This window comes from Elephas maximus, chromosome 17 (genome assembly GCF_024166365.1).
Source record: "Elephas maximus indicus isolate mEleMax1 chromosome 17, mEleMax1 primary haplotype, whole genome shotgun sequence".
Lineage (NCBI taxonomy): Eukaryota > Metazoa > Chordata > Mammalia > Proboscidea > Elephantidae > Elephas > Elephas maximus.
The window spans coordinates 42,282,417-42,408,757 of record NC_064835.1 but is presented as its reverse complement, the minus strand read 5'-3'; the positions used below and the strand labels follow the sequence as shown (position 1 = coordinate 42,408,757).

Below are 126,341 nucleotides of genomic sequence, written 5' to 3'. Positions count from 1 at the left end.
TCCCAGCATATCAAATTCCATCCTGGGGCAAAACTCCTCTTCATCTGTGAAATGTAGAATACAAGTTATTTGCTTCCAAAACGCAGTGGTGGAATAGGCACAAGCTAGACATTTTCATCACAAATAGGAGAAATTGGAGAGAAAGAAGGGATAACAGGCAACAAGCAATTTGCCAGAACACATTACATTAGCTCTCAAGTCTAGAAAACAATCCTCTGTTCTCTGAGACCACTTAAGCAATGGCCCTGCTTTCCAGACTCTGGGTGTTGGGTACACTCCCAGGATTCTGGGTGGAGGCCCCTTGGCCCTGGGCTTCAGCCCCACTTTCCAGGCCCACTGGAATGGCAACTCTGCTCCCTTGCATTTGGGCAGCCTCATTCTCCAAGCCCAGCTAAGTGGTGACTCTACCTCCTCAGCCCCATCAGGACCCTTTCTTTTGCCCCTTAGGCATGGCAGCCCCACCTCCTCAGCTTTGGGCAGCTGATCTGACCCCATCCCACTGATGCTTATGAAAGGCTGCCCCATGCTCTGGAACTGAATTGGTGAAGATCTGACTCTGAAACCTAGGAGGCTGTGGTCCCACTCTTTGAAACCTTAGAGGCTACAACTCCACCCTTTCAAACCCCAGAGGTCATCAGCCTACCCTTTGAGACTGAGGCAGCTCTGTTTCCTGCGTTCCTTGTCTCTTCAGTTTCTACTTCCTGGTTCCTTGGACTCTCAGTCCCTCAGGCCCTTGGGCTGGCCTAGCTTCTGCCCTGCTTGGGCAAATGTTCCGAAGCTCTTTAGCTCTACCGATAAGTGCCTAGAGGCACCACACTCTGCCAGTAAACCTCTTTTGGAAGGCACTCAGCTCCCTTGCTCCATGCGTCAGCTCCCACCCCATCTCTCCCTGGTCTCCTGATTCTGCTACTGTCATTTCTTTGCTCCTGCTTCTTGCTGTCTGTGCCATCTCTGATGTTACAATTTTACAATTCTCTTCACTTCCTTCTGAACCCTCACCAGAATGATCTTTGATGTCCATAATTCTACAAACAGTGTCTTCAGAGTGATCTAGGCTTTTACTACTAAGCACTCTAAAATTCTTCCAGCCTTTACCATTATTCAATTCCAAAACTTCTTAAATATTGTAGTTATCTGTTAGAGCAGAACCCCACTCTTGGTACCAAATTCTGTCTTAGTTATCTAGAACTGCTATAACAGAAATACCACAAATGTATGGCTTTAACAGAGAGAAATTGATTCTTTCACAACCTAGGAGGCCAGAAGTCCAAATTCAGGACACGAGCTCCTGGAGAAGTCTTTCTCTTTCTGTTAGTTCTGGGGAAGGCTCTTATCATCAGTCTTTCCTTGGTCTAGGAGCTCCTCAGCACAGGGATCCCAAGTCCAAAGGACATGCTCCACTCCTGGCCTTTCTTTCTTGGTGGCATGAGATCCCTCTCCTCCCTGCTGGTTTCTCTCTTTTATATCTCAAAAAAAAAAGATTGACTCAAGGTACAACATAATCCTGTAGATTGAGTCCTGCTCATTAACATAACTCCCTGCCTCTTTAACATCATAAAGGTTAGGATTTACAGCACATTGGATAATCACGTCAGGTCACAAAATGGTGCACAACCACACAATACAGGAAATTGTGGCCCAGCCAATTGACACACATTTTTGGGGGACACAATTCAATCCATAACGACTACCATCATAACTCACAGGATTGGGTCCAGGCAATCAGGTGTAAATTTTGGACCTATGGTGGATAAAAAAATAAATAAATAATAACGGATAGCCATTTCAAGTTAACCCACACAGATATTCTCTGCTAGGAATGCGGAACTAGAACTCAGAGAGGCCAAGTAGTGTATACCAAAAAGCAATCCGAACCCATTGCAGTTGAGTCAATTCCAACTCATTGCGACCCTATAGGACAGAGTAGAATTGCCCTGTAGAGTTTCTAAGGGGCAGTTGGTGAATTTGAACTGCCAATATTTTTGTTAGCAGCCAAGCCCTTAACCATTGCACCACCAGGGCTCCAAGTAGTGTATAACTGCTCTCAAACCAAGGACTTACTGCTGTCAAACCAAGGACTTCAAAATCTATAAGCTTAGGTTGATCATCTTCTGTAGGTTCATAGGGAAGCAGAGAAAGCCATTCAGCCCAGGGACAAGAAAGAAGTAGGCAGACAGATGTAGAAAGGAGAACACAGTGGCCTTGGACTGTCAGACAACTATAGCCACCTATGTTTCTTACAACTTTCTTGTTCCCAGTTACAGTCTCTCATGAAGTCCAGCTACACTTCTTATCACTGTGTCATGTCTTCCAAACCACCCTTATAGACAAAGCTACCCGCAAGTGTGCCTCTGTCTCTTGCAAGCATACCCTTACATAAATAGTCCTACAAAAGCAAACAAGCAACACTTAAGGGAACCAAGGAGTCAGTAAAAATGAAAATACAGAAGGAAAAGGACCTAATAAGGCACAAGTTGATCAACACTATTCAATTTCTACATCTATATACTACATTTGAGTCCACAAAGCTCATTGGCATTAATTCATTGGTTCAGTAGGGCATAGCTGAAGTTTTGTCTGCTCAACACCCTGTCGCATGTTTGCAAGCCCCCCCCCTCCTTCTTCTGTTCAACCATGGGGGTTGTCAACCATCTTACCCTGCCTTCTAGCCACAGTTCATCAGGCAGTTGACCTAAGTCAGGTCAGTCCAAATACTCCTTGGTATTGTTCAAGCTGAAACTTAAGGAAGATGAGCAATTTCTCTTCTTTTCATAGCTGCAAAGCTACAAAACATGAGGCTGTGGAGCTGTCAACTAGTTCAAGGTAGGGTTTTGTTGCTTGTAATGACAACAGTGAGAAAATGGTGCTAGGTGTTATGACTCTAGGGATACAGTGGTGAACCTAGTAGACATGTCCTTGCCCTCATGGGACTCATATTCTTCAGACCTCCAGAAAATTACATCCCAGAGTGACACGTGCATGAATGAAGAAAGCACAGGGTTTATGGGGCACAGAGAAGCGGCACCTACCCAGGCTTGGGAGTAGAGTTCAGGGAGGCGTCATCTGAGCCAGTGATGGGACAGGTAGGAGAGAGGAAGGCAGAGAAACTTCAGAGACCCAAAATGAGAGAAAGCACGGTTGGAGATGCTCAGGCAATTGTAAAGAAATCATCACAGCTGGAGTATAACATTTAAGGGGAAAAAGCAGTAAGAGGAGCCTACTGGGTAAAGGAAGCTCTGGTGGTATATCAGTGAGCTGCTAACCAAAAGGTCAGCAGTTGAAATCCACCAGGCACTTCTTGGAAACTCTGTGGGGCAGTTCTACTCTGCCCTATAGGGTTGCTATGAGTTGGAATTGACTCGACGGCAATGGGTTTTTTGTTTTGTTTTGTTTTGTACTGGTTAAGAAGAGCCCCTTGAAGAGACCTGGGTCCTGTCCTCCATACCATTCACCTCTAAAAGAGCCCTGGGCTTAGGGTGGAATTGGAGGCTCCAGACTTCCGACAGAATGACAATCTCCTTGGAATTGGGGTAAGGGTTAACAGCTCTTAAATTTGCATCCTTCCCCTTACATTGTATGTTTGTTTAGGGAAGGATTAGTTGCAAAACTGTTCGTGATTATGGGGTTCTATTCCCCCAAAACAACTTGAGACAAAGTGCATATTTATTGGCTGTCTCATATAACAAGGTGGCTGACCCCTGGGAAACCGTGTCCCAAATGTTGGTCACCTGAGAATTCTTCCTTTTCTGAGGCCAGGGACTTTCACAGGAACATGGAAGCATTCAGACCCATGGGGTCTTTTGATGGGTCAGAATTCCTAGAGAGACTGAGCTATGAGTCTTTTTATGCTTGGAAGCAGGACTGTGCGATCAATCTGTGATCAGTTACATAGGATTGCATCACTGGGAAAAGGACTCTGTGCCTAGGAACAGAACTGTCCAGAGTGTGGGATTGCCTCAGACCAAGTGTTTGTTTCAACTGGCTGGATCCCAGTGCTGGGGGCCAAGGTCATGGACATAGACCTCAGGAGGGCCTGCCTGTATTGCTCTGTTATAAAATACAGGGTACACTCCTAACCCAGACCTGTCTTTATGCTACTCTGGGAAAGGTGCTGTGTGAGGATGGAAATTTACTCCTCTTTGTAATTCATGCCTTACTGACAGAGAATGATTTTCATGTGCACATACAGAGCCTAGGACGAAACAGACGTTAGCATGCAATAATTCACTGAGGAGTTCTCTCAGGATCAACATCTGTGGAGGCATGAAGAAAGAAGGATTTAGCAGGAAGAGGAATTGAGCTGCAGTGCAGTTGCAACACAGGCCTCAGCCTATCCCATGGGGAGCTCTGAAACCAGGGTGGCCCTGGCAAGGAAATTGGGCCCTTATACTCCCACATTGACTTGTCTTTGGATATAAGCTTCCTTCAGAAAGGAGATATGACCACTCCAACTGTGGACAATTCTCAGGAGGGGGATCTGCAGCACACTACAGCATCTACTACAGTAAAAATGATGGCTGCCATGTTACCACATGGACTATTTCATTGAATTTTCACAATTTTCGGGATTATTATTATCTTCCTTTTACAGATGAGTAAACTGAGACACAGAGCTATTAGACCCTGAGTCCACTTGATTAACTATCACAATGCCTCCTAAATAACTAAAGCACTAAATTTATAGTCAGGAAACCCCAGTTCAGAAAACCTAAACTCTGCATTTACCCACTGAGTGTTCCCAGAGATGACTTTACAGCTCTCTGAGATTCAGTTTTCCCAGCTCTAAAATGAGGGTAATAATACTTGACCTACATTTTACTTCCCTTATAGAATCGTTGCCAAGATCAGTTAAAATCAAGACCATGAATGTGAGTACCCTTTGTGAACTGTTCAAGCCCTATACAAATGGAAGACAGAATTCTTATTGCCTAGGAATGACGGCATGTGGTTTAAAAGATAGTGTAATACCTCCCTGAAACCTCTACTATGGCCAGGATAATAAACTTTTGGTTACTTTAATAGGCAAAGGCCAAATGCAAACATTTCCATTTGGCAAATGGAGAGATAGAGCTAAGTGTCAGGGAAGTCAATAAGTAGAACCTAGGCCAGAAATTAATTTCTAGGATCCTACAAACAACGTGGCCTTACTATGGTCTCAATGGCACAATAGAAACAAGAGACGACCCACCCAAGAGGATTTGGAGCTCTGGAGTAGGGTAGAAAGGAGACAGGCATAGAAAGGAGACATTTATTAAATACCTACCTGTGCCAGACACCATGCCAGGTGCTTTATATATTTTATGTAGTAACCCATTTAATAACCATAGATGCTTTACAAATGACAAAACTGAGGTTCATTGAGAAGTAACTTGTGAAGGACACAAAGTCAGAAAGGGGTAGGGTCTTGGCTTACTCCAGTACACCTGAGTGATTTCTTACAAATTCAGGGGTGCTCGGAGGTTTATGGGCTGGCCAGCATTTGAACAAGTTCAAGCTGCGTGAGAGGGTAAAAGCCCTTGTCTTGTACAGCAAGACCTGTTTCTTTAACTTTGAAATTCATCTGAGGCCCTCTCTAGTGTTGATACGCAAAAGTTCCAAGGATTTGATGTGTTTGATCAGAGAAAGTAGAAGGTTAGGGAAGGCAGGATTCTAAGCCCCCAGCACAGAAAGAAGCCTTTGAGTGAAGGAAAGGAGCACAGAGAAAAGACATTCTTCTAAGCACCAGAATGAGAGTTTAAGAACCTCAAAGGGCTCCAGAATAAGACCTGAAGTCTTAATGTTGGCACCACAACTAGACCAGGAGAGGATGCTGTGTGTGAGTGCATGTGCAGATGTGCATACATGTGTGGGGGTGCACACACATGCATGGAGGACTGAGGTGGGGTCAAACACCTCACAGGGCCTCTTCATTCATCTCAACAAGAGAAGGCTCCATCCAGATCAATCTAAATATGTTTTGAGGTAACTGTCATCATGTGGTAACCTGATGAAGGTTGGAAAAGTGTTCTCCTAGAGAGGTGGAGGGGTCAACGAAGAGGAAGCAGAGCCCAGATGGAACCGAGGAGTGGCCCAGGGATAATGTCTTCCTTTTTGGGTACATTTTCCTAATTTGTTAAATTCTCTGCTCAAAACTTTTAGGTTTTGGTATAACCAAGCCAGTTACTGTCACACCAGCTCCAACTCATGGTAACCCTATCTGTGTCAGGGTATAACTGTGCTTCATAGCATTTTCTATGGCTTATTGATTTTGGAAGTAGACCACCAGGTCTATCTTCCAAGGCACCTCTGGATGGACTTGAACATCCAACCTTTGGTCTGCAGCCAAAGGCAAACCATTTTCACAGCACCTTGATAATATCAGCAAAGCTTTTAGTAGAGCGACCTGAACATGGTAAGTATATGTCAGCTGAGAGATAGCTGTGGCTCTTCAAAAATTCTATATATTTTGAGGTTATTTTTATGCAGTCATACATGTTTAGAAGTGTCATATTTTTGTGGCGAATAAGACACTTTGTCATTGTTTTATTCTCTTCCTGCTAATGCTTTCTCTATTTAAAGTCTGCTCTTTCTGACATTAATAGGCTGACCCCTGCTCTCTTCTAGTTTGTGCTTGACTATATTCTTCCACCCCTTTACTTTCAACTTTTCTGTGCTTAGTATTTTAGGCAAATTTCTTGTAAAGAGTATATACTTAGATTGTAAAATCCAATCTGACAATCTTTTAGCTAAGAAGTTTAGTTTATGCTTTGTTTTTGTGATCTTTAATGTATTTGGACTTATTTCACTATCTTAATTTTTAATTTCTACTTTAGCTCTTTTACAATTCTTTTTTCTCTCTGTTGCCTTTTTTGGGTGGAGGGGAGGGAAGGAAGGCACTGTGATCACTGTTGTTTTCTAAACCCCTACTGGTTTAGAAGTCACATGCTCTGTTTTCATTCTTTTAGTGGTTATGGTTGAAATTTTACCATAAATATTTTACTTATCAGGGTCCAAAGTTAATAAATATCTAAACTCCCTTCCTCCAAACTACATAAACCATTGACCATTTTAACTTCAGGCATCTCCCTCTCAATTTATATGTTATTATTGAGTAGCATTTTCATTCCATACCTTTTCTAACCCCATATTTAAAACCTGTTATTATTATTTTGCAGACAAGATAAAATTTGTTTAGATTTTCCTACATGTTCACCAAGTTTTTTTTTTTTTTTTTTTAATGTCCCCAGTCCATTCTCTCCTTTACATAGCTGCCAAGAGAGGCTCTTTGCTTATTTTCTCATGTGTGAATTTGGAGCATACGAATTGGAAAGAAAAATATTAAAATTTTGGTAGATAAACGAGCAAAGGAAAATTGCAAAAGGCGGAATTCAGATGGAAAACAGAAACATAGAAAATGCTTAATCTCCATCATCAAAAAGGGAGCCATAGTTAAAACAAGGCAAGTGTACCTAATGAATTAGTAAAAATTAGAAAAAGCACACTTCCCAACCTGAATGATGTTGCAGTTAAATTTGAGGCCACCAACAATTGTTAGAACTCTTTAAGAAGCTGATTGTGTGGTATGCCTCAAAAGCCATAAAAATAAGACTAATCTTTGATTTATCAATCCCATTTAGGAAATGTCTCAAAAGAAAATAATCAAAGGATAAACCACATGATCATTTCAGCATAGATGAAAAGAGCAAAACATTAGAAGAAAACTCAGTATGCAAGAAAAGGAAAATTAATAACACTGCGTTTGTGGAAAATTACACAACTGTTTGAAATGTTTGATTTTGAAGACAAATGTGAAAAATGCTGTAACACATTGTTAACGTTGCCTCACCCAGTTGAGGCTCAGAGACTTGAAGACACTTTCTAAGGTACACAGCTGTCAGCAGGTATGAAACTAGATAGCAGAGTTCCCTCTACTTTTAAAAAAGTTCTGAGCAGATGGTTGTGCGTCATGATCAGATACCTGTATTGTATGAGTAACAAATGGTGAGGCCTATCTACATGTATAGAGTTTACAGTTCTGATTAAACAAATCTCTCTAAAAAAGTTATCCCGACACATATTTAATGAAGAGCATCACAATGACTGGACAGGACGATAAAACCAAAAAAACAAACCCATTTCCATCAAGTGGATTCTGACTCATGGTGATCCCACATGTTATAGAGTAGAACTGCTCCATAGGGTTTTTCTGACTGCAGTCTTTATGGTAGCAAATCACCAGGCCTCCTGTGGAGCCATTGGGTGGGTTCAAGCCTCCAACCGTTAGGTTAGTAGTCAAGTGCAAACGGCTTGTACCCTCCAGAGATCTTAGCAAGATGATAACCAAAAAAACCAAACCCAGCACCTTTGAGTTGATTCCAACTCATAGCGACCCTATAGGACAGAGAAGAACTGCCCCATAGAGTTTCCAAGAATCGCCTGGTGGATTTGGACTGCCAACCTTTTGGTTAGCAGCCATAGAACTTAACCACTACGCCACCAGGGTTTCCAGCAAGATGATAAGTAGGTCTAAACATATGTGGTTCTCACAAGAGATGATGTATAACCAGTACACCTTTAGCTTTAAAACTCAGCTGGACAAAACCACAAGCAGCGAAGACAGTAAATAAATAAGCAAATAAATAGGTAAGCAGATAATAGATAAACATAAATAGAAAATAAAGAGGACGTCATAAAAATGAAAAACTTTTGTTTATAAAAAGACTTTACCAAAAAAGTGAAAAGACAAGCTACCCACTGGAAGAGTACCTTTGGAAACCATATATCCCACCAGAATTTAATAACGAAAATATATATAAAACTTCTACCACTTAGCAACATGAAGACAAATAACCCAGTCATAAACTGGGCAGAGGACTCGAATAGACATTTCACCAGAGAGGGTATTCAAATGGCCATCAAACACATGAAAAGATGCTCAGCGTCATTAGTCATCAGAGGGATACAAATCAAAGCCACAATGAGATACCATTGTACTCCCACTAGGAAGGCTAAGATAAAAAAAAAAAAAAAAAAAAAAAACACTGAAAATAACAAATGTTGGTGAGGATGTGGGGAAATTGGAACACTTATCGGTTGCTGGTGGGAATGCAAAATAGTACAGCCATTGTGGAAAACAGTGTGGTCATTCCTCAAAAAACTAAAAATAGATCTACCATACCCATATATGACCCAACAATTCCACTTCTAGGTATACACCCAAAAGACTTGAAAGCAGAGACTCAAACAGGCTTATACACCAGCATTCATTACAGCAGTATTCACAATAGCCAAAAGGTGGAAACAACCTAAATGTCCATCAACAGATGAATGGATAAATAAAATGCGGCATATATGCAATGGACTACCACTCATTCAGTAGGAGACAGGAAGTCTTGATACATGCTACAATATGGATGGAGCTGGAAGACATTATACTGAGTGAAGTAAGCCAATCACAAAAGGACAAATATTGTATGACCTCACTTATATAAAAAGACAAGAAAAGGCAAATGTATAGAGATGAAAGTTTATTAGTGGTTACCAGGGCAGGAGGGAGGGGGAAAAGGGGATTAAAGGTGATGGAAAAATCAAATTGTTTAAGGGTAGAGTTGCACAGCTGATTATTGTAATTGCTCTCAATAAGTTGTACATCTGTAAAAAGTTGAAGTGGCAAAAGTTCTGTGATAGACATATTTACAATGACAAAGTAATAAATAAATAAGAGTAGTGAATGAGTCTGTTTATGCCCAACTAAAATCCTCGTGGGATTTGGTTTCTTGGTTTGGAGGTTTAGGGTCATGATTTCACGGGACATCCCAGTAAATTTGGCCCAATAACATGTTTAATGCTTCTGTTTTACAACCTAGTTTATTGCATAGTGCCTGGGATCTTAAAGGCTTGCAAGCAGCTGTCCAAGGCACAATAATTGGTCTTTTTTTATTTGCCTGGAGCAACAGAGGAAGAGGGAGAGTCAGGAATAGGAGGAGGGTATGGAATGTGTGGCTATTTGCCTCTATGAATAACTGCTTTCTTTGCCATGAGACCAGAAGAAATGGATGGTGACTGACTACTATTACTGAACATTTTGTTCAAAGATTCTATAGAAGAATCTTGATCAAAACAGAGAAAATGTGGAATTTCAAATTCTCATGGACTGTAGACTTCCTGGAGCCATGGAGGTTTGGTTAACCCCTGAAACTATTACCCTGAGATAATCTTTAAAACTTAAGCCAAAACTATCCCCTGAAGCCTTCTTAAAACCAAACAATAGTTTAGCTTATCTAGTAAAAAGTCTGCCTTGAGCATTATGCTCTTTTAAGAACTATCTATATAGTGTCAAATTGACAATAGCAACTTGAAAGATTAGGTAGGAAACTTTGGGGGCAGAGACTTTATGCTAATGGGGGAGGGACAACTCAGAAAAGGAAGTAAGAATGGTTGCACAACTCAAAGAATGTATCTATGTCATTAAATTGTACGTGTAGGAACAGTTGAATTGATGTATGTTTTGCTGTGTATATTATCAAAATAACAAATAAATAAAATAATAAAAAAAAGACTCAGTCAGAAGTATTAGGGTTCTCCTCTCCTCCCCCCGCCCCCCCCAGGATCTTCTGTCATCATCCATGCCAACAGCATCCTTTAATACCATAAGCTCTTCTTGACTCATTGTTGTGGTCATCAGCCTACTCACTCTTCCCAAATACATAAACCATCTTCATGCCTTTACTCATGTTCCTCCTCTACCCAGAATGCCCTCTGCTGGCTAGAAACTCATTCGCCCCTGAACCTAGCTCTAACAGAGCCTCCTCCAAGAAGCCTCCCCCATCCATTCCCCTACCAATATTAGAGCTTCCTTCCAGGGGGTTTGTGCTTTCTTTTTATTTCCATGTTGTTACACCGTATTATCATAACTTGCTGGTTTCATATGTTTTCCCCACCAGGATCAGAAGTTTTTCCAAAGTCAAAATTATGTTCAATTCATAGTAAAATAGACCCGATATGGGATTTGTAGTTGGATAAATCTGGTTATTAAATTTCCGCCTCACCACTTATTAGTTGTGTGAGCTTGAACAAGTTAGCCTCTCTGAGCTTGTTTCTTCATCAGTACAATGGGGGCCAAGGAGTACCTATTTGAAAAGGTTATTGGCACACCCTAAGTGCCCAACAAATGTTACCTATTATATTCATTTTATTTTATTTTTTATGATAATAATAACTCTTAGGGTTTTCAGGATTAGATGATGCTTTTCTAGCTCTAGTCAGACAAAGCTCCTGGAATTCCAACAGCCCAGGATGTTTTGTGGAAGAATAGAATGGAGAAATGGGTCTGCCTGGAGACTATTTGCAGAAGTAATTGAGAAACCTCTTTCCAGAGAATCTCGCCTAAAGAAATAAAGACACAGACAGTTATACTTGGCACTAGACATTGAAGAAGGGACCCTGGTAGCTCAACTGTTAAGCGCTTGGCTGCTAACTGAAAGGTTGGCGGTTCAAACCCATCTAGCATCTCTGCAGGAGAAAGAACTGGTGATCTGCTCCCATGAAGATTATTGTTGTTGTTGTTATCGTTAGGTGCTGCCGAGTCAGTTCCAATTCATAGCAACACCGTGTACAACAGAATGAAACACTGCCTAGTCCTGTACCATCCTCTCAATTGTTGTTATGCTTGAGCCCCTTGTTGCAGCCACTGTGTCTGTCCACCTCATTGAGGATCCTTCTCATTTTGCTGACCCTCTACTCTACGAAATATGATGCCCTTCTCCAGTGACTGATCCCTCCTGATAATAAGTCCAAAGTATGTGAAACGTAGTCTCTCCATCCTTGCTTCTAAGGAGCATTCTGGCTGTGCTTCTTCCAAAACAGATTTGTTTGTTCTTTTGGCATTTCATGGTATATTCAATATTCTTCAACAACGCCACAATTCAAAGGTGTCAATTCTTTTTCGGTCTTCCTTATTCATTGTCCAGCTTTCACTTGAATATGAGGTAATTGAAAACACCATGGCTTGGGTCAAGTGCACCTTAGTCTTCAAGGTGACATCTTTGATTTTCAACACTTTAAAGAGGTCTTTTGCAGCAGATTCGCCCAGTGCAATACGTCATTTGATTTCTTGACTGCTGCATCCGTGAGTGTTGATTGTTCACCATAATAAAATGAAACTTTTGACAACTTCAGTCTTTTCTCCATTTATCATGATACTGCTTATTGGTTCAGTTCAGGGGACTTTTTTTTTTTTTAATTGTACTTTATATGAAGATTTACAGAACAAACTAGCTTCTCATTAAACAGTTAATACATACATTGTTTTGCGACATTGGTTACCAACCCCATCACATGTCAACACTCTCCCCTTCTTGACCTTGAGTTCCCTGTTACCAGCTTTCCTGTCCCCTCCTGGCTTCTGGTCCTTGCCCTGGGTTTGTGTGCCCCTTGAGTCTCATTTTGTTTTATGGGCTTGTCTAATCTTTGGCTGAACCTCAGGAGTGACTTCATTACTGAGCTACAAGTGTGCTTTGGGGCCATACTCTTAGTGTTTCTCCTGTCTCTGTCAGGCCGGTAAGTCTGGTCTTTTTTTGTGAGTTAGAATTTGTTCTACATTTTTCTCCAGCTCTGTCTGGGACCCTCGGTTGTGATCCCTGTCAGAGGGTTGTGAGGATTTTTGTTTTCTTTATGTTTTTTTTTATGTTGAGGTACAATCCATATGGAAGGCTATGGTCTTTGATCTTTATCAGTAAGTGCTTCAAGTTCTCTTCACTTTCAGCAAGCAAGGTTATGTCATCTGCATAACCCAGGTTGTTAATGAGTATTCCTCCAATCCTGATGCCCCATTCTTCTTCATATAGTCCAGCTTCTCAGATTATTTGCTCAGCATGCAGATTGAATAAGTATGGTGAAAGGATACAACCCTGACCGACAACTTTCCTGACTTTAAATCATGCAGTATCCCCTTGTTCTCTTTGAACGACTGCTTCTTGCTCTATATACAGGTTCCTCATGAGCGCTAATTGTGTTCTGGAATTCTCATTCTTTGAAATGTTATCCATAATTCGTTATGATTCATACAGTCGAACGCCTTTTCATAGTCAGTGAAACACAAGTAAACATCTTTCTAGTATTCTCTGCTTTCAGCCAGGATCCATCTGACATCGACCACGATATCCCTGGTTCCATGGCCTTTTCTGAATCTGGCTTGAATTTCTGGCAGTTCCCTGTCAATGTAGTGCTGCAGCTGCTTTTGAATTATCTTCAGCAAAATTTTACTTGTATGTGATATTGTTCAATAATTTCCACATTCAGTGGGATCACCTTTCTTTGGAATTGGCTTAAACACGGATCTCTTCCAGTCAGTTGGCCAGGTAGCTGTCTTTCAGATTTCTTGGTATAGATGAGTCAGCATTTCCAGCACTGCATCTGTTTGTTGAAACACCTTGATTGGTATTCTGTCAATTCCGGGAGCCCTGTTATTCACTGATGCCTTCAGTGCAGATTGGACCTCTTCCTTCAGTACCATCAGTTCCTGATCATATGTTACCTCCTGAACTGGCTGAACATCGACCAGTTCTTTTTGGTATAGTGACTCTGTGTATTCTTTCTTTCCATCTTCTTTTGATGGCTTCCTGCATCATTTAATATCTTCCCTGTGGAATCCTTCAATATTGCAGCTCGAGGCTTGAGTTTTTTCTTCAGGTCTTTCAGCTTGAAGAACTCATAAAGATTACAGCCTGGAAAACTGTATGGGGGAGTTCTACTCTGTCACATGGGGCCATTATCAGTTGAAATCAACTGGACAGCACCTAACAATAATAGGCGTTGGAGTGGTGGTTTTGAGTGCAACCTGGAGTAAATCACTTACTTTGTCCCTAGTCAGATTCAGCTTCTGTAGGAGTAGGGGTGGGAGAAAGCTGTAAGTCAAGTCCGAATGAGATTTTCCTCTACAAATTCCGTAAGACATTCCCATAGAGGAGGCTTAGCATCTATATGGGAAATTTGATTCTCCTCAGTTCTGTAGGCAAGGCAGAAGCTTTAGGCCATTGAGGGCTCCAAAGAACACAAGCTCCCTTGGGACCCCAAGGGCTTCAGTACCAGCAGTGATGGCAGCAGCAGAGCCAGCCAAGGGAACACCTGAGCCGAGTCTCAAGGACAGATAAGGGGTATGTGTATGGAGAGGGGGAGGAGGTGGAATGAGGATGATATTCCTGGAATAGAATAGAATAACATATGCAAAAACAAATAGGAGAGGTGTATGTGGTAATTGGGGTCTGCAAATATCCACTGTAGCTGGAGTATGGTGGATAGGTGGTAATAAGAAATGAAAGACAAAAATAGTTAACATTTATTCAATGTGCATGGTTTGGTTCTAATCACAAAAACCCAGCGGAGTGTTCAAAGGTAGGGAAATAGACTCTACCTAATAAGCTGAAAGAATAAGCTACAAAGGAGCAGCTGTAGCCATTTTATTTCACCCATTAGGCTAATGACTATAGAAGGAAAATTTGTGGGGTAGGGTAAAAGAGGTGCATCAATGATTAGTTAAATTTTAACCATGCTGATTTTGAGATGCCTGTGGGATATTTGTGGAGCCCTGGGGGCACAGTGGTTAAGAGCTCAGCTGCTAACCAAAAGGCTGGCAGTTCGAATCTACCAGCCACTCCTTGGAAACCCTATGGGGCAGTTCTACTCTGTCCTATAGGTCACTATGAGTTGGAATCAACTTGACAGCAACGGAATTTTTTTTTTTTTTTGGTGGAATATTTAAGCAATTCAGTCAAGATAGCCCTGGCTTTGCTATAGTAAGAAATAAACTTGAAGAATCTCAATGACTTCATTGAGCAATGGTTTATTTATCTCTCTATCACAAAGTCCAAGGTGGGCTAGTGGATTCCCAGGGCAGCTGTCTCCCTCCAGGCAGTTTCTCAGGTATCAAAACTGCTTCTGTCTTGCTTCCATACCTCAGAATTCTTCCATGGAAGTGTAAGAGATGATTAACTCACACCCATCGTTAACTGTCTCAACTAAAAGTGACACATCTCTTCACTCTCTTTCACTGGCCAGGACAATAAACTTACAAAATCTCAATGAGCCACTAGGGCATGATCCCAACTCAAGGTCCTAAGAAAGGGTGGGAAATGAGGGGAGAGCACATGGAATATTTCCTGAGCCCTACTATTTCTGCCATACCAAGTAATGTAGCCTAGGCATGTGGTTTCCACATGTTATTCCAGACTGGTTGTATCAGCAACACCACTGAACTTGTTAAACATACATATTTCCAGGCCCTTTTACTCCTAGAGATTCTAATCCAAGTGGGTCTGGGTTGGGGCGTGGGCATCAGTGTTTTTTAAAAAGTTCCAGTGAAGGTTGTGGTATACACACAGGCTTGCAAACATAAAAGCCTAAAGCCTTTTGGCTCCCAGCTCAGTGACACACCATATGGGACAAGGAGAGGTGTATGAAGCCCAGGACACCCCAGCTCCTTGAGCCAACAAGAGCTGACAAGAGTCCAACTCTAAGTCTCGATATTAGCAGTTGCTTCTCTGGTCAACTTTGGAGTCCTCAAACATTGAGGAAATTCCTTCCCACACCTTTTCTTGATCCTACCATGAGGATGCCCAGGAATAGATCACTCTGTGGGCAAGAAGAATTAGATCTAACCACTGCCCAGCTCATGGCCCCTCCCTTGGCTGGACCCACAGACAGTGAGTCATGGCTGACATCATCCGTGACACCCACTGGTCTCAGACACAGTGACCTCAAGACGTGAAGAAATTTTCCTTCTGAGAAGCATCTCATCCAGGCTATCAAAGAGTCATTGCCTCTCCTACAACCGTTGCCTCGAACTTTATTTACCTCTAACCCTCAAAGTGACCTCCTCACCCTGACATTACCTATTGGGGATCTCAGCTTCTATGTCACTTAGAAGCTCTGGGGCATCTGTCAGGGAGTCCCTCGACTTCCTTTGTCAGTGCTGCAGTAGAATCATAGCACCACATAATGGTAAAAGTCACACAGTCTGGAATCAAACTGGACCCAGCACAGATTCTATCCATTATTAGCTGAATAATCTCTTAACGCCAGACCACTCTCCTGGACCACTTACCTATGAAAATTAGGTAAAATATCCCAACTCCTAGGTTGTCATGAGCGTTAAATAAATTGGTGAAAGAACCAAAAACCTTGTAGGTATTTAACAAATATTGATTATTATCCACTTTTCTTCCTTTTAAGATAGTTTTTCCTTCCTTTCTGTCCCTGAAAAAAATGACCCTGAAGTTCCAGCTGTTGGAGGGACATCTCCCCAGTAATATATAGCCTGCATATAACATCCAGAATATCTAAAACATAATCCATCAGCTTCTCACCCTACTCTCAATCTCCCCAAACAAGCCTTCTTTTCCTTCTGAGTGCTCCAGTTCTGTTGATGGTACAACCCTTCTGGTATGAGTTTCCTATTGCTGCTGTAACAAATTACCATAAATTTAGCAGCTTAAAACAACACAAATTTGTTACTTTGCAATTCTGCAGGTTAAAAGTCTGACATAAGTCTCAGTGGGCTAAAAACAGGCTGTCAGCAGGACTGTGTTGCTTCTGGAGGTTCTATAGGAGAATCAGTTTCCTTGCTCTTTCCAGTTTCTAGATGCTTCCCACATTTCTTGGTTCATGGCCACATCATTTCAACCTCTGCTTCTGTTGACAGATCTCCTTCTCTGACTCTGACCCCCACCTTCCTCTTACACGGACCCTTGTGATTACACTGTTTTTAGTCATCACATCTAGAGAACCTCAGCTTAATCACATCTGCAAAGTCCCTTTTCCACATAAGATAACACATTCACAGTTTCCAGGGATCAGGATGTGGACATCTTTGGGGACAATTATTCTATCTACTACACTTCTCCCAGGGGCCCAGTCCTGAAACACCAGAATCATCTTTGACTTCTCCATCTGTTCCACCATGCCCACCTCCCTTCCTAGGCAATCAGACAGTGCAGTGGTAGCAAAGAGGTTTTAGGTCATGTGCCCACTTTGATCCATAGACTGGAGCATGGAACAGACTGCCTGGAGCATGGTGCTTAGAAAAACTGAGTCTATATCTTAACTCCCAAGAAAGAGCGGTCTGATCAATTAGCCATATGTGCTATGGTCATGGGAGGGCAAAATGTAGCAAGAGTGCTGCCTCTCTCCATCCTGAACCCTCCTACATCTGACCTCTCCTTCCTATGCCCCCTCCCAACTGCTTGTCCAAAATATTGCGATAACCTCTTAAGAGCTAAAATCTCTCATCTGCTGTGGTTTCTCCACATCTCCGTTCTGCCTTCTATACTATTGCCAGATCTTTCAGAGCAGTGGTCTCAACATGCTGGTTCTTAGACCAGTGCCAGTCTTAACAATGAGCCAAATAAAATGAGAAGAGTGGGAGCCCGTAACTGATATTCATATATGGTAAGGGGCTGTTGCCAGTTCTCCTTTCTTGAGAAAGTGAAGGAAGGGCTCTCTCCTTTCTTCTGAGATCCTCTTTTTTGCATCTGTGTGTTGGCGGCGGGGGGGGGGGGGGGGAGGAGGGTAATAGGTATAAAAATAGTCTTTTCTTATGAAGTAATGGTGATAATTGATGTAACTTGGTGTTTTTATTAATGTCCTTGTCAAAATTAAAAGTTGATTTACCCAACTTTAAAAAAAAAAAAATTTACCAGCATGAAATATTACAAAGTCCATAAATATCTGTTTTAAGTCAGAGCTCTGATTATGTCAGGCCTTCTCTCCCAACACACTCCCAGTTAAAAAACACGAATGCCTCCCTCCACCTGTGGAGAGGAAAGCACCTTGCTCATTATGCCTAGCTGGGTCCTTCACAACAGACTCTTCACAGCAGGTCCCACCTAATTTTTCATGGTCCCCCCACCCCCCGCCCCCATCCATTCTCACACTGTTGTCACACTGAGCTGTTACTTGTCTCTGGAACATTCACCACACCTCTCTCCCAGATCCTTTTGTCTTGCTTTGCTTTCTCAAACTGCTTTGCTCTCCTTCTTACGCATATTTACCTTTTGAAATGCTGGCAAACTCTCAAAGCCCATATCCAATACTGCTTCTTCCATGAAACCTCCCTGGTAACTCAGTTGTTTGCAGTTTCTTCCTCCTCACAGGTTTTCCTCCTCACAAGATCTTCCTCACAGGATTTTCTATACAAGATCTTCCTTGTGACATTTAAACTTGGCTTATTCAAACGTGCTAGACAGCCTCTATTCAGAAGGAGGATGCATATGTGCTGATTATAAACATTGGCTTCAGACAGAAAGATCTGAATTTGAATCTTGTCTGCACCACTTGCTAACTGGGGCAAAGTACTTAACCTTTCTGAGCTGCATTTTCTTCATCCTTATCATGCGGTGGGAAACCCTGGTGGCATAGTGATTAAGTGCTACCGCTGCTAAACGAGAGGTCAGCAGTTCGAATCCACCAGGCGCTCCTTGGAAACTCTATCGGGCAGTTCTACTCTGTCCTATAAGGTCGCTATGAGTCGGAATCGACTCGACGGCAGTGGGTTTGGTTTTTGGTATCATGGGGTAATGACAGTGCTTCTAATGTGAACTCATGTAGGTAAGGCGGTCAGTACAGTTCCCTAAAGGGTGACCACCAGGCCGACTGCCTAGTTGTGAGAGCCATGGCTCATTCCTTCACGTGTCTCCCACAGTGTCCTGTACTAGTAGGGCATGCTTCTGTCCTGGTATCACATCTTACCGTTCACTGCTTCTCTCGTGACTAACACAGGCCTCAAAAGTTCTTGTTGGTGTGAACATAAATGTGTTCAACCTCAAAAGAGTTTCCTGGGTGGCACAAATGGTTTACGCTTGATTACTAACCTAGAGGTTGGCAGTTCGAACCTACCCACGGACAGCATGATCTACTTCCATAAATATTATGGCCAAGAAAACCCTATGGAAAAATTCTATTCTGTAACACAAGGGGTTGTCATGAGTCAGAATTGACTTCACAGCAGCTGGTCCTCCCCGCCACCCCAACTCTGAAGAAAGTATTAGAATGTTACAGTGGGATGCTCCTGCCTCTGTAGATTGCCTTTCTCTTTCTCTTTCATTGGGTTCTTTCTTCATTTCCTCCCCCTCAATTTCATGTCCCTCTCCCTACCTCCCTGCCACCCAAAGCTTCCCTTGATTTCTGCCTCTTTTCCACCAGTCTTAACATCAGTTCTGGGAACTGCTTGATACTTTTTCCAGTAAATTATTTTTCTGTTTAAATTTGTCTAAGTCCATTTCTATTGCTTGTATCACAGACCCCAACTGATACGTACATCTCTATCGATGATGATTGGATTGCCACACTAATATTGTCAACACTTCACATGCCAGTTACAGATTTGTGTTCCCAGAATATGTTTTTATATGTCAAGAGCCATGTGTTTATTTTAAGGTGTAATAGAAACAAATATAAGTAGCACATTGTTGTTTTTGTTGTTAGGTACCATCAAGTCAGTTTCAACTCAAAACAATCCTATGTACAAGAGAACGAAACACTGCCTGGTCCTACACCATCCTCACAATTGTTGTTATGCTTGAGTCTGTTGTTGCAGCCACTGTGTCAATCCACCTCGTTGAGAGTTTCCTGTAACAAACTAGCACATTAAATCTGTAGTTTCATGGATATTAGTACTCAAGAAGAATAAACTGGGTGATGCTTATTTGTAATTATGCAAGTGTCCATAGTGTAATGGCTTTTTATTTTCTGTCCATCAACTGAACTTTCTTCCCATTGGGGATAATACTCTTCACTGGTCATGCCTTGGTGGGAGATGAGTCTCTGCCTTCCATTTCATACAGTGAAGGAACTAACTACTCCCTCCTTCATCCCCTCATAGCTAGGAGGTCGTGGGCCCACGATTGAGGATGGTCCTACCGAGGACTTTGAATCTGAGGGATTGACTCAAGCACACAGAAAGCATCACATTATTTATGGTGGCAGCAGCAGCAGCTGCTATTCTAATCCCTGACTTTATTGGTAAGTATTGTGATTATATGAAACACTGAAGGAGATCCAGAAAGTTGAGGTAATTGGCCTAGAGTCACACAGCTATTGAGGAGTAAAGCCCATAGTGGGACAAGGTCTTCTACTCCCAGCCTAGTGCTCTGCCTGGTGTACTCCTGCATCCTGAGAATATCAGATTTGTCATTTCCATGTCATTGCCGTACTACCACATGAGCAATATCCCCAGTCATGCTGATTAGAAGTCAGGTGCTAAACTGCAAGGTAGAAACCCAGAAGAAGAGCATGAGTTTCATTAGAGATGAACATTGAGAGTGTTGGCCCAACCTTCTACTCTGAGTATAAAGGCCAACAATCCCTGTACCATGACACAGGATGGCAGAGGAGCCAGAGGAGAAACAACCTTGGATAGAGCTTTGGCTTATCTCTACTGTCATTGTTATGGATTGAATTGTGTCCCCTAAAAATATGTGTTAACTTGGCTAGGCCATGATTCCCAGTATTCTGTGGTTGTACACCATTTTGTGATATGATGTGATTATCCTATGTGTTGTAAATCCTGACATCTATGATGTTAATGCCCCCAGGTGTCTGTCAGTTTGTCGTACTGTGGGGGCTTGCGTGTTGCTGTGATGCTGGAAGCTATGCCACTGGTATTCAGATACCAGCAGGACCACCCATGAAGGACAGGTTTCAGCTGAGCTTCCAGACTAAGACAGACTAGGAAGAAGGACCCGGCAGTCTACTTCTGAAAAGCATTAGGCGGTGAAAACCTTATGAATAGCAGTGGAACATTGTCTGATATAGTGCTGGAAGATGAGCCCCCAGGACTGGAAGGTACTCAAAAGATGACTGGGGAAGAGCTGCCTCCTCAAAGTAGAGTCTACCTTAATGATGTGGATGGAGTAAAGCTTTCAGAACTTTCATTCACTGATGTGGCACCGCTTAAAATCAGAAGAAACAGCTGCAAACATCCATTAATCATCAGAACCTGGAATGTACAAAGTATGAATCTAGGAAAATTGGAAATTGTCAAAAATGAAATGGAATGCATAAACATCAATATCCTAGGCATTAGTGAGCTGAAATAGACTGGTATTGGCCATTTTGAATCAGCCAATCATATAGTCTACTATGCTGGGAATGACGACTTGAAGAGGAATGGTGTTGCATTCATCGTCAAAAAGAACATTTCAAGGTCTATCCTGAAGTACAACGCTGCCTGTGATAGGATAATATCCATACACCTTCAAAGAACACCAGTTAATATGACCATTATTCAAATCTACGCACCAACCACTAGGGCCAAAGATGAAGAAATAGAAGATTTTTATCAGCTGCTGCAGTCTGAAATTGATCCAACATGCGATCAAGGTGCATTGATAATTACTGGCGATTGGAACGTGAAACTTGGAAACAAAGAAGAAAGATCAGTAGTTGGAAAATATGGCCTTGGTGATAAGAACAATGCTGGAGATCGATGATAGAATTTTGCAAGACCAACGACTTCCTCACTGCAAATACGTTCTTTCACCAACATAAACGGTGACTATACACGTGGATCTCGCCAGATGGGACACACAGAAATCAAATTGACTACATCTGTGGAAAGAGATGATGGAAAAGCTCAATATCATCAGTCAGAACAAGGCCAGGGGCCTACTGTGGAATAGACAATCAATTGCTCATATGCAAGTTCAAGCTGAAACTGAAGAAAATCAGAGCAAGTCCATGAGAGCCGGAATATGACCTTGAGTATATCCCACCCGAATTTAGAGACCATCTGAAGAATAGATTTGATGCATTGAACACTAGTGACAGAAGACCAGACGAGTTGTGGAGTGACATCAAGGACATCATCCATGAAGAAAGCAAGAGGTCACTGAAAAGACAGGAAAGAAAGAAAAGACCAAGATGGATGTCAGAGGAGGCTCTGAAACTTGCTCTCGAATGTCGAGCAGCTAAAGCAAGAGGGTGAATTGATGAAGTAAAAGAACTGAACAGAAGATTTCAAAGGGCCTCTCAAGAAGACAAAGTAAAGTATTACAATGACACATGCAAAGACCTGGAGATGGAAAACCAAAAGGGAAGAACATGCTCGACGCTTCTCAAGCTGAAAGAACTGAAGAAAAAATTCAAGCCTCAAGTTGCAATAGTGAAGAATTCCATGGGGAAAATACTAAACGATAGAGGAAGCATCAGAAGAAGATGGAAGGAATACACAGAGTCATTACATCAAAAAGAATTAGTCGATGTTCAACCATTTCAAGAGGTGGCATATGATTAGGAACTGATGGTACTGAAGGAAGAAGTCCAAGCTGCTCTGAAGGCATTGGTGAAAAACAAGGCTCCAGGAATTGGTGGAATATCAATTGAGATGTTTCAACAAACAGATGAAGTGCTGGAAGTGCTCACTCATCTATGCCAAGAAATATGGAAGACAGCTTCCTGGCCAACTGACTGGAAGAGATCCATATTTATGCCTATTCCCAAGAAAGGAGATCCAACCGAATGTGGAAATTCATTAATATCACACACAAGCAAAATTTTGCTGAAGATCACTCAAAAATGGCTGCAGCAGTATATTGACAGGGAACTGCCAGGAATTCAGGCCGGATTTAGAAGAGGACATGGAACCAGGTATATCATTGCTGATATCAGATGGATCCTGGCTGAAAGCAGGGAATACCAGGAGGATGTTTACCTGTGTTTTACTGACCACGCAAAGGCATTCCACTGTGTGGATCATAACAAATTATGGATAACATTGCGAAGAATGGGAATTCCAGAACACTTAATTGTGCCCATGAGGAACCTTTACATAGATCAAGAGGCAGTTGTTCAGACAGAACAAGGGCATACTGATTGGTTTAAAGTCAGGAAAGGTGTGCGTTAGGGCTGTATTCTTTCACCATACTTATTCAAACTGTATGCTGAGCAAATAATACGAGAAGCTGGACTATGTGAAGAAGAACGGGGCATCAGGATTGGAGGAAGACTAATTAACAACCTGCATTATGCAGATGACACAACCTTGCTTGCTGAATGCGCAAAGGTCTTGAAGCACTTACTTATGAAGATCAAAGACCACAGCCTTCAGTATGGATTGTATCTCAACATAAAGAAAACAAAAATCCTAACAACTAGACCAATAAGCAACATGGAGATAAGATTGAAGTTGTTAAGGATTTCATTTTACTTGGATCCACAATCAACAGCCATGGAAAGAGCAGCCAAGAAATCAAATGACACATTGCATCGGGTAAATCTGCTGCAAAGGACATCTTTAAAGTATTGAAAAGCAAAGATGTCACCCTGAAGACTAAGGTGCACCTGACCCAAGCCATGGTATTTCAATCACATCATAAGCATGTGAAAGCTGGACAATGAATAAGGAAGACCGAAGAAGAACTGACGCCTTTGAGTTGTGGTGTTGGAGAAGAATATTGAATATACCGTGGACTGCCAAAAGAACGAACAAATCTGTCTTGAAAGAAGTACAGCCAGAATGCTCCTTAGAGAAGCAATGACGGCGAGACTGGGTCTAACATACTTTGGACATGTTGTCAGGAGGGATCAGTCCCTGGAGAAGGACATCATGCTTGGCAGATTACAGGGTCAGCGGAAAAAGGGAAGACCCTCAACGAGGTCAATTGACACAGTGACTGCAACAATGAGCTCAAGCATAACGATTGTAAGGATGGTTCAGGACCGGGCAGTGTTTCATTCTATTGTGCATAGGGTCCCTATGAGTGAGAACTGACTCAACAGCACCTAACAACAACAACATGATGTTAATCAGGCAGAATAAAAGGCAGTTATGTTAGTGAGGCAAGACTCAATCTACATGATTAGGTTGTATCTTGAGTCAATCTCTTTTGAGATATAAAAGAGAGAAGCCAGCAGAGAAGAGAGGGACCTCATGCCACCAAGAAGGAAGAACCGGGAGAGGAGCAGGTTCTTTGGACACAAGGTCCCTGCATTGAGAAGCTCTGAGACCAGAGAAGATTGATGACAAAGACCTTCTCCCAGAACTGACAGAGAGACAAAGTTTTTCCTGGGAGCTGGCAACCTGAATTGGGACTTCTAGCCTCCTAGACTGTGAGAGTATAAATTACTTCTTGTTAAAGCCATCCACTATAGTGCTACTAGATGCTCCCACGCATCTGTCAGTTTGTTGTACTGTGGGTGCTTGTGTGTTGCTGTGATGTTGGAAGCTATGCCTCTGGCATTCAAATACCAGGAGGGTCACCCATGGCTGACAGATTTCAGCTGAGCTTCCAGACTAAGACAGACGAGGAAGAAGGACCCAGAGATCCCCTTCTGAAAAGAATTAGCCAGTGAAAACCTTATGAATAGCAGTGGAACATTGTCTGATACAGTGCCGGAAGCTTAGCCCCTCAGGTTGGAAGGCACTCAAAATACAACTGGGGAAGAGCTGCCTCCTCAAAGTAAAGCCGACCTTAATAAAGTGGATGGAGTCAAGCTTTACATGTTACCAGGAAGGATCAGTCCCTGAAGAAGGATATCATTCTTAGTAGAGGGTCAGCGAAAAAAAGGAAGACCCTCAGAGAGATGGATTGACACAGTGGCTGCAACAATGGGCTCAAACGTAACAACTATTGTGAGGATGGTACAGGACTGGAGAGTGTTTCCTTCTGTTGTACATAGGGTTGCTATGAGTCAGAATCAACTCAATGACACCTAACAACAACAACACTAGATAACTAAGGCAGTCATACACAGGCTATTTCTGGTACAACTATTCAATGGAGGCAGAAAGAGGTAAGATATATGGCAGCTTGGCTCACTCAACATCTCTTCTAGTGTCCTATTAGCTCGTCCGTCCTGCAGTGCCTAGAAAGCTAAAAGCCATGTTTCTCAGATTCCCTTGCATCTAGAGTCCCAGATATGATTTCAATTCTTCCAAGCAGACACATTTGCATCAGATTTGAATTTGAAATAAATTGTTTGCGGAGTGCCATTCAATTTCTTACAGCAGATTGTAGCAAGCAAATCATGCTTTCAGAGATATATTGCTGATCTCCTACTACCAGATTGAAGCCAAGGCTGTGTGTTTCTGGAGCCAGCAGCTGTGGTGGCAGCTTCTTGATCCCTGCACTGGGCTACAGTGGTCTGAAGCAGAGCCGGCAGTTGAGACATCATCTCTCCAAATTTCCAGCTTCACAATTATGGCAGAGATGACCGCTCCCTTGGCAAGCCAGTTTGGAGTGTCCCTCTGGGAATAATTTTTGTATGTACTGTCTAAAGCCCATTCCTCTAGTCCTCCAGCTAATTCTGTAAGTACCCAAATATTTCCTAATTAAGCCAACTAGAGTAACTCCTGTTACCTGCAACAGAATGTTGACAAATAAAAATTCACCATCTTTCTCATCTCAGTGCCTTAGCATGTGTTCTTGGCTTTGTCTAAAAATTCTCCTATCCTGACTTTTTGCCTGGATGACTCCTACTTTCACCTCTTCACTTGACTCAAGCACCACCTCTTCCTTGAAGCCTTTATAGCCTGTCTCCAGTATGATTTAGTTATTACTCCTCTTCATTCCTATGCACTCTCCATTTCCCTTCTGACTTCCTTTCCTTCCCTCCTTCTCTCTTTCATTCTTTTCATTTTTTTTTTTTTTCTTCCTTTTCTTTTATTTATTCATGTATCACGCATGTATTGAGCACCTATTAAGATAAAGACAGTCACTGGAGATATACAAATATATAGGACTCAGTTCCTGCCCTTAGTTTGCTTACAGGCTAGTGAAAGATACACCCAATTAAAATGTAGTTTAGCAAATGCTGTTGAGGGTGGCATAGGGTCCCATAGGAGCATAGAAAAGGAACACTTAACTTGGCCAGAGGCTACACATGGTTTCCCAGAGCAGTCTGAGTCCTTAGCTAAGCTCTGAAGAATAAATAAAGTTAATGAGTAAAATAGAAGGGAAAATGTTTTCTGAGCAGAAGGAGCAGCTGTGCAAAGACAGAGCTTATGAGAAAGTGTGGGGTCTTGGGGGACCTGCCAGAGGCTCACAAGGGCAGTTATATGTGCTACCAGTGCAAGGAACTGTAAGGGCAATTGAGAGATAACCTGGAGGGTTGGCAGATCCCAGAATATGAGGGGCCTGGTCTGTGCTACAAGCATCTGGGGAACCATTGAAGAAAAGGTATTCAGATACAGCAGTGTAGACCAACACTGAGAACAACTGAAGAGTTTGCAGTGAGGAGCGTGGTTGGGAGGTTGCCTCAGTAACCCCGGGGGAGAGGAGACAAGGGTCTGAATTATGGTGATGGTCATCAGGTTGAAGAGAAGGTCCTAGAAATATTTAGAAGGTAGAGCAAACAGGACTTAGTGACTACTAATCGTGGGAGGTAGCTATTGACTGTGGAGGGGCAGTTTAGAAGTCAAGGACATTTTTGGACAAAAGGAGTTCTGATGGCAAAGTGGTTACAGCCTTCAGCTGCTAACCAAAAGGTTGGCTGTTCAAACCCCCAGCCACTCCACAAGAGAAAGATGTGGCAGTCTACTTCTGTGAAGATTATAGCCGTGGAAGCCCTATGGGGCAGTTCTGCTTTTTCTTATAGTGCTGCTATGAGTTGGACTTGACTGAATGGCAACAGGTTTGATTTAGACAACTGGGGGATTGTAGCATCATTTATTGAGAAAGGGAATTTAAGAGGAAGGAACAGATTGTTTTTGAGGGTGGTGGGAGGAGATGGATATTAAATTCAAGTTCTGTTGTGTTTGAGATGCAGATTGGCCACCAAATGGAGGTATCTAGTGGCATCTGGTTGGTGCAGTGGTTAAGGGCTATGGCTGCAAACCAAAAGGTCAGCAGTTCAAATTCACTGGCCGCTCTTTGGAAACCCAATGCGGCAGTTCTACTCTATCCTGTAGGATTACTATGACTTAGAATTGACCCAACAGCACTGGTTTTTTGTTTTCTTTTGTTTTGGTTTAGTGGCATCTGAAGATTGGGAAAGAAGATAGGCCTAAAAATAAAGATCTGTTAGTGGTGGTTGAAGCCTTGGAAATCCCCGGAAGAGAGCATAGAGTGAGGGGTAAATCAATATTTCAGCATGTATTAATTCATAACATTACTTTTAAAAATTATTTGTTTTCCCTGCTAGACTGTGACCTATAACATTTTTATCTTTGGGCCCCTATCTTCTACAAAAGTATCTCGAATATAGTAAGAACTCAAAAAGTTGGCATTAATGAATTAATTTGGTCATTTTTAAAGGGCTTTAACTATAGCCAATAAATATATCTTCCTCACGATCTGCAGAAGAGGCACATATTAAGAGATATTTAGGAAAGAAAGGATTGTAGGATTCATGATAAACAAAAATCAGGTAAGGAGGCGCTTATCTGGGCCTGGGTGGCATTTCTGATGCCCCTTTCTGGCCAGTAAGGACATGAGAGAGGATCCTGAGAGCCCAGGACTGGAAAGGGGCTATCTTCTCAAATGTCCCCAGTCAGTTACAGCTCTTTCCCCTAAGTATTATTCCAAGTACCCCTCTAAGCTATTTAGAGATCTGTTAAGAAACCACTTTCTTGTGCATATTAACCACTGGTGAAGTAGAATTTCCTTTTCTTTGCTATAAAGAAGTTGCCTCCAAGCCTTAATGACTGTCATGTCTGAAGTGCTGGCCACTTCCCTTTGCCCAACTCAGAGACTGTCACTGCTTCCTGAGCTGCTTGTAAACTGTCTGAGACAGGCTTGGAGGCTGCCTCAGGCCCCCACACAGCACGTGTGCAGGGGCAGATTATCAAATAAGCAATGTAAGCATGGGCTTACTTGTGTTTACTTACTAGTCAGTAGTGAACAATTTCACATGGATTTCATGGTGCTTACCTTGCTTATTGGATTATCTGCCCCCACGCGTCTGCTCTAATTTCCAGAGGTCTGGTGACCTGGGAGGCCCATGGGCGGGGCTGCAAGTATCTGTCACTGGCCTTGAGGTCAAGTCAAGCAGGTAGGAGAGAGCATGCATTGACCACAACTTCCCCCCTAGGGCCAAAATGGGAAGGAATTGCTGTCAGAAGCCTGGCCGTCGTTATGCTGTAAATTCACACATCCCACAGTGATGATTTGCAAATTCTAATGTGCTTTCCTCCATCTGCTAGTCAGTGATGCTATTTATTCCACTCATTAATTCAACAGAAACTATCTAGGCTCACTTTGACATAGCTCCCACTGCAGCCCTGTCACCACCTCCAAGGGAGGAATCCCACCATATGGAGGATATGACAAATGTCCACCCCCGCCACACACATCTTTCACTCTCTATCTAATAACACCCCCCACATACACACACACTCCCTTTACTCTCTAGTTAATCGTTGTTGTTAGTTGCTGTCAAGTTTATTCCGACTCATAGTGATCCCATGTGTGTCAGAGTGGAACTGTGCTCCATGGAATTTTCAAGGCTGTGAACTTCTAGAAGTAGATCATCAGGTCTTTCCTCCAAGGTACCCTTGGATGGACTGAAATCTCCAACTTTGCAGTTAGCTACTGATTTCATAACCATTTGCATCACCCAAAGCCAAACCAGTTGCTGTCAAGTTGATTCTGACTCATGGCTACCCAGTGTGTGTCAAAGTAGATCTGTGTTCCATAAGGTTTTCAAGGCTGTGACCTTTTGGAAGCAGATCACCAGGCCTGTCTCCCAAGGCACCACTGGGTGGGTTAGAACCTCCAACATTTCAGTTAGTAGCCAAGCATTTAGCCATTAGCACCATCCAGGGACTCCTTCTCTAGCTAATTAATCCTATGTTTTTTCTTCACAGTCTGTATCACTACCAATAATATTTAGTGTGAATTTTGCTCAGGTATATATTGTCTTTTTTTGTCACTGGAATGCAAATTCCTTAACATGTCTTATTCACAGATGTATCCCCAATGCCCCAATCAATATCTTAAAAAAAAAAGCAGCATATTTTTAAATGGATGAATAAATCTATCTATCCATTCTCTTTTCTAAATATCCCCCCAATTCTTGCCTTTGCTGAAAGCTGGCTCTCCTCTGGGGAAGTTGCTTCCCCTGAGGCTTTCTCAAGGAGAAAAAGCTCATGCTCATGCCATCCAGATATCTCAGGGCCAAGGAGTTCGGATCAGTGTTCTCCACTGACATTTTTAGATTGTGGCTTCTCCAACCTTTGTAAAATGCAAAACCAACCAAAACAAGCAAAAAAAAAAAAACCCAAAAACACTCCTTTGAAGGGTATACCACTTTCTACCTCTCTTTGTAGCTTTTATCTAGTGACATCCTGGTCATTCCCTTCATTAATTAAATATTTGGCAACTGGCACCAAGCCACTGTCTTTGTTTCTTTGGAATTGGGAAGTTTGAGCGCAGCCTGCCACCTATCCTTGTGATGCATGAATGAATCTTGTGCTTAGGACTGGATATGTTGGCCTGGTTTCTTGGATGGGATGTGAATATGAGTTGACTCACTTTCTGGGTTGTCTTGACCCAAAACATATCCCATAGCAGATAGTGGCCTGTCAGCACATCCCTCCCCTCTTGCCCTGAGCACATGTCAACATTCCTAGGAACTGATTAGCTAAGTGTGTGCATTATATGGCACCTGGTCAGCTCTACTTCTATATCTGTTCCTGGTGGCAAGAGAACAGGCTCCTTCTCCTGCAACACAAGACCACTGTATGCTGGCCATCTGTCTGTATCAACTATATAGCAAGACCTGCTGGTTCTGGGGCCAGATGCCCACTGTTAAAGCTGACCTTGCTCTGTCTCGTTTCTATTCAGTCCTTGTGTGAGTTGTGTCTTTCTTGACAACCCCAACACCTGTAAACCATGGAGTAGATTGACATCCTATAGCTGTTGATCCTGGTGACAAGCATTATTATGCTTTTGTTATCCTCCATATGGTGGGATTCCTCCCTTGGAAGTGATTACAGATGGTACGTGCCCAACAGTCCTAAATCCCAAGTGACATTGGTGCCCATTTGGAAGATCAACACCATGACCTCTCGGTCCCTTGAGTCTCACCTCTAATGGCTTCCACCTCTACTCTGTTTTTTTCTTTTTTTAAACAACTCCCAGGGCTACACCCTGAACCTTGTCATCACTCATAACCTCTTCACATCTAAAAAGCTCAAATTCAAACATCCCACTCTCTGACCACAACAGCCTGTCTTTATGGCCTGCTCATTCTCTCTCTCACTGTCTTTATTATCCTCATTTCAACCACACAAAGACCTTCCATCCTTGGACCTACTCAACTTAGCTTTACGGTGACCTCCTGTCTTCACCACCTTCTTCAACGAATTTAGATCCAAAATCCCTCAGTTGAACCATTCCCCAGTTCTTGGCTCTTCTGTCTTTCCATTGCACTGCCTGGAAGAGGGCTGAATCTGTCCAATGTCTGCCCTCTTGGCTCCTACACCCAAGCCACTGAGTGTCTTGGGGAGAACATGGTAAATCAGCACCATTGCACATCGATTTTCTGAAACCACCTGGCCTTTATTGTTGCTTAGCAATCCTACCATGTTTTTACAATTAGTTGGTTATCCCATTCTTCTGACAGAAATTACTTCAACTCTTTCCATTGTCTTCAGTCTCCTGCCCTATCTTCTCTTCCCTAACTTTCAACAAAATAACAGAAGCTAGTAGGAGACTTTCTCGATCCCTCATCAGCCCACATTAAAACATATTGAATGTTTCCTTATCTTTTCCTTCTTCCTTTTTCACACAATAGAAACAGAAGTGTTGTTCTTATCCAAAGCCAGTCCCTTCTCTTTTGCTTTGTGTCCATTTAGCCTTCTAGAGGCTCTCATACCATAAATCATTCTCAATCATTTAGTGATTGAGAATCACTGTATGCCTGACCCCCTGCTATGGGATCTGTATGCATGTGTTTACTCAGTCCTTCCCCTAAAGCCTATGACGAGCTGGTCATATCAGTATATACTCACCTTACTTGCTCAAGTGGTCAATGTGAAAGAAAAATGAAATGCTCAGTGTTCCTGATTCCATTATTAAAGAAAGTCTTATTTAGTTCTTTTTCCATTTCTGCTGGAAAAATTAAGGCCGAGATTTGGCTTATAGTTCAAATAATATTGCCTGTATTGCTAGTCTTCATAATTAAGAAACGAACCAAAAAATCCTGGCAATACAGGACAGCTTTCCTATCCCTCACAGCTTCACTAGGAAAGATGTAGTTCTGCATCATAAGCTAGTTCAAAGAATCCATTTTGAGAGGCAATAAATTGAGAACAACCACGAGACTATCAATTTTTTTCCTGTGCATTATTGAGACCTGTATGAATATTCATTACCATTACCAAATTTCCCACCCTTCATTAACATAAATATGCCCTTGCAAGTATCATTTGAACAAAAGGATTTTGTAAGAAACTGGAGACTTCAGAAATTATTGTTACATCCTGTGAAAATAATCCTGAAAAACTGTAATTTTAATGTGTTGTCTTAATTGGAAATGTGCTGCCATTGTGGTTTCAAAACATGCCTGCAAATTCATTGAGACTTTTCTAGTCAAGTGGTGGAGTCTAATTTCCCTCACATTGAATGTGGACTGATGACTCACTTATAACGAATAGAATGAGGTAAAGTTCTGTCTGGCTCTCTCTGTGTCAAGACACTCACCCTTGGAACCTAGTCACCATATCATAAAGAAGCTGAGCCCACGTGGAAAGGCCATGTGAAGGTGTTTCGGTCACCATGCTCACCGAAGCTCCAGATGAGAGCCAGCATCAACCTCCAGACCTGTGAATGAGGGAGCCATCAGCCTCTGAGCCACCTGGGCTGGTCTGGGGTAGAACAGAGTCAAGATGCCCCCACCTAGCCCTGCCTAATTACAGATTCTCAAGAATAATAAATATTGTCTCTTTTTTTTGTCAATTTTTTTTTTATTTTTATTGTGCTTTAAGTGAAAGTTTACAAATCAAGTCAGTCTCTCATACAGAACCTTTTATACATCTTGCTATATACTCCTAGTTGCTCTCCCCCTAAAGAGACAGCACATTCCTTCCCTGTACCCCTTGTTTCGTGTCCATTCAGCCAGCTTCTATCCCCCTCGGTCTTCACATCTCCCCTCCAGACAGGAGCTGCCCAAATAGTCTCATGTGTCTACTTGATCCAAGAACCCCACTCCTCACCAGCATCATTTTCTGTCTTCTAGTCCAGTCCAATCCCTGACGAGTTGGCTTCGAGAATGGTTCCTATCTTGGGTTAACAGAAAGTCTGGGGACCATGACCTCCAGGGTTCCTCTGGTCTCTGTCAGACCATTAAATCTGGTCTTTTTACTAGAATTTGGGGTCTGCATCCCTCTGCTCTACTGCTCCTTCAGGGATTCTCTGTTGTGCTCCCTGTCATGGCAGTCATTGATTGTGGCTGGGCACCATCTAGTTCTTCTGGTCTCAGGCTGATGCAGTCTTTGATTTATATGGCCCATTCTGACTCTTCGACTCATACTTACCTTGTATCTTTGGTGTTCTTCATTCTCCTTTGCTCCATGTGGGTTGAGACCAATTGCTGCATCTTAGATGGCCACTTGCTAGCGTTTAAGACCCCAGACGCCACTCTCCACAGTGGGATGCAGAATGTTTTCTTAATAGTTTTTATTATGCCAATTGACTTAGATGTCCCCTGAAACCATGGTCCCCAAACCCCCACCCTTGCTACTCTGGCCTTTGAAGCATTTGGTTTATTCAGGAAACTTCTTTGCTTTTAGTGTAGTCCAGTTGAAGTCACTAAGTTTTGGGGTGGTTTATTGTACACCAGTAAATAAATGAAAAAATTGCCCTGGAAATAACATGGGAAAAAAAAATTTTTGTGTTCTTGAACAGTATAAATACTTATTTCTCTGTTAAATCAGAAGAAAGTCATTGGCACTTTTCTATTCTCCTAGATGTGCCAGAAAAAGCACATGACTCTGCTACTTACAATTTAAAAAGTAATTTGCGAATGTATTTCATGCAATTAACTCAGATGAAAAGTAGCAGAGTAGAAATTTGAATTCTGACAGATTTACTCCAGAGCCCATGCACTTAACCACTAGCTCATACTGCATCCTCACTGTCTTTTCCAACCTGTTATCCTCCACTGGTTCCTTCCTATCAGCTTTTACATTTGCTTAACCTGTAGTATGTTAAAAAAAAAAAAAAAAAAAAAAATTCTGCCCTTAGCCTCATCTGTCTGTCTAGCTACACCCATCTCTCCTTCCTTTCACAGCCAAATTTATTGCAAGAATTTTCTGTAATCACTGTCTCCATGTTCTCAGATTCCACTCATTGCTTAAGACCCGTCATTTTGATTTTTGACCAACCATTCTCCTAAAAAGTGGTACAGGGTCCCTTAGTTCCTAGATGCAATAGACACTATAAACTTTATCAGACAATCTATTATTAGCATTTGGCACTGACTCTTGCTTTGAAACTTGCTCTCCTGTGAACTCCCATGACCCCATGTCTCCTGGTTTTCCTTCTGCCTTTTAAGACCTCTCTTTCTGACTCCATTGGAGGCTCTTCACCCTCTGCCTGCCTCTCAAATATCTCCCTATCTTAGGCCGTCTTCTCTTTTAAACTATTCTGTCTTCCTGATATGAATCAGAAGTGACTTGACCACAATGGGCTTTAAGTTCAAATATCTTCTTTATACTCTTATTGTTGTTGTTAGGCTCTGTTGAGTCAGTTCTTACTCATAGCAACCTATGCACAACAGAATGAAACGCTACCTGGTCCTGCACCATCCTCACAATCCTTGCTATGTTTGAGCCCATTGTTGCAGCCACTACATGCAACCATCTCCTTGAGGGTCTTCCTCTTTTTCACTGACCTTCTACCTTACCAGCATGATGTCCTTCTCAAGAGACTGGCCCCTCTTTACACTGACAACTCCAAAATGTATATCTGCATTCCAAATTTCTCTCCTGAACTCCAGGTATGCATACGTTACTGCTCACTGAAAGCCCCTACTGGGTGTTTATACACACCTCAAAATTCAACATATTTGAAAAGTTGAGCTCATCATCTTTGCCCCAAAACTGTCACCTTGTTGCCCATTATTTCTTATTTCAGTGAGTGAAATCACCATCCAGCGATGAAATCATCATCTATCAACAGAAATATCCATCAACAGAAACCAAAACTAGAAACATGGGTATCAGCCTCAATGATTTCTCCTTCACCCTGCATACAATAAATCACCAAAATCTATCAACTGTATCTCCTTAGTATGCCTTCAACCCACTTATTCCTCTCAAATCCCCTGCCACAACTGTTAAATGCTCACCATCTCTCAACTGGCTTGGAGGCGAGCAACACTGGAGCTAGGAAACCACTTGAGAGGCCATGCCAGCAATCCATTCTCCAACCAGCAAGCAGAAGCAACTATTACAGGAGGGAAAACTGATCCCATCACTCCCTTGCTTGAAATCCTGCATGGTGACTTCTTGTGGCCATTCTGTTAAAGACCAGTCTATTTTCCTCTACAGCTTCATCTCTTGCTTTGCTCCCTTTTCTTGTACTCTTTGCTCCAACCATTTGTTGTTCCACATAGTGAATTAGCACAGGGCTTCCTTTCCTGATTTTATTCCCATCAGTTAGAAAGTCATTGGAAATATTGGCTATTTTAGTATAATACACTTTACTACCAACTGCCATAATATTGCCATAACAAATATTTAAGTCTATGGTGTCAGAGTGAAGGTGGTTCCCCCAGGAGTTGCATAGTGTAAAACTTGCATCTCCATACGAGGTAGCTCTGACAGCTTCATACTCATTCTGAACATACAGAAATAAAACTGTTAAAGTCTCTCCCTAAGGTCTGGTGCCATACAATGAGAACGTTGATAAAGGGGCAAGCTTCCACCTACTGCCAGCATGGTATTTGAAGTGAATGGGCTGCACCCATATTGTCTTGTGAGGACCCCCTCAGAGGAAGAGCTCCCACTCTTGTCAAGTGATTGGCTAGGCCTAAGAAGTGCCATCTACAAGGCAGAACACAGCTTTACCCAGAACACAGCTTTACCCAAGAATACAGCAGTAGGGAGAGGAACTCACCCTCTAGAATGGAAAAAGAGGCAGCATCAACCTTGAACTCTTCCCCAAGTTTCTGCTCCCCCTCTTCCCCGACACACACTAGCCAGCCCTGAGCAAAACACCTCCTGGCCCTAACCAAAAAAAAAAAGAAAAAAAAAAACCGTTGTCATCAAGTCAATTCCAACTCATGGCAACCCCATGTGTTACAAAGTAAAATTGTGTTTCATATGGCTTCCTAGGCTGTAATCCTTACAAAAGCAAATCACCAAGCCTTACTTCTATAGTGTCCCTGGGTGGGTTCGAACCACCAACATTTAGGTTAGTAGGCAAATGCAAACCATTTGTGCCACCCAGGACCTCTCCTGCCCCTAGTGGAATCTGAACTTCAGTTTTCCAGTCTCCTGTGTCAGGAAAAAAAAAAAAGTCAGGAGGGGGTGTGAATTCTCAGAACCTACCTCCCTGCACTTCCATGTCAGGTCAACCACTTTTCATCTCTCACACGGTGTGTTGGGAAGTAATGAGTGATGAGCAGCCTCTCACAATGAGGATAATTTTCCATGATCTTCTATGACTAATGAGTCCAAGCAAAGAATGACATGTTGGGTCACATTTGTTGCACACGGTTCTATATAGGGGAGTTATGTTTTGATTCTCAACTTCCTGTTTTAGTTTTTCCCTTTTTTTTTTGTCATGGAAACACACATATTCACAGCGTCATATCCCCTGATCAGGATCTAACTTCTGTGGGAGTGACTCATGATTTATAACATTTTCAACCATGTGACCAATAACCAGTTGCCAGTGAATGGATCACAATTCATGGTGACCCCGTGTGTGTCAGACTACCACTGTGCTACACGGAGTTTTCAATGGCTGATTTTTCAAAAGTAGATCACCCGGCCTTTCTTCCAAGGTATCTCTGGGTTGACTCAGACCTCCATCCTTCCAGTTAGCAGCCAAGTGTGTTAACTGTTGGTACCACCTAGGGACAGGCGTGACAAGCACATCTTAAAGCTGGTGGTGGTAAAGAGAAATCTATTCAGCATTAATGGCCGAAATGGTCACAGAAGAATTGACATTCACATAGTTGAGCAACTTCAAACTCCAATCTTTTCAAGAATCACCTGACGGCTTCCTAAACAAACCAAAACAGAAAAACCTGTTGCTGTCAAATTGATTTCGACTCATAATAACCCTATATGTGTCAAAGTAGAATTGTGCTCCATAGGGTTTACATGGCTGTGACCTTTCAGAAGCAGATTGTTAGACCTTTCTTCTGAGGTGCCTCAGTTACTAGCCCAGCACTTAACCTTTTTTGCCACCCAGGAACAATGGAGGCTTCCTAGAGATGCAGGTTCCTAGTCTCAGCCCAACAACTTTGACAGTTTGGGGTGGGGACGAAGGAACCTTCGTTTTTCACAAGCATTTCAACCGATCCTGATATAAGTTGCCACAGAATTGAAGAACCCCCAGTGCTCTGAGGGAAAGTTATTATTCAATATAGTAAATGTGTTATGGGTTGAACTGTGTTCCCCCCAAAAGATATGTTGAAATACGAACCCCCAGAACCTGTGAATGTGGCCTTATTTGGAATAGAGTCATTGTAGATGTAATCAGTGAACATAAAATCACGGTGGAGCAAGGCGGGGCCTAATCCAATATGGCCGATGTCTTTGTACAAAGAGGAGAAGAGATAAACACAAAGGGAAGAAGGCCGTGGGGAATCAAAGGCAGAAATCGGAGTTATGCTGCCACAAGCTAAGGGACGCTTAGGACTACCAGAAGCTGAAATAGACAGTAAAGACATTCACCTCAAGACTTCAGCGGAATCATGGCCCTGCTGACACTCTGAATTCAGACACCTAGCATCCAGAACTATGAGATAATTGATTTCTGCCATATCAAACTACCCAGTTTGTGGTAATTTGTTTCAGCAGCCCTAGGAAAATAATACGGCAAGCAAATATATACTGTCTACCATGTGAAAGACACCTCTAGATTTGTGCAAAGTGAAGGGGTAGGTGGTAGAGACATTCTTGGATGAGAATCAGGCTACTCTTGGGAATACCTATGAAAATGCTCTTTGGTCTTCCCTTCATGTTGCATCTGTAGTTCAGAAGCATTCAAAGTCATTGATTAAACTCTCACTGTGTGTTTAACCTTCAACTCGGAGCTTTGGAGGCACAAAGGAAGTATGAGGGACAGTTCTTGAACTTGAGAAGACTGGGAAGTCAAACCTTATGCATAGCTCCTAGAACAGAATCTAAAGTCCCAAACCCAGAAAACCCAGTGCCGTCAAGTCAGTTCCGACACATAGCGACCCTATAGGACAGAGTAGAACTGACCCCATAGAGTTTCCAAGGAGCGCCTGGTGGATTAGAAGTGCTGACCCTTTGGTTAGCAGCCGTAACACTTAACCACTACGCCACCAGGGTTTCCGAATCTAAAGTAGGATTCAGTAAACATATGTGGAAGGGAGGGAGGGTAGAAGAAAGAGAGTATGGAAACATCAGAAAACCAGCATAAGTCCTTTTTATCATAATAATATTGCCAGTTCTCAAGTAGAAGGGATTTCTCCAGTTCAGAACCCATTACCTTAGACCCTTTGCTTTCTGATGTTCTTTCTCCAAATTCTTGAATCTGCACGCTTCCAGCATTAGTGACCTGCCTTAAGCCCCTGCCCTTGCTTTCCTCAGCCTGTCTCCCAGAGACTACGGCTCTAGCTGTGCTTCGCTTCCCCCGGAAGTCCTTCCAAGGGCTGACCCTTTCCCTAAGTTTCCCAGTTAGCATTTGAACCACTGAGCAGGATGAAGAACATCAGACAGAGTCTGCCCATGATTGGTACCCCTCTTCCTACGGAGCGCCAATAATTGCCTGCTCATTTCTGTATTTCCTGTACTCTGTCCACTAGGGTCCCGACTGGACAGCAACGGGTTATGGCTACCAGCCTTTAGAACATATCTTGTGACATATTCCAGTGCACAACAGCCTTTGCTAGAACTCCAGGCATCCAGGCCCCTTTGTCACTCCCACTCCATGACCAGAGCCTGGGCTATGGTGTCCCAGTGGAACTGGAGGGGACAAGTGTGTGAAAGAATGAGTCACTGCCTCATTGCAGATTGCTATTTTATATGGAAGAGCAGAAGTGGGGCACAGAGAGAAGGGTTCAGGCACATGTGCTTTGCTCCTCTACATACAAGCACGAAAAGTGAGTACGTGTTTAATATTTACCTTCTTCCTATGCTTTAAGCTCCTGGACAGCAGGGGCTGTGTCCCTCTTGTCAAGGGATGCTGAGAAACTATCATAAGAAGGAAGGAGTACACAGAGCTTCAAAGTCTTCACATGACCCCATCTGCTCTCACACACTGAGGACTATGTATGTGTTGTGAAGCAGAGATTCATGGCACAGAGGCTGACACACGGTAGATATTAAGTTCTTGAGGAATTATATTTAATTGCTCAACACAGCTCCGGCCCCAAAAATGCAGCGCCAACATTGATCTCTGTCGCCACCTGGAGCCCAAAGGCTGCACTGCTGGCTCTCAGCCTCAGAAGTGGGCTCAGGGCATCCTGTCCCTGGATGGCTTGGAGTTTGCACCTTTAAGGACAGAGATTGGGATTTGCTTTGGGGATAAAAACAAAACCAAACTCATTGCCGTTGAGTCGATTCTGACTCATAGTGATCCTATAGGTCAGAGTAGAACTGCCCCATAGAGTTTCCAAGGAGTCCCTGGTGAATTTGAACTGCTGACCTTTCTTCATTTGCAGCAGTAGCACTTAACCACTATGCCACCAGGGTTTCCTGCTTTGGGGCTAGATACCAAAAAACCAAACCCATTGCCACCAAGTCAATTCTGACTCATGGTAATACCATGTGGTACAGGCTGGAACTGTTCCATAAGGTTTTCTTGGCTGTAATCTTTACAGAAGCAGATAGCCATGTCTTTCTTCCACTTTGCCTAAACTGGTTGGATTTAAACTGCCAACCTATGGTTAGTAAACAGTTTTTGCTACTTAGGGAATAGATAGGCTTTTTATTTTGATAGAATCACTAGAGGAACCCTTATAGTTATGCAAATGTAAAATCCAGCCAAAAATAGAGTCAAATAACTCCAGTCCTAGTGCTTCCATTCAAGATGGTAACTTTTCAGCTTTAGGTTGATTATACCTGTTTCTGTTGTGTTCATTTATGAGATAGTTGTATATTTTAGCAGAATAAGATCCAGGAAAATTGATTTTCCATCAGAGTTTTCTTCACTTTTATTTTTTATTCCCTGAATCTGGGTTTAGACTCCCATAGGCTTGCTGTGCGTTGTTCGTCCTGCAGAGTTTTGTGTATGACATTCTGAGCAATTGTTATGGAGCTATTGTAATGGGTGGGCATGGAATCATGAGATGATAATTTGGGTTAAAAGGGAGGGGACTTGGCGTCTGAATCCTAGCTGAAGTGACTTACGAAATATGGGTTACAGGAGAACCTAAACACATCACCTACCATTTTGTTTAACATTTTTCCAGAGCTTCTTGGAATAGGCCAGGCCCTTCATGAATCAACACCTGCCTAGGTCTAGAGCCTCTGTGGACACACACAGCACACACGCAAACACGCTCATGGAATTCACGTGCGCACACGACCACATGCTCACACGTGCACATGAACATGCACACACACACACATGCATGAAGACACATGCACGTGAACACAAACACTCAGCCACTCTCAGGATTTCCTTCAGGCCTTTGTGCAGCTGGCCCCTCTGCCTTGAACATTCTCACCTGCCCCTCACCTAGCTAGCCCCATGCATGCCTGCTTCCCCTCAACCCTTTCCTGACCCCCTTGGATGGGGTCATCTGCCCATCCCACCACCCGGACTCCCCGGTGCTGCCAGATTGAGCAGTCATCCCACTGTGTTCCAATAGCCTCTTTACTACTCTTTGTCTCTGGACCTTCCTGTTCACTCTGAGATCTAAATAGTGTAGAAGACCTGAAGGATGCTTCTCCAGGGTATTTACATAAAAATAGCCTTGATTGGCTCATTGTGGAATGAAGCCTTCAGTGTGTTGCCAAGGAGAAGAAGGGATATAATAGACAAGGCTTGGCATATGCAAGAATATTCCTGCCATCCCCACCGTACCCTCAGAGGCAGCTTCCATGTCTTAAAATTCCCAGTGCCAGAACATCCCATTGTTATTTCTACCAGAGTCTTTCAGAATTTAAATCTAAGGCTCCTTCAGTGCTGTCTGGAGTCTCTTCTGATTGTTCCATAGAAAGTAGTCAATAAATGTTAGCTTCTCTTCATACACACATAGTCCCCCACTGTCTTAATCATCTAGTGCTGCCATGACAAAAATACCACAGGTTGATGTCTTTAACAAAAAAGAAATTTATTTTCCCACAGTGTAGTAGCTTACAAGTCCAAATTCAGGATTTTGGCTCCAGGAGAAGGCTTTCTCTCTCTGTCAGCTCTGGGGGGAGGCTCTTGTCATCAATTTCCCCCTAGTCGAGGAGCTTCTCAGGCCCAGGGATCCTGGGTCCGAAGAACACGCTTTGCTCCTGGTGCTGCTTTCTTGGTGGTGTGAGGTCCCCAACTCTCTGCTTGCTTCCCTTTCCTTTTATCTCTTGAGACATAAAAGGTGGTGAAGGCCACACTCCAGGGAAACTCCCTTTACCTTGGATCATGGGGGTGACCAGAGTAAGGGTGGTGTTACAATCCCACCCTAATCCTCTCAACATAAAATTACAATCACAAAATGGAGGACAACCACACAGTACTGGGAATCATGGCCTAACCAAGTTGATACACACATTTTTGGGGGGACATAATTCAATCCATGACACCCATCCACACTCTGTGTCCTGGAAGGTGGAGACCATGTCTTTTAAGTCACTTCTGTCCTCTTCTTCCCCCAAGCATCTAATACAAAAATGGCATATACTAGATGCTCAAAATGTTTTTTACTTAAATAGAGAACTTGATTCAAATTGAAGCAGGGCCCACGAGTGAGAGGAGGCCTGGGTATGCCTCGGAGGTTGTGGGCACAGTACACCAGAGAAGGGTTTAAGGCCAGTCAAAGGTGAGCTTCCTTGGAAGAAGAAGTGGGCCGGCAGTTGAAGGACAAGCAGATATCAGGCCTACAGGTGAACCAGAGCACAGAAGCTGAGGCCAGGAAAGTGCCCAACAGAAGGCCTGGGAAATGAGAGGGGGAGCAAGGAAGAAAAAAGATGAGCTCAGGCCCTAGTAGCCATCTGGGTTAATCCAGTGTTGATCACATGGATCCAGGCTTAACATCTCGGTCCTCCTTCAAATACTTGGGTGATGGCCCCACCCACCTTCCCACCTTAATTTTCGGCAAGTCCTGGGTCTCAGCCACGCCTGGTGACTCATCACCTCAGTTCTTCTCCTTCCAGCCTTTATGAGCTGTTCTTGCTGCCCAGAATGCTCACCTTCCCTGCCTGGAAAGCTACTACTTTTCCTCTGAGGTTCAGGTTAAATGATCTTTCCTTTGTGGAACCCTCTCCACCGGCTCCCACCTCTGGGCTGCCATGGTGTCTGTCCATGCTGCTACTGCACTGCCCCTCATACTGGATCATCAGCGTCCAAAAGAACCAAGTGATCATCCACAAACATGTTCAGGATTTTGTGCTCCATCAGCACTTTCTGTGTCCCAGGAGCTGCTCTGGGCAGATGTACTGGTGAAAAAAAATTGAACAAAAGATGTGATCAAAAAGCACAGAGTCCCAACATATAAACATAGAGTTACATTGCCAGGGGCACACACAGGCCACAGACAGGCAGCTTGAGGAAAGAGAATACACTGACTAAAGCCATAAAGCCTATCATGGCACTCCTCTGCTTAAAATCCTCCCTTAGGATTCCATGTGGAGGTACGTTGGAAGAAAGTCCTGGCGATCTGCTTCTGAAAGATCACAGACATTGAAAACCCTGTGGAGCGCTGTTCTATTCTGACACCCATTGAGCCACCATGAGTTCGGATCAAACTGGCTTTGTTTTCTGACCACCCTGCAGAATGTTACCATTGAATACCTACTACCCCAGCCTCTATCACCTTGCCCTTACATGTTTTCTTGTTTATTTGTTCAGTTAATGTTTCCTCAATCATTTATCAGCTCCGAAGAAACTTGGTTTTATTCACCATTCTATCCCCAGCTTCTAGAGTAAGAATGGAATAAAAAATGTGTGGAATGGTATTGAAGTCAGAAGAGCCAGTTTTTATCTTGAGCTCTGATATTTACAGCCTGTGTGAACTTCAGCAAGTTATTTCACTTCACCTAGCTCCAATTTCATTTGTCAAGTGTGGGTAAGAATGCTGGCCTTGCAGGGTCGTTCTGAAGATGAAGACATACTGCTCTAAAAAGTCCTGGCCCATGGTTGGACTCAGTAACTGTTGGGTGGGTGCTGAGTGGCTGTACTAAAGACGAAGATGGTCAGCAGCCCAGCCCTGCTCTGAGCAACAATACCATGAGTTGCTCTAGCATGAGCCCTGACCACAGATTCTCTACAACATGTAGAGGGATTCGCTTTGGGCTCTGAGAAAGAGTGTTAGTTCCAACCACAAACTTTCCGCTGAGTTCCAGCCCTGTATTTCTAGCTGTAAGAAGTCACCTGAACTCAGAGTTTCCACCAGAACCTCAAACTCAACACATCCAGGACAAACTCATTTTCCTCTCCCTCACTCCTCCTCCTGGCTTCTCACACATCAAAATCAGCAGACAGCTGATGGTGCTGATCAGTCAGTTGAATGACCCATTCATTGTGAAGTAACCAATAGAAAAATCACAAGACTTGAACTAGAACTAAAACTGTAGTCAGCCCAGGGTATAGTCTGCTGACAGGGGAGGAAAGATGGGTTCTCCAGGTGTTTCTAGAGGCTCTGGAGCAGACAGATGTAGGTGAAGCTGTGGCCAGCCTTCCAAGAAGAACTCACCAAGTCGCCCACACCCCTTGCATTAGACACTGCTCAGAGGGCTGGACTGAGGCCTGTACTAGTTTCCTATTGTTGCCATTACAAATTACCACAAATTTGTGACTTAAAACAACACAAATTTATTATCTTATAGTTCTGGAGGTCAGAAGCCTGACATGAGTTTCACTGGGCTGAGATCAAAGTGGCATCAGGGCTGTTGTGTTCCTTCTGGAAGCTCTAGAGAACACTTTCCCTTGCCTTTTCAGGCTTCTAGAATCCACCTGCATTCACTGGTTCATGGCCCCTTCCTCCATCTTCAAAGCCAGCAGCATCTTCCAATCTCTCTCTGACCCTCCTGCCTCCCTTTTATAAAGATAGTTATGATCACATGGCCCACCCAATAATCTAGGATAATCTCCCCATTGAAAGGTCTTTAATTTAATCACATCTGCAAAGTCCTTTTTGCCATGTAAGGCCTCATATTTACACTCTCCAGGAATTAGAACATGGACATCTTTGGGGCCCATTATTCTGCCTCCCACAGGTTTCCAGCAGGGTGAGCTTGATTTGGAGGCACCAGGCAGGCACTCAACCTCCTGCCTCCCTACCGACTTTGTTCAAAGTAGAATTCAGTGCGGGCCGAGGAATCACTCTCCTTGGCTAGTCGTACTGGCTGTCGGGACTCGGCAGGGCCACAGAGAAACCAGCCAGACCAGGCAGCAGCCTCGAGCCTGAAGGCGGAGCCAAGGCTGCTCTGGAAAAAGGTGAAGCGTGTGGCCCCTTCACCGCCCTTGTACAGGTCCTCGATGTTCATGTCCTGTGGGGAAAAGACATCCAGCTGCAGGATGAAGCTACCAACAGGCGTCAGCCCTAGCCACCTCCGGGGCTTGGCCAAGAAGGGATTTGGCAGAGTAGATGTTATGGAGGAAACTGCCTTCTGCAGCTTCTGGAGGGCAAGGGTCTTGGTATTGGGGCCAGAGGCAGATGCCAGAAACCTGAGGTAGGGGACCTGGAGAATCCACAGATGGGGCCGGAGATGCCAGGACATCTTGAAGGCTGAGCCAAGAATACAGGGTCTCTCAGAATGGGGAGGGGTGTCTCACCTCCAGCTGCAGGGAAGGCCCCTCTTCTGTCTCCACACATGCCAGGCAGCGACTCCCACCATGGATGCCCAGAAGGATGGGGACCTTGGTGCGGTCCAGGGCTCTGTTGGGAAGTATGCAGATCTTCTCTGGGATGGAAGAGAGAGAAGAGCCAGGAGATAAGGGGACCCCAGATTTCAGGCTTGAGGCAAGTGAAGGTTTAGGCAGGAGGAGCTGGACCTGGCACACCTGCTCTGGCCCTGCATGCAGGCTGCAGGATGACCTGCAACTCCTGACAGGGTTGAGAATCCCTCACTAGGCTATGACCCTCTGGGGGACAGGAGGGGGGAGTAAAAGTGAGGGGTCTATGGTAGATGGAGGATGGGGTGAGTCCCAGGGGCTTGAGTCCCAGATGCTCACCGGCACAACAGTTCTCTGCATCCGAGTCTCCCACCAGGAGCTGGCCATCTCTCACGTAGAGCACCTTCTGATCCACATCCTTAATTCTGGAACAGGATGGCAGTGCTGATGGCCTGCACCCTTCAGGCAACCCTCAGCCCCAAAGCCCTTCCACCTCCATGCTCTGAATTACCAGACTAAGCACTGATGGATTCTCCTTTTTTCAGGGAGAAATGGGGGCGCTACTCCATCCAACAGCAGGTAAAGACTAGGTGAGTCTTAAGGCAAGGGAAGGCCTCCTGGGCTTGTCATTTTCAGAGGCTTAGCTTCCTGTCTTCACCTGACTTAGGCACCATCAGAGCCCTTGGAGGAGTGAGAGGAGCCAGTGCCCTCTGACAGGCAGTAAAGAGAATTTTCCTGCCAATCCAAGTGCTTTTACATCCCCTTCCTGAATAATTTCCCATCGGTGTTCAACTGGTCCTGGGAGCCTCATCCCAGATTTTCTGGGCCTACCTCAATGTTTCATAGCTGTTTATTCTCTTCAATAGGAGTCCCTGATGGCGTAAACAGTTGGTGCTCGGCTAACTAATCAAAAGGCTGGCACTTCGAACACCCAGAGGCACCTCAGAAGGTTTTGCTTCTGAAAGATTACAGCCTTGAAAACCCTATGGAACAATTCTACTCTGTACACATGGGGTCACCATGAGTAGGGGCCAACATGACGGCAACTGGTTTTTTGTTTTTTTTTTCTTCAGTAAAGGAATTATTTTAGTGTATAGTGAAATGTGATTTGTTTTTGCGATATTTTAAAGACTTTACAGGAGAAAATCTACAAATCAGGAAAAAAACTCTATATTACATGAAGTATGCCAATATGGCTTCTCCAGCTCTGGGCCTGAGTAAAGTGTGCTCTGGGCAGGGCCTTGCATTACTGGTACCAAATACAGGAGGTCAGCAGAGAGCATAGCCTGATTATAGTCATTGTGATTGGCTGTGGCTGTAACAATCAGCCTCGGAGGGCAAATATGTGCAGGGAAGGTGGAGGAGAAACCATGCTGAGCGTGTGGAACATCGAAGTCACACAGTTATTAGCTCAGTTGCCTGGCTGGTTTCAAAGGTGCCCATCAGTCACTCTCAGAGCCTGGGGAGCCCTTGTTACTTTCAAGGGCAGAACCTCTGGGTAAATGCCACCACCTCCAGGAGATTTTTCTCTCCCAATAATAGCTAATTATAATACCCTTAGCTAATTATTGTATGTGTTTAAAGCCGGTGCACTTTACGATAAAAATAAGGACCTTAAAAGATCCTGAGCTTACCAACTGGTATTCTCTCTCAAACCTTGACCACCAGGGAGTGAGCATAGGACATGATAACTCACCTGCCAGAAACAGGTGATTAGATAATGCTGGCAACATTTTATTTAGAGACTACACCCAAGCTATATCCCCCAAAACATTGTAGTTTGTGGGTTTTGTGCTCATGTGTCCTGCCTTCCCAGCCAGGCTGGAGATGACTTTCCCTCCATGTCTACATTAAGACTGGGCCCAAGGTAGGGGCTGAGAAAATACATCCCCAGAGTCAATCCTATTTAATTTTTATTATGTCCCAACTCATTCCTCAAACAGCTTGAGGTAGTTTACAATAAAATCACAGACAATGACATGGTAAAATACAAGAATGCAAATCTTGAATAAGGTCAAATGCAAGTGAGAGTTGGAAGCCCAGACTAGAAATAAAGGACAAAGAGGCCATCATATAAAGATGCTGTCATCCAAATTCAACTGTCTCTGGGCTTCTAGAAAGAGAGAGATGGAACAGCACAGAGGGTGTGGAATCTGATCCCTGGCTCTGCCTTTTGGTATCAGGGTATTTATTTCCCCTCTCTGAGTCTCAGCTTCTAGATATGCAAAACATGTTAATAAAGTTCCCCCTGTAGATTTCTTAGGATGGAGGTGGGGCAGGTTGAATGGATGGCATCTCAGAGGCACTCAGGAAGGAGAGCTATTGTTATTGTAATGACAATTAAACTTAATTATGGGGCAATTGGGATTTCTAAGGTGAGAAGGTGCCTCATCCCTCTGACTCAGCCTTCCCTTTCCCAGCATGACCCCAGACTCCCTGATTAGGACAGAGGGGAAAGCCAGGGAGACTTACATGTAGTATCTTGCCATGGGGAGAGAGCACATTTCTGTGATCAGGGTGTCAGGTCCTTGCTAAGGGGGAATGAGAAAAGACCTATTAGAGAAGGAGGAAAATAGAGTTCTCACCCAGTTACAGGTAGAAAAATCTATGAGGCCACTTGTCTACAACATGCCTACCAGAATCCACCAAAGTCTCCCCTTGCCCAGCAACTCCAGGCAGCCCCAGGCAGTTCCAGGCAACTCTGCTTTTCCCTTATTTGGGGCCATCAAGAGCAAGTCAAGCTGGCCTGATGATGTTTTGCATTATTGCCAACTCCAGGAAACTGGAGAACAGGTTCCTCCATAGCTCAGCCAGGAACATTCCCCAGGGTGGAGAATAGGTTGGGGTATGCTCCAGCCTCACAGCTTGAGGATAAGCCCCAGCCCCAAATCCAGCCCCCACTTCCGGCCTGGCCCTAGGGCTACTACACCCCCACTTACTTCCCCAGCAGAGTGTTAGATACTTAGAGCCCAGCTGAAGGATGAGCAGCCTGGGTAGGAGGAATCTCCAGCTGCTAGCTGGAGTGGGCAAGGTCTTCCTGGAGAGTTAGAGAGCATCATCCATCAGGATTGGAATCACTTTTCCAAGACTGTTAAAGTGAGACTAACCAGTCTCCCTTACTCTATTTCAGATGGAAAATAGGACAGGCTTGTGATATAGGGGCTTGTGTTCTTGAGAATGAGCAATCTAAACTGAAGACAGTATCTCAGTGTAAACCCCAGACCACAAAGCTTTACATGACTCTGCCCCTTCCCATTGTATTATCCTGTCCTAGAGCTTTTCCCTAAAGAGGTCACACTTTGGGAAAGTCAATCTAGAATCTAGCATGGATGAAATCCAGAGCCAATCAGGACACAGGAAAGAATTGGAAAATAGCCCAGAAAAGTAAAATGCTAAGAAGGTTTATCAAATAGATCTGATTCTCATGAGTAAGAAAGAAAAAGCTATAATTCAGAAAAATAAGAGAAGATGGAAAAGAAAGAAGGAAGGTAAGAAGAAAGGGCTAGAGTGAAATGAGAGACGTCTTGAGAGATAAGCAGGGTTGATGCCAAGGGCATGACTTCCAGCCCCCTTAGAGTAACTGGACTCTGGCCTGTGTGTTAGAAGAAATATGACTATAGTCAAGGTGGCTTTATAGTACTGGCTCTGTCACCTTGGACAATGGCGGGCATTTAAAGGTTGGTGAAAGTGAAGGATAACAGGGCACTGATAGAAATGCAAATTGATACATTTCTGGTTGGATGTCGGTGATGTGAATTAAATGTCTTAAAGAAATATAAATACATTGACCCTGTAATTCCATTTATTGCCCTTATTCTGCCCAAATGTTTAGTTATAAAGGTGTTCACTGCATCATTTTTTTACAACATTAAAGCATTGGAAATAATCTAAAGGCCAATAATAGGAACCTTATTTTAAAATTCTGACATGGAAATTTTTCAAATATATTAAGTGAGAAAACAGATTAGCAATAATATGCACATTATTCCATTTAAATCCACACACATATAGAGACACGCATACACAGAATGTGCTATAGGTTTTGAAAATATTGTAGAAGTTATCCATGGCCAACACGATTACAAGTGATTTTTATCATATTAACACCTGTTAAAAATGTTCCTATAATGACCACGTAATTTCTTTTGTAGTATAAAGAAAGTTTTAATTTTTTTTAAATGAAATGCTCATTTAAGTCACTTGCTCCCTCACAGGACTGTCCACCTAAATTACCCAGAAAACCTCTGATAAGTACTATTTCCTGGCAGGGAGGTTCAGGTTCTGCAGGGCTTGCAGTGATTCCAGTAATCAGCCAGGCTTGAGAACCAGTCTACTAGTCTACTAGCTCAGTTCCCCTCACCCTATAGTGAACACATGGATCACCTGGGATCTTGAGAAAATACAGATTCTGAATCCCGAGGTCTGGCATAAGGTCCCTGGGTGGCACAAACATTTTGCGCCTATCTACCAACTAAAAGGTTGGCTGTTTAAACCCACCCAGTGGCGCTATGGAAGAAAGGCCTGACTATCTGCTTCCATAAAGATTACAGCCAATAACACCCTAAGGAACAGTTCTAGTCTGTAACACATGGGGTCACCATGAGTCAGAATCGAGTCCACAGCAATTGGTTTGTGTTTTTTTGGAGGTCTGGGATAGGGCCCTAGACTCTACATTTCAAACATGCAGCCAAATAATGCTAATGCTGCTGGCCCCTGAGCTACATTTTGAGCTGCAAGGGACTAGATGATGCCCCCATCTCAGGTAGTCTGACAGTAGCATGGCCTCAGTGCAAGGCAGCTTGATGCTGTGCTCCCTCCCAGCCAAACTATCGGGGGTCCCTCAGATAAAAAAAAAAAAAAATTACGCCAGTAGAAATTTGGGCATCCTAGCAGCTGGGGCGAGGACCGGCCTGGACAAATCAGGAGGGCGCTGTGTGAAGCTGGACAGGCAGGGTGTTGTCTCCCTTTCTTGATCAGTGTCAGCTCACATAGCTAGCAGAAATTCAGTGCTGGGCCCATCCAGTCGATCTCATGTTCTTCTGCACATCACAATTTCACACTGTGAACAATTTCACTACATCTTTGACCACCACATCTTTGAAACCCATGTGACATTGTGCACTACAAATGTGTAAATAAGCACAAGTAAACACGTGCTTACCTTGCTGACTGGGTAATCTGCCCCTGCTCTCCAGCTGCTCCTTCTCAGGCCTACTTCAGACTCTCCCTACTTCTGGGATATACCTAACGTTGGGAATTACAAGGAGTCCTAAGCACTTACTTGTCTTTCCATATCTCAGGGAGTTGCAATTAATCAATTTCCACAGTTTCAGTGATCATCTTTGTTTAATGCCTCCCCAACCTAGAATGAGCACCCTACTTTATCTCCAGCTGTCTAGAGGACATTCCTCTTTCGATATCTTGCTGTCATGCCCAACCAAATATATCTAAGATCAAATTCATTATCTTCTCCCTCCTCAACTCACTTGTTGTTGTTGTCGTTATTAGGTGTTGTCAAGTCAGTTCCGATTCATAGAGACAGTATGTACAATAGAATGAAACACTGCCTGGTCCTGCCATCCTCACAATAGTTGCCCGTTGCTGCAGCCACTGTGGGAATTTATCTCATCAAGGGTCTTCCTCTTTTTCGATAATCCTCTACCTTACCAAGCATAATGTCCTTCTCCAGGAACTGGCCCCTCCTGATCACATGTTGATCACATGTCCAAAGCATGTGAGACAAAGCCTTACCACCCTTGCTTCTGAGGAGCACTCCGGCTGCAGTTCTTCCAAGACAGATTTGTTCGTTCTTCTGGAAGTCCGTGGTATAGTCAGTATTCTTCCCCCACCCCAGAATTCAAAGGCATCAATTCTTATTCAGTCTTCTTTATTTATTGTCCAGCTTTTGCATTCATATGAGGCAATCGAAAATATTGTGGTATATGCCAGGAGTACCTTAGACCTCAAAGTGACATCTGTGTTTTCAACACTTTAAAGAGACCTTTTGCATGCGTCTGTCAGTGTGTCATACTGTAGTGGCTTGGTGTTGCTGTGATGCTTGAAGCTATGCACCTGTATTTCAAATACAAGCAGGGTCACCCATGGTGGACAGATTCCAAACAAAGACAGACTAGGAAGAAATAGACTGCCACGTCCAGTTTACTTCTGAAAAAAATGGCCAGTGAGAACCTTATGAACAGCAGCAGAACATCAGAAGATGAGACCACCAGGTTGAGAAGCACTCAAGATATGACTGGGGAAGAGCTACCCCCTCAAAGTGAGTCAACCTTAATGATGTGGGTGGAGTAAAGCTTTCAAAATCTTCATTTGCTGATATGACATGACTCAAAATGAGAAGAAACAGCTGCAAACATCCATTAAGCAACCCCATTTAGCCTTCTCAATTTCATTGCCGTGATGTTCCCCTAGTCAGTGAGATTCAAAACCTGAGAATCATTGATAATTTCTCTCATTTGTCTTGACTCTATATTTGACTTATCAACAAGTTCTGGTAGATTGTTCCTTTAAAATATAACTCTAATTTCTTAATTACAATTATAACTGTGCCTGTATTCCTGATTTTTCTACCTTTAATCTACCCCAACCTATGTGAAGTACCTGAACTCATATTCTAAGTACTGCTTTTACCACATCACCACACAGTTCTAGAATCTACAGTGGCTCTGATTTACTTGTATGATAGTATCTCACATCTCTGCTGGCACTAAACCACCCCTCCAGGCAGCATGACTTCTTATCTTCTCACTGGCCATAGTCAGAGTTGTTTCTGATCCACCTGCATCAAAAGCCATCCTGCCTCACTGCCAACCAATCAGATCTTTTGATATTAAGGTCACTGGACATGGTATCAGTATCTAGCTCTGTCAAATTAATTACCAGATCAGAGTAAGTTCTCAGAGACACAAGATTATTTCACCTAACCTTCTATCCTCAGTTTCATTGTCTATAAAATCATGGGATTATATTAAAGTTCTTTCCAGATCAAAATATCTATAATTCCATAACTCAGGGTTTAATGAAACTTTCTCTTACTATTGCAGCCCTTCTCTGAACTCATATTAAATTTCACTGTGTTTTTTATTGGTCTACATAAATATGTTTGTTTCCCTTATAGAAGTCAACAAGATCTTGAAGTCATGAAGTATGGCTGATGTCTCACATGTAGCTCTGTCTGACCACCATAACTGACACATATTGGTGCTTATAAGCAAGACTTAGAAACACACACAGTAGACTTTGAATGGCAAGGTTGGGCACTAGTTCAACTTCTGCAGCTAATTTGTCTTGCTACCTTGGGGAAGATCCTTTTCTCCCTGAACCTCCAACTTATCATCATCAGAATGGGAAGTTGGGCAAAATCAATAGCTTTCAAAACTTTTCTTTAGGTTTCACAATGAAATTTTACGCAGAAACTTAGTACAGAAATTGGATAAAGGGGACCTGCTTTTGCTGAAGTAGGAAGTGATGGAGACAAGAGAAGGCTGCCCCCTACCATTTTCCTCATCCACTGAAGTATTTATGAGGAACTCCCAAGTTTCACCAAACACTGTTTGCATACCATTGGCATAGATAATTTCTACTGAGGTTACTTTCTAAATCTATGGCCTTAAATATTTAAAAATCTTTATTTGACTTAACCTATGCCTTTTCATCAAATCCCTTCTATATACCCTTAGATTTATTTATCATTTCATAGTGTTCTACCAAAGGGACACCTAAATATCTAGAACGTTTGCCAGGAGAAGCGAAAGGATGAGCATGTGTCGTGTCAGAGATATTGACAAAAGGAAGAAGGAAAGAGAGAAAGAGAGAGAATAGTGCTTTCCCGTCACTGACCTGCAGATCCAGGGTGCCTGGAACTCTGAAGCCTGGAGCCTCCGACTGACTTCTCCAGAGCATCTGTACTGGGTTTATACTGTCGCCAAGGTGGGTAAGGCCTGCATCAATCTCTATAATTGGCTCCAGGATGGCAAAGAAGGGCCTAGGGATTTCATAATGTCTTTGACACGGTGTGGATAATAAGGAGGTAGGGACATTAATGAATGTTTGTTGAAGGGGGAGAGGACCACCTATAAAGCCTTGACTGAGGCCAGGCGTTGTGCCCCTGCTCTGTAGCTACTGTCATTGGCAGTTATTGGTGTTTTCAGTAGCCAGATCAACAGTGCTGGGGTCAGAAGTCTTAATATCATCTTCTCTTTGATGCTTCCTGTTACTCCAACCTAGGCTTGGAGAAGTGGAGGAGGCAATGAGGAAAGAGTGTGTTTGAAGGGCCCAAGTACAGAACAGTTTCTAATCCATGAAGTCTGGCTACTGCTAGCGAGGCAGAGTGAGAGCAGAAGCTGATAGAATTAAGAGTGTGGCTCTGTTTGAAAAGATGAAAAGGGAGTCTCTGCTTTTCAGGAGGTCCCAGCATGATGAAGCAGAGCATCTAAGGAAACCCAGCTTCAGAAGACTTTGACCTTATAACCACCCTGGGACTGGGAAGCACTATGTGTCTTAGACTACTAAGCATAAACAGTCGAAGACAGCAGTGCAAGCAGGGCAGGGATAAAGCACACTCAGGTCTCTAATTGACATTACTTAACACAGCCCCTCCCTCTGTTTACCCACCCATTCATCCACCTACCCACCCACTTGTCCACCCATCATCCATCATCTGTCCATCCATCCATTCATCCATCTATCCATCTACCCATCCATCCACCCATTCACAAGGGCATAGTCTTATCTGGGGACCAATGGCCTCGTTATATTTCTCCCTCTCAAGTCATTAGTAAAGCCCCGCAAAGGGCTTCTGAGGGAGTGTTAGGGGTCAGTTCAAGACCCAGATACCTGCAGGGTGAGAGGCCAGAAAAAAAGAGCAGGAATGGGGTGCAATTTCCTTAGAAAAGTCCAATGATCATTCTTCATACCCCTTCTCAGTTTCTCACCCCTTCGTGGGAAGGATCAAAGTGTGGGGTACTATACTAGGTGATCACCTAGTATTTACTGAGCATTTTACCCTGCCGTGTTACAAAGACATACAATCCTCGGTTCCTGTTCTTAAGTAGTTTTACAGTTTAACTGGGAATCGAACTTGCAAACGCATTAAAAGATAATTAAGAGGACTAGTGTGTTAGTCAAGGTTCTCCAGAGAAACAGAACCAATAAGATATAGATATAGATCTGCATATGCATACACACAAACACACACACTCACACACACACATATTTATTTTAAGGAATTAGCTAGAGCGATTGTGGGGACTGACAAGGCGAAAATTTGTAGGTCAGGCAACATGCTAGAAACTCTGGCAGTCTCCTGCACAATATCAGTAGGCCAGGCAGTGGGCTGGCAACTCTGGCAGGATGTCTATGTTATATAGTCTCAAGGCAGAACTTCTCCATTGGAAAACCTCAGTTTTTTTCTCTTAAGATCTTCAACAGATAGGATGAAGTCTATATATATTTTGTAGGATAATCTGTTCTACTTAAGGCCAAATGACTTAAATGTTAATCACATATAAATTCCTTCATAGCAACATCTAGACTACTGTTTGACCAAACAAGTTGGCACTGTAGCCTAGGCAAGTTGACACATAAAATTAAGCATCACGGTCCACCCCTTTGTCAACTTGCCCCCCCCCCAACTTAAACCAAACACATCTCCATATTTAATCTCCAAATAAAGGCAATAACAAACACATATTTCTAATATAATAAAACCATCCTGTGTACAACCAATAAGGCACTAACCCTTTTCCCAGAAGAGGATGCAAACTCCTTGGGTGATGTTTACTCTTTTCTTTGATACCCTGTAACTTACATATTATGATAAAAAGTTAATACATCTTATGCTATATGATAAAAGAGGATGGGGGATGAAACAATATATTTGCTTAATACATACACACACAGACATATTCATAACAAAATAAGGTAGAAATAATCATAAAAATGAGAATCCTCATTTCTGCCACTGGTCACATAGTCATAGCTGGCTTTTATAACTACCTTTTTCCACAACCTATTCCATGTTCCTTTTGTCTTCAGCAAGCACTTCAGCTGGTCATGACTCTTTACCAGGTGGGTACTCCAAACCTTCATTTCTGAAGCGTCTGGGCCATTAGTAGTCCTGCTTGAATTGGATTATTATAGTTTTTCCATTTACTTTAATCACAGGGCATGGTAGTGCTAAGAAGCACCCTAAAGGATCTCCTGTATTCCAGACATACTCTTCTTTACCCCTATTGTATAATAACAATCCGATTTCTCCTTGGTAATTAGGATCAATTACACCATTCAGTACAGTGACTCCCTTCTTTGCCTGTTTATTCAGAGAAGCCCTAATGCTGGATAGTACTCTTAACTTCCACTTCAGTGGAATCATTGTTGTGTCTCCTACTGGAAGTATCCTTCACTTTGGAATTAAGACCTCTATTCTAGCAAACCATAGGGTCTCAGGGATGGAAGTAAAAATTTTGCTAGTGGATCACTAGGGGTAATAGTGTGTGGCAATACTCCCATTTCCACCTCTTGATTACTGGACCCAAAAATCAGGCTATGGGATAAACCGCACCATATATTGCATGCTGATTTAGAGTATGCCCCCTGAAGAACATTGCCGAGCCCTGCAAGGTATTACCACCTAGCTGGAACCAAAACTTATTCTTAAAAAGACATTGACTGTTTATTGAGTCGGGATCAACTCAACGTCACTGGGTTGGGTTTATCAAGATAGCAGCTTCAGAATGATGAGGAGCATAGTGTGGCCAGTGAATTCCACAAACATGGGGCCATTACCACACATCATTTGCTGTGAAGTGACTCCCTTGATCTGAGACAGTATGAAACACTGTCTTAGTTATCTAGCGCTGCTATAACAGAAATACCACAAGTGGGTAGCTTTAACAAACAGAAACTTATTTTCTCACAGTTTAGGAGGCTAGAAGTCCAAATGCAGGGTGTCACCTCTAGGGAAAGGCTCTCTCTCTCTCTTTCTGTTTGTTCTGGAGGAAGGTCCTGGTGTCTTTTCAGCTTCTGTTACTAGGTTCCTTGGCAATCATGTGGCATATGTATTCCCCATTGTTTGTGCTTGCTTGATTGCTTAGTCTGCACTTTTATACCTCAAAAGAGATTGACTTAAAACACATCCTACACTAATACTGCCTAATTAACATGAAAAGAAACCCATTCCCAAATGGGATTATAACCACAGGTATAGGTGTTAGGACTTACAACACATGTTTTGGGGGGACACAATTCAATCCATAACATTCCATCCTTTGTTCCCACAAAATTCTTGTCCTTCCCATATGCAAAGCATATTCACCCCATCACATTATTCCAAAAGTCTTAAATCAACTCCAAGTCCAAAAACCTCATCTTCTGAATCATCTAAATCAAATGGGGGTAAGATTTTAGGTGTATTCCACCCTGGGGCAAAATTCCTCTTCACCTGTGAACCTGTGAAACCTAGAGTACAAGTTGTCTGCTTCCAAAGTAAAATAGTTGAACAAGCAAGAGGTAGACATTTCCATTACAATTGGAGGTGTTTTAGTCATCTAGTGCTGCTATAACAGAAATACCACAAGTGCGTTGATTTAACAAAGAGAAATTTTTTCTCTCACAATCTAGTTAGTAGGCTGTAAGTCCAAATTCAGGGTGTCAGCTCCAAGGGAAGACTTTCTTTTTCTGTCAGCTCTGGAGGAAGGTCCTTTTCATCAATCTTCCCCTGGCCTAGGAGCTTCTCAGATGCAGGGACTCCAGCTCCAAAGGATGCATTCTTCTCCCGGTGCTGCTTTCTTGGTGGTATGAGGTTCCCAACTCTCTGCCTGCTTCCCTCTCCTTTTATCTTTTGTAAGACAAAAGGTGGTGCAGGGTATATCCCAGGGAAACTCTCTTTACATTGGATCAGAGATGTGACCTTAGTAAGGGTGTTACAATCCCATCCTAATCCTCTTTAACATAATCTAATCTTGCCTCATTAACCACAGGCAGAGATTAGGATTTACAACATATAAGAAAATTGTATCAGTCACAAAATGGAGGACAACCACACAATGCTGGGAACCATGGCCTAACCAAGTTGACACACATTTTGGGGGGGCACAATTCAATCCATGACAGAGGAGAAGAAATAGCAGGCATCAAGCAAGTCCAAAACCCAGAAGAATACATTACATTGACCCTCAAGGCTTGAAAATAATCCTCCATTCCCCAGGACCGTCTGTGCAATGGCCCCACCCTCCAGACATTAGGTGTTGACTACACTCTCTAGATTCTGTGTGGAGGTCCCTGAGTTCTGAGCTTCACACCACCTTCCAGGCCCCCTGGGAAGACAACTCTGCTGTCTTGGCTTTTTTTTTGTTCTCCTAGTCAATCTATCTGAGTGGCAACCCCACTTCCCTGGCCCTGGCAGGCTCCATTCTCCTGCACCTTGGCATAGCGGCCCCACACCCCTTATCTTTGGGTGGTAGCCCTTTCTCTTGGCCTACCTGAATGGCAGCCTGACTCTCTGGAACTGAGGTGGTGGAGACATACTTCTTTAAAACTAAGGAAGCTCTGCCTAGGATAGATTTAGTTTTGGAAGTGGACCAGCCATCTTGCCAAGAATGACTGAATAGAAAAGGGGAAAGAGCTCATGGATCTGCTTGTGTTGTGGCACTGCTATGGCAGTCCTGGACTGCTTAACTCTGGAAAACATATAAATCCCCTACTTTGCATAAAATTTAGGAAGCAGTAGCTACACCTGTTGAAACCCAGGAGATTGTGGCTCCACCCTTGGAAACTGAGGCAGCCCTTCTTCCCAAGCTCCTTCCAACAGTTCTGCTGATCTTCAAATTACTCCAGGGATAGTGTTTTTCTTTTCTTGGAGGACAACAGATGTTTGGATCCAAGTCTTTCCAGGTGGCAGGCAGCTTTCCTTCATTTTGTACTCTTTTCCCTTTCACTCTAAACTGACGGGACTTTTGCTTTGGTTAAACGGATCCATAAGTAACAGACTTAATCTCTTTAATAAAAGACTGAGTCATCAAGTCCTTGGTGAGAGTCCTTGGTAAGAGATTTAGGGCATGTGTTCTTTGCTTGTGCAACAGAGTTTTCCAAATCTTCTAAGTATTGGTTTCGTTTTGCACATCTCTTTCCTTCCACATTCATTGTAAGCTCCAAAGAGAAACCACTTTTCTTCTTTAAGATCGTGCTTAGAAATCTTCTCAGCCAAATATCGAAGTTCATCAATTACAAGTTCTACCTTCCAACAAATATTTGAACATAATTTAGACTAGTTCTTTGCCACTGCATAAAAAGCATTATCCTTTCTCCATTCTTCAATTCCGTGTTCATCATTTCCTTTTAAAACATCACCAGAAGCACATTTAATGTCCACCTTTCTAGCAACATTCTGCTGTTGGCACCATGTGTATTTGCTAAGATGGTGGAGACTTTCTCTGTAGCTCTCCTACTTCTCTCTGAGCCCTCACCAGAATTGCTTTTGGTGTTGCAATTCTACCAACAGTCTATTCTAGGACCTTATTATGAATGAAGCACATGAAAATTCATCCAGATTCTACCCATTACCCAATTGCAAAACCACCTCCACCTTTTAGATATCTGTTAGAGCAGCACCCCACTCCTCAGTACCGAATTCTGTATTAGTTGTCTAGTGCTACTGTAACAGAAATACTACAAGTGGGTGGCTTTAACAAACAGAAACTTATTTTCTCACAGTTTAGAAGGGTAGAAGTCTGAATTCAGGGTGCCAGCTCTAGGGAAAGACTTTCTCTCTTTGTCCACTCTGGGAGAAAGTCCTTGTCTCTTTTCAGCTTCTATTCCTAGGTTCCTTGGTGATCAAGAAGTGTGTATCTTCTGCATTGTTTGTGTTTGCTGACTTGCTTAATCTGCCCTTTTATATATCAAAAGAAATTGACTTTAGACACTCCTTACACTAATACTGCCTTATTGACTTAACAAAGAAAACCCATTCTCAAATGGGATTATAGCCACAGGTATGGGACTTAGGATCTATAACTCATATTTTGGAGGGACACAATTCAATCTGTAATAGACACCACTATGTTGAATAAGACATTCTATAAGTCCACAGATGGTAGTTTTTACAGAAGCATTCAAAAACTGAAAAAATAAACACAGGATGGGCTTGGGGACCCATTGGACCCACTGTGAAATGGGCTTGAGCTAAAGATCCATTAATCATCTGACTTCTATAAGTCTCTACTCTACTGGTAGACCACAGTGACATTTTGAGTTTCCTATGATTAGTGTCAGTTCAGAGCCGGTGTCCAGTAATCACCAAAAAATCTGATTATTTTCTTTCCCCAATTAACAGTCACACTGGCAACTTCCCTTCAGGGAAGCTTGGAGAAAGATTAACAGTATAAATCTTTAGCAGTGCAGCAGGGTCCTTCTTCAAGGTGACCTGGCCTTCACTTCATTCAAAGAATTCTGTGTCTGTAAACTAGCTCAAGTCTGAGAACTGATTTAAAAGTCATGACTCTCTGTTTTGATGATTCAACTTACACTTATGTTTACTTGACCCAGAACCCTCCCACTTATATACATCAAGTAAGAATTTAGTAGAATTCCCATCTATTTCACTTCATGATCAACTAGATTATGCCATTGGTTTCTGCAAGTCAGAGTATTCTGATTATATATTCGACTCTGCTGTCCATTATGGAAAAAATGCTCACTTTGTACAGTAACTAAGTGCTGCTACTTGACCCCTGCCACCCACTAATCCATTTATCCCATGCTGGATTGATGGGTGGCAGGGGTCAAGTAGCAGCACTTGACCTATTCAGTGGCAGCAATTCCATCTGTAGTAGCTGATCTATAAAGGAGAGATACAACAGAGCTCTTCAAGGATACTGGGGCTCCCTTCACAAATCTATTCCTCGGTTTTGTTGAAAGGTGGTGTGTCCTCTGGACACTCCTGGGGGAGGTGAACAGTCTTACATGATAAATCCAATGATTGGAGTCATTTGTACCCTTATATCTAGTCAGGTTCAAGACCCAGTTCCAGAAGCCCCAGAAGCAATTCAGAAACTCATTCTTAAGATTCTATTCCCTTGGAACTATATCACCTCACAAATGATAAAGCAATCATTTCAGCCTGGAGAGACCTTCAAGCATAAGGTGGAATTCGAGTTGCTCCCTTAAGAGTTGACCTATTTAGATAGGTGGAGGAGAAGATAATATTCCAGGATGGGGAAATAGTTTCCACATTCTGTACTCACTGAGTTTCAATTATTTGCCAAGTAGGTGTTGAGAAATAAAATAATACAGCCTTGACATTGAGCTCATTCTAGGGGCCATAGACTCCAAAACATCTCACTACAATGTGGGAGGCTACAATAAAGATGTGCATAAAACATTATTAGAGCAGGTGACCAGAGATATCAACTCAACAAAGAAGGCTCTTGGAGAGGGTGACACCTTAAGAGCACCTTGAAAGATTAAAGATTTCTCGAGGCAGAGAGGATGAGTGAAGAGTTCTAAAGCAGAGGGAACATCTCGAGACAGTGTCTGGGCATGTTGGCAAAGAGAGAATATGAACTGGGTCTGTAGAAACACAGCTTGAACCCTGTTACTCATGCTCTCTTCAGCCTTGAGAGCCCAGTCGTCGAGTTGTGCTGCCTGATGCCCAGTGACTTAAACTGCATCTAAACTGAAGTTACTAAGACCCACAGAGGCAGTCCCTTCTGGCCTGGCCACCTCCTTGCCAGTCCCTCAGCAGATTTTGAACCTACCAGGCTGGTCTTATCTAGGGCTCAGAGATGGGTCCAGCTCCTAGAGCTTAGGTAGAGACTGTCAAGACACAGTCCCTGGCACTTATGACTGAAGGTGCAAAGATAGTGAGGAAAGATTTTTAAAGAGAACACTTGGAGAAATAAAAAGACAGTTGTTTGCTTTGTGAAGGAAAATAAAAATGCTGGTAAAAATTGGCTAATAATAAACACATTTATTGCTTTTTCACTGTGTTTTACTTATTTATTGCTGCAAAACAAGTTACCCCAAAACTTAGCAGCTTAAAACAACATTTATTATCTCACACAGTTTCTGAAAGTCAGGAATCTGGGATCAGCTTAGCTATGTGATTCTGGCTCAGAGTTTCTCCTGAAGTTGCAAACTCCCAGGCTGCCATCATGTGAAGGCTTGACTGGGGCTAGAGGATCTGGTTCCGAGCTCATTAATGTGGCTATTGGCTGGAGGCTTCACTTCTATATCACATGTCTCTCTCTATAGGCCTGCTCACAACATGGCAGCTGGTTTCCCCCAGAGTAGTGATCCAAGAGACAGAGAGAGAGAGAAAGCCCAAGACAGAAATCACAGCATCTTTTATAACCTAATTACAGAAGCGGTATGCCATCACTTCTGCCATATTTTATTGGTCACCAGGACAAACTCTGGTACAATGTGGGAGGGGACACATCGGGTATGAATATCAAGAGACAGGAATTGTTGGCAGTCATCTTGGAAACTGACTATCACACCTTGGAATCTCCAGGTCAAAATACAGGACTTTTTTTTTCCCCCTGTAAATTCCGTTCTCGTGAGATTCCAGCCACACTAAACCATCACATTCTCTTTCTCAATTGCTTTGCCGAGATCTGTTTTCTAACTCTGCTGCTACAAATCAGAGCAGCAAAGCTCAATTCAATTTGAATTTCACTCTGGGAAAGTGGGAGCTGAGGCCAATCTGAACCATGATGTCCACTCTGCCTACCTCAGGATTAATTTCTTTTATTATTATTATTATTATACAAGTACTCTCTCTTCATTTGCAGAAAATACAGATAAGTAAAAAGAAAAACCATCTATAATAATACCACCTTGACATTGTTAAAATTTAAATATACTCTTCCAGACTTTTCCTTATGTAGGAATACACAGATAGGAGCTTTGTGGGTTTTGTTTGTTTGTTTGTTTGTTTTAAACTAAAATGGAATTAATTTGTTTGTTTGTTTTAAACTAAAATGGTGTCCATGCTCTTCTCACTTAAGGTGTCATGAGCATCTTTCCATATAAATACAGACCAGCATCTGGGATTTTAATTGTACTTGGGTCTTCAAAAATGTGTCTTCTGTCTTCTAAGCTGGAGTCATTTTCTCCGGCACCACCACACTCTCACACTCATGGCTAGATGATAAGGGCCGGTATCTCCTTGGCCAAGATGGAAAAAGGATGTGGTGCCAGCAGAATTAAAGGGAAGGGGCTAGACCAAGGACCCACCCTTCTTCTCCTGCACAATGGTGCATGGCAGAACCTCTGTGGGACCTGGCGGCAGTAGGGCTCAACTATAGACAGGCTGGCTTGTACTGTTCAGGGACTCTGGGTATATATTATAAAAAACAATAACATTTACCATAGAGTCAATTCCTACTCATGACCATTGTATGTGTGTCAGAATAGAACTATGTTCACAGAATTTTCAATGTCTGATTTTTTGAAAGTAGATCATCCAGGCTTTCTTCCCAGGTGATGCTAGGTGGACTCGAACCTCTAACTTTTCAGTTGGCAGCCAAGCACATTAACCATTTGCCCCACCCAGGGATTCCAAATTACTATTAAGTATAAATAATTCCCACCACTCCCCTCCACCCGGGCCCTTGGAGATTCTGTTGTGTAACTCTTGGTTCATTCCTGGTAGTTTTCACAAGATTCCACAGCAGGGAAGGAAACTGTGGACAGAGCCCCAGGTCTCAGGAGAATTTACCTAAACTAGGAAGCAGGAGGAAGGAGTACGGCCCTATGCCCAGCCAGAGGTGAGGGCCATGGCAGCACAGGGGAGTGGTCACCATGGGTCTCCTCCTCCAGCCCCTGCCCTAGCTGGCCCTGCCCAGGGAGTCATGGGGCATAAACTGCCCTAGTCACACTGCTGGAAGTAGAAGTCTGTGATGGGGGCGTCCCAGCCGGCGTACTCAGGGAGCTTGGTGAGTCTCAGGGGCTGGTCTGCTTCAGGCACAGTGCAGAGGAACCAGCCTGGATAGGCAGCCGACTCGAAGCTAGAGGTGAGCCCGGTGTCCCGTCTGTAGAAGGTAAAACTCTTGGATTCTTCAGCACTAAGGTAGAGCTCCATGATATTCACTGGCTATGGGCAGAGGGGCAGAGTAGGTGAGGGGCAGGGATAGAGGAGGAGAGCTGAGCAGAGGGACTGGGCAGGGTTCAAGAGGGGAGGCAGAAGTGCAACTAAACAAATCCTGCATGGGCATTCCCTGTGGAGGCTCTTCAGCTGCAAGACACATGGCTTCAGGGGCTCAGCACCTGTTGATTTAGTTGCCAGGTGGGGAGGATGTCCCAACAGGACTCACCTCTAGTTTCAGAGTCGGTTCTTGCCCTGTCCCACACGACAGGCACCGTCTCCCTCCCTGGATGCCCAGGATGACCGGCGAGAGCCTGGTGTCCAGTGACCGATTGGGGACAACACTAATCTCCTCGCCTAGAGGAAAGAGGCCAGATGCAGGGGTCTTCAATACCCTTGCTTCCCCTCTTCCCCAGCCCAGAACTTTGGGGAGCAGGATCTGTGTGAGACCTCCTATCCTAGGCAGGGCAGAAGGAACGCCTCATAGCTTCTGTCCTGTTGTGTCAGGCCTGGGAAAGGGGAGTCTCTTCCCAGCTAGTCCAGAATGAACCCCGAGGCCCACAAGCACACTGTACCTGCTTCTACTCCATCCCCTTGTTTAGGATCAAATCTTCCTCACCTTTCCAGGCCTTGCTTAAGTCTTCTTTAACCCCCAATACCTGCTTTAATATGCCATGGCTCTCTGCCCCCTTTTCTGCTCCTTGCCTTGTTCAGCCTCCTGTTACAATTGTTCGGACATCTTTCTGACCTCTTGTGAGATTTCTGAGGACAGAGGAGAGTCTCATTCCTTCGTGTACCAATCACCCCTCCCCACGCACATACAGCCCAGCAACAGTGCCAAGTGATGGTGTCCTAGATGAATGAGCAGGTTACCGCATTCTAGAACGTAGTCACTATCACAGTGTGGGGGACAGAGTAAGCACAAGGTCAGGTGGTGCCACCACTCTCTGGGTCCCAATACTCTGAGAAAACAAGAACTCTCAGAGAGCAGAGGGGACCCAGGGTGGAGGGGCAGCAACCAACCCCTGTGTGTGCATAAGGGCACAGAGAGCCTAAGTCCAGGCCTCAGCACTGGATCCCTGGAGAACGGCTGCTTGACTGAAGTCTGCCTACGATGGATTGCCAAAACATTCCTCTTGGAAAACCTCCCACCTCTGCATTGAAACCTGTGTCCTCACTTTCTTGTTCTTGCTCAGAGCCTGGTTAGGTGATGCTATGTCTAATAGATCAGGCCTGGGGCCCACGGGTCTGTGCACTTTTGTATGAGGATTCTGCAGCCCCTCCCCTCAGAGAGTGCAGAGACCTAGGACAGTAGGGTCCTGTTGTGCCACCAACCTTTAATGACCTTCCCAGCATGCAGCCCTCCAGCCAGAAGCTGGTTCTCATGCAGGTAGAGCACCTTCAATGCCGCATCCTTCATTCTGAAACATTGCAATTGGGTAAGACTGTTGGGGGGGACTGGCACTCCCCTTGCTGGACTCCAGAGAGTCGCCCATTTGCAGGCATTTTGTCTCCCTCTCCTCGCTCTTTGTCTTCTCTCCTAACCCTGCTGGAATCACACTCTACCAATAGGACCCTCCCATCAAAGACTGGGGTTGGTTTCTTATTCCTTTCCAGTCTTTTCTATACCAACCAATCACCTCAGTGTGTTATGTTGGGAAAGAAACTGGACCAAGAGTCAGATACCTGGGTTCTCATTGCAATTCCGCCACCTTTGTTGAGTCACAACAGACAGGTCTCTCTCCCACTCTGGGTCCGAATTTCCCTGTTGTTGAACTAAGACTATGGGTTAGGTAATGCCCAGGCCTATCTCAGATTAAAATCTGATTCTTCAATTATATTGATGACATCAAGAGATAGATTTCCCTACTAAATGAGGAATTTTTTTAAATCTAGAATTCTTTCATTTTTCTTTTCAAAAATTTTCCTTCTATGATCTCAGTTGATTTTCTAATGTCTAGTGATGTTAAAGATATATCCTAAGGTGGGTTTCTCCAGATGTAATATAAGGGAGACAAAAAGCATGCTTTGGACAAATTGGTTCAATGTTTGGCTAAACACCATTAAGCAAGTCTCTTTACTCCAGAAAGTCTCAAAGTTACTAATATGCTGAATTGCACTGCAGTTTTCTAGTAAGGAGCCACAGAAAATACCATTTTCCACAATACATGACCAGGGAACTTTATCTCAGAAAACATCTCATAGGACTCAAATTTTATAGAACACGCTTTGGGAAGTGCTATACTAGACTCAGACCTCTGGTGGCGCAATGGTTAAGAGCTCAAACTTTTGGTCAGCAGTTTGAATCTACCAGCTGCTCCTTGGAATCCCTATGGGGCAGTTCTACTCTGTTCTTTGGGGTCACTATAAGTTGAAATCGACTTAACAGCAATGGGTACACTAGACTTTGAGTTCAAGAGCAAGCACCAGTTTCATTCTCTGTTGTAAAAATCCAGGGCATTGCAGAGTACCTGGCTCAGTACGTGCTAGTGGACAGAAAGATTGAGTGGCTGTTCCTTTTTTTTTTTAAACTGCAAAATGGCATCAAGGAGGCAGTGGCACAGAGCAGTTGGGCTGGCATCGATTCAGCAACGTGGGTGGCAATAGTAGAGTTCTAAGCCAGCTCTCCTTACTTCCAGATCCATTCTCATTACAGATAGCTTAGGCTTCAGCTATGGGGTGGGTGGTTCACTTGTCCCTCTTCAGCATCAGAGAACCCCCATGAAGTGGCCTACTTCAGCCTGAAGAAGGCTGGAGGAACGTCTCTAAGGCAGGGAGGTGTCATTCACAACTTTCCAGCTACCTGCTCCAACTATGAGAACCACAGCTCAGAACAACTGCAGCCCACTCCTGCCTCATAAGGCTGGACAACAGGTCTACCCAGACCCGCTTTCCCCAGAGGACACCACCACATCAGAGGCTCAATACTCACCGGAAGCACAGCACCCCACTCAGGACCATCTCGAGCTCCACAGTGTGTAGACTCCTCTATTTTGAAATAAATAACAGAAAGCCTTAGGTGGAGACAGGTTGAGCTGCCAGGGGCTGAGTAGCAAACAGCCTCTGGAGCCTCCACGCACATAAGCAGCCTGTACAGAGCAGAAGATTCTGGGTCTGGGATCAGGAGGGAGCCCAGTGCTGCTGGGGAGGAGAAAACGCAGCTCCCCAAAGGACACCTGAAATGCTCCTTTCTCCTGGCCAGAGCCTGTGGTGTCAGCGGCTCCTTGGAGGATGTCTCAGCCCTTTTAAATATGCATTTAAGGAGGGGCCCTGAAACTGCCACAAACTGGGGAGGGGCAGGGCTTTCCGGAGTGATTTCACATCACCCTAAAGACTCCGGAAACACTTGCTGTTCATTATTTTTCTGAGAAGGAAAACTTTGGAGGCAATCTCTTTACAGCAATTCTGAAGAACTTCCTTGGAACTTTCCAGCTGTCCTTGAGCACACAGTTCCTGGGCCACCAGGTGCTTTCAGACCCAAGGAGTCAGAACCAATAGCGGCTCAGGTAAAACAATTTTTAAAATGACTCCCTTTACTCCCTCCTTCCTTCCCTCTCTCTTTCATCTCCTCCCTCCCTTTCTTCTTTACTTTCTTCCTTCTGTCCTTCCTCCCTTTGCCAAGTGCATGGGAGATACTGGAGGTGGGGCTCACCAGTTGTTTGGGCTTCATGTTCATTGTAGAAAAACCTGAAAATCCAGATTAGCTGAAAGAGAAACGTGGAGATATCTTCTGTGAGTGCGTGATCAGAAAGCCAATGACAACATTTTTTTCCTTTGCTTATTTCTGTTACTGGTGCCATCAGGTTGGTTCCCACTCACAGCAACCCTATGTACAACAGAACAAAACACTGCTCAATTCTATGCCATCCTCACAATCATCACTATGCTTAAGCCCATCGTTGTAGTCACTTATCAATCCATCTCGTTGAGCATCTTCCTCTCTTTCAACGACCCTCTACTTTTCCAAGCATGAAGTCTTTCTCCAGGGACTAGTCCTGCCTGATAACATGTCCAAAGTACTTGAGACGAAATCTCGCTATCCTTGTTTCTAAGGAGCATTCTGGCTGTACTTGTTCCAAGACAGACACGTCTGTTCTTCTGGCAGTACATGATATAATCAATATTCTTCACCAACACCATAATTCAAAGGCATCAATTCCTCCTCAGTCTTCCTTATTCACTGGCCCGCTTTTGCATGTATATGAGGCCATTGAAAGTACCATGGCTTAGGTCAGGTGCACCCTAGTTCTCAAAGTGATATCTTTGCTTTTTAACACTTCAAAGAGGTCTTTTGCAGCAGATTTGCCCAACGCAATACGCCGTTTGATTTTCTGACTGCTGCTTCCATGGGCATTGATTGTGAATCCAAGTAAAATGAAATCCTTGATAACTTCAAGATTTTCTCCATTTATCATGATGTTGCTCATTAGTCCAATTGTAAGGATTTGTTTTGTTTTGTTTTGTTTTGTTTACGTTGAGGTGTAATCCATCATGGTGGTTGTTGTCTTTGATCTTCATCAGTAAGTGCTTCAAGTCACCTTCGCTTGATTCAGCAAGGTTATTAATGAGTTTCCTTCAATCCTGATGCTGAATCTTCTTCATGTAGTCCAGCTTCTCAGATTATTTTTTCAGCATACAGATTGTATAAGTATGACCAAAGAATATAACCCTGACACACACCTTTCCTGATTTTAAACCACTCAGTAACCCCTTGTTCTGTTTGAACAACCGCCTGTTGGTCTACGTACAAGCTCCTCATAAGTACAATTAAGTGTTCTGGAATTCCCATTCTTCACAATGTTAACCATAATTTGTTATGGCCCACACAGTCGAATGCCTTTGCATACATTCTGATTGTTAATGGATGTTTGCAGTTGTTTCTTCTCATTTTGAGCTGTGTTCCATCAGCTAATGAAGGCCCCCAAAGTTTTACTCCATCCACATCATTAAGGTTGACACTACCTTGAGGAGGTATCTCTTTCCCAGTCGTATTTTGAGTGTCTTCCAACCTGAGGGTCTCACCTATATCAGACAATGTTTTGCTGCTGTTCGTAAGGTTTTCACTGGCCAATTTTTTCAGAACTTGACCTCCAGATCCTTCCTAGTCTGTCTTAGTTTGGAAGCTTCACTGAAACCTGTCCACCATGGGTGACCCTGCTGTTATTTGAAATACAGGTGGCATAGCTTCCAGCATCACAGCAACACTCAAGGCACCACAGTATGACAAGCTCACAGACAAGTGGTGGTTTTCCTCTGCACATATATAAATATAACTATAGTATTTATTCCAATCAACTATTTTATTTATTCCAGTCATGGTAATTGATTAGAATAAATAAATGATGGTGCAGCTATACAATGAAATACTGTATAGTTATTCAAAATTATCATGTCATTATTCATATTTGGTATGGAAAGATATTCTACTATTTTGCTACTTGAAAACAGCAGGTTTAAAAGGAGTAAAGGAGTACAGGTCCTATGATGGAATTGGGTGAAAATCTATAGTTATATGTAGATATTTTCCTCTACACATTTTCCTCTGTACATATATACATATAACTAGAGATTTATAATTTCTTCTGTACATACACGCATTTAAAAAGAACCCTTGCCATTGAGTGGATTCCGACTCATAGAGACCCTATAAGACAGAGAAGAACTGCCCCATAGGGTTTCCAAGGAGCAGCTGGTGGATTCGAACAGCTGACCTTTTGGTTAGCAGCCAAGCTCTTAACCACTGCTCCACCCAGGCTCCTACATGTATACATATAACTATAGATTTTCACCCAAATGCATCATAGAACTTATACTCCTTTTCTCCTTTTAAAACCTGCTATTTTCATGTAGCAAAATAGTAGGCTATCTTCCCATATCAAATATGAATAACATGATAAGTTTGAATAGCTATGTAGTATTTCATTGTATAGCTGCACCATCTTTTTTTTATTCCACTCCATTAGGGCACTACGGTTAAGCACTTGGCTGCTAACTGAAAGGTTGGTAGTTCTAACCAGGTCTTCAAATCAGTTCATTTCAGTTTGACCCTTTTCTGGGAATTTGTATTTCCACTCCAGATATACTGAACCAGAATCTTCATTTTAACAAGATTCCCAGGTAATTCTTATGTAGGCCTAAGTGTCACCTGGGGGCTTTGTTAAAATATAGATTCTGATTCAGTGTATCTGGGATAGATATGCAAACTCTCAGCAGGAGATCAAAATGGAATGAGCTAGTTCAAAGCTCTGCTTATAACCCACCCCTTGGCTCTTCTGGAGAAAGACTTGGCAACCTGCTTCTGCAAAGATTACTGCCTGTGAGGCAGTTCTACTTTGTATGAGTTGTAATCCACTCTACAGTACCTAATAACAGCACATCAGTTATTTTATATTATTATTTTTTGCTATTGAAAACCAGATTGTAGCAAACATCTTTGTATCCTCATTTTTGTTCATGTGTCTGATCATTTTGTTAAGAAATAAAATCTAGCTCATGTCATCTTTCTTCTGTAATGCCTAATCAACACCCATGAAAGCAGCAGTCAAGAATGCAAACAACACATTGCATTAGGCAAATCTACTGCAAAATACCTCTTTCAAGTGTTAAAAAGCAAAGATATCACTTTAAGGACTAAGGTGCTCCTGGCCCAAGCAATGGTGTTTTCAATTGCTTCATATGCTTGTGAAAGCTGGAAACTGAATAAGGAAGACTGAGGAAGAATTGATGCTTTTGAATTATGGTGCTGGCAAAGAATATTGAATATACCATGGACTCCCAAAAGAACAAACAAATCTGTCTAGGAAGAAGTACAGCCAGAATGCTCATTAGAAGCAAGCATGGCAGGACTTCATCTCACACACTTTAGACATCTTATCAGGAGGGATCAGTCCCTGAAGAAGGGCATTGTGCCAGGTATAGAGGGTCATTGAAAGAGAGGACAACCCTCAAAGAGATGGATTGACACAGTGGCTGCAACAATGGGCTCAAACGCAACAACAATTGTGACAATTGGGCAGGATTGGGCAGTGTTCTGTTCTGTTGTACAAAGGGTAACTATGAGTCAGAAGCAACTCTATGGCACCTAACAACAACAATGGCAATACCTAACTTATGAAATAATATTTGAATGTAAAACAATTCTTGCACCTTTAATACCTCCATGCACTGTCTATAATGGATCCTAATGAATGGTAAGGATCAGTGTGTAATGGTGAATTTAATTATGTCTTGACTACCATTGAAAGCTATTTATTGTTAAAGGATAAACTTTAAAGAAATAGTATTCAGATGTATAGGTTAAAAAGGTTTCAAAATGTTCAAAAATTAAATAAATTATCAAGTTGCTCAAAGGATACAAAATAATTCACATAATGCCAAAATGTGATAAGCATCTTTCAGCAAAATAAAATTATCATAGCAGTTACCTTACACCATAAATTGATTATTAAATCCACCATAAATTGATCAAATAGAAATGACACTGACACGGTTGCAAAAAAATAAATAAATAAACAAAACAAAAAACCTCCAAAAAGAGGTGGCCTAGAGGCATAGTACAATCAACACCATGGAAGCAGCAATCAAGAAATCAAAAGATGCAGAGGACTTCCGGTCAACATGGTGCCATAGACAAAGCACCACGCCATCCCTTCACAGCAAAGACCCGAAAAACTAAGTAAAACAGAGACAAACATCATTCCTGGAACCTGAAGTGCCAAATGAAGAGATTGAGATCTCAGCCAAGCACCAAATGGAATAAGAAACTGACAGAGGATGGAGAGCGAGGAGAGATACATGCAGAAGACACCATCAGCTAATAGAGCACAGATCCACAATCTTGGACTCTAGATGGGGATCAGCAGACAGGGAGCACAGGAAGGCAGCTTCAAGAAACTCCCAGCAGGAGACAGAGCACCTGGTAACCATTGATACACACTTTCCCACCCCCATTCTCTCCCCGCTGCTGTACCTCCTAGCTTCCTGGCTGCCTGCGGTGACTCGGCCAGCTGGGAAGTGCAGCATCCATGCTGTTTGGATTCACCCCACCCATGTTGGAGATCAGTGGACACGGGGTACAGAAAAGCATCTTCACAAAGTTCCCAGCAGGAGACAAAGTACCTGGTAACAAGTGATATACGTTTTCCTAGACCCCCTTCTTCCCCCCAACCTTCTTCCTCCTCTGCTTCATGCCAGCCACAGTCTCTTGGCCAGGAGCCAACTGCTTTGGCCTCTGGCTGCTTGGATTTGCCCTGCCCACACTGGCCTGGCCTCTGAGCTGCTGTTGGTTCTTTCCATCTCTTTTGGTTTCTTCTGTGCCTCCTACCATCACCCCCTGCTTTCTCTGGAACACCTGGATCCATGTGCCACCTTCAGTTCTTCCTGAAAGGTCGTGAAGCCACACGCAACTGGGGAACCACTCCTCTGGGCCAAGTCACCACACTGGTGGAATCCCTGGGGCTTTTTTTTTTTTTTTGCTTTGTTGTTTTGTTTGTTTGTTTTCTTTTTCTTTTCATAGTTTGGGAGCCCCTTCTAGCCAGGCTGTACTACACAGCTTAGGAGCCACTCTCCCAATCTGCACAGCTGTGTAGGTGGGATCCCTGGGGGCATTTCTTTTTTTTCTTCTTTCTTTTTTTTTTCTTTTCTCTCTCTTTTTCCCTTTCTATCTTCATGTGTCGGCTCTCGTCTCTCTACACTTATCTTCTTTTCCGGTCTCCTGAATACCTGGTGCTCTGTGACATCTATACCCCCTCTAGCCAGGTTATACTGTGCAGCCTAGGAGCCACTTCCCCAGTCTTAGTAGCTGCACTGGTGGGACTCTGGGGCTCCTGTAGGCTTTTCTTTTTTTCTTCTCCAAATTTTTATCCAGTTATTTTTTTCTTTCTTTTTCCCATTTTTTTTTTTTTCATTTTTCATTCTCCATTTCTTGGTTTCTCATCTCTCCACTCCAATGGTAAGCTCCCTTAGCACTCTTTCTTTTTTTTCCTCTTTTTTGGCTTGCTTGTTTGTTTTTGGCTCCTGTTTTTCTCTCCTCTTTCCCACCCCTATTAGCTCCACACATCACCATCTCACCCCACTTTCCTGCCTACCTGCACCATGCACTGAATATCACCACCCCACCCCCGAGCAGCACAAGCACAGCCTACTGTAACCTGCCCAGCACTGATTCCTGGCTCACCCTGTCCACCCTAGTACGTGCTACAAACAACCCATCCAAGCTCCTCCCCTTCAGCTGGATCTGCCCTGCTGCACCACAGCTGAATGACTGACCCTGCCTATTGCACAAGGAGATGAAAAGTATCATGACTACAGACAAGTAAACAACAAAGAATGCGCAGCCCACCTGCTCAGATAGAACAAAATAAAACAAAAAGGCAGGACAAAACAAATCTACAATCAAGAAACAAAGAAAATAACTACAGAATGCCCTGAAGACTGCAGACAATATCAAAACATATTTAAAAAAAAAAAACAGGACAGGATGGGTCTAGCAGGCATCCAAAATAAAACACCAGATGACTTTCCAGTAGAAGAAAAGGCACTAGAACTACCTGACAAGGAATTGAAATCTCTAATATTCAGAGCAATCCAAGAGTTGAAGCAAAAATCAGACAAAAATAATGAAAAAAATAGACAAATTTTTGGAAAAGGCAGACAAATTCATGGAAAATACAGGAAAAAAATGTAACAATTCAGGAAAGTAATGCAGGAACAAAATGCTGAAATAAATTCACAACTAGAAATCATACAAAAACAACAATTAGAAATCCAAAAAAAAAAAACAGTTAAGATTTCAGAAATGGACAGTGTCATAGAAGGGCTGAGGAGTAGGTTTGAAACAATGGAAGACAGAATCAGTGAAATTGAAGACAAACACATGGATACAACTCTGTCTGAGGAAAAATCAGAAAAAAGAATGAAGAAAAACTAAGAAGCCCTGAGAATAGTGTGAGATACAATCAAAAGCAAAAATTTGCAAGTGATCGGAGTTCCAGAACACGGAGAGAAAATGGAAAACGCAGAGAGGATCATTGAAGAATTGCTGACAGAACACTTCCTAGTATCATGAATAATGAAAAGGTGGCCATCCAAGAAGCTCAACGAACCCCATGTAGGATAGACCACAAAAGATAAACACCAAGGCATATCATAATCACACTTGCTAAAACCAAAAAAAAAAAAAACAAAAAAACAAACCAAAGACAAAGAAAAAACCCTGCAAGCAGCTCTAGAAAAACAAAAAGTCACATACAGAGGAGGGACAATAAGACAAGCCTCTGATTGTTCGGCAGAAACCATGCAGGCAAGAAGGCAATGGAATGACATACACAAAACCTTGAAAGAAAAAAATTGCCAACCAAAAATAATATATACCACAAAACTTTCATTCAAATATGGTGGTGAAATTAAGACATTTCCAGATAAACAGAAATTAAGGGAATATGTAAAAACCAAACCAAACATATTAAAGAATTATTAAAGGGAGTCCTTCGGTCTGAGAAAACAGCATCAGACCACAGCCTGAATAGAGGAAGCAAGATTATACCAGCCAGATACCAACCAGGAAATGAACTCTCAAGGACTATCCAAAACCAAAACCAATTGCACCACACGAGAGAGGTTAATCTGTAAATGACAACAATGTCAGAACAATAAAAGAGGGAATAAACCATACAGGTACAGAACTCTCTAATGGAGAGGAAAGCAAGGCGATACCAAGTAATAATAGACTGGTTCAAACCTAAGAAGATAAGGGTAAATTTCAAGGTAACCACAAAGAAAGTTGACAAACCTACTCATCAAAATAAAGAAGAAAAACATAAAGTCTCAATAAAAACAAAATCTACAAAACAAAAGAAATCTACAAACAGAAGGAACTCAGCACAGGCCGTTAAGCTGAGTTAAGTCAATCATGAAAGGACAGTATTGTATGAGACCACTACTGTAAAAACTCATGAAAAGGTTTACATACAAAAAGAAACAATATTTGATGGTTACAAGGGAGGGGAGAGGTGGGGATGGAAAAACACTTAATTGACAAAAGATAAGCAGTAACTTTGTTGAAGGGTAAGACAGTACACAATACTGGGGAAGCCAGACAACCTGTACAAGGCAGGGCCGTGGTAGCTCCATAGACACATCCAAACTCCCTGAGGGACCGAATTGCTGGGCTGAGGGCCGTGTGGACCATGGCCTCAGGGAACATCTAGCTCAATTGGTGTAACAGAGTTTATAAAGAAAATGTTCTACATTATACTTTGGTGAGTAGTAGTGTCTGAGGTCTTCAAAGCCTCTGAGTGGTCATCTAGGATACCCCACTTGCCTCACCCCTTCAGGAGCAAGGAAGAATGAAGAAAAATAAAGACACAAGAGGAAGATTAGTCCAAAGGACTAACGGGCCGCATCTAACATGGTCTCCACCAGACTGAGTCCAGTACAACTAGATGGTACTTGGATACCACCACTGGCAGCTCTGACAGGGATCATAATAGAGGGTCCTGGACAGAGCTGGAGAAAAACGTAGAGCAAAATTCTAACTCAGAAAGAAAGACCAGACTTACTGGCCTGACAGAGACTGGAGAAACCCTAAGAGTATGGCCCCTGGACACCCTTTCAGCTCAGTAATGAGGCCACTCCTGAGGTTCACTCTTCAGCCAAAGATTGAACAGGCCAACGGAACAAAATAAGACTAAGGAGGCTCACCAGACCTGGGGCAGGGACTGGAAGGCAGAAGGGAACAGGAAAGCTGGTTATAGGGAACCCAGGGTTGAGAAGAGAGAGTATAACATGTCGTGGGATTGTTAACCAATGTTATACAACAATGTGTGTACTAACTGATGAGAAACTAGTTTGTTCTGTAAACCTTGATCTAAAGTTCAATAAAAAGAAAAAAAAAAAAGAAATCAAAAGACACATTGCATTGGGCAAAACTGCAGCAAAAGGTCTCTTTAAAGTGTTGAAAAACAAAGATGTCACCTTGAAGACTAAGGTGCGCCTAACCCAAGCCATGGTATTTTGAGTTGCATCCTGTGCTAAAAAATAAAAAAAATAGTGCTAGCTTTAAAATATGTCCACATATTCTTATACTCCATTCTTTAAGAGGTGGAGCTGAACTCTGTTCCTCCTGAGTGTAGTTGGACTTAGTAACTTACCTGTAGTGAATATTTTATATGGTAGAAGTGATGGTGTGTCACTTCTGAGCCTAGATCATAAAAAGCATTGCAGCTTCCTCCCTGCACTTTCTTAGGTCACTTGTTCTGGGGAAGCCACCCACCATGTTGTGAGAACGCTCAGGTGGCCCTATGAAGAGGCCCAGATGGTGAGGAACTGAGGCCTTCAGTGAGTGCACCTTGTGAGTGAGACATCTGGGTAGATCCTCCAGCCCCAGTAAAGCCTTCAGATGACTGCAGCCCTGGCTGGCATCATGACTGCAACCTCATGAGAAACACTGAACTAGGCCACCCAGCTAAACTGCTTAGATTTATGATTCTCAGAATCTGTGGAAAATTTTTAAAAAGTCTGTTGTTTCAAGCTGCTAAGTTTGGGGATAATTAATTACATAACAATAGATAGCTTATACACCTTGTCTTCACAATCAGCAGTTTATACTCCTGTAGTTTTCTGTCTCCAGTGTTCGGTGGTATCCTCCCTTCTCAGAAAACATCTCAATTCTTCACAGGGCTTAGTAAGTCCAGGGAAGTGTCCCAGAAGCTGTTACAGCCTTCTGAACGGCAATGTTCCCTATGGTGACTTAGTACTACCCTTGAGAGAGTCAATGCCGCTGGAGGTGGATATGGCGCCTGCTCTTGCTGTAGAGACGAGGACTCTCCAATCCAAGTAGAGACGAGGACTCATCAATCCAAGTACCTGCAAATATTAATATATAAGCACACACTCACAATTTATTACAGTAAAATAATGTTTATTAGGGAGATAAATGTAATCACCCTTAAAGAACCAATTTTCATTTAGTATTCACTAAGCCTCTAGAACTACGCTTTTAGAGGTTTGTCTACATTTTTTCATTATATGCTCTTAATTGCTCTATATGGTAAATGCTTTTATTGCCTTGATTTTTTGGATGTAGAAACTGAAGCGTAGAAAAATTAATTAACGTCCTGATATCAGACTGGTAATTACTACATGAGCCAGTATTCAAACCCAGGAAACCTGAGTCCAAAAGTATTGACCCCTACGTTAATTCACAGCAGGCAGAGTGATCCCTTTACTACCTCAGTCAGATCATGTCACTTCTCTCCTCTCCATGCCTCTAAGAGTGAGAGCCAATCCTCACCATTCCTCCGATTGTATAGGACCGGGCTTTCATTAACTCTGGGCCTAATCCTTTCCCTGCCCCATGTAGTACACTCGAGCCATGTGGACCCTTGCTCTTCCTTGAACATACCAGGCATGCTCCTGCCTCGGGGCCTTTCCACTGGATGTTCTCTTTGCCTGAAAAGCTCTTCTCCCGGATGTCAGTATAGCTCACTGATGCTCTGAGTCCTCGTAGCAATTAAGACAAGGGGTTGGCACCATCTACTTTTATAAATAAAGTTTTGTTGGTATAGTTATGCTCACTCATATTGTCTATGGCTGACTTGCAGCCCTGGTGGCACAGTGGTTAAGACCTCAGCTGCTAACCAAAAGGTTGGCAGTTTGAATACACCAGCCACTCCTTGGAAACCCTATGGAGCAGTTCTACTCTGTCTGATAGTGTTGCTACGAGTCAGAATCGACTCCACGGCAATGGGTTTGGTTTTTTTACAGTTGATATTGCACTACAATGGCAGAGTTGAATATTTGTGACAAAAATCATACGGTCTGCAAAGCCTGAACTATTTACTGTATGGCCCTTTATAGGAAAAATTTGCTGACCCCAGATTAAGACTGCCTTGGTTCATGTCCTCAATTTGCCACTTACTAGCCAGGAGCCCTGGTGGTGTAGTGGTGAAGTGCTATGGCTGCTAACCAAAAGGTCAGCAGTTCAAATCTACCAGCCGCTCCCTGGAAACCCTATGGAGCAGTTCTACTCCCTCCTATAGGGTTGCTATGAGTTGGAATCAGCTCGATGGCAATGGGTTTGGTTTGGGTTGCCATAAGGACTGAATGAGACAAAGGCTAAGAAGGAGGAGGGTCAGCACACAACACAAGCCCAATATACCTGTTCTCTGCCCCTCTGTTTTTCCCACCTCTCCTGCACTCCTCCCCAGGTACGTGCAGAGAATACTGAGAACCAGGCAGATATCAAATTTACACTGACCTTTTTTTTTTTTTTAAGTCTGAGGCTGATTAGAGACCAGACATGCCTTACATATGCTAAAGGGGGATTTCCTGACAAAGAGGGCAAGGCACTGACTCAATCAGGCTGGATTCCTACAGAATATGCTGTGATGTTTTCAAATTACTGGCAATAATGGATAACATTTGCTGCGCTTTCAGTGTGTCAGGTACCATGTCAAAGTGGTGTAGGTGTAGTCCCATCTCCTTTCACATCAGTCCTATTAGGTAAGTGCTATTCTTTATTATTATTATTATTATTGTACTTTAGGTGAAGGTTTACAGAGCAAACTAGTTTGTCATTAAACAATTAATACATATATTGTTTTGTGACATTGCTTGCCAACCAACAACATGTCAACACACTCCCCTTCTCAACCTTGGGTTTCCCATTACCAGCTTTCCTGTCGCCTCCTGCCTTCTCATCCTTGCCCCTGGGTTGGTGTGCTCCTTTAGTCTTGTTTTGTTTTATGGGCCTGTCTAATCTTTGGCTGAAGAGTGAACCTCAGACATGACTTTATTACTAAGTTATAAGGGAGTCCAGGAGACATACTCTTGGGGTGTCTTCAATCTCTGCCAGGCCATTAAGTCTGGTCTTTTCTCTTTTTTTCATGAGTTAGAATTTTGTTCTACATTTTTCTCCAGCTCTGTCAGGGAACCTCTATTGTAATCCCTGTCAGAGCAGTAGTGAGGGTAGCCAGGCACCATCTAGGTGTGCTGACTTACTCTGGTGGGGGTTGTGGTAGGTGTGGTCCATTAGTCCTTTGGACTAATCTTTCCCTGTGTCTATGGTTTTCTTCATTCTTCCCTGCTCCAGATGGAGTGGGACTAGTGGAGTATCTTAGATGGCCACTCACAAGCTTTTAAGACCTGAGATGCTACTTGCCAAAGTAGAACGTAGAATATTTTCTTTATAAATTGTGTTATGCCAATTGAGCTAGATGTTCCCTGAGACCATGGTCCCCACAGTCCTCAGCCCAGTAATTTGGTCCCTCAGGGGGTTTGGATATATCTATGGAGGTCACTATAGGGTTGCTATGAGTCAGAATTGACCCGACGGCACTGGGTTTGGTTTTTTTTTTTTTGGGTTATGGAGCTTCCATGACCTTGCCTTAGGGAAGTGCTATTCTTAATCTCACTTAAAAGATAAAAAGGAGGTTGAGAGGAGTTGAATAACTCACTTAAACTCACAAAATTAGTAAGAAGTAGACCTGGTATTAATACTCCAGTATTTTTATTCCGTACTACCTCACCCCTGTTCCCTACTGTGAAAAAAATATACCATATCAAACAATATAGAGTAGAAATGGAGGCTGGGGCATCTCCCTGCCAGAAGTCTGTTAGCATGAAGCACCAAGGGGGCTTCTTGAGAAGAAAATGTTATCATTGATATTGTTAGGTGCCATCAAGTTGTTTCCAACCCATAGCGACCCCATGGACAACAGAATAAAACATCAACTGGTCCTGCACCATCCTCACAATGATTGTTATGCTTGAGCCCAATGTTGCAGCCACTGTGCCAATTCATCTCATTGAGGGTCTTTCTCTTTTTTGCTGACCCTTTACTTTACCAAGCATGATGTCCTTCTCCAGGGACTGATCCCTCCTGAGAACATGTTCAAAGTATGTGAGACAAAGTCTCATCATTCTTGCTTCTAAGGAGCATTCTGAGAAGAAAACAGGCCTTGGAAAATGCAACAGAAACCAAGAATTGTTCCAGAGACAAAAGGCTGTACAGTGCAGAGTGTTGCACACATTAGGATAGAGGAAATTCCTCAGTCAGTGGCTTTGGCACTTAGAACATCCATGAAGGCTCTGCATGGCACAGGAGAGGATGGTGGTGATGCACAGCCACACAGCCTCAAGGGAGCTATGAGCAGAAGGGTGTCCAACCATGGCCCAGAACTTCCACCCCAACACAGCCATATCATATGGCCACCGTGGGGAGCCACAGAGCAGAAGACTGCCACTTGGCTCACAAGCACATTTGAGAAACACTTGAAACCCAGTGAAACCAGAGGGAGGTTTGTGGTCCAGGGTTCCACATCTCTGTGATGACCCAGAGACATGTTGCCTGGTTGCCAATACTTGATCTCATGGCTTCCTCCAGGGCGGTGAGGCTTTGGAAAAGCCAGTTCCACAGGGCTGAATCGGGAGAGTGTGTGGGCAACCCAAAAGGCGTGGTGACTCTCTGCTGTGTGTCACACCCAGAGGCAGTTTCTCCTGAGTCACCAAGGTTGGGGCCAGATCCACTAGCAACCTCCTTACCTTAGATATTTGGTAAGACCCTCCAGAGCAGGTCCCTCAGTGGTACCTCAGAGGCCTCCAGAAGTCTGAGGACTCACCTTCCACAGACTGTGTATTTTAGACCACTGACACCGGCACAACCAGGGTTTGAGCCAGATTCTGGAACTGGACATGAAATAAGAAATAAGCAACTATGGAAGGGAAAAGCCTGGCCTGGCTAAGGAAGTGTGCTGGCCTGGCTCCATTCTCCATGGGCACTGGGGTATCCACTGTGCCACACACAAGAGAGATGGTGCTCTCAACCAAGCTGGATTAGGCAGGCCTTGCATCACCTCCAAACACCCAAGGGCCCAATCCACACACAGCCTTTCCTCCTCTATTTCTGTCTCTTTCCACAAAGGATTTGATTCTGTCAGTGACTGTTTAGCACTGAGGGGTGTGGATCATCCCCTTTCTTGAGCTCCTAAAGAACATGGACTATTTCCTTTTTTTTATTATTAATTTCAATTTTTTAATCATAAAGATAATAGGAGCTCAATGTTTGAAGTTGGAAAACCCATACAGCAGAGCATCCAGCAATGAAAAATGCATTTTACTTCATTTTATTTAATTTTATTAAGTAAAATAAACTACCACAGGCATGTTGCCACTCACTTCTGTTTTGTTATTTCCTTTCTTCTGGTGGCTGTGGGCATCTTTTGTTGTTCTGTTTCTGTTTGTTCAAGTTGTTAGCTAATATTTTGATATTGTTCTTTTCTTCTTTTTCCATGTGTGCATCTATTGCTATAAATTGACCTCTGATCACTGCCTTTGCTGTGTTCCAAAGGTTTTGGTATGACGTGTTTTAATTCTCGTTTGATTCTAGGAATTTTTTTATTCCATCTTTGATTTCTTCTATTACCCACTGGTTTTTGAAACCTCAAAAACCAAACCCACTGCCATCGAGTCGATTCTGACTCATAGGGACCCTATAAGACAGCGTAGAACTGCCCCATAGGGTTTCCAAGGAGCACCTGGTGGATTCGAACTGCCAACCTCTTGGTTAGCAGCTATAGCACTTAACCACTACACCACCAGGGTTTCCACTGGTTTTTAAGCAGGGTGTTATTCGGTTTCCACATAATTTTTTTTTTCCTTGCTTTTCCTGTTGTTAATTTCTACTTTGATGATGTTGTGATCAGAGAAGATACTTTGTATTATATCGATGTTTTGAATTTTGTTGAGGGTTGCTTTGTGGGTAAAATGTGGTCTATTCTGGAGAACTTTCAATGACATTGGAAAAGAATGGGTACTTTGCAGGTGTTGGGTGGAGTGATCTATATATGTCTATGAGGTCAGGCTGGCAGATTGCAGCCTTTAGATCTTCTGTATCTTTGTTGACTCTTTCTAGATGTTCTGTCCTTTACTGAGAGTAGTGTGTTGAAGTCTCCTCCTGTTTTAGTGGAAATGTTGATTTCTCTTTTCAGTGCTTTTTGTGTTTGTTTTACATATTTTGGAGCCCTGTCATTAGGTGCATAGATATTTATTATGGTTATGCCTTCATGATGGATCATCCCTTTAATCATATATAATGCCCTTCTTTGTCTTTTATCGTGGACTTTGTTTTAAAATCTATTTTATCTGAGATTAGTACTGCCACTTCTGCTCTTTTTTGGTAGCTGTTTGCTTGATATATATATTTTTCCATCCTTTGAGTTATAATAAATTTTTGTCTTTGTTTCTAAGGTGTGTCTCTTGTAGACAGCATATTGATGGATTTTGTTTTTTTAATTATTCTGTCCTCTCTGTCTCCTTATGGGTACATTTAGCCGATTTACATTCAGTGTAATTATTGATAGATGTGAGTTTATTGGAGTCATTTTGTAGTGATTTGTGTGTGTGTGTGTGGTACCGACGTTTTCTTTGTTTCTTTTATCCTCCTGTACTGAATTCCTTTTGTTTGTGGATTTTTTTCTCATTTCTTTTGTTTTCATAGATTTTGTTTTTACTGAGACTTCATGTTTTTCTTCCTTATTTTGATGAGCAGGTTTGTTAACTGTCTTTATGGCTACCTCGAAATTTACTCCTATCTTCCTAAGTTTGAACCAGTCTTTTATTACTTGGTATCACCTTACCTCCCTCTCCATTTGAAAGTTCTATACCTACACCATTTATTCCCCCTTTTATTGTTTGATGTTGTTGTCATTTACAGATTATCCTCCCTGGTTCCCTGTTGTAAATCTTTTAGTTTTGACTAACCCTTGAGAGTTCATTACCTAGGCTGGTATCTGGCTTATGTGATCATTTGTCCTGTCTTCTGGTGTTGTTTGTTCTTCAACCGAAGGACTCTCTCTAATAATTCTTTTAAGTTTGGTTTGGTTTTTTACATATTCCCTTAATTTTTGTTTATCTGGAAATGTCCTAATTTCACTATCATATTTGAGCAGGAGTTTTGCAGATATATTATTCTTTTTTTTAATAATTTTTATTGTGCTTTAAGTGAACGTTTACAAATCAAGTCAGTCTGTCACATATAAGCTTGCATACACCTTACTCCATACTCCCACTTACTCTCCCCCTAATGAGTCAACCCTTCCAGTATCTCCTTTCGTGACAATTTTGCCAGTTTCTAACCCTCTCTACCCTCCTATCTCCCCTCCAGACAGGAGATGCCAACACAGTCTCAAGTGTCCACCTGATACAGGTAGCTCACTCTTCATCAGCATCTCTCTCCTACCCATTGTCCAGTCCCTTCCATGTCTGGTGAGTTCTCTTCGGGAATGGTTCCTGTCCTGGGCCAACAGAAGGTTTGGGGACCATGACCACCGGGATTCCTCTAGTCTCAGTCAGACCATTAAGTATGGTCTTTTTATGAGAATTTGGGGTCTGCATCCCACTGATCTCCTGCTCCCTCAGGGGTTCTCTGTTGTGCTCCCTGTCAGGGCAGTCATTGGTTATGGCCGGGCACCATCTAGTTCTTCTGGTCTCAGGATGATGTAAGTCTCTTGTTCATGAGGCCCTTTCTGTCTCTTGGGCTCATAGTTATCGTGTGACCTTGGTGTTCTTCATTCTCCTTTGATCCAGGTGGGTTGAGACAAATTGATGCATCTTAGATGGTCTTTGTTAGCATTTAAGACCCCAGACATCACATTTCAAAGTGGGATGCAGAATGTTTTCATAATAGAATTATTTTGCCAATTGACTTAGAAGTCCCCTTAAGCCATAGTCCCCAAACCCCCACCCTTGCTCCACTGACCTTCGAAGCATTCATTTTATCCCGGAAACTTCTTTGCTTTTGGTCCAGTCCAGTTGAGCTGACCTTCCGTGTATTGAGTATTGTCCTTCCCTTCACCTAAAGTAGTTCTTATCTACTAACTAATCAGTAAATAACCCTCTCCCACCCTCCCTCCCTCCCCGCCTCGTAACCACAAAAGTATGTGTTCTTCTCAGTTTATATTATTTCTCAAGATCTTATAATCGTGGTCTTATACAATATTTGTCCTTTGCCTCTGACTCATTTCGCTCAGCATAATGCCTTCCAGGTTCCTCATGTTATGAAATGTTTCACAGATTCGTCACTGTTCTTTATCGATGCATAGTATTCCATTGTGTGAATATACCACAATTTATTTAACCATTCATACACTGATGGGCACCTTGGTTGCTTCCAGCTTTTTGCTATTGTAAACAGAGCTGCAATAAACATGGGTGTGCATATATCTGTTTGTGTGAAGGCTCTTATTTCTCTAGGGTATCTCCCGAGGAGTGGGATTTCTGGGTCGTATGGTAGTTCTATTTCTAACTTTTTAAGAAAACGCCAAATAGATTTCCAAAGTGGTTGTACCATTTTACATTCCCACCAGCAGTGTCTAAGAGTTCTAATCTCTCCGCAGCCTCTCCAACATTTATTATTTTGTGTTTTTTGGATTAATGCCAGCCTTGTTGGAGTGAGAGGGAATCTCATCGTAGTTTTAATTTGCATTTCTCTAATGGCTAATGATCGAGAGCATTTCCTCATGTATCTCTTAGCTGCCCGAATATCTTCTTTAGCGAACTGCTTGTTCATATCCTTTGCCCACTTCTTGATTGGGTTGTTTCTCTTTTTGTGGTTGAGTTTTGACAGAATCATATAGATTTTAGAGATCAGGCGCTGGTCAGAGATGTCATAGCTGAAGATTCTTTCCCAATCTGTAGGTGGTCTTTTTACTCTTTTGGTGAAGTCTTTAGATGAGCATAGGTGTTTGATTTTTAGGAGCTCCCAGTTATCTGGTTTCTCTTTGTCATTTTTGGTAATGTTTTGTATTCTGTTTATGCCTTGTATTAGGGCTCCTAACGTTGGTCCCTATTTTTTCTTCCATGATCTTTATCATTTTAGTCTTTATGTTTAAGTCTTTGTTCCACTTGGAGTTAGTTTTTGTGCTTGGTGTGAGGTATGGGTCCTTTTTCATTTTTTTGCAAATGGATATCCAGTTATGCCAGCACCATTTGTTAAAAAGACTATCTTTTCCCCAATTAACTGACACTGGGCCTTCTCAAATAGCAGCTGCTCATATGTGGATGGATTTATATCTCGGTTCTCAATTCTGTTCCATTGGTCTATGTGCCTGTTGTTGTACCAGTACCAGGCTGTTTTGACTACTATGGCTGTATAATACGTTCTAAAATCAGGTAGAGTGAGGCCTCCCACTTTCTTCTTCTTTTTCAGTAATGCTTTACTTATCCGGGGCTTCTTCCCCTTCCATATGAAGTTCATGATTTGTTTCTCCATCACATTAAAAAATGTCATTGGAATTTGGATCGAAAGTGCATTGTATGTATAGATGGCTTTTGGTAGAATAGACATTTTTACTATGTTAAGTCTTCCTATCCATGAGCAAGGTATGTTTTTCCACTTAAGTAGGTCTTTTTTAGTTTCTTGTAGTAGTACTTTGTAGTTTTCTTTATATAGGTCTTGTACATTGTTGGTAAGATTTATTCCTAAGTATTTTATCTTCTTGGGGGCTACTGTGAATGCTATTGATTTGGTGATTTCCTCTTCGATATTCTTTTTGTTGATGTAGAGGAATTCAAGTGATTTTTGTATGTTTATCTTATAACCTGAGACTCTGCCAAACTCTTCTATTAGTTTCAGTAGTTTTCTGGAGGATTCCTTCGGGTTTTCTGTGTATAAGATCATGTCATCTGCAAATAGAGATAATTTTACTTCCTCCTTGCCAATCTGGATGCCCTTTATTTCTTTGTCTAGCCCAATTGCTCTGGCTAGGACCTCTAGCACAATGTTGAGTAAGAGCGGTGATAAAGGGCATCCTTGTCTGGTTCCCGTTTTCAAGGGAAATCCTTTCAGGCTCTCTCCATTTAGAGTGATGTTGGCTGTTGGCTTTGTATAAAAGAAAAAAAAAAAATTCTTTTTTTCTTTTATAGATGCCCTTTACTATGCTGAGGAATTTTCCTTCAATTTCTATTTTGCTAAGAGTTTTTATCATAAATGGGTGTTGGACTTTGTCAAATGCCTTTTCTGCATCAATTGATAAGATCATGTGGTTTTCGTCTTTTGTTTTATTTATATGGTGGATTACATTAATGGTTTTTCTACTATTAAACCAGCCTTGCATACCTGGTATAAATCCCACTTGGTCGTGGTGAATTATTTTTTTGATATGTTGTTGAATTCTATTGGCTAGAATTTTGTTGAGGATTTTTGCATCTGTGCTCATGAGGGATTATAGGTCTGTAATTTTCTTTTTCTGTGATGTCTTTACCTGGTTTTGGTATCAGGGGTATGGTGCCTTCATAGAATCAGTTAGGCAGTATTCCTTCATTTTCTATGCTTTGAAATACCTTTAGTAGTAGTGGTGTTAACTCTTCTCTGAAAGTTTGGTAGAACTCTGCAGTATTGCCATCCGGGCCAGGTCTTTTATTTGTCCGGAGTTTTTCAATTACCGTTTCAATCTCTTTTTTTGTTATGGGTCTATTTAGTTGTTCTACTTCTGATTGTGTTAGTTTAGGTAGGTAGGGTTTTTCTAGGAGTTCATCCATTTCTTCTAGGTTTGCAAATTTGTTAGAGTACAATTTTTTGTAATAATCTGGTATGATTCTTTTAATTTCAGTTGGGTCTGTTGTGATGTGGCCCATCTTGTTTCTTATTCGGGTTATTTGTTTCCTTTCCTGTATTTCTTTAGTCAGTCTGGCCAATGGTTTATCAATTTTGTTAATTTTTTCAAAGAACCAGCTTTTGGCTTTGTTAATTCTTTCAGTTGTTTTTCTGTTCTCCTATTCATTTAGTTGAGCTCTAATTTTTATTATTTGTTTTCTTCTGGTGCCTGATGGATTCTTTTGTTGCTCGCTTTCTATTTGTTCAAGTTGTTGGGACAGTTCACTGATTTTGGCTCTTTCTTCTTTTTGTATGTGTGCATTTATCAATATAAATTGGCCTCTGAGCACCGCTTTTGCTGTGTCCCAGAGGTTTTGATCGGAAGTGTTTTCATTCTCGTTGCACTCTATGAATTTCTTTATTCCTTCCTTAATGTCTTCTATAACCCAGTCTTTTTTGAGTAGGGTATTGTTCAGTTTCCAAGTATTTGATTTCTTTTCCCTAATTTTTCTGTTATTGATTTCCACTTTTATGGGCTTGTGGTCTGAGAAGATGCTTTGTAATATTTCGATGTTTTGGATTCTGCAAAGGTTTGCTTTATGACCTAATATGTGGTCTATTCTAGAGAATGTTCCATGTGCGCTAGAAAAAAAAGTATACTTTGCAGTAGTTGGGTGGAGAGTTCTGTATACGTCAATGAGGTCAAGTTGGTTGATTGTAGCAATTAGGTCTTCTGTGTCTCTGTTGAGCTTCTTACTAGATGTCCTCTCCTTCTCCGAGAGTGGTGTGTTGAAGTCTCCTACTATAATTGTGGAGGTGTCTATCTCACTTTTCAGTTCTGTTAAAGTTTGTTTTATGTATCTTGCAGCCCTGTCATTGGGTGCATAAATATTTAATATGGTTACATCTTCCTGGTCAATTGTCCCTTTTATCATTATGTAGTGTCCATCTTTATCCTTTGTGGTGGATTTAACTTTAAAGTCTATTTTGTCAGAAATTAATATTGCTACTCCTGCTCTTTTTTGCTTATTGTTTGCTTGATATATTTTTTTTCCATCCTTTGAGTTTTAGTTTGTTTGTGTCTGTAAGTCTAAGGTGTGTCTCTTGTAGTCAGCATATAGACGGGTCGCGTTTTTTTATCCAGTCTGAGACTCTCCGTCTCTTTATTGCTGCATTTAGTCCATTTACATTCAGAGTAATTATAGATAAGTATGTGTTTAGTAAAATCTTCTTTTTACTTATGTGTTTAGTGCAGTCATTTTGATACCTTTTTATGTGTGTTGTTGACAATTTCATTTTTCCACTTACTTTTTTGTGCTGAGACGTTTTTCTTTGTAGATTGTGTGTTCCTCATTTTCATACTATCTGACTTCATGTTCGCTGAGTCGTTATGTTTTTCTTGGTTTTTATTTTGACTTATGGAGTTGTTATACCTCTTTGTGGTTACCTTAATATTTACCCCTATTTTTCTAAGTAAAAACTTAACTTGTATTGTCCTATATTGCCTTGTATCCCTCTCCATATGGCAGTTCTATGCCACCTGTATTTAGTCCCTCTTTTTGATTATTGTGATCTTTTACATATTGACTTCAATGATTCCCTGTTTTGAGCATTTTTTTTTAATTAATCTTAATTTGTTTTTGTGATTTCCCTATTTGAGTTGATATCAGGATGTTGTGTTCTGTGACCTTGTGTTGTGCTGGTATCTGATATTATTGGTTTTCTGACCAATTTCCTTTAGTATTTCTTGTAGCTTTGGTTTGGTTTTTGCAAATTCTCTAAGCTTGTGTTTATCCGTAAATGTTTTAATTTTGCCTTCATATTTGAGAGAGAGTTTTGCTGGATATATGATCCTTGGCTGGCAGTTTTTCTCCTTCAGTGCTCTATATATGTCATCCCATTGCCTTCTTGACTGCATGGTTTCTGCTGAGTAGTCTGAACTTATTCTTATTGATTCTCCTTTGTAGGAGACCTTTCTTTTATCCCTGGCTGCTTTTAAAATTTTCTCTTTGTCTTTGGTTTTGGCAAGTTTGATGATAATATGTCTCGGTGATTTTCTTTTTGGATCAATCTTAAATGGGGTTCAATGAGCACTTGGATAGATATCCTTTCATCTTTCATGATGTCAGGGAAGTTTTCTGCCAACAGATCTTCAACTATTTTCTGTCATCCCTCCCTGTTCTGGGACTCCAATCACATGCAGGTTATTCTTCTTAATAGAGTCCCACATGATTCTTAGGGATTCTTCATTTTTTTTTTTAATTCTTTTATCTGATTTTTTTTTTCAGCTATATTGGTGTCAATTCCCTGGTCCTCCAGATCTCCCACTCTGCATTCTAATTGCTTGAGTCTGCTCCTCTGGCTTCCTATTGTGTTGTCTAATTCTGTAATTTTATTGTTAATCTTTTGGATTTCTGAATGCTGTCTCTGTACGGATTCTTGCAGCTTATTAATTTTTCCACTATGTTCTTGAATAATCTTTTTGAGTTCTTCAACTGCTTTATCAGTGTGTTCCTTGGCTTTTTCTGTAGATTGCCTTATTTCCTTTCTGAGGTCATCCCTGACGTCTTGAAGCATTCTGTATATTAGTTTTTTATATTCTGCATCTGGCAATTCCAGGATCGTATCTTCATTTGGAAAAGATTTTGATTCTTTAGTTTGGGGAGTTGTAGAAGCAATCATGGTCTGCTTCTTTATGTGGTTTGATATCGACTGCTGTCTCCGAGCCATCACTAAGATATTGTAGTGATTTATTCTATATTTGCTCACTGAGTTTTATCTTGTTTTGTTTTCTTTCAGTATACGTAGATGTGCTACTAGATTGCGCTGTCTTGATTTTTGTAGCCCTTGAATCACTTACGTCCTATTACCAGCTGTTTTGGGCTGTTACCAGATATATAAGCCTGAGTCCATTCACTATTCTTGAGTAGAATCTGATATTGGGTCATCAAGTGTGTGGTGCAGACTGTCACCTATCCACCTAGAGAGGTAGTGGTGATAGTTGTGAGCACCAGATTCTAGTAGCAGCAGGGGTTCACACGCCAGGGGGCGCAGGATGCTGACAGGCTTCCCCCAAGTGTCAGTGGGGTAGGTGGGTCTCTATTCCTCAAGCATCTTGGTGAGTGGGCTCTGCAGCTGTACCTTAGGCCCCCAATGCAAGTACCTCTACAGATTGGTAGGTGTCACTCTCCTTAAACCCCTAAGGCAGGAGGCTAGGTGGTCTGGGGAGAGCTTCAGCCCTCAGTTCCCTGTTGTGGGTCAGTGAGGGCTCTGTTGAATACGCAGAGATATCAGACCTGGGAAACTTGTCTTTCCAGTAATCTGCTAAAACAATTACAGTCAAATCCCTATCAGGAAGGTCTTTGCGTTATAATAGCCACCTTGTTCCCTGTGGGGATAAAAGCCCAAGACTGTGGATCACATATGCTTGGCTGGAGCTGATTCTGTGTTTTTAGTCCAATTAGGGAAGGATTTTTGGTCCCTGGGTTTTTTGTAGCTGCTTCTCTCAAGCCAGGAGAATGGGTTAGGAAAAGACGAAAAAAAAAAGAAAGAAAGAAAAGAAAAACCGCAGTGCAGTTCACTCTCTGGCTCAGGAAATTCCAATGTTAATGAAGCCGCCTGGGAAGGGGAGGGGAGGGTTCAGATAAATAGGAGAGAGTAGCACCCTGGAATATAGACGAAGTTACTTATCTTGCTTGGGATGACTGTTTTATCTGATATTCCCGAGGGGCGCGTCGACTGTGTGTGCTGGCTGGATAGAGATTGCCCCCGAGGGTCAGGCCCACGTCCCGTGCTTGTGCTGTCTCAGAAGCCGTGGTTATTTCCTCCGCTCCCAGTCCAAAGCCCAGCACCAAGGTTCCCCGGCTGGAACACCGCACTCCCGGCTCCAAAACCAGTCGCTGCCTCCCAGTGACTTCTCCTCCTGTCAGCCGCATTGCTGTGCTGCCTGCGTGCACTGGCTGGGCTTCCCCTGAGGTCAGTTCACGGGGCTAGGGCTGCACACTGTGTTTGCACCACCTCAGGATGCTGTGCTCAGCTCCCCTGCGCCCAGTCCAAAGCCCGGCGCCAAGGTTTCCTGACTGGAACGCTGGCACCATGCTCCAAAAACAGTCGCTGCTTCCCCGTGGTTGTTCGTTCTCAGTCTCTGTCACTCAGGTCAACTGTTTAGATCTGTGTTTGATGGTCAGGGTTAGTAGATTGTCATGTATGTGATCAATTCACTTGTTTTTCCGAGTCTTTGTTGCAAGAGGGATCCAAGGTAGCTTCTACCTAGACAGCCATCTTGGCCCCACCAGATATATTATTCTTGGGTGGCAATTTTTTTCAAGATTTTGTCTATGTCCTCCCATTGCCTTCCTGCTTGCATGGTTTCTGTTGAGTAACCAGAGCTTAGTTTTATAGTTTCTCCACTGAATATGACTTTTCATTTTTCTCAAGCTGCTCTCAGGATTCTTTCTTTGTCTTTGGTCTTAGCAAGTGCGATTATGATATGCCTTGGTGATTTTCTTTTGGGCTCTGTCCTACATGGGGTTTGTTGAGCTTCTTAGATGGTTAGCTTTTCATCTTTCTTGATATTAGGGAAGTTTTCTGTCAATAATACTTCAATGATCCTCTCTGTGTTTTCCATTTTCTCCCCCGTTCTGAAATTCGTATCATTTACAAATTCTTGCTTTTGATTGTATCCCACCTCGTTCTCAGTGTGTCTTCATTTTTCTTCTTTCTTTTCTCTGATTTTTTTTCTCAGACAAAGAGGTATCCAAGGATTTGTCTTCAATTTCACTGATTCTATCTTCCATTGTTTCAAACCTGCTCTTTAAACCTACGACACTGTCCGTTTCTGAAAACTTGTTGTTTATCTTTTGGATTTCTAACTGCTGTTTTTGTATGATTTCTAGTTGTGAATTTATTTTGACAGTTTGTCTCCATATTATTTTCCTGAATTAATCCATCATTTTGTCTGTCTTTTCCATGATTTTATGTATTTTTCCCCATTTCTGTCTGCTTTCTCCTTCAACTCTTGGATAACTCTGAATGTTAGAAATTTGAATTCCCTATCAGGTAGTCCCAATTACTTTTGTTCTACTGGAAGGTCATTTATTTTGGGCACCTACTGGAACCATTCTGTCCTGTTTTTTTAATATCTTTTGATATTTTCTGATGTCTCTGGGACATTCAGTAGTTATTTCTTCATTTATTGATTGTGGACTTGTTTTTTTTCCTGCTTCTTTATTTTATTTGGTTATATCTAAGCAGACAGGCTGAGCATTCTTTGTTGTTTGTTCGTCTCTGGGCATGATACTTCTCACCTCCTTGTCCAAAGGGCAGGGCCAGTCGCTCAGCTATGCTGCAGCAGGACAGGTCCAGCAAAAGGGGAGGGGCTGGGATGAGTCATCTGTGACACATACTGGGGTTGACTGGGAGGGGCCAGGATTCAGTGCAGGGCAGGTTCTGGTAGACTGTGCCTGTGCTTCTTGGGGTCACGATGTTCAGTACATGGTGCAGATAGGCAGAAGGGAGGGAAGAGGTTGTGATGTGTGGAGTTAAGTGGGTGTGAGAAAGAAGAGAAGGAGGAGAGAGAAACAGGATACAAAAAAAAAAAAGAAGCGCTGGGAGAGTCTCCCGTTGGAGTGGCACAGCCATGTGCCAGTGTCTTTCTAGCCAGTTGGTGAGGCATAGCCCTTCAAGAAGGGACAGATATGGCACATGCTGCTAGATGGGTGGAAGAAAGGAAAGGAAGGAATGCAGATAGAGACAAGAAACCGGGGGGGGGGGAAGATACCAGCTGGTTGGGATGAAGAAAAAGAAGGGAGGTAGAGAGAGACAAGAAACCAAGAAAAAAGAAAGAAAAAAAGTGCCCCAAGGGAGCCCACTGGAAGTAGGTCCCCAGGTGACCTGCACAGCCCATCTAGAAGGGGTGGAGATGGCACGCAACGCCAGGTATTTAGGAGATAGGAAAAGAAGGAAAGTAGAGAGAGATGAGAAATCAAGAAAGAAGAAAAACAAAAAGAAAAAAATGCCCCCAGGTGTCCCACCGGCATGAAAGCAGACTGAGAAAACAATTCCCCAGCTGAGCAATGCTTCATAGCCTGTCAAGAAGAAGTGGAGATGACAAACAGAGCCAGGTGTTTGAGGGAAAGGAAGGAAAGGAGGTTAGAGAGAGAGAAGAAACCAAAAGAAATTTAAAAAAGCAACAAAACAACAAAAAATGACACCGAAGGAGCGGGCCAGTGTGGGCAGGACAAATTCAAGCAGCATGGAGCCAGCACCTCGCTGGCCTACTGCCACAGCCCGCTGGGAAGCAGTAGAGGCTAAGCAGGAGGAAGAAGGAGGTGGGAAAGTGTGTATCGCTGGTTACTGGGTGCTCTGTCTCTTGCTGGGAGCTCCATGAAGCTGTCTTCTGGTACTCCCTGTCCATCAATCTCTGTGGCTGAGGAGTTCAAGATGGTGAATTTGTGCCACATTAGCTGATGGGGAACTTCTGCTTTGTATCTCTCCTCACTCTCCGTTCTCCGTCAGTTTCTTATTCCATTCGGTACTTGGTTGAGTTCTTTATCTCTTCATTTGATGCTTGGGTCACTAGGGCAGGGGACAGGTTGGGGTGGGTGGCCAAATGGAGAGGAAGAAAGAGAAGAAATAGAAAAAGGGAGGCTCATACAGTGGTCCCTGGCAAACTGGGCTGCAGGGATGAGCTTGTGCTACTGATCACCTTGTTTCAATTTGGTTGTGTCTTCTCAGTTTCTCTGTGTCCTGATGGAAATTTCATGAAGTTGCCTCCCGTGCTGCTCTACCAAGATTATAACTGTCTTTATCTTAAGATGGTCCTGTTGTGCTGGGCCTGTTGGCTAGGTACCGTCACTCAGTCTTTTTTTGTTTGCTGTTTTCAGTCAATTTCTTCTTCCTTTCAGTATTCAATCTAGTTCTTTATCCCTTCATTTGATGCTCAGGGTTCCAGGATTGACATCTGTACCTGTTTCACTTGGTTTTTCACTTGGGTCTTTGCTGCAGAAGGATGGTGTGGTGCATCTGACTAGTCCACTATTTGGCCACCACTCTAGTTTATCTTCTGGTGTTTGTGCATTGTTATTTATGGTTTGTATTGTATTTATGCCTTGTATTAAGGCTCCTAGCATTGTTCCTATTTTTTTCTTCCATGATCTTTAACATTTTTGGTTTTATATTTAGGTTTTTGATTCATTTTGAGTTAGTTTTTGTGTATGGTGTGAGGTATTGATCCTGTTTCATTTTTTCACAGATGAACATCCAGTTTTGACAGCACCATTTGTTAAAAAGACTGTCTTTTCCCCATTTAGAGGCCTTTGGTTCTTTGTCAAATATCAGTTGACCATAGTTGGATGGATTTACATCTGTGATCTCAATTCTATTCCATTGGTCTATGTGTCTGTCATCGTACCAGTACCAGGCCGTTTCGACTCCTATGGCTGCATAGTAGGTTCTACAGTTTTGTTTTGTTTTGTTTTGTTTTGTTTTAATGCTTAAAGAATTGCTTGAGCAGTTCATTTTGGAATGTAGTTTAAAACAATGTTCTGGAAGAAGAATGCCACTTTCTAAAAAAACAAAAAATTATTTTGTACTTAACAGATACTACCTCTTCTTGTTTCTTTGGCTTTCCAAATCAGGAAGGGAGAAGTAAAACTATTCATTTTTGCAAATGACGTAAATATTATATATCATCCTCAAAGCATCCACAAGAAAGCTGCTAGAGCTAATAAATGAGTTCAGCAAAGTGGCAGGATACAAAGTAAACACACGAAAATCGGTCAGATTTCTATACATCAGCAATGAATATTTTGGAAAGAAAATTAAGGAAACAACTTCATTTAGACTAGAATCTAAAAGAATAAAACACCTGTGAATAAATTTAACTCAGGAAATGAAAGACTTGCACACTGTTAACTATAAAACTTTACTAAAAGAAATTAAAGAAGACCTAAGCAAATGGAAGGACATTTCATGTTCTTGGGTCAGAAGACCTAATATTACTAAGATGTCAATACAACCCAAAGTGATCTATAAATTTATTGCAGTCTCCATCAAAAATTCCAACAGCCTTGTTTTCAGAAATGGAAAAGTCAGTCCTCAAATTTATATGAACTTCAGCCAAAAACGCATTGCCATCAAGTTGATTCCAACTAATAGTGACCCTATGAACTTCAAAGGGCCCCAAAAAGCTGAAACAATCTTGACCCTGTTACGTAAAGCTTTCTTTGATACAATACCAAGAGTATGATATATAAAAGAAAAAATTACTAAACCAGACTTCGTCAAAATTAAAAACTTCTGTTCTTTGAAAGATCTTTTTAATAGAATGAAATGACAAGCTACTGAATGAAATAATATATGTATGCTGCGTATAACTGACAAAGGACCTGTGCCCATAACATATAGAGAAAAAATAGAGAGAGAGAACTCTCAAAACTCGATAATAAGAAAATTAAGTACCTAATTTTTTAAATGGGTGAAAGATTTGAAAAGATACTTTTTCAAAGAAGATATACAGATGACAAACACACAAAAAGATGCTCAACATCATTAGTCATTAGGAATTGTAAATTAAGATCACAATATCACTCTTTACCTATTACCCAGACCATGGATAAAATTAAATACTGGCTATCCCAGGTGTTGACAAGAATGTGGAAGAACTAGAACTCTCACACAATGCTGGCGAGTATGTATAATAAAAACAATTTAGCAGTTTCTTAAAAAATTAAACATACACAAATCATATGATCCACCCATTCAACTCCTAGGTATTGTCTCAAGAGAAATGAAAGCACGTGTCAGTACTAAGGCTTGTACACAAGTGTTCCTAGAAGCATTATTTGTAATATCCAAAACAAACAAGCATCTATCAACAGGTGAATGGATAAACAGATTGTGGTAATAAAATGTGGTAATAAAATGCAGTGCTGCTCAACAATTAAAAGGAATGAATACAAAGAAAATACGAACTTTATTAAGGAATAATTGACATTCCTTATTGATACACACAGCATCTTGAATGGATCTCAAGTACATAATTCTGAGTGAAAGACGCTAGACAAAACAGATTACCTACTGTAAGAACCATCTATATAGATTGTAAAGAAGGAAAGTAACCTACAGTGACAGAAAGCAGACCAGCAGTTTCCTAATCAGAGGAGTGTAAGGAGGGACAGATTACAAGAGACGCAAACAAACTTTTGGAGATAATAGTATGTTCATTATCTTGATTGTGGTGTTGGTTTCACGAGCATATGCATATATACATGCTGAAAAGTATCAAAACAAATTTTAAGTATGCACGATTTATTGTATGTCAATTATTCCTTAATAAACTTCATATTTTAAAATCCTGAGAACAGGATTAGGGGATGCTCAGGGCTTTCTAGGGATGTCCTTTTACGTGTCTCTGAGTATTGAGTATTGAGAACCCCTGAAAAGGAGAACCCTTGCCCTGACAGAGGGTCCATTCTGGATATAAGAACATAGGGTGGAAGGTGAATGAATAAATGCCTCAGAAATATCTGCTAATAGACTTTAATTGCTGAGACTCATGCATGGCATCAGATACATTTCCTTATCCATATAGGGTGGAGTCCTACTCTCCTTCCAGTGTCCCAACTTAAAAGCTCCTCAACTGGGGAAGATTGATGACAATGGATCTTCCCACGGAGCTCACGGAGAGAGAAAACCTTAGCCTGGAGCGAGCACCCTGAATTCGGACTTCTAGCCTCCCAGACTGTGAGAGAATATATTTCTCTTTGTTAAAGCCATCCACTTGTGGTATTCCTGTTATAGCAGCACTAGATAACTGAGACAGTGTCTTCGTTAAAATATTATGGGCCAAATTCTAGGCTTTCTATTCAGCTCCATTATTTTATTATTATTATTTTTTGTCAATCTTTATGCCAGTACCACACCGACTTGGTTATTGTTACTTTACAGTACAGGTAGCGATTTCTTGGATTTTCTTTATCAAGCCCAAATCAGCTTGGCAATTTCTACCAAAAAATCCTGCTTGTGTTATGGTTGGGATTGTGTGGAATCCATATATCAATTTGGGGATAATTGACACCTTAAAAATAGCGAGTCTTCCAACCCATAAACATAGTATATAGATTTTTCAATTGTTTGTTGTCATTGTTAGGTGCCAACAAGTCAGCTCCAACACATAGTGACCCTATGTATAACAGAACGAAACTCTGTTCAGTCGTGCTCCATCCTCACAATCCTTGCTATGTTTGAACCCATTATTGTAGCCACTGTGTCAATCTATCTCATTGAGGGTCTTCCTTTTTTTCACTGACCCTCTACCAACGTGATGTCTTTCCCCAAGGATTAGTCCCTCCTGATAACATGTCCAAAGTACATGAGACAAAGCCTTGCCATCCTCACTTCTAAAGAGCATTCTGGTTGTATTTCTTCTAAGACAGACCTGTTCATTCTTCTGACAGTCCATGGTATATTCAATATTTTTTGCCAACACCATAATTCAAAGGCATCAATTCTTTGGTCTTCTTTGTGCACTGTCTAGTTTTTGCATGCATGTGACGTGATTGAAAATACTGTGCATGGCTTGGGTCAGGTGTACCTTAATCCTCAAAGTGACAGCTTTGCTTTTTAACACTTGAAAAAGGTCTTTTGCACCAGATTTACCCAGTGCAATGCATCATTTGATTTCTTGACTGCTGCTTCCTTGGGAATTTATTGCTGATCCAAGAAGGATGAAATCCTTGACAACTTAAATCTCAATATTTAGGTATTCTTTAATTTCTCTTAGCAATGGTTTTTAGTTTTCAGCATACACATCTTTTGTTAAATTTATTCATACATATTTTATGTTTTTGATGCTGTTGTAAATGGAATTGATTTTCATTTTATTTTCTAATTGTTGCTAGTATATAAAAAAATTAACTCATATATTTACAATGTATTTTGCCACCTTGCTTAATTCACTTTTAAATTCTAGTAGTTGTTTTGTAGATTCCTTAGAATTTTCTGTGTAAGCAATCATATCATCTGCAAATAGGGGTTGTTTTCCTTCTTTTCTGATCCTTATTTTTTGTATTTTTTTTTTTTTAATTGAGCTATTGCAATGGTTAGAACCTCCAGTAAAATGCTGAATAGAAATAGAGACAGAAGACAGTCTTGCCTTGTTATCAATCTTAGGGAAAAAGACCCACTCGTTCACCATTAATTATGAGCTCTAGGTCTTTTGTGGATACTCTTTTAACAAACTGAAGAAGTTTTCTTCTATTCCTGGTTTGCTGAGAGTTTATATCAGGAACAGGTTTTAACTTTTGCCTAATGCTTTTTCTGCATCTATTGAAATAGCCGTATGATTTTCCTCCATTATTCTGTTAGTATAGTTCTCCTTTATCATTCTTACCTGCTAATTCCAACATCTGGGTAATTTCAGGGCTGGACTTCATTGATTGTCTTTATTCTTGATTCAGGGTCACATATGCCTTGTTCTTCGTATGTTTGGTAATTATGGATCATTCCCTAGCTTTGTAAATTTTATATCATAGATTCTCTTGAGTCTGTCACAATTCTCTGAAGAAGTGTATATTTTGCTTTGGCATGTAATTAACTTGGTTAGACTTGAAATGCAAATTATGTGTCTCAGTTGGCAGCTCATCTCTCAATTCAGTTATTTTATCTTTGACTGGACTGCTAGGCATGGTTCAGCGGTCAGCCAAGTCTTGGGCAATTTTTACACAAAATTCTGTGGCTCACTTTCTCTGGCTTATTCCTTCCAGCATCCCCCTCACCTTCCTTCCAGTGACTGTGGTTGTCCCAAACTCTGTCCCCTAGTACTTCCAGAAAGGCTGCAGGGGTTCCTATCAGAGTTTTAGTGGTTCCACACTGTGCAACTTCAGCCTGCCCTCCATTTAAAGACTTTAAAATGGGAAATGGACCCCTTCAGAATCTGCCTGTTGATATTCACCTGTGTTCACTTACCAGAGACTTCAGGTATTCTTTCCCCCAGGGATTATAGTTGTTTTATGAATATGTTGGCCCAACAGGGGCAGATTCAACCACACCAAAAGAAATGTATGCCCTTTTGTTTTAAGAATATCACTTGTAATCGTCACATAGTTGGACTTTTTTTTTCTATTTTATCAACCTTCTTTATCTGGAGACTTAAGTTCATTTAAATAGATTATGATTTCTGAAATATGTGAAGTTCTACCATTTCTTTTTTATTACCTTTCTTTCTGGTCTCCTTTATTCTACTTTTCTTTTTTCTATGTATCTTTCTTTTTCTTCTCTTTGTTTCTTTATTTGGAGTGATCGAGGTGATTTTGTTTGTTTTTTCTTTTGTCATCATTCTCCCATCCTAAACTGGAAGTTATATATTTTTATTAGTTTGGTAGTGACTCTAGATATCTTAATAATCTTTCTTAACTAAATGTAAAGTTAATATTTTTAGCTGATATTCTGCCGTAGCAAGGATGGCCCCTAGGGTAAAAGGATGACCACTTTCTGGGATAGCTGATTTTTCCCTCTTTGGATGTTCCTTGGGTTTTGTGATGAGGGCTGAGTGGGACTCTCCAACCTCTGGCTTATAATGGTGCTAGTTTAGTGAGGGAGCAGGCAAGAGCCACTCCCAGAGAGAGCCATTGGGATTCAAAGTAGGTGTATGCCTAATTCCACATAAGAATGCCTGGCTCTATCCCTGGAGACTCAACATGGCTAGAGTGATCTGGCACCCAGGGATCAACCTGGGACTATGTTGATCCCCTAGACTAAAGAAAGGAGGCCAGATGTAGAAATCCAAGGCAAACCTACCTTCTTTCCTTCCCAGCCTTTGAATTTAAAGGACAGGACCCATGACTAATTGCCTACAGGCTGTGAGAAGGGAAACAGATCACAAGAGGACATGGTCTGTCAGGCCTGGAATGATTGTTTTGTCACTGAGTCTGCTTTGCTGTGTCTTTCACTGGAAACACAAGAATAGACGGATATTGAACAGTTGAGGGTATGCGCTGTCTCCTGCCTGCCCCTGAATCCATAGACTCTCTACAGCTCAAACTTTTGTCCTCATTTCTGTCTCTTTGTCTCCCTTTCCTACCACTGGTGCTTGAAGCCATGAAGTTATCCTCTTCTCTCAGTGTTCTGGAATGATTCCCTACCAAATGACCAAACCCACATCCTCCTGTCTGAGCCTTATGCTAGAAGTCTTCACTATTCTGTCTCTGCACACACATCAACCAACCTTTTCAGTGTGTGATCAAACAGGACAGAGATTCAGGGATGTCACCCAGTACCATGCATCCCACTCTGTGTGCACTAACGCGGTGGAGCCATTAGAGGTCAGAGTTGCATTTGAGATCTCTTATCAGGTGCTACCTCAGTTATAACGTAGAGTAACTGGACCTTATAGAGAAGGAGCATAGTGCAGAGATTTTCTGAAAGCAAAGGGACATGTCGAGAACCATTTTAGTCTTTCCAGTGTGAAGGCTCCTTTATCTTCAAAGAAAAAGAAGTGCTGGCAGGAACGGGTCTGGTCCAGAAAGACCCTAGTGGACATCAGGCAGATTCCTGAGCCCAGCCAGTAGTAAGAAGTTCTCTGGAGCATAGGATTGTGGGTGTCATGAATTGAATTATGTCCCCCCAAAAACATATGTATCAACTTGGTTAGGCCATGATTCCCAGTACAGTGTGGTTGTCCTCAATTTTGTGATTGTAATTTTAGGTTAAAAGTATTAGGGTGGGATTGTAACACCACCCTTACTCAGGTCACCTCCCTGATCCAATGTAAAGGGAGTTTCCCTGGGATGTGGCCTGCACTACCTTTTATCTCTTAAGATAAAAAGAAAGAGAAGCAAGCAGAGAGTTGGGGACCTCATACCACCAAGAAAGAAGCAACGGGGGCAGAGTGCGTCCTTTAGAACTAGGGTTTCTGCGCAGACAAGCTCCTCATCCAGGCGGAGATACATTTTCGAGAAATACCTTCCTCCAGAGCTGACAGAGAGAGAAAGGCTTCCCCTGGAGCTGACACCCTGAATTTGGACTTGTGACCTACTAGACTGTGAGAGAATGAATTTCTCTTTGTTAAAGCCATCCACTTGTATTTCTGTTATAGGAGCACTAAATGACTAAGACAGTGGGTCTGGTACAGGGTCCCTGATCTCTCAAGGCCACTCCATGACCAATACCACCTTGAACGAGAAAAGAAGCATCATCCCTGCCTGGGAAGAACAAAGCCCATATTCCAAACTGTGTCCTGGCCCAAGATATTAACATGGTTTGTCCTCTGAGGATATTTCAGTGTCATTTAAGTTCTTGCAAGGTGCAGGGAGTGGATTTAGAATCCCTTGCTTAATGTGGAAGGGGCTGTACCTACCAGACTTCAAGACTCAGACTGATACAATTACTGAACATTTTGATCAAAGATTCTATAGGAGAATCCTGATAAAAAAGGAAAAATGCAGAAGAGAACTTCAATTTCTCATGGAATCCAGATTTTCTAGAGTCATCGAGGCTGGATGAAGCCACAAAACTATTTCCCTGAGAATCTTTAAACCTTAAATCCAAAATATCCCCTAAAGTCTTCTTTAAACCAAACAATAGTTTAGTAAAAAATGTCTGCCTTAAGCATTTTACTCTTTAAAAGAACTATCTATATGGGATTAAGTTGACAACAGCAACCACTAGGATTATATAGGAAAGTTGGGGGCAGTGAGTTTAAGTTAATGTGGGAGCAACAGTTCAGAAATGGAGGGTGACAATGATTGCACAACTTGAGGAATGTAAGTTGTTTGGCAGGGTTGGATAAGTGGAAATAGACAAAATGAAGATATTAGATTATACTATAGTTTGTATTTCTTGTCCTTCTTTCTCCTCCTTGTACTTAAATATTTACCCCTTTCTTGGAAAAAGTAAGAGTCTTTGTACCATTATCTTAATGATAATTTACAAAACTTGAACAATAATACTGCCTTTATTGTGTGATGTGTGCAGTAACTTCCAGGCATTCAAAATTGGCCGAAGAATCTAAATACGAGGATAAGCTATTCGGGTGCAGTGAATTACTTAATGGCCCTTCTAGCCATACTCTTTGTAACTTCTACCAAATAACTGGGTGAGGCTATCCAAATGAGGTACTTGTGGCCCACCAAGGGGATTAGACAGCTTGCTCATAATGTAAATTAGCTGCATAACACCCCTTTGGGGATGGGACCATACAAATAAGGTGTATGTAACTCTAATGAAGGGACTGGTCAGTTTTGCCATTCCACTAGGCTTAAAATGAGCCATCCCAGGGACAGGGTGGATCTCACCACCACCAAGAAAGAAGAGCCAGGAGTAAAGTGCATCCTTTGGACCCAGGATCCCTGAGCTGATAAGCTCTTGGAACCAGGAGACTGAGAGAGAGAGAGCTGTAACACCAGAGATGGAAAAAAGCAGCAGCAGAGAAACAGCAGCAGTAGAGGCAGGAGACTGGCAGGAGACAGCACATTGGGCTTCTCAGCCCACAAAGCAAGAAAACTGAGTACCTTCCAGCAGGAGGCTTTCTGGCAGAGTAGGGTGCCTCCAGGAACTTGGTGAAGCTAGGTTTGCTGACCCATGAAGCTACAGCTGAGCACCTTTGGGCAGAGACTTACTGATGGAGTGGGGTGCCCCTGGGTACTTATTGCCAGAGCTAAAAGATCTTTGTAACACCTGCCTGATCAGGGCAGAAGCCAGGCCAAGGGCCAGGGAGAGACCTGCCTGTGGGCACGGCTGAGAAGAGACTGTCCTGATAGAAGAGCTATATCCTGAGTATTCCCAAACCTGAACTGGTGGAACAGTGGTTAAGCGCTTGGCTGCTAACCAAAAGGTTGAGCCCACCAGCTGCTCCATGATAGAAAGATGTGACAACCTGATTCCGTGAAGACTACAGCCTCAGAAGCCCTATGGGGTAGTTCTACTCTGTCCTATAGGATTGGTATCAACTCGATGGCCATGGGGTTGAGTTTTGGTTTACTTCGCTAATAAACCCCATTAACTCAGTTCAACAAAACACGAAAGTTGTTGTTTTGTGTTTTGTTGAACTGTGAGTTCTGTGTGGCCATTGCAACTAACTATCGAGCCCAGTAGAGAAGTAGAATGCCCTGGGAGGGACAGTTGGTGTTAGCATTGGTAAAAAGGTTGGAGAGAGGAGCTGTGTCTGAATTCCCTTTATAGGAATCAGCTTTGGGCTGTTGATCTTGATTCTTCTTCCCCCTTGTGAAGTTAGACCAGGAGGTCAGAGCCCCTGTCATACCATTCTTACAGCTGTTACAAATTAGTGTGAATACTTGAAGGCAGCTGCTTAAATTTTACAAATTGTGCTTGGGTGACTTAAATACATACCTAGGAGGCACACCTTATGATATTTGTTCTAAAATTATCGAGATTTTTTTCCAGATAAACTGCATTTATCAGTAGGGAGTGTTTTCAGCAAGGGGAACAGGACCTGCAGACTGAGTCATTTGGGTAACGGAGGTGGAAGGTGGGAGTGGGTAAAGGTGAGGATGATTTTTCTCCACAAAGACTGGAATGTCCCTGTCCCTGGAATGATTTTATAAAGACAAATCTGACTAAGTCACCCTCTGATTCAATGTTCTTTAAGAAGAAGTCCTAGCTCCTTGGTGTGGCATTAAAGGCCCATCCTGCTGTGGCTCCTATCCCTATCTCCAAATGCCTCATAAACTACAGCCATCCTGAATAATAAGGCCATTTTTTTTTTCATTTTTATTGTGCTTTAAGTGAAAGTTTGCAAATCAAGTCAGTCTGTCATACAAAAATTTATATACACCTTGCTATATACTCCTAAATGCTCTCCCTCTAATGAGACAGCACATTCCTTCCCTCCACTTTCTCTTTTCGTGTCCATTCGGCCACCTTCTAACCCCCTCTGCCCTCTCATCTCCCCTCCAGACAGCAGATGCCAACATAGCCTTAGGTGTCTACTTGATCCAAGAAGCTCATCCTTCACCAGTATCATTTTCTGTCCCATTGTCCAGTCCAATTCCGTCTGGAGAGTTGGCTTTGGGAATGGTTCTTGTCTTGGGCTAACAGAAGGTCTGGGGACCATGACAACCAGGATCCTTCTAGCCTCAGTCAGACCCTTAAGTCTGGTCTTTTTATAAGAATTTGGGGTCTGCGTCCCACTGCTCTTCTGCTCCCTCAGGGGTTCTCTCTTGTGTTCCCTGCCAGGACAGTCATCAGTTGTAGCCGGGCACCATCTAGTTCTTCTGGTCTCAGGCTGATGTAGTTTCTGCTTTAAGTGGTCCTTTCTATCTCTTGGGCTCATAATTACCTTGTGTCTTTGGTGTTCTTCATTCTCCTTTACTTCAGGTGAGTTGAGACCAACTGATGCTTCTTAGATGGCCGCTTGCTAGTGTTTAAGACTCCAGATGCCACTCTCCAAAGTGGGATGCAGAATGTTTTCTTAATAGATTTTAATTTTTCAAAGGACCAGCTTTTGGTCTTAATTCTTTCAATTGTTTTTGTGTTTTCTATTTCATTTAATTCTGCTGTAATTTTTATTATTTGCTTTCTTCTGGTGCCTGAGGGTTTCTTTTGTTGCTCTCTTTCTATTTGTTCAAGTTGTATGGATAACTCTTTGATTTGGGCCTTTCTTCTTTTTGTATGTGTGCATTTATTGATATAAATTGACCTCTGAGCACTGCTTTTGCTGTGTTCCAAAGGTTCTGTTAGGAAGTGTTTTCATTCTCATTGGATTCAATGAATTTCTTTACTCCATCCTTAATGACTTTTATAACCCGGTCTTTTTTTGAATAGGGTATTGTTCAGTTTCCAAGTGTTTGATTTCTTTTCCCTGCTTTTTCTGTTATTGATTTCTACTTTTATGGCCTTATGGTCAGAGAAGATGCTTTGTAATATTTCAATGTTTTGGATTCTGCTAAGGCTTGCTTTATGACCCAACATGTGGTCTATTCTAAAGAATGTTCCATGTGCACTGGAAAAGAAAGTATACTTTGTTGGTGTTCGGTGGAGTGTTCTGTATATGTCTATGAGCTCAAATTGGTTGCTTGTGGCATTCAGATCTTCCGTGTCTTTACTGAGCTTCTTTTTGAATGTTCTGTCCTTCACCAAAAGTGGTGTGTTGTAGTCTCCTACTGTACTTGTGGAGCTGTCTTTCTCGTTTTTCAATGCTGTTAAAGTTTATTTTATGTATCTTGCAGCTGTCATTGGGTGCATAAATATTTAATATGGTTATATCCTCCTGGTATATTGTCCCTTTAATCATTGTGTAGTGTTCTTTCTTATCCTTTGTGGTGGATTTAACTTTAAGGTCTATTTTGTCAAAAATTAATATTGCCACTCCTGTTCTTTTTTGATTGTTGTTTGCTTGATATACTTTTTTCCATCCTTTGAATTCAGTTTGTTCGTGTTTCTAAGCCTAAGGTGTGTCTTGTAGGCAGCATATAGACGGATTGTGTCTTTTTATCCTTTCTGTCACTGTTTCTTTATTGGTGCATTTAGTCCATTTACATTCAGTGTAATTATGGATAAAAATCCGAAAAACCTACTGCTTTCAAGTCAATTCTGACTCATAGCGACCCTATAGGACAAAGTAGAACTGCCACATAGAGTTTCCAAGGAGCACCTGGTGGATTTGAACTGCTGACCTCTTGGTTAGCAGCCAAAGCACTTAACCACTATGCCACAAAGGTAGGTGTGAGTTTTGCTGGATATATGATTCTTGGCTGGCAATTTTTTTCAATGCTTTATGTAAGTCATCCCATTGCCTTCTTCCCTGCATGGTTTCTGCTGAGTAGTCCAAGCTTATTCTTACTGACTCTCCTTTGTAGGTGACTTTTCATTTATCCATAGCTGCTCTTAAAATCCTCTCTCTGTATTTGGTTTTGGCAAGTTTGATTATGTCTTGGTGACTTTCTTTTAAAATCTACGTTATGTGGAGTTCGATGAGCATCTTGGATTGATATCTTCTCATCTTTCACGGTATCAGGGAAGTCTGCCAACAAATCTTCAACAATTCTCTCTGTATTTTTTGTTATCCCTCCCTGTTCTGGTACTCCAGTCACTCACAGGTTATTTCTCTTGATAGAGTCCCACATGATTCTTAAGGTTTCTTCATTTTTTTTAAATTCTTTTGTCTGATTTTTCTTCAGATATACTGGTGCCAAGTACTTTATCTTCAATCTCACCAATTCTGTCTTCCACTTGCTCAATTCAGCTTCTCTGACTTTCTATTGAATTGTTTAATTTTGTAATTTTATTGTTAATCTTCTGGATTTCTGATTGCTGTCTCTCTATGCATTCTTGCAGCTTATTAAATTTTTCATTATGTTCTTGAGTAACCTTTTTAATTTCTTCAACTGCCTTATCTGTGTCTTCCTTGGCTTGTTCTGCATGTTGTCTCATTTCCTTCATGATGTCTTGAAGGGTTCTGCATATTCATATTTTGTATTCTGCATCCGGTAATTCCAGGAAGGTGCTTTCATCTAGAAGATCCCTTGATTCTTTGAATTGAGAGCTTGTTGAAGTGATCATGGTCTGTTTCTTTATGTGATTTGATATTGACTGTTGTGTTCAAGCCATCTCTAAGTTATTATATTAGTTTATTTTATGTTTGCTTACTGTATCCTAGCTTCTTGCTTTGTTTTGTTTTGATATGCCCAAATGGGTTGCTTGAGTGAGCTAGCTTGATTATCTTCACCTTTGAAGCTCTGACGTCCTGTCACCAGATGGCTAGAGCTGTATCAGGCATATCAGCCTAGGAGTCCATTCACTTTTCTTGTATGGATTCAGCTCAGGTGTCCAGATAGCTGGACATCAAGTATGTGGTACAGGCTCTGTCCTGCAGTCTTAGAGGGGCAGGGGTGATTGGTATAGGTACCAGTATCTGGATGCAGCGGGGAGTCACACTCTGAACAAGGCAGGGGGCTGAGAATCATCCCCCAAGTATCTCTGAGGAAAGTGAATCCCTCTTCTCTAGAGCATACAGGTGGATGTGTTCTGCAGATGGACCATGGGCCCCCAATGCTTTTGGTTGTAAGGACTGGGAGGTACCAGTTATCCTTGGACCCCTGTTTTGGGTGGCTGGGTGACCTGAGTAGAGCCACCAGTCCTTAGGTCCCTGATGTGGGTAGGGGAGGACACTCTTTAATGGGCAGTATCAAACATCAGTGTCTCCGTGGCACAATCAGTTAGCACGTTTGGCTGGGACAGTATGTTTTTGGAAACCCTGGTGGCATACTGATTAAGTGCTACGGCTGCTAACCAAAAGGTCGGCAGTTCGAATCTGCCAGGCACTCCTTGGAAACTCTATGGGGCAGTTCTACTCTGCCTTATAGGGTCGGTATGAGTCAGAATCAACTCAACAGCACTGGGGTTATCAAACATCAAACTCTCACCTCTCCCCACACAGCCGAAATGGTTACAGTCTGCCAACAAGGGTCTATTCTCCTGAAATAGGCCCATGCAGGGGGGAAAGATATTCAAAGTGCATGTTTATGCCTGGACAGGATCTGCTTCTGTCCGGAACTCCACAGGTTGGTGGAGCTGGCAAATTATCTTTTCCCCCAGTTGCAAATTTATTCCTTCTCCAAGGCTGTGAGAATGGCTCCCAGTTCTCAACAGGGCCTATCTCAGGCCTGGGGAAATCAACAGCCTCTGAAGCTGCCTTGGGGGCCAGAGGTGTGCTAAAATGTACACAAGTACTTAGCTTTTGCGGAGAGCACCATTCTTCTCTGGTTCCAGAGGTGTGAGTAGGCTTTTTGGCTGGCTGCTTCTCCCTGAGGAAACTGTGGCCAAAAGCTATACCAGCCCACTGAAGCCTCTCCTGGGAATGGTTCCTGAAGGATCCCAGTGATTCAGGCCTAGCAACTGCTCTCCACTTTGAACCGTCTCTCCCTGCCTTGCCACTCAGTCCATTTTCTAACTTTGCCTTTGATATTCAGGGCTCCTAGCTTGTCATAAATATAATCGTTTCACTTGTTTTTTCGGGTCTTTGTTGTAAGAGGGATCGCCGGAACCGTCTGGCTATTCTGCCATCTTGGCTCCGCCTCTCCCCATCCTGAAAAATAAGACTTTTTAAAAAATAGATAACCTCAAGAAAAAAAATTTTTTTTTCTTCAACTTCTACCTCGGGCTTAGGTTGTTTAGGACCAACCCTCCTGCTATGAATAACTAGAAAAACTAGGCTAAATGTATTTATAAAAACTCTGAAGACATCAGAAAATGACCAAGGCTGTGAGAACTGCAGGGGCCCACAGTGGTGGAGCCCAGCATTGGGACCCTTTATCCTGGAGCAATTGCTGATTTCAAAGGCTGCAGCCCAGCTTTTGACAGACTCCTGGGGCTGATGGGGGAGAGGGCATAAAACATGTATGTCACTGGTCAACACACTATTCTTTGCTTGGTACACTATGGGAGAAAGAGAGAAGCAGAAATTGAGCTCCCTGCACAGGAACTGAAGCCCAGAGAAATCAGCTCCAGCCCTGTTTGGATGAATGTCACCTAGGGCTGCAGTGTTCCTGGCCCTGCTACCTGGCAGAAGCAAAAGTGAATCATCACTGGATGAAGACAACATCATACAGAGCCTCAAAGGAGCACTACAGCTTTTGAGATTCAGTGACCAGCAATCAGTGGGAAATAATGAGGCATAAGCAAGACAAACTGTGACTAGAGAAAAACAGACAATAGCAGGAGACTCAGCAGGATTCAAATAATGGAGTTATCAGATGCTGACTTTACAAGGACGCTATATTCAAGGAATTAAAAGACAAGATGGAACCATTGGGTAAAGAGAGAACTAGACACTATACAAAAAAAAAGGAACCAAACGGAAATCCTAGAACTGAAAGGTGCAATTAACTGAAATGGAGAAATAGCTAACTTTTATTGAACACTTCCTATGGGGCCAGCTCTGTGTTTACACTTAACAGGAATCAACTCAACAGAGGCTCACATGTGTGGAATGGGCATCTCATCCCCTTTACAAAGGAGATCGAGAGCCTCAAGGCCACAGAGTCAGGCTGTGGTAGCAGGGCAGAATTTTTCTCTAGATCACACTGTCTCCTGCAAGGGTCTATTATAACTCTTAGGACATTGACTTAGACTGGTTTTTCAATTTCCTTGCCTTGCATGGGCCCATAAAATGGGTCTTGGTCATTTCTGTTATGGTCAGTGTCTCGTAGCCCCAAACAAGTTTCCATCGAGTCAGTTCTGACTCATGGCAACCGCATATGTTGCAAAATAGAAATATGTTCCAAAGGGTTTTCATGGCTCTGACCTTTTGGAAGCAGATAACCAAGACTTTCATCCAAGACACCCCTGATTAGTAGCCCAGCTATTGGCCATTTTTGTCACCCAGGGACTCCATCTAATAACCCAATGTTCAGCATATGGAAGGCACTGGATACAACTGTGATGGCTGAAAGCTCACAGAGGGCAATTATAACATGCTGACTGGAAGGCAGAACCCACTCACTATGTGCTGTAATAGTTGAGTTTATTTCAGGAAGTGAAGATAGGAGCTGAGCCCCCAGAACCAAGAATAAGTTTCCCCAGAGATTTCCTGCAGGCAGAAATCATAGGGGCATCAACAATCGTGCTCAGATAAGAGGGAAGAAAGATTGGAATCATGAGCAGAAGCCTGAGGACAGGGAGTGTCCCTCCCTACCCTCTTACTATCCCCTGTCCCTGGAGTGAGGGTTTGCTTCATTTGAAGTCAAAGCAGGCTCAGGACAGGAAAGCAGGGGAAAGGAGGAAAGGTTAGCGACATTTGTGACCTATGTCATCCACTTTACCTGGAGTGAAAAAAGCGTATACAATAGCTACCACTGGAGTATTTCCTACATGCCAGGGTCAGGGCAAAGTACATAGTGTGCATTATCTCATTCAATCCTCATAGCAACCCGTGACATACTTCTACTATTAGCCTCATTTTACAAATAATGGAACTGAAACCAAGAATTGTTCAGCACGTTGCCTGACGTGGCCCAGCTTGTAAATGACAAGGGAAGAATTCAAATCCGGGTCAGCCTGACTTCATAGCCTGGGGTCAAGATGTCCTGTCTGGAGAAAAGTGGGATGCAAAACTCATATTCTAACAAAAAGGCCTGACTTAATGGTGTGACTGAGACTGGAGGGACCCCAGAGGACATGGCCCCTGGACTCTTTGTTAGCCCAAAGCTAAAACCATTCCCAAAGCCAACTCTTCAGACAAAGGTTAGACTGACCTATAAGACATAAAATGATACTGGCAAGGAGTGTGCCTCTTAACTCAAGTGGTTGCATGAGACTATGTGGGTAGCTCCTGCCTAGAGGTGAGTTGAGAAGGCAGAGGGGGACAGGAGCCGGTTGGATGAACACGGGAAATACAGGATGTTGAGGAAAAGCATGCTGTCACATTATAGAGAGAGCATCTAGGGTCACATAACAAGGTATGTATAAGGTTTTGAATGAGAAACTGACTTGAATTGTAAATTTTCACTTAAAGCACAATAAAAAACAAAACAAAAAAAAAGATGAAAGACATGCTGCCCTACATGGCACCCGGAACTCCCTCTCCCCATACCCAGGAAGGCCATACTGGGCTACTCCACAAGGGCACAGTGGCAAAGGACATAGACCTGGGAAAGGCCAGGAGCCCAGGGCATCTGTTCTCCAGGAGAAGTCTGTCTCTTTGAGCTTGGCTTGAGGCAGAGAGATACTGACTCAGGAAATGCAATGTAGATGAGGCCTTTAATCGGCGCTTTGCGTCCAGGGTTGGTTTAACCAGTAAGCAAAGTGCGTATGGACTTAATTATGTTTACTTACTAATCTGTTGTAAACAATTTCATATGGGTTTCATCACATCTTTTATGTGAAAAACAGTGAAATTGCTCACTACAGAGTAGTAAGTACACACAAGTAAGGCCATGCTTACATTGCTTGTTGGGTAATCCAGCCCTGCTTGTTCCAAGGATGAAGCCCCTCAGTCTCACTTTGCCAAGTCATTTCTCTCCGTAAATATTTAATGTCATTTTTTGAAAGAATGCTGATTTTAAAACAAAGGAGGTCTTTAGAAGTAACATAAGAAAGACCAGCAGGAGATAACTTGCCGCAATTGGGTGCTAGCTGCCTTCCTTTCTTTAAGGTGTGATGACAAAGTTATGTACCTGAAAATTAATGAATGTTCCAGAAATGATAAACCCAGATTCAACTACCACTGGATGTGGCAAATAACCAGACACACTGCCTCTTCCAGTCGAATAAAAATAAAACTGAACTAGTTGCCACTGAGTCGACTCTGACTCATGGTGGCCTCGTGTGTGTTAGAGTAGAATTGTGCTCCATAGAGTTTTCAGTGGCTGATTTTTCAGAAGTAGCTCACCAGGCCTTTCTTCCAAGGTGCCTCTGGGTGCACTTGAACTTCCAACCTTTTGGTTAGAGCACTTAACTATGTGTACCACCCAGGGATTCCATTCTTTTTCAGCTAGCCCCCGCAAAAACAACAAGCAAATCTCCCCTGGCCATGAAAGGTAGACATTATTTCTCCCAGGTGTTTCAAAGAGGGTGAATGACACCTTCAAATTCACGTAGCTTGTGAGAACAGAGCAGGGACACCTACATGGCATGTCACCCTTCAAAGCAGTCGTTAAGGGAGGTGATAGGCCGTGGGAAGGAATGTTCCATCTGCTCTGAAAGAAGAGCTCTATAAAATCTGCAAAATTTATCTTCACCTTCCTCCTCTGAAGGACTTAACCGTCATCTGGGCATGCGGTGGCCGTAGAAGGGAGGGTCTGGGTTGGGAGTCAGGATAGCTGAAATTCTGCACATACCTTTGCTGTTGATGAGCTATGTGACCTTCCCCTTTCCAGATCTCTCTGCATCTTCTGTAAAACGCTAGTGTCGTGGGATCAGAAGGTCACCAAGCTCCCATTTAGTTCTAAAATGCTACCATCTATCTGTCTACACAAGCGTTACCCATCTTGAACACACCCTCTTCAACTTATTTCTATCCATAGAAGAGGAGTATACTCACCTTTTTTCTAACCGTCCAGAATGTTGTCAGGAAGGAAGTTAATGTTTATTGGTACCCACTGTGGACCAGGAACTCTCTTCTCCTTCCCTCCCTGTCTCCCTCCCTCCCTTCCTCCCTGCCTTCCTGCCTCCCTGCCTCCCTGCCTCCCTGCCTCCCTGCCTTCCTTCCTTCCTTCCATGTGCAAGGAAGACATGATCATCCTCATCTGTAGATGAGGAGGCAGAGGCCCAAGTAGGTGAAGTCATTTATTCAAGGTCACACGGTGGCAAATGACAAGCAACAGAGATGGAATTTGGATCCATAAATGTTTAAGTGCTGGGTTCACCCCATTTTCCTGAGACTACAGCTGTAAAGACGGCAGGTACCAAGTTGGTTTCCAAGCACCTCTCAGGAAGGCACACTTTTCTCTAGCGCAAGGTAGGCAAGCTGTGGCCCTCAGGCCAGCTCCAGGCACCGCCTCACTGTAAATAAAGTCATACTGGAGTTCTGTGTTTCTGTATTGTCCACAGCCTCTTTCACACTACACAGCTGAGCTGAGTAACCGTGGCAGAGACTTCATGGCCTACAGGGCCTGGAATATTTACTACCTGGTCCTTTTCGGAGAGTTTGCCAACCCCTGGTCTATATTCCAGCAAGGCCACACCCTTTCAAAGAGCACAAAATGACAAGAGAGTTTTTTCTGGGCTGGGATGCCCTATTATATGACTTCACTAGAAAAGGGGGATGTTTCTGCTCAAAAAAAATTTTTTTTTTAATTGAGGATCTCAGGGTACCTGTCCACCAGCTGGTGGGAGAGGGGTGCTTGGTTTTCACTCTGCTCTTCTTCCCAGGAACTCCTTGATGGGGAAATAGAAATCTCAATTTGGGGGAAGTTGCTTCGGGGCAAAGAGAGGGAATCAGTTACGACACAGATGTTGCATCACTCAGCAGGCTGGAAAGTGACAACAGTGAGGGTTTCTCTTTTTGGAAATGGACATTTCCGTTTCTCAGAGCGGGGCAGAGCGGCAGCATCCCCGTTTGGGTGAGTGGCCACTTTATAAGCAGCTCCTCTGGGGCCGACATGGCAGTCTCCTTTGCCTCGCTGTGGTCACAGGATGGAAATCTTCAGGTTCCCCTCAGCCACCTAATCTCTCTAATCCTTCTGTTCCATTCAGAGGCAACTGGCAGTCCTCTTCAGGAAAAACCCTACAAGATGCAAACCTTCAGGTGAGGCTGACTCCAAGGAGGTGGGGGTGGACAGACGGAGAATGGAGACCTGCACTGCTGTCCTGGGGCCACCAGGTTCTGCAGGTTTTGAGACTTGGGTTTGGGCTGGAAAGGGGGCCCTGTGATTCCAGGAAGAGCCTGCCACATCCACGGTCTTCAGGGCTTGTCTTTCAAAATAGCCCAGCCGTGTAAACCTCAGAAGAGGCTTATCTTACTCTACAAAGGGCTCTGGTAACTCCGCAAGTAGTCAGCCCAGGCTAGGGAATCATGTTGGGACCAGGGCTTCCCTAGATATACTGAATAAGAATCTACATTTTAACAAGGTGATTCTTATGTATAATAAATTCTGAAAACCACAGCTCTACCAGTGGTTCTCAGAATTGGTCCCTAACCACCAGCTTTAACATCGCCTGGGGACTTGTCAGAAATGGAAATTCTCAGCACCAGTTCAAGCCTGGACCAGATGGAAGCCCTGGTTGGGACCTAGGTCAGGCAGAGTGTGCTGGGCGCAGAAGCAGAGAGACATACAGCTGGCAGGCATGCAACTGTCCACAGCCCAACGTGCCAGACGGGTTTTTAGGTGATGCCTGTCTGATGTTGGCATGGTGGAGGATCCGGCTCACCTGGGGCCTGGGGTTCCCCAACTTTGAAATGTGGTTAGTCATAACCCCTGCCTGTCTTGTAGGCTGTTGTGAAGGCAAAATGTGCAGATCATAGTGTAAGAGTGTTTTGTGAACTGAAGTGCCTGAAAACTACTGTGATTTTTAAAATTGAGCAGGGGGCTTTGTCAGATGTCACCAACACTGATGTAGAAATGATGGGCTGTCATGCTGATAACAAAGGGGGAGCTGGCTGTATGCCCTCCCTGCCCTGTGACATCCTGGGAGTGGAGTCGTGTCCCGCATGTGTGACTAAGTGAGTGACTTCACCCCCATGTGTGTGCATGCACACACGTGTGCCTGGACAAGTCCTTCCCCTTTCCTCCATGGTCTCAACCCTCGGGACCTGCTGCTTCAAGAGGTTTCATCGCCTGCAGCCTCTTATCACCTGGGAGCTCAGGGAGATGACCCTGGAGGGCTGTCCATTCCCGTCCCCCCCCCAAAAAAACACCCCAAAAACCAAACCCATTGTCTTCTGATTAGATTTCCACTCATGGCGACCCCATGTGTCCCAGCAGATGTTTAATACCCTCAGACTGAAGCCAAGAGCTAGGAATAACCTCAGAAGGTCAGATAATCACATATGCAAAGCAATTCCTGTTCCCTAGGTGGTGCGAACAGTTTGCACTTGACCACTAACCTAACCTGCTGCTATGGAGTTGGTTCCTTCTCATAGCTACCCCATGTGTTATGGAGTAAAACTGCTCCATAGGGTTTTCTTGTTTGTAATCTTTACAGAAATAGATCACCAGGCCTTTCTTCTGTGGCACCAGTGTGTGGGGTTGAACTGCCAACCTTTAGGTTAAGTGCAAAGTGTTTGTGGTGCCCATGGATCTATGGTGCCAATGGTTAATGCGCTCAGGTGCTAACTAAAAGGTTGGAGATTGCAGTCCATCCAGAGGCACCTTGGAAGAAAGGCCTGGTGATGTATCGGAAAATTCAACCATCAAAACCCCTATGGACTCAGTTCTACTCTGACACACGTAGGCTCACCATGAGTTGGAATCAACTGGAGGGCAAGTGGGGCATATACAGTATATATACTAACCTCCAGGTTGGCAGTTCAAACTCATTCAGTGGTGCTGTAGAAGAAAGGCCTGGTGATCTTCTTCTGTAAAGATTACAGCCAAGAAAACCAGATGGAGCAATTCTACTCTGTAATACATGGGTCGCCATGAGTTGGAATCGATTGGATGGCATTGAATTTGGGGTTTGGCAAACCACTTCACAGTTTGCTCGACCACCCCTCAGAGAGCTCACAGGCTCCTCAAAGCAACCTGGTGAGTGGGTGGTGTTAGCCACACCTCATAGGTAGGAGATTCAGGGTTCAAGGTCACACTGATGGTCAACTGGGGTTGGAGGGTCCACCTCCTGGCATGCCCTGTTTGCTACATCTCACAGCTATAAGCTGGGAGTCAGAAGGCCCTTCCCCCAGAACAAAGGACTGGGAGTCAGACCCAGGCCACAGGGTGAGCCAGAGAGAAAGCCACTTCTGGCAAGCCAGCTGGTGTGCAGTGACAGCTGCCCTCGCTGGACCCACAGGGAGGCCAAGGAAAGGCTCTGGCGACAGGTCTCACATCCAAGGCTCCGAGAGTTAGGTGCAAGGTTCACTGTCCCTTCAAACAACCTTTTGCTGTCGTGTCAATTCTGACTCACAGAGACCTTATAAGACAGGACAGAACTGCCCCACAGGGTTTCCAAAGCTATAATCTTTATGTAAGCGTACTGCCACATCTTTCTCCTGCGGAGCCACTGGTGGGTTTGAATCGCCAGCCTTTCGGTTAGTAGCCAAGCACTTAACCACCAGGGCTCCTATGCTGTCCTTCCCAACATCTAAAGCTGTGCTGTGGTAGCCACTCATCTCAAGTGTGTATATAAATCTTCATTCAAATTCATGAATAAAGAGTTAAATAGGAAATTCAGATCCTCGATCTCACCGTCCACATTTCAAGAGCTCAATAGCCTTGTGGGGCTCATGGCTACTGTAGTGGACAGTTTGGATCTAGGGCATTTCTGTCCTCGTAGAAAGCTGTATTGCACAGCCCTGTTCTAGAGTAGGACTTGCTGAAACAGGAGGTGCCTGCTCTGGGAATCTGAAGGTGAGGACCAAGGTGAGGAGACAGGTGGAGGGTGGGTTCACCTCTCACTAGCAGTGTGATTTGGGCCTGTCTCTTAACCAGTCTCAGCCTCAGTCTCCTCATTCACACCATGGGTGTTGATGACCACACCCCTGGCAGAGTTGAATGCTGAGTCAGTGAACTTTGTGAGAATCAGGAGGGTACTAAGCCCAGGGCCAGGCACGCAGCGGCTATCCACTACAGCTGTATCTGGGTTCTCTTCTTTTCAGAATCTGGGATGTTAACCAGAAGGTCTTCTACCTGAGTAATAACCAACTAGTAGCTGGGTACTTGCAAGCAGCAAACGCTAAATTAGAAGGTGAGTGTTTGCCAGAAAAGCTGGTATTGCGTGGGCAGCGGTCACTTTGCCCGGGGTCTGCAGCATTGTGGCCTGCCCCACAAACCTTAGATGCAATTTTGCAATCTCTGTTGGATCCTTTTACTGGGTTTGGAGCCTGTGAGGCCTGGCCACTGGAGGGTGTATGTGAGCGCAGTCTCAAGGGGAGTGTCCAGGGTAGAGTCTAGGTCAGGGCCATGGCTGGGAGAGGCCTGGAACAAGAAGGTAAGATTTACCCTTCCCTTCTTCCTGTGCCTATTAAGTCTCCCATGTTCCTATTTGATCCAAACCCCAAACTCTACCCAAAATTAATACACCCTATGCCGGGCTGGGCTGTGTTCCTTATTCGTGGACACCACACTCAGTCATGCTCTGGCCTGTGCTCTAAACGAGCTGACTGAAGTTGGACAAGCCTCACCCATTCCATTCCTCATTGCCCCTCTAGTAAAATGAGAGCAGTGGGGTGATGTGGTCTGAGGTTCCTGCAGAGCTGGTGTCCTAGGACGTTATCACCTCCCTGGTGACTGACTTGGTACTGGAGAATGGCATTATGTCCATCTCCCCATCTTTCCCTACTCCCTTGCTCTCTCCCCTTGCCTACCTTCTAAAAAGAGCAAGACCTACCTTTCCTGCCCTGCTTGTAATTCTCCTAATGAAATGCCCTGACACAGAGAAGCTGAGAATTTTCTGCCGCATGAGGGCATGGAGACCACCAAGGGGAGGAGGTGGGTTCAAAGTCACCCAGGCTTCTCAGGACCAAGCCCCGAGGCCCTACTCATGACTTGAATGGTATTTTCCCTGCCCCATGGGCAGCACACCTGTTGACCTGCAGAACAGGTATCCTGGAAAGTAAGGGAAGGACAGAAATTACGTATCTAGGGAGACAATACTTGTGGAATAATAGATAATGTGCTTGGTTTGATGTTCAGTTTGGATGTAGAGCAGGAAGACAGGGCCTAGTTGCCCTTCTGATGTTGGGGTTTTACATGGGGAGACAAGAAAACAACCCAGGGAGGGGTCAGGCAGTCGTCTCTTCACATCTCTGCCGGCTCTTCTCTCTACAACCTGACCATCCCCTCTGTACTTCCCCAGAGAAGATATATGTGGTACTCACTGAGTCTCCTGGTGGTATGTTCCTGGGGATCCACGAAGGGAAACTGTGGCTGGCCTGTGTCAAGTCTGGTGAGAAGAACACACTCCAGTTGGAGGTAAGGACCTGTTTCAGATATTGGACCACACAAAAACCCAGTGACTTAAAACAACCACAGTTTAATTTTTCTCATGATTCTGTGAGTGGACTAGGATCACCTGGGCAGTTGTGTTTCACTTGGTGGAGCTGGGGTCACTCCTGTGGCTGCATTGATCGGGTTCTTGACTGGGGTTGGGGTGTCCAAAATGCCTTCTCATCCTGCAGGCTCTCTGCCCACAGGGCCTCTCATCATTCAGTAGTCAGCTTGAGCTTCCTTACAGCATGGTAGCGCTCCAAAAAGACAAGCCTCCACCTGCAAGTGCTTATTAAACCTCTCCTTGCATCGCACTGCTAACGTCCTCTGGCCAAAGTCAGTCAAATGGCTCAGTCTACAGTCAGTAAGAGAGGGGACTACACAGGGTGTGAACACTGAGAGGTTTGATTCACTGGGAGCCACCAATATAACAGCCTACCGCGGGACCTAAATCACTGTGTTCTAGGCCGCTACCCCAGGGGGCCCCAGGAAACCCACGTGGGCCTGCACTCTTCTGCCAAACCCATCCTTTCTCTTCTAATTCTTACCTTCTCAAATTGATTAGTTGGATTCCAATTCACGGCTTTGTGCTCCTTAATCCCATGCAATATTAGTGGCTTCCCAGCTCTGGGAAAAGATGACTTTGTCTCAGGCGCTTGTTGGACTAGATCCTAACCCAAACCTGACTGCCCATTATGGTGGCAGCGTTCCTTCCCTCCACCAGTTGGACAGAGCACTCTTTTGGAGGGTGTCAGCCTGCTCTGCGTGGAGGAGGGATGACCAGGGAATTGGGTGTAACGTGTAAATGAGCTGTGACACTCTGCCCACCTGCTCCACCCACCCCCTGTCCTCTGAGGCTGAGGCCCTGACAGAGCAATGGCCTCCACAGGCCTTGGCCTCTGATGATGGTGTCATGTGTTTACCAAACTGATTGGCCTGTGGCCACAGTGGCCAAACATCCAAAGTCAAGATGTGGTAATGGACAGCTCTTTGGGTCATTGCTGTCCTGGGTTCCAGACACAATGGTCTCCAGCCAGTGGTCTCTAGGTCAGCACTTCTCCAGTAGCCAGGGGGCCATTTTGTAGGTGGAATAGACAGGCCTTCCCATGTCCTCAGCTCTCACTCGCCCATTTCTTGGCCTCCAGGAAGTTAACATCACTGACGTGGGCAGGAACAAGGAAGAGGCCAAACGCTTCGCCTTCATTCGCTCACAGAATGGCTCCATCACCAGCTTCGAGTCAGCTGCCTACCCTGGCTGGTTCCTCTGCACAGAATCTGAAGGAGACGGACCTGTCAATCTCACCAACAAGCCTGGAGATACCACCAAGATCACCCAGTTCTACTTCCATGCAGATCAATAGTGCTGCCCACATTTCCTCTTCACTCTACTTCTGGCTCCTGGATGACTCTGGGGGCTACCTCTCCACCCCTGCTTGGGGTCCTCCTGTTATCCTGTGGGGTAGGAGGAGTGGCTCACCCTTGGAAGAAGGTACAGACCCCGGGTAACTGACTTTGTCTCCAGCCTCCTCAGCTAATGCAACCTCCATGCTCCCTCCAGAATAGTTTTTCTAAAATGTAAACCGGATCTTAACACTCCTCTGCTAACGCCCTTCAGTGTTACCTGTGCCTCCAGGATAAAACGCTAACTTCTTCACTTGAGCCCCAACCACCTGCCCAGCCTGGGCACCCTCTGCTTTTCTTACCCCAACTCCTTCTCACCCACCACAGATGCATCTTGCCATTCTCAGACCCCCACCAAGTGACTCCCCCACCCTGTGTTGCAAATTTGTACTTGTCTGTGATGAAATTTTGTAAGGGTCTATGGCAAAATGGAAAATGAGGATTTGGTGGTCATTTTTATGAAACCAACTTTATTCACTATGAAGGCGGCTCCTTTATTTGGGGAGTATGTCCTTTCTGGGAAGACGTGGTGGTAGAGAATGAACATGTCCTTGCAATTTTGAAATAATGGGGAAAGTAGATGGTAGCATTTGTTTTCTCTTAGTTGTTTTTGTAATGTCACATGTGTGAAAATTAAAAGGTTGGCCTCCTAATTTTTTTGTTTCTGAAACATCCCTGTAAGTCTGGGCCCTGCTGTCCAAGACCCTGAGCACCATCACCTCTCGAGGCCTTTGCAGCTGCCAGAAATGCCTACCTCTCCCCATGTTTGCCCTCCTAAACTTCACCAGCTCCCCAGGCCCAGCACAAATGTGGATCCCCAGGATCACTTTGCTGAAGGCCCAAGAAGGATGAGTTGCTCCTTGACCATCTTAGCACTTCTGAGACTTGTATGAAAGGTGGCCATGCCTCTGTCTCCCCCTTCAGATTGTGAGCTTCTGAGGACGAAGCACCCCTTATGTGTCTGAGGTACTGCAGGGCGAGCACACGGCCTGGGTAGGCACTCAGTAAAGGTGTGTTGTGTGGGTTGAGTGGAACTTTTCCTACTCCCTGTGACTTTTTTTTTTTTGTGACTTTACCTCTGTTTTACAATAAAACTTTGAAAACTCACCTAACTTAGTTTGCTGTGTCCATGGCTTCACTGGGCCTGGGACACAGAGAGCTGGGGAGATGTCAAGGCCCATGGCCCTTTTCCACTGGGGCCTTGACCTGGCTGCTTCTCCTCTGAAAGTCATTTCCCTCCTAGGGTCTCACGCTCCATAGATAAGGTGAGGGGAGGACTCCTTGCCAAGAATGTGTGAAACTGCCTTGTTCACAATAGCCCACATCAGGAAACACCCCACATATCCACCAGCAGAAGAATGAATGTATAAATCATGTTGTTCATACAATGGAACACTCAACAGCCAGGAAAATGAATAAGCCCCAGCCAGTTGCACCCAATGAAATGGATGACTCTTACCAATATGTTGTGGGGAAAAGAATCACAAAGCACACATACAGCATACTCCCCCCATTTGTACAGAGTTCACAGCAGCAACCTGGAGCTGTGTGGTATGAAGCAAAAGAGAAGCAAGGATGCGCTGTCCCTGAAAAGTCGAGGTAGCAGCTGATTTCTGGGAGAAGAGAGGGCCCGGCAGGATCACCGGAGGCAACATTCTATTTCTTGGCATGGATGTGGTTAGGCTGTTTTCTGTATGTGTGCTGTATTTCTCAATTTCAAAACATGTAGAAAATAAAAAGCCTCTCCTTCCTGAGGTATGAGGGAAAGGAGCATCAGGGCAGCCATGAGCTTAGCAGCAAGAGTGTTGAGTAGGACCCCTGCGGTGGGCCATGCCTGTAGGACTGTAGGAAGGGGGCTTATCAAGCACCTCAGCTAACAGAGTCAGGTGGCAAGGGCTGCTGTCCTGCCTCCTCCCCAACTCCACTAAGCTCTGACCTTGGGCTCAGGAGTCCTCGAGTCATGCCCCAGCTGGACAGGAACCTGTTGTTTGATCTTGACTAAGTCACCTCCTTCCTCGAGGCCTGTTTCTTCATCTGTTCCTAATACTGCTTGCTGTAACACAAATACCACAAGTGGGTGACGTTAAAGAATAGATGAATTTTCTCACATGTCTGGAAGCTAAAACTCCAAATCAGTATCTTGGCCAAGCCTATTCCTTCCTTGTCAGTGGCCCCAGGCATCCTTGGTTCCTTGGGGATCCTCACATGGCAAACGTCTTCTCCATTATGTACTCCCTTCTGTGCGTAATCTGCTCTTTTTATAACTCAGAAGTGATAAAGTTTAGGGCACAACTTAACTATTAGGCCCTCATTAGCATAACAAAGAAAGCCAAATTTTCCAACAGGATAACATCCACCAGTATAGGGGTTATGATTCCAACATGATTTTTGGAGACACAAGCAATCTATAGCAGAAAGGTAATAATAGTATTGCACATATTAGTCCTGGAAGATTCAGTGCTCAACAGAATCTGCTTTAAAGCCTTGGTGCTCCAAGTAGGGTCCATGGGTCAGCATCATTTGGGGGTTAAAATGAAGAATCCCAGGCCACCCCAAACTTACTGACTCAGCATCTTCATCTTAACCAGATTCCCAAGTGATTGGATGCACATTAGACTTTGAGAACCTGTTGACCCCCTTGCTGTGGAGTCAGTTCCAACTCACAGTGACCCTATAGGACAGCGTAGAACTGCCCCATAGAGTTTCCAATAAGCAGCTAATGGATATGAACTGCCAACCTTTATGGTTTGCAGCTATAACTCTTAACCACTACGCCACCAGGGCACCAGAGTTTGAGAAGTACTACTTAAAAGTGAAACACTGATGTTGGCATGTTTGTTAAAATGACTCTATAATTCTAAACCCAACCCACGCCCCATGCCCTTCCTATCTGTTATGGATTTAATTGTGTTCACCCAAAAGACAGGTTGTTGAAGTCCTCACCTCTCTTGTTATTAGGTGTCATCGAGTCAGCTCCAACTCATGGCAATCCTGTGTACAACAAAGCAAAACGCTGCTTGGTCCTGTGCCATCCTCAGAATCGTTGTTATGCTTGAGCCCATTGTTGCAGTCACTGTGTCAATCCACCTCACTGAGAGTCTTCTTCTTTTAGATGACCCTCTATTTTGCCAAGCATGAAGTCCTTCTCCAGGGACTGGTCCCTCCTGGTAACATGTCCAAAGTATAAGAGACAAAGTCTTGCCATCCTTTCTTCTAATGAGCATTCTGGCTATACTTCTTCCAGGACAGACCTGTTCATTCTTCTGACATAATTCAAAGGCATCAATTCTTCTGTGGTCTTCCTTATTCATTGTCCAGCTTTCACAAGCATATGAGGCAATTAAAACGCCATGTCTTGTGTCAGAGGCATCTTAGTCCTTAAAGTGACATTCTTCTTTCTAATTCTTGAAAGAGGTCTTTTGCAGATTTGTCCAATGCAATACATCTTGATTTCTTGACTGCTGCTTCCTTGGCCATTGACTGTGAATCGAAGTAAAATGAAATTCTTGACTGCTTCAATATTTTCTCCATTTACCATGTTATTGCTTATTGGCCCAGTTGTGAAGATTTTTTTCTTTATGTTGAGGTGTAATCCATACTGAAGGCCATGGTCTTTGATCTTCATCAGCAAGCGCTTTAAATGCTCTTCACTTTCAGCAAGAAAGGTTGTGTCATCTGCATAACGCAGGTCGTTAATGATTCTTCCTCCAATCATGATGCCTGTTCGTCTTCATATAGTCCAGCTCCTCAGATTACTTCCTCAGCATACAGATTGAATAAGCATGGTGAAAGGATACAACAACCCTGATGCACACCTTTCTTGACTTTAAACCATGCAGTATCCCCTTGTTCTGTTCAAACAACTGCCTCTTGCTCAATGTACAGGTTCCTCATGAGCACAATTAAGTGTTCTGAAATTCCCATTGTTCAAAATGTTATCCGTAATTTGTTATGATCCACAGAGTTGAATGCCTTTGCATAGTCAATAAAACACAGGTAAATATCTTTCTGGCATTCTCTGCTTTCAGCCAAGGTCCATGTGACACCAGCAATAACATCCTTCGTTCCACGTTGTCTTAGTTATTTAATACTTCTATAACACAAATACAACAAGTGGATGGCTTTAACAAAGAGAAATTTATTCTCTCACAGTCTAGAGTCTAGAAGTCTGAATTCAGGGTGCCAGCTCCAGGGGAAGGCTTTCTCTCTGTGTTGACTCTTGGGGAAGGTCCTTGACATCAATCTTTCCCTGGTCTAGGAACCTCAGTGCAGGGACCACAGGTCCAAAGGAAGTGCTGTTCTCCTGGCTTTTTTTTTTCTTGGTGGTATCAGGTCCCCCTGTTTCTCTGTTCGCTTCTCTCTTTTATATCTCAAAAGAGATTGGCTCAAGATACAACCTAATCTTGTAGATTGAGTCCAGCCTCATTAACATAACTGCCTTTAATTTTTCCTCATTACCACCGCCATAGAAGTAGGATTTATGACACATAGGAAAATCATATCAGATGACAAAATGGTGAACAGTCACACACTACTTGGAATCAGGGCCTAGCAAAGTTGACACGCATTTTGGGGGACATAATTCAATCCATAACATTCTACCCCTTAGGCCCCCAATATTCATGTCCTTATCACAAGTAAAACATATTCACCCCATCATATCATAGCAAAAGTCTTAAATCAACTCCAAATCTAAAACTGAAAAATCCCTCTTCATCAGTGCAATCTAGAATACAAGTTATCTGCTTCCAAAGTACAATGATGGAAATGGCACAAGCTAGACATTTCCATTAAAAATGAGAGAAATTGAAGGGAAAGAAGAGATAACTGGCACCAAGCAAGGCAGCAGAACATTAGCTCTCAAGGCTTGAAAATAATCTTCAGTTCTCTGAGACCATTTAGGCAATGGTACTGCTCTTCAGACTCTGGGTGTTGGCCGCACTCTCTGGTTTCTGGGTGGAGGCTCCTCAGCCCTGCATTTCAGCTCCAACTTCCAGGCCTACTGGAATGCCAGCTCTGCTTCCTCACATTTGGGCCGCCCCATTCACCTAGTCCATCTGAGTGGCGACCCCATACCCTCGCCCTTGCGGGCCTCATTCTTCTGCCCCTTGGACATGACAGCCCCACCTTCTCAGCTTTGGGCAGATCTGGCCCCATCCCACCAGTACTCGCAAAAGGCAGCCCCACACTCTGGAAAGGAGGTGGCAAAGATCCTACTCTTTGAAACCTAGGAGGCTGTGGCCTCGCTCTTTGAAACCCCAGAGGACATAGCTCCACCCTTTGAGACCCCAGAGGTCGTTGCTCTACCCTTTGAGATTGAGTCAGCTCTGCTTATTGTGCTCCTTGTATCTTCAGCTTCTGGTTCTTTGTTTCCTGGCCTCTCAGCCCCTCAGGCCTCTCTGCCCGAATCTGCCCTGCTGAAGCAAATGTTCCAAAGCTCTGTAGCTCCACCAATAAGTGCCTGGTGGCACACCACACTGCCAGTAAACTTTGGTAGGAAGGCACTCAGCTCTCTTGTTCCATGGGTTGGCAATCCTAGCTTCACCAGTAAGTGCCTGGAGGCACCCCACTCCACCAAGAAGCCCCCTGCACAAAGGTACTCAGCTCTCTTGCTCCATGGGTTAGCTCCTATGCTGTCTCACGCTGATCTGATTCAACAGCTGTCATTTCTCTGCATCTGCTTCTTGCCATCTGCACTCCTCCAGTGTAGCAGCTTTCTTCACTTTCGAGTCCTTGCCAGAATTATTGTTGATGTCCATAATTCCATCAACATTCTCTTCAAGGCAATCTAGGCTTTTACTATTAGGCACTTTCTTTCCTGTCTTTTTAATGATCTCTTGCTTTCTTCATGTATGATGTCCTTGATGTTATTCCACAACTCGTCTGGTCTTCTGTAATTAGCGTTCAATGTGTCAAATCTATTCTTGAGATGATCTCTAAATTCAGATGGGATATAATTAAGGTCGTACTTTGTCTCTTGTGGACTTGTTCTAATTTTCTTCAACTTCTACTTGAACTTACATATGAGCAGTTGATGGTCTGCTCCACAGTCAGCCCCTAACATTGTTCTGACTGACGATATTGAGTTTTCCATTGTCTCTTTCCATGGATGTAGTTAATTTGATTCCTGCATATTTCATCTGGTGAGGTCCACGTGTATATAAGCCATTCGTGCTGTTGAAAAAAGGTATTTGCAATGAAGAAGTCATTGGTCTTGCAAAATTCTATCATGCATATCATCACTCTGTCACCAAGGTCATACTTTCCAACTACAAATTCTTCTTCTTTGTTTCCAACTTTCGTATTCCAATCATGAGTAATTTTCAATTTGTCTTGATTGCATGTTTGATCAATTTCAGACTGGAGAAGTTGGTAAAAACCTTCAATTTCTTCATCTTTGGTATTAGTGGTTGGTACCTAAATTTGAACAATAGTCATATTAACTGGTCTTCCTTGTCATTGTTGTTAAGTGTGGTCAAGTCGGTTCCAACTGATAACAACCCTATGTACCACAGAATGAAACACTGCCTGGTCTTGTGCCATGCTCACAATCATTGTTATGCTTGAGCCCATTGTTGCAGCCACTGTGTCAGTCCATCTCATTAAGGTTCTTCCTCTTTTCTGCTGACCCTGTACTTTACCAAGCACGATGTCCTTCTCCAGGGACTGATCACTCCTGACAGCATGTCCAAAGAATGTAAGAAGTCTCCCCATTCTTGCTTCTAAGGAGCATTCTTGTTGTACTTCTTCCAAGACAGATTTGTTCATTCTTTTGGCAATTTATGGTCTACTGAATATTCCTCACCAACACCACAATTCAAAGGTATCAATTCTTCTTCAGTCTTCTTATTCATTGTCTAGTTTTCACATGCATGTGATGCAACTGAACATACCATAGCTTGAGTCAGGCATACCTTAGTCTTCAAGGTAAAATCTTTGCATTTCAACACTCTAAAGAGACCCTTTGCAGCAGATTTGCCCAATGCAATGTGTCTTTTGATTTCTTCACTGCTGCTTCGTGAGTATTGATTGTGGATCCAGGTAAAATGAAATCCTTGACAACTTCAACCTTTTTTGTGTTTATCATAATGTTGTCTATAGGTCCAGTTGTGAGGATTTTTGTTTTCTTTATGTTGAGGTGTAATCCATACTGAAGGCTTCTGTCTTTGATCTTCATCAGTAAGTGCTTCAAGTCCTCTTCACTTTCAGCAAGAAAGATTGCGTTATCTACATATTGCAGGTTGTTAATGAGTCTTCCTCCAGTCCTGATGCCCTGTCCTTCTTCATATATTCCAGCTTCTCGGATTATTTGCTCAGCATACAGATTGATACACAACCTTGCTGACTTTAAACCTTGCAGTATCCCCTTGTTCTGTTTGAACAACTGCCTCTTGATCTATGCACAGGTTCCTCATGAGCACAATTAAGTGTTCTGGAATTCCCTTTCTTCACAATGTTATCCGTAATTTGTTATGATCCACATAGTCCAATGCCTTAGCCTAGTCAATAAAACATAGACAAACATCCTTCTGGTATTCTCTGCTTTTAGCCAGGATCCATCTGACATCAGCAGTGATATCCTTGTCCCACTTCCTCTTCTGAATCCACCCTGAATTTCTGGCAGTTTCCTTTCGATACACTACTGCAGCTGCTTTTGAATGATCCTCAGCAAAAATTTTGCTTGTGTTTGATATTAATGATATTGTTCTATAATTTCCACATTTGGTTGGATCACCTTTCTTGGGAATAGGCATAAATATGGATCTCCTCCAGTCTGTTGGCCAGGTATCTGTCTTCCAAATTTCTTCGCAGAGACAAAAGAGCTCTTCCAGTGCTGCATCCATTTGTTGAAACATCTCAACTGATATTCTGTCAATTCCTGGAGCCTTGTTTTTCACCAATGCCTTCAGGGCAGCTTGGATTTCTTCCTTCAGTACCAGCGGTTCCTGATCATATGCTACCTCTTGAAATGGATGAATGTCAACTAATTCTTTTTCTCATAGTGACTCTGTGCATTCCTTTCATCTTCTTTTGATGCTTCCTACATCATTTAATATTTCCCCCATAGAATTCTTCACTATTGCAGCTTGAGGCTTGAATTCTTTCTTCAGTTCTTTCAGCTTGAGAAATGCCAAGAGCATTCTTCCATTTGATTTTCTATCTCCAGCTCTTTGCACACATCATTATAATACTTTACTTTGTCTTCTTCAGCCACCCTTCGAAATATCCTATTCAGCTCTTTTACTTCATCATTTCTTCTGCTTGCTTTAGCTATTCAATATTCAAGAGCAAGTTTCAGTCTCTTCTGGCATCCATTTTGGTCTTTCTTTCTTGTCTTTTTAATGACTTCTTTCTTTCTTCATGGATGATGTCCTTGACGTCATTCCACAACTCATCTGGTCTTCAGTCATTAGTGTTCAACTGGTCAAATTTGTTTTTGAAATGATCTCTAAATTTAGATGGGATATACTTAAGGTCATACTTTGGCCCTTGTGACTTGTTCTAATTTTCTTGTTTCAACTTGAACTTGCATATGAACAATTGATTGTCTGTTCTGCAGTCAGCCCCTGGCCTTGTTCTGACTGATGATATTCAGCTTTTCTATCATCTCTTTCCACAGATGAAGTTAATTTGATTCCCATGTATTTCATCTGGCAAGATCCACGTGTGTAGTCACCATTTATGTTGCTGAAAAAAAGGTATTTACAATGAAGAAGCCATTGGTCTTGCAAAATTCTATCATGTGAACTCCGGCATTGGTTCTATCACCAAGGACATATTTTCCAACTACAGATCTTTCTTCTTTGTTTCCAACTTTCACATTCCATTCACCAGTGCATCCTGATTGCATGGTCGATCAATTTCAGACTACAGAAGCTGGTAAAAATCTTCAATTTCTTCACTTTCGGCCTTAGTGGTTGGTTCTTAAATTTGAATAATAGTCATACAAACAGATCTTCTTGTAGGCATATGAATACTATTCTATCCCTGACAGCATTGTACTTCAGGATGGCCCTTGAAATGCTCTTCCTTTTTTTTTTTTTAAATAATTTTTATTGTGCTTTAAGTGAAACTTTACAACTCAAGTCAGTCTGTCACACATAAGCTTATATACACCTTACTCCATACTCCCACTTACTCTCCCCCTAATGAGTCAGCCCGCTCCCTCCTTCCAGTCTCTCCTTTCATGACGATTTTGCCAGTTTCTAACCTTCTCTACCCTCCTATCTCCCCTCCAGACAGGAGATGCCAACACAGTCTCAAGTGTCCACCTGATACAAGTAGCTCACTCTTCATCAGCTTCTCTCTCCAACCCATTGTCCAGTCCCTTCCATGTCTGATGAGTTGTCTTCGGGAACGGTTCCTGTCCTGGGCCGACAGAAGGTTTGGGGACCATGACCACTGGGATTCCTCTAGTCTCAGTCAGACCATTAAGTATGGTCTTTTTATGAGAATTTGGGGTCTGCATCCCACTGTTCTCCTGCTCCCTCAGGGGTTCTCTGTTGTGCTCCCTGTCAGGGCAGTCATCGGTTATGGCCGGACACCATCTAGTTCTTCTGGTCTCAGGATGATGTAAGTCTCTGGTTCATGTGGCCCTTTCTGTCTCT

The 126,341-nt window shown here is 43.0% G+C and overlaps 3 protein-coding genes across 5 annotated transcripts; 1 reads left to right on the top strand and 2 right to left on the bottom strand.

The window, feature by feature from the left end:
- Positions 1-43,540: 43,540 nt before the first annotated feature.
- On the bottom strand, positions 43,541-46,603 carry IL1F10 (interleukin 1 family member 10). Its single transcript, XM_049856352.1, has 4 exons — positions 46,572-46,603; positions 44,439-44,524; positions 44,040-44,167; positions 43,541-43,753 (listed from the first exon to the last, which is right to left on the bottom strand). Exons 1-4 carry the CDS (start codon positions 46,601-46,603, stop codon positions 43,541-43,543), a joined length of 459 nt encoding a protein of 152 aa, XP_049712309.1.
- A 15,383-nt stretch (positions 46,604-61,986) lies between these two features.
- Positions 61,987-65,163, bottom strand: IL36RN (interleukin 36 receptor antagonist). The gene is made up of 4 exons (XM_049857234.1): positions 65,135-65,163; positions 63,538-63,623; positions 62,432-62,559; positions 61,987-62,211 (listed from the first exon to the last, which is right to left on the bottom strand). The coding sequence occupies exons 1-4, from the start codon at positions 65,161-65,163 to the stop codon at positions 61,987-61,989; spliced, it is 468 nt and encodes a 155-aa protein (XP_049713191.1).
- A 444-nt stretch (positions 65,164-65,607) lies between these two features.
- Positions 65,608-117,840, top strand: LOC126060997 (interleukin-1 receptor antagonist protein-like). Of its 3 annotated transcripts, none has more exons than XM_049857396.1 (5): positions 65,608-65,708; positions 110,945-110,996; positions 114,003-114,091; positions 115,202-115,317; positions 116,478-117,840. In XM_049857396.1, the coding sequence occupies exons 2-5, from the start codon at positions 110,983-110,985 to the stop codon at positions 116,691-116,693; spliced, it is 435 nt and encodes a 144-aa protein (XP_049713353.1). In that variant the 5' UTR covers positions 65,608-65,708; positions 110,945-110,982; the 3' UTR covers positions 116,694-117,840. The 3 variants fall into 3 exon arrangements, with proteins under 3 accessions (XP_049713353.1, XP_049713352.1, XP_049713351.1); XM_049857395.1 differs by lacking the exon at positions 65,608-65,708 and adding an exon at positions 110,745-110,811; XM_049857394.1 differs by lacking the exon at positions 65,608-65,708 and having other exon boundaries at positions 110,818-110,996.
- The last annotated feature ends 8,501 nt before the right edge of the window (positions 117,841-126,341 follow it).

Excerpts from the sequence above, each read along its gene's own strand:
- IL36RN (XM_049857234.1), bottom strand. The coding sequence starts at position 65,163 with ATGGTCCTGAGTGGGGTGCTGTGCTTCCG. Across the intron at positions 62,560-63,537 it reads TGCTGGGAAGGTCATTAAAG|GCGAGGAGATTAGTGTTGTC; the intron begins GTTGGTGGCACA and ends TCTTTCCTCTAG. Across the intron at positions 62,212-62,431 it reads AACCGACTCTGAAACTAGAG|CCAGTGAATATCATGGAGCT; the intron begins GTGAGTCCTGTT and ends CTCTGCCCATAG.
- IL1F10 (XM_049856352.1), bottom strand. The coding sequence starts at position 46,603 with ATGTGCTCTCTCCCCATGGCAAGATACTACAT. Across the intron at positions 44,525-46,571 it reads CCCATGGCAAGATACTACAT|AATTAAGGATGTGGATCAGA; the intron begins GTAAGTCTCCCT and ends ATCCTGTTCCAG. Across the intron at positions 44,168-44,438 it reads TGCAGAGAACTGTTGTGCCG|AGAAGATCTGCATACTTCCC; the intron begins GTGAGCATCTGG and ends CTTCCATCCCAG.
- LOC126060997 (XM_049857394.1), top strand. The coding sequence starts at position 110,851 with ATGGCAGTCTCCTTTGCCTCGCTGTGGTCACAGGATGGAAATCTTCAG. Across the intron at positions 114,092-115,201 it reads AGCAAACGCTAAATTAGAAG|AGAAGATATATGTGGTACTC; the intron begins GTGAGTGTTTGC and ends GTACTTCCCCAG. Across the intron at positions 115,318-116,477 it reads AGAACACACTCCAGTTGGAG|GAAGTTAACATCACTGACGT; the intron begins GTAAGGACCTGT and ends CTTGGCCTCCAG.